At 41.2% G+C, this 144,179-nt stretch overlaps 1 protein-coding gene, 1 long non-coding RNA gene and 1 pseudogene across 4 annotated transcripts; all 3 read left to right on the top strand.

Annotated features, from left to right (window-relative positions):
• The first annotated feature begins 9,313 nt into the window (after positions 1–9,313).
• On the top strand, positions 9,314–14,431 carry ZNF281 (zinc finger protein 281). Of its 2 annotated transcripts, none has more exons than XM_004458087.5 (2): positions 9,314–9,468; positions 9,695–14,431. In XM_004458087.5, exon 2 carries the CDS (start codon positions 9,709–9,711, stop codon positions 12,382–12,384), a length of 2,676 nt encoding a protein of 891 aa, XP_004458144.2. In that variant the 5' UTR covers positions 9,314–9,468; positions 9,695–9,708; the 3' UTR covers positions 12,385–14,431. The 2 variants fall into 2 exon arrangements, with proteins under 2 accessions (XP_004458144.2, XP_004458143.2); XM_004458086.5 differs by having other exon boundaries at positions 9,356–9,468; positions 9,691–14,431.
• A 22,104-nt stretch (positions 14,432–36,535) lies between these two features.
• Positions 36,536–140,606, top strand: LOC111764048 (uncharacterized). 2 transcript variants are annotated; one of them, XR_009180189.2, is made up of 4 exons: positions 36,536–36,684; positions 135,638–135,717; positions 137,779–137,938; positions 140,227–140,606. It is a non-coding gene; the product is annotated as an uncharacterized lncRNA (long non-coding RNA). The 2 variants fall into 2 exon arrangements; XR_002796755.3 differs by lacking the exon at positions 36,536–36,684 and adding an exon at positions 66,254–66,595.
• Positions 48,724–50,908, top strand: LOC101440277 (small ribosomal subunit protein uS2 pseudogene; annotated as a pseudogene).
• Positions 140,607–144,179: the final 3,573 nt, after the last annotated feature.

Here is a 144,179-nt window from a genome sequence, read left to right as displayed (position 1 = left end):
CAGCATCCATATCCAATTGATTCTACCTTCCAAATATCAAGGCTGGTGCAAAACTAATTGTGGTTTTGCATTGTTGAAATTTGCCGTTTGATATTAGCATACATTCTTAAATAAATGTGGTTATGTTATACATCATTTTAATGTGCATTTCTTGCTTTATGTTTTTTTGCTAATGACTTATTTCTTGCATTATTTTATATTTATTTTAGACTACGGACCTGATGTTAGACAAAAAGCAAATTCAAAAGCTTTTCTTATTTGAGTTCAAAACGGGCTTGTAAAGCAGCGGAGACAGCTTGCAAAATCAACAATGTATTTGGCCCAGGAACTGCTGACGAATTTACAGTGCAGTGATGGTTCAAGAAGTTTCGCAAAGGAGATGAGAGCCTTGAAGATGAGGAGCATAGTGGCCGGCCATCAGAAGTTGACAACGACCAGTCGAGAGCAATCGTCGAAGCTGATCCTCTTACAAACTACATGAGAAGTTGCCAAAGAACTCAATAACAACCATTCTACAGATGTTCGGCATTTGAAGCAATTTGGAAGGTTGAAAAAGTTCGATAAGTGGGTGCCTCATGAGCTGACAGAAAATACAAAAAATTGTCATTGAAGTGTCTTCTCCTATTCTACACAACAGCAGTGACCCATTTCTTGATCAGATTGTGACGTGATGAAAAGTAGATTTTATACAACTGACAATGACCAGGTCAGTGGTTGGATGGAGAAGAAGCTCCAAAGCACTTCCCAAAGCCAAACTTGCACTAAAAAAAGGTCATGGTCACTGTTTGGTGGCCTGCTGCCAGTCTGATCCACTAGTTTTCTGAATCCTGGCAAAAGCATTACATCTGAGAAGTATACTCAGCAAATAGATGAGATCCACTGAAAACTGTAATACCTGTAGTCAGCACTGGTCAACAAAAAGGGCCCAGTTTTTCTCCACAAAAATGCCCGACTGCAGGTTGCATAATCAGCACTTCAAAAGTTGAACAAGGAAGCGGACTTGGCCCAACGGATAGGGTGTCTGCCTATCACATGGGAGGTCCAAGGTTCAAACCCCAGGCCTCCTTGACCTGTGTGGAGTTGGCCCAAGCACAGGACTGGTGCGCACAAGGAGTGCCATGCTACACAAGAGTGTCCCCCGCATAGGGGAGCCCCATGCACAAGGAGTGCACCCCGGAAGGAGAGCCGCCCAGCGGGAAAGAAATTGCAGCCTGCCCAGGAATGGTGCCGCACACACAGACAGCTGATGCAAGATGACGCAACAAAAAGAAACTCAGTTCCGGTGCCACTGATAAGGATAGAAGCGGCCACAGAACACACAGTGAATGGACACAGACAGCAGACAACTAGGGGGAAAGGGGAGAGAAATAAATTTTTAAAAAATAAATAAATCTTAAAAAAAAAAAAGACAAAAGTTGAACGAATTGAGCTATGAAGTTTTGCCTCATCCACCATTTTACATGACCTCTTGCCAACTGACTGCCACTTCTTCAAGCATCTTGATAACTTTTTGCAGGGAAAATGCTTCCACAACCAGCAGGAGGCAGAAAATGCCTTTCAAGAGTCGTCAAATCTTGAAGCACAGATTTTTATGCTACAGGAATAAACAGACTTGTTTCTCATTGGCAAAAATGTGTTGATTGTAGTGGTTCTTATTTTGATTACTAAATATGTTTTTGAGCCTAGTTATAATGACTTAAAATCCATAGTATGAAACCGCAATTTCTTTTGCACCAACCTAATATCTCTGAATTCTCACAATCATTTCCTCAGTTCTGGTTCTCTTGCCCTAATTATAGCTTCCTAATTGGTTGCCCTGCCTTTATTTGGGCCACTTCAATCCATCGCCCTCATTGCTACTTTAAAAAAAAAAAGTCTTATGACATCACTTTCCTTATTAAAACTCTTTAATGACCCCCTTTTCCTAGAAAATAGCCAAGCTCGTTGGCACAGCATACAGGGTCTTTCGTAGGGGAGCTGCCCTCCTCTCCAGTTTCATTGTCTCCCTCTCTCTCATTTGAACACCACTCATTCTCACAATTCTGGGCTCCTTGCAGATATCCTAGAAGCCTTGTGCTCCCACAATGCTGGGCTTTTTCAGATTATCTCCCTGAAATGACATCTCCCAGCTGTCTCCTTGAACACTCTTCCTATTCTTTAAGAATCAGATCCTGGGGAGTGGATGCAGCTTAGCGGTTGAGTGCCTGCTTCCTGTGTACAAAGTCCTGGGTTCAATCCACAGTCCCTCCTGAAAAAAAAAAAAAAGAATCAAATGCTTAGAAAAGTATCAAATCAAATGCTTAACACAAAAGAGGCAAGCCCTTTAAAGATTTTAGCTCTCCTTCTATAGCCTGCCCTCTCACCCAGGCAAAATCGATTTTTTGTTCTACTTCATTAACTACTGCATAAGGTTCTTTTAATTTACTAATCACAATGAATACATATTTATTTTTAAAATATAACTCTTCTGCTAGGCAAGATACAAAGCCTAACCCTCTTTATAGTCTTCACACAGAGCCCGATACAAGTACTCAATAAATGTAAATGAATAATGTAAAAATGATAATGAATTGCTCTTCTGTATTCTGTCTTTATCGAGAGTGGATAGAAAAAATGGACTTTTGAAGAACTTAAAAAAGTAGCTAACACTTGACTGTATTTCGTTATGTGCAAGGCACCATGCTCAGTGATACCTGCTTGATCTTAACAAAACTAAAATTATTACCATTTATAGAATGAGGAAAATGAGGCACAGAGCAGTTAAGAAAATTGCTCGAAGTCCTAAGGCGAGTGTGTGGTGGAGCTGGGAGTATAATCAAATCATCCATTTTAATCATTACACTCAATTGTCTCTTTGGATCCTCTTTGGTTTTCTGCAAAATTGCCATTTAAGATATTCTCTCTTATGACATTCAGTATTCCTCTTAGGAAATATTGTCAGGAAAAACTCCTCTCATGAAAAATTGATCTTATTATCGGACAGTGAGAACCATATAAACCTTCAGGTTCCGTTTTGTGGCCTTGGTAACCTGGAGCTAAACAAAATGCTCAGACACCAGGAAGAATTCATTCATCTCTTCTTCTGAGCTTCTGATTTCTTTCAGATTTTATTTCTAACCCCCTATCATATACATGTATTTTAAAATAAACTCATGTAAATTTTTGTGCAAATTTATTGTAGTTTTTATATTAAAATAATAGAAATTAAGAAAAAAATCCATAATCTTATCCCCTAATCAAATCAATATTTCATTAGTCTATTTAGATCCTTGTTGATGTGCAGATTGTCTTCTGGATTTATAGTAATATGATAGAATTTTATATTCCATCTTTTCCACAGATAATGTCATGCATATTTTTCCATTTGTTTCTGATTGTCCTGTTTCTGATTTCCTCCACTAACTCTCAGCCCTTCCCACTAGGAAACCCATGATAGTGGTTTGGTGTGTATCCTTCCAAAACTCTCTGTTTCATCTGCTGTATTTGGGGAGTGGAGAGGATTTGTTATTTATTCTACAAAAATGAGTCTATATAAGTCGTGTCTTTTCTTCTTGCTTTTCTCATTTAGCAATGCACAGAAATCCCTCCAGGCTAATAAACACAGCCCTAACTCATTCTTTTTGTTGCCTAATATCCTAAAGTATGGACATACCACAATTTGTTCAGCCATTCCTGTGCTGAAGGGCATTCAGGATTGAATTTTCCCCCAGTGCTTTGCCAGTATAGAATGCTGCAACCAGCAACCTTGAATATACATGTCCTTGTACATGATGCATTTGTTTCTACGGGACATAGTCCCCAAAATGGGAATTGTTTTTTGAAAGTAGGCTGGCGCATGATTTATAAACAAATAAAAAGCACATGGTGTAGTGCCACACATTTAGAGAAGTTCAGTAAATGATGATAACAATAAGGATGTTTGACTATGCTATTACCTAACAGACTTTTGATGGGAAAAGATGTTTCCCAGCAACTAGCAAGCATACATCATCGAATGAGAATTTGAAAGGGAAGTACAAAAGACAGAGCCTGGCACATAGCAGCTGAGAATCATCATTGCAAAGCATATTTCCTGTTGTACCTGCTTGGCCAACTTGCACTGGTAATGAAACAGGGTTCCTTGAAGCCCTATTACTAAATAGTCCCTGATTCCATGAGTTAATCAAACTGTTTTCAATAAACCTGAGCTTTGAAAGATCCCACCAGTTGCATCACCTTGAAGCTGGTGACTTAAGAGTTAGGAACATGTCTATTTAAGGCAGTGTGTGGGGGGAAAACTATTATATTAGGAGTCAGAACACTTAATCCTTGGCTCTGCCAAATTCTCAGCATTGTGCCACTTTGAGCAAACCTCAAAATCCCCATATATAAAATGAGGCCAACAATATTCATACTGCCCACTTTATAGTATTGTAGTGAAGAACAAATGGAATTATGTAATTGAAAGCACTTTGAGAGAGCTATACATATCTCTGCATTGTTTAACATTACTCTGATTCTTGAGCAGGCAATGCAATGTGTTCGGAGGCACCTTTCCTGTTCTTTGTATAACCAGGAAAGCATATAATACCACTTAAAAGAAGATTGATCTTGTAACAATCATGAAGCACACTATAAAAGCACAGAACAATCAATATAAAAATAAGACTAGATGTCAGCTATTGAAGCTATCTGCAGATATTATTCAAAGGGCTTCTGTAACAGTGAAAATATTTACAAAGCTACCTCACTTTTGAATGTTTCACAGATAAATGAGAATGAAATAGTCTGGTTCCCCCCCCCCCCCAAAGTTTCTATTTTTAACTCCTGTACAGTATCATATGTAATATCCTGGTGTACTTTTCCCCAGTCCTGGCTCCTGCCCATAAAGCACACACATGCTACAGGAATCCAGCTAAACTTTGGATGCTTCCTGCCCAATTACTGTTATTTTTACCAACTGAAACATTAAGAATTTGGTGCTGCTGGGGATAAATACTCTAATTACATTCTGGATGGATATATCTATGAATGGAATAGCACAAGCTGCCTATCAGACATGGATATTTCATTTCAGAAATAGGTGGCACACTTTCAGTATTCACTCTTTAGTAGGGCAGAATGTTGATAAAAGGGGTTCCAGAAATCTTAGTGCCAGTTGAAGATTGGCAGTTGGTTCCTTCCAGCTGTTCTTAAAGGTATTCTCTCTGCAGGAATTTAAAAGTGGCTCATAGTTAATGACTTAAGATTTTTCTGTTTAGTTGTTTCTGTTTTGCTTTTGCCCTTCAGAGAATAGAGGAAATGGGATGTTTACCCAGTAACGAAGGATCCCTAAAGTTCTGTAGAGTTATACCTAAGCTATCACAACTGTCAATAGCTGGTAAATTCAGTGGGGGGAAAAGTCATCTCTTGTGGGCACATCAAATAAAAATAATTATTTATTACTATTACAATTTTACTTTTCAACTGGTTGTGGTAGTAACAGACAACCTAAGAGAAAGAGAGCCAGACAGTGCTTGAAGTGATTTCAAGTTTCATACTTCTTCATAATCTTTAGAAGACATCCTATGGGGCTTTGCTTGCTTATGTTCTGAAGAGTGGATTAGTGAAGAAAAAGAGGAAAATGGGAAAAATCTTTGAGATTGATGTTACCTCATCTAAATTCTTTTTTTTTTTTTCTTTTCTTCTTCTCACTCTAAATCTGTTTTTTCCAAAGGGAGACATTAGTTATCTTACTTTAAGGATGAGGACATACTCAAGTTTTTCAATATATCAAGACATCAGGAAAAGTGAGACTTTTTTAAAAAAAAAACCTCTTTTTTAAAAACCAAACAACATACAAAATAGATAAATTATGGAGTAATTATACACTAGAGAAGGGCTCTTTTACTTTCAAAGCAAGTCACATAAATATCATGTAAACAGCAGGGTTTTCCTATCATATAGAAATCACTGCACATATTGTTCAATGTACAGGAAATCTTATGTATTCAGGAATTCATCTGTCTCATAAGAAAGTACTCCTATCTCATAAACAGAAATAAAATCTGAGTGACCTCTTAATTTTATGTCTCTATTGCACTAAAAGGAATAAAGAATTAGCCATTACTAGGGAAAGAAGGCCCATTAATTATCTTATAGTTTTACATAAATCAAAGGAAAAAATTTTCCTAGAGTTATCCAGAATAGAAACAAGTATCTTGGAAAATGACTACTACTAGAGCAGCTTGAATTATCTCTGAGCTACGTAGCTCTTGACGAAGGCAACTTGAGAGATGGAATGGAGTACTGGTATTGAGTTTAGGGACATCGTTGTACACGGGGTGAAAAAAGTTCTGACTTTACTTGAATTTGTAGAAGTTTTTTACTGTTCAAAGCCTTTAATTAATATTTCTATTCATACGAATACATACATGTATTGCAATAGTTCTAGTGTCTGAAATTATGTTAGCAGTAGTTTGAAAACTAATAAGATTAATTATGACAAAGGTATCATACTAAAGTGTTAATAATAGGGGAAAAGGGGTGTGGAATATGGGAATTCTTAGTACTATCTTCTCAATTTTTCTGTATATCTAAAATTGTCCTGAAAAATAAAGTCTTTTTAAATTTTAAAAATTTATTTAATTGTCTTTTTTTAAAGATACATAGATCACAAAAAATGCTACATTAAAAATTATAAGAGGTTAAAAATAAAGTCTTTTAAAATACCAAACTAACAAGAACAAAACTCTCCTCTCTTTTATATAATCCCCTTGCTCTAGGATTGTTTCCATTATTTATAAGATATAAGATAAAATAAATATTACAATATTCCTATAATATTTTCCTTTTGAACATATCATATTATTTGAACTATTTCCAGATTTAAGTCCAGACCCCCATGTAATATTTGGCATATTAGTACCCAAGAAGAATAGTAAAATATAGATTTTTATTTCTCTCAAGGTAAAAATATAAGGACAATTTCTTACTCTGTATTAACTCTAATAGATTTAAAGCATTTCAATTTTATTCCAAAATTGGATTATGATTAGACTTAAGAGTAAGGTTTAATTTATATTTTACAATTAATTACACATTTCTAAAGCTAAAGATGAATTAGTAGCAGATCTTTGGAACTTCAATTACATATAGGATACAATTTAAAAAGTGTGCAGCTTCATAACAGCTGGTAACATGAAATCTCATCCAACTTTAAGCATTAGTTTACCAACTATTAATTCTTAAGTTATTGTCCTAAATTTTATCCCTTTAGCTGATTTATATTTTCATATGTTTTTTTTTTTTCCTTCAGTTTTTACCCCAGTGAAGACTGTCACTCTAGTTTAAAGCAGTGCTTGGTATAAACTGATGCTTAGTGCTATTTCTACGATTACTTTAATGACATTTCTGATCTTAATATTTTCACAACCCAGCTATCTTACATAGGCTGCTATACTGATTTTTTAAATTAATAGTCTATGTACTCAGGATAGTATTTTTATTTTCAATTTCTAAAGAAGTCAATAGCACAACCACTGTAAGTGATGTGCTGGCATCTTATCACATAAATGCTCAAGGTACAGCTTCTAATGATGAAAAATAGAAAAATAAATTGACCTTGATGAAGTGTGTCTTCTTTTGTCTATTCCCAGGAAAGTTTATTTCAAGCATTTCTACTGCTGAAATGATTAGCGTTAACAGCTTTTTCCCTCCATTTTATTTTACAGGGTCTCTTCATCTTCCTGATATATGGGGTGTACAACACAGAGGTAAGTCTGCTTGGTGTTTCTCAAGGCTGACAGAGTGAATGAGAGAAATGACAGGTTTCTTATCTTGATAACTGAAGAACAAAGTTGGCTTTTCATATGAGTGTCCTACTGCCCTTCATGCTTGGACTAGCTTATATGCATCCCAGCTTCCCATTAAACACTGACACCCTGAATAAAGGGACAGCCTCATTTCTCATAGGTATTGACTAATATTTTACCACTGCCTTAAGTTCTAAAATGTTCAGTCTTTCTTTTAACACTTAACTATACTTGAAGGTATTAAAATTTCACATTCTAAGTGATAGCATGTTTAAATGCAGTTGCATGGAATGAGAAAACTACCAAATTTTCTTACTTCAAAATGTTCACTAAATATTGTCTTTTAAGTTTTTGAAGCAGGCTCAGAGAAGCATGTAAGTATTAATTAATACTCTTTAAGGTTCAATTGTGAAATTTCTCTTATTTAGCTAGAAATACTGTGAGAAAACTGATTTGTGATTTCATTAAGAAAATATACTATATAAACTATTCTCAGAGTTTTATTTCCTTTGTTTAAAAAAGTTTGTAATTTGTAAACACTCTTCATTAGAAGAGTGGCTGGTTTAGATTTTTGCATGCTTAATATAAAAGTGAGTGCCTTGTATATATTAGGCACTGAATAAATATTTGTTTGATTTTTGGTGATCTGACTTTGCTTTCCAGATTTTCCCTTAAGAGAAAGAATTCGTAATTTTCATGCATTTCTCAGTATTCTATTCTGGGGAATGTAACAGTAGACTCTAGCAAAGATCTTACAAAAGGCCTAGTGGTCACTTTTTCACAAATAATATAAGGGGTCGGGCAGCACTATAATGTGACAAACCGAATCCTTAGCACAGATTGAGAAGGTGTGTGGGCCTTTAAATAACATTTGATGACGATAAAGTATGTGGGCGTGTTTTACAGGTCTGGTGCACCTGGATTACACGCGGTTTCCTTTTCCAGTAGCCTTCAGGTAGGTTGGCAGTAGGACAATTTTTTTTTTTTTTGCAACGGTACTTCTATTGTGGTTTCAAAGTAGGTACCTTCTAAAGGATTTGTGCCCATTATTAAAGTTTCCAAAAGAGATACAGAGGCCGTCTGTTTTTAAAAATGTTGCGTTTTTGAAGCTTAATGCTTTTAGGTAAAGTTCAGAATCAAAAGTGCCTGAAATGGTCCTCTTCATGAGCTTGGATTTTGATTAACACCTGTATTGCAAACTGTAAAGTGCAGTAAGCTCCAGCATTCAGTACTCAGGCACTCCCCCCCACCCCCTCCCTTCTCCTCCAGCTTCTTTCTCTTAAGCTCCCACGCCATGCTGCAGAACCTTGCCCAGTAACTTCCCGCCCCTTGGGTTCCACCTCTTGAACGTCTTTCCCCCAGAAGCCCCCAACACTCCCACCCCTTTCACTGCAGCCCACCAACCACGCCTAGTTACCGCAGAACCCCGTATTTAGAGGGTCTCCAAGTCCCCGCCCCTACCTCTCTGGGCCTTCCCTCCGCCCAACCGCCCTAGTGATTGACAGGTCGGCCGGGCGGAAGCTGCGGCGCAGGCGCCGGAGCTCCGCAGAGCTCCCTTCTGGCCCGGTCGAGGAGTTCCCAGCAGACACCGCGCCGCGGCTGCGCAGTACAGGGGAGGCTTTTAATTCCATTGTGGAGAGGACGGCGTTATTTTTATTAACTGGAGGCGACGGCGGCTGTGGCGGCGGCGGGACCCGTAAGTGTTGTCGGTGGATTCTGGAGGGAGGGGGCGAGGCCTGGGGTAGAGTCTCAGAACCATGCGTGCCGGTGCCGGAGGCGGCTGGGCTGGGAATTAGCGCTGGGCGCGTTGCGGTCTGGGCGGCGGCGCGGCGGGGTCCTGAGCTCTGCGGTGGGCTCGGCCCGGGGCCCGGTTCCACCTCCTTTCCTCCCTCTTCCCTCTTGCTCCTCCTCTCCTCAGCCAGGCCTCCTCCGGGGTATGAAAATCGGCAGCGGGTACCTGAGTGGCGGCGGTGGTCCCGGCAGTAGCGGTGGTAGCGGCTCCGGCGGCGGTGGTAGTGGCGGCGGCGGCAGCAGCAGGAGGGCAGAGATGGAACCCACCTTTCCCCAGGGTATGGTTATGTTCAGCCACCGGCTTCCCCCGGTCACCAGCTTCACCCGGCCGGCGGGGTCAGCCGCCCCTCCCCCGCAGTGTGTGTTATCCTCCTCTACCTCCTCTGCCCCGGCGGCTGAGCCCCCCCCTCCGCCAGCCCCGGACATGACTTTCAAGAAGGAGCCGGCGGCGTCAGCCGCGGCCTTCCCCTCGCAGAGGACCTCCTGGGGATTCTTGCAGTCTTTGGTTAGCATCAAACAAGAGAAACCGGCAGATCCTGAGGAGCAGCAGTCTCACCACCACCATCACCACCACCACTATGGGGGGCTGTTCGCTGGGGCTGAAGAGAGATCTCCAGGCCTAGGAGGCGGGGAAGGGGGAAGCCACGGCGTCATCCAGGACCTCAGTATTCTCCACCAGCATGCCCAGCAGCAACCAGCGCAGCACCACCGCGAGGTATTACTGAGCAGCGGTAGCAGGACTGATGACCACCATGGCAATGAGGAGCCAAAGCCGGACATTAATGTCAAAAAGGCGAAGAGGCCAAAGCCAGAATCTCAGGGAATCAAAGCCAAGAGGAAGCCAAGTGCATCTTCCAAACCTTCTTTGGTTGGTGATGGAGAAGGTGCCATCCTCTCCCCAAGTCAGAAACCTCATATCTGTGATCACTGTAGTGCTGCTTTCAGAAGCTCCTATCATCTGCGGAGACATGTCCTCATTCATACAGGAGAAAGACCTTTCCAGTGCAGCCAGTGTAGCATGGGTTTCATTCAGAAATACCTGTTGCAGAGACATGAGAAAATTCATAGTAGAGAGAAGCCATTTGGATGTGATCAGTGCAGCATGAAGTTTATTCAGAAGTACCATATGGAGAGACACAAGAGGACACATAGTGGAGAAAAGCCATATAAATGTGACACTTGCCAACAGTATTTTTCAAGGACTGATAGATTGTTGAAGCACAGGCGCACGTGTGGTGAAGCCATAGCTAAAGCAGCTAGTGCAGAACCTGGGTCATCAAACCATAACAATATGGGTAATTTGGCTGTGTTGTCTCAGGGAAATACAAGTTCTTCAAGGAGAAAAACAAAGTCCAAAAGCATAGCTGTTGAAAATAAAGAACACAAGACTGGTAAAACAAATGAATCTCAAATTTCAAATAATATGACCATGCAGAGTTACTCAGTAGAAATGCCTACTGTGTCTTCCAGTGGAGGCATAATTGGCACTGGTATAGATGAATTACAGAAAAGGGTGCCAAAATTGATCTTTAAAAAAGGAAGCAGAAAGAGTACAGATAAAAACTACCTTAATTTTGTGTCACCATTACCAGACATAGTTGGACAGAAATCCTTGTCTGGAAAACCAAGTGGCTCACTTGGCATAGTATCAAATAATACCGTGGAGGCCATTAGTCTTCTCCACAGTACAAGTGGCAAACAAGGTCAAATAAGTAGTAATTATGATGATGCCATGCAGTTTTCAAAGAAAAGAAGATATTTACCAACTGCCAGCAGCAACAGTGCCTTTTCTATAAATGTAGGACACATGGTCTCCCAGCAGTCTGTTATTCAGTCTGCAGGTGTCAGTGTTTTGGATAATGAGGCGCCATTGTCACTTATTGACTCCTCAGCTCTAAATGCTGAAATTAAGTCTTGTCACGACAAGTCTGGAATTCCTGATGAGGTTTTACAAAGTATTTTGGATCAATACTCCAACAAATCAGAAAGCCAGAAGGAGGATCCTTTCAATATTACAGAACCACGAGTGGATTTACACACCTCAGGAGAACACACAGAATTGGTTCAAGAAGAAAATTTGAGCCCAGGCACCCAAACATCTTCAAATGATAAATCAAACATGTTGCAAGAATACTCCAAATACCTCCAACAGGCTTTTGAAAAATCCAATAATGCAGGTTTTACTCTTACGCCTGGTTTCCAATTTGTCAGTTTGTCTTCACCTCTCCATAACCACACTTTATTTCCAGAAAAACAGATATACACTACATCTCCTTTGGAGTGTGGTTTCGGCCAATCTGTTACCTCAGTGTTGCCATCTTCATTGCCAAAGCCTCATTTTGGGATGTTATTTGGATCTCAACCAGGTCTTTATTTATCTGCTTTGGATGCTACACATCAGCAGTTGACACCTTCCCAGGAGCTGGATGATCTGATAGATTCTCAGAAGAACTTAGAGACTTCATCAGCCTTTCAGTCCTCATCTCAGAAATTGACTAGCCAGAAGGAACAACAGAAAAACTTAGAGTCCTCAACAAGCTTTCAGATTCCATCTCAGGAGTTAGCTAGCCAGATAGATCCTCAGAAAGACATAGAGCCTAGAACAACGTACCAGATTGAGAACTTTGCACAAGCGTTTGGTTCTCAGTTTAAGTCGGGCAGCAGGGTGCCAATGACCTTTATTACTAACTCTAATGGAGAAGTGGACCATAGAGTAAGGACTTCAGTGTCAGATTTCTCAGGGTATACAAATATGATGTCTGATGTAAGTGAGCCATGTAGTACAAGAGTAAAGACACCCACCAGCCAGAGTTACAGGTAAGGTCTCAAAAGTGACCAGGCTGGGGGTCTTCTAATGTAATTTTGTTTTATTTTGAGAACACTGCCATTGGAATGTTTCTACACGATCCTATTAAGAATAATGTAATGCCCTTTCAATGCAACTTTTCATATTTAGTTTATTTTGTTAGCGTGATTTTAGCTCTGTTTGTATTATGATTTTTAATAAAAATCAATAGATTAAAAATAGTTTGACATTCAAAGTGACAATGTTTAGAAATCAAATTTACATGTATAGATTGTCAGGGAATAGCCCAAAAATTTTAAATGCAAAAAAAAAAAAAAAAAACTACAAAAAAAAAACAAAACAAAAAAACGAACAAAAAAAACTTTGTTGCTAGGATTAAGGTTATTCTAATTGCTTTACTCTCAGGAAAGTGTAATAACGCATGGGAATTCTGTACGTTATCACTGTAATGGAATATCCAATTTACAGAAAGTATGATACACATTTCATCATATAAGGGATCGAAAGCATTTCAAATTGCTCTATATGGGCTATATGATAGACATTTCATTTAAGTAAGGGAGTGAAAACATTTCATCTTGCTATCTCTGCCTGGGCTGATCCAAAATTCTGAGATGTTGGCTACCTTTATTTTGTTGCAGCTTTTAAAAGTACTCTAAACTTCCAATCCACATTCATTCCAGCCTGGTAGAACAAATATTCTTGGATCTTTGATCAAAGCCTGGAATGATAGCTTTAATATAAGAAGGAAAAAAGCAGTCTCCCCTTATCCCAGCTGTAACAAGGCTGTAATTCCATTCAGAGATTCTCCTGATACAGTGTTGATACCTAAGTGGTTGATTGGTTACAGTATTAGAACCCAAGTTGTAATTACATAATTCATTGAAATTTGGGATATGTGTTGTTATACATGGCCTAAAACATTGTTCTCTTGTCTATACTATTACTTATCACCCACGTAGTTTTTTTTTTTTTCCCTTAACCTATCCCCTCTCAGATTTCTGGGCCTTCTTTATTCCCTCTTTCCCCTATTTTAACCATTTAATTTACATTCCAATAGGTAATTCATTATGTTTTTTCTATGCCTCTTGGCATCCAAATCCTAAAAATAGGATAAAAATCCCCATTTTCTGTTTTTTAAAATAACATCTTATATACCTTTCCATGTATAATAAAACCTCACATATTCAGAGCTATAGATTTTAATAAGGTTGTAATTCCAACTGGTAACAGCTAATGTGACGGATAAGAGTGTCTACATTTACATCAGAATCTCTGAAATTGCAGCCTTTAATGTACACTTTTAAAAAGTACATTAGTCAGTATTGTACATGGGTCTTGTAAAGTCATCAGAACTTGCTATGAATGCTAATTGCCATTTGAAGCTACTGTTAGGCAGTGGCTCTGCTCTAAACCACTTTTTAGCAATTGTATTTTTTTCTGATTATATTTTTTAATGTACTTTGATGTTTATGCTGATGAGTTTTTTATGTACTTTTGGTGATATTTCAGTCTTATGTACTCTTCTGACGTCAGAAAAGTACCCCTGGTTGTTTGCAGTCTTATTGTGTAATCAGCCTACCACAGGCTTCCATGTATAATAAAGTAATTAATATTGTGCAAGTGTAAAACACTTCTGTTATGAAAGCAGTGTTTGGAAAATAAGAAATTATTAAAAATGGTTACAAAATGCTAGTTAATTTCCTTTCCCCACTTTATTCCCTTAAGTTGGCTTTACCAGTTTAAATGGTCATCTCTATATTGTCAGTGCAAGGTTCTTAGAAAATGTATTTAATCCTCTTAAATACACTCAGTACTAAAAAGTCTGTATTTCTTATTTCAGTATGTGCGGTAAGTTCTATTGAGTACAGAGTAAAAGCTGTAATTGAAGGAGGGAGAGGACCTTTACCACTGTATCTCAAGCTGTATGATTTTTCAACATTTTTTTTTTGTTTTATACAGGTTTTGAATTTCTTTTATTGTGTGTACTGAATACTGCATATGTATTATTCTGATTGTTTGCTCTAGTTTACTACCAATAAAAGTCCTGTTAATCACAAAAGGAGATATCACTTAATATCCAGCCACATTTTCCAGATCTTCCCTTTAACTACATTTCATAGAAATCTACATTAGTGGTATCAACCTGCTGTTTAGGGACTTGTATTATTATTGTGTTTTAAAAAATTAAGTATTTTGCCATATTTTATTTGATAATTGAATATTTTCTTTGTATTTGAGTTGCATGGAAGAATAGAAAATTAATATGTAAATTAAAACATGTTTTATTGAAATTGGGTTGGCCATCCTAAATAGTACTCCGGAGAAATTATGTATTTGAGGTTTTGTTTTAAATTAGCTGCCAGCATCTTTTGGTGCTAGGTAACCTCTTTTTTTGCCTCAAGAAGGTTATAATAAAATAACACAAAAATGGTCATGATCATTTTTAGTAGGAAAAAGTATTAAATCATAACGTTTAAAAAGTTGAGAGTATAGATAATAGAAGGAAAGCGAAGGCATTCAGAAAAGGTATTTGAAAAGACTAATATAATAACTTCCAAAGATGAAGGGGAAAAATTGTAGAGGAATTAAAGAGGTAGATTAGGTCTTTGAGGCTTTGTTGTTTTGGTTTGGTAGTATTTTAAGGAAGGGTGAGTGATTTATATTTAGCATAACCATGGATTTCTCTATAGAAATATCTGTACTTGTAGGCCCATTATGATTAGGAAAGGTAAATTTTATTTTCCTTTGCTAAGGTTATTCCCTAAATTTGTTCATTTTCTAGAACAATAGTGCTGAGCAGAATCTCAGTGAGCCTGCACTAAAGTCTGTTGATTTCTCTGGTACAGGTGACATTTCTCTGTTCTAAATTAGCCCTAACGGATTAATGGTGGCTTTGTTTTTTAACCCATCTACATTCTCTTCCTTTTTAGTTCTTCTGTGGAATGTCTGTATCTGGATATGTTCATTTTTAAATTAAGGTTTTTGCTTTTAAGATACTAGGGTATGAAGTAGGAGACTGCTTTGGATTTCTTTGCTGCTGTAAATTCAAGATAAGGACTACTGTAATTTAGAACTGCTGGCTAGGTATTTGTGAGGCAATTCAATAATGAAAACAGAAAAATGAGAAAAAAGATTTGTACTTCTATTCAAACCTTTTGTTTTTTATTGGAAGCCTATGATACAAATGTTTCAACCTCAAATTTAGTTTTTTGTATTACATAAGTAATAGAAGCAAACCTTTTTTTTTTTATTCATGGTATCTGGCATTTTTTAGTTATTTGTCATTAATATTTAAGCCTGAACAGGATGATACTTTGAGCAAGATGACTTCATGAGGACATATGTAATTCTTATTAAACTAATGAACCTTCCTCAAAAAACTAGGTTCTGAACCTCAAAGTTCTATTTTTAGTGTAAAACATTTGAAAACTTAGTTTTCTGAGGTTTATGGTCTTGATGTTTTCTATGCTATTCAGTGACAGGATTTAGATTTTAAAATGTGATGCAAGACTCGTTTGTTAGTGCTATGATATGAACCATTCTTGTTACATGAAAATATGTTAATAATGTTCCGTGAATATTTTTGTTATGGGATCCCTTCTGGTATTTGAGAATAGATTTCTGTAGTAGTTTACCAATCTGCTTGTACCTTCTATGAGATGATAAAGATTGCCTGATAGCTCAGGAAGCATCTAAAGTTTTATGTTAATTAGTTCCACTTGTTATTTTTTTTTATGTCCTTACTAATTTTTTATTTTAAGTGAACGTTATCATGAAGACAGAATCTTGGGCTTCTTTTGTCTTACTGATCAAAAAAGTCTAAAAGAAATCCTCTGTGAGACTAGTTTTTAAAGAGATTATTACCATACAGGGGACACACTTTAAAGTTTTTCTTTCTTTGTACTTGTTTGGCGTTAAAAAAAAATATTGACTATTTAGGTGTGAATAACTTAGGGAATTTCTATTTAAATTATGAACCTTTGGTTCACTTAAGGAAGGTGTTACTTAACATTTTTTGAGGGGGCAGGTATTCTTTTGGGCATTTAGTAATAGGTTGTGTACCCTCTCCCCTCCATTAGCAAAAATATATATGCACATGAAAATTTACCAGCCAATTTACATGCTCATAAGACCCTTCCCACTTCTGGAAAAAATTCCTATTGGTGAACCCAGGTTAAAAATCTAAGAAGTCAGTGCCTTAACTAAATAAAACATCAAATATTCAGGGTACTTTAAAATTTCTTTATCTGTAAGTTAATTAATTAATTAGCTTCTATGGAACACATTTAGGTTGCATAAAGCCATAGAATTCTATGATAATGGTGGCCAAACAATGAGTTGAATAGAATTTATAATTCTTTGCAGTTTCTCATCTGGTAATTAGTAAAGTACCATACAGATTCTAGACTTGACAATAGCTCAATTATTTTCCATCAACAAAGAAATGTGTTAACAGTGTACAGAACTATAACCAACTACTCTGACTCTTTAGATGCACAGAATTAACTTCCCACATAAGTATTGGTAAAATACCACCAACACATACCTTTTTACTGAGGAGGAATACTGGTGAGTTTTAATAACGTTAAGATTACTTCATACAGCCTAAGGGTGACTAGCTAGGTTGAAATTTACTGTACAAGATAATCCTTATAATGCATGTTACATGTTGGAATAGATACTTCTTAAGAAGTGTAGATAAATAGCTGGAGAAAAATTTAATGATTTGGACATTAATACTCCAAGGGGAGCATTTGTTCCCTGTTATTTTTAGGGAGTAGAAGAATAAGAGATATCTTGGAATTGGAGAAGAAAAGAAAATAGATTTTAAAGAAAAATAGGGAATATAAAATATATAAAATTTGCTCCACTATTCACAGGGATACTGGAGTATTTAACTAGATCTTTGGTTGAAAAACTACTTAACTTTGTCAATATTTCAGTTTATACTTCTGGTACTTTGGTATGAACCTTAGGACTATTGTGGATCAATAAATAACTTGAGAAACTGGTGAACTTCTATTTACATTCTCAATCTGTAAAATGATGGCTAGTCTTTTTATATATTAAATCTTTTCCTTAATAACTTATATAATCACAGAGCTTCCATTGGTTGATAAAAGTTTTTAAATAATTTTTCCTTACCAAAACATTTGCAGAAAAAATTACTGTAATACGTGATCAAATGACTGCATAGAATTTAGGAATTAAAATCTTTGAATCCACATTCCCACCCTCCAAAACATTTTTTACCAGTAGTTTATAGAGGCATACTGTATGATGACAAGGTAGTATAAAAACTTTAAAGCCCTTAATAATTATTTTTGAAGTATTTGCTTTGAAAAGTAGTGTTCAATTTTAACTTGTGGTCACCTCATTTGTTTATTCGGCTTTAGATAAGAATCTTGTTTTATAAGCAGTATCTTGGAAATTTTAAGTTATAATTTTGAATATTGGGATAAATATAATTCTTGAAGTCTGGAAATGATGTTTTCAGATTAAGTTTTTAAGAGTAGATTACAAAATTGACGAGATGAGCATAGCTACTTTATGTTTGATTGCGCATAAACTCGGCTCTTCCTACAAGGAAGCCAAGTGCAAATATTTAAAAGAGAGTTCCTTCTTTTGGGGGGATAATGAGAACTGTAAATGGGTATTATTGTGGGTCTTTGTGAATAGACAACCCTTGACCTTGATCATTTTAGTGGGTGGAACTGGAAAGCTTTTCTGAGGCTGTAGTTTCTTAGGCCCAAAGCAACAAGTGCTTAGTATAGATTGGAAAGCAGATTGAAACCTAGAGTTTTCATCTTGAAGGTGGATAAGGTAAAGGAATAAAAATTATTATGAAAATGTTTGCACCTAATAGACCCAGTATATAAATTTTACTCTGCCATAAGCACAGTGTTAAAAAAACTGACCAAGGTTCACAGCACTGCATAAATGCAGTAAAACATTTTTAAAGTTTATCTTGTGCTGCTTTCTACTTTTATTTGTTATAAGTCACCTTTCAAGAACATCTTAAAATTGTGTTAATATGTTAAGGTTTATGTTGTTTTTAAGGTAAAATTCCATGCAATTTTATTGCTTTGGATTTGGAGGACAGCAATGCAAAAGTTCCAAACCTTTGTTTAATTTTTTAATGAAGTCCACTAAGAGATACATATTTCTATACTTGGTCACCTTTGGAATAGTTAGCTGTTTATTTTTTTTTTTAATGTTTTTTTATTGTCTTTTTTTAAAGATACATAGAAAACACAAAAAGCTGTTTATGTTTTAGTGAGTGTTTATGTTGAAGGAAAAATTAGATTTACTAAGTACAGTAAACAGATTATTTAGGATTTGTTTGAAAAAATATTTAAAAATCAATGATTATTAAAACCCTGGTGACATATTTGTCTTTGAAAGAGAAGGAATGAGTATTGTGTAAGGACAGAATGAAAAGGGATCTAGGGAGGTTAATATTAACGGACATGTTTACCATTGTCATTTAGTTAAAAGACCTTAAAGATAGGGATTAGATACATTTGGAAGACTGGTAATGATAAGCTGATATGGGTGCCTATGAGTTACTTCTGATAAATCCGGAATATATAATGAAGGCAAAATTAAAATGTGGTTTGGGGAAATTTCTAGAACAGCCTGGTAGAATGAGTAGAAAATTAGAGTTTTTCAGTTTGTTCGACTTTTGTTTTATTAAACCTCTAAAATAAATTGATATATGAGTAGAGAGAAGGAATATTCATGAGTGATACAATGGCGGTGTTACTGATAATACTGGTATATGTGTCCTACAAAAAGGAGAAGAGTATTTCGAAGATAGAAGGAAAAAGAAGTATGTTGCTTCAAACCTTTATTACCCATAAATGAATGTACATTAGCTTATTAATAGTTTACTTCTAATAACATTTAAATTTCCATCTTTGAGATTTGAAATTTTGAATGACTCTAACTCAGTATTGGTGAATATCTTAATTTGAAAAAAACAGTGCTCACAACTAATTTGTAATAGAAGATAACATTTTCATTCTTTGATAAATATTAAGTAGTAAAGGAAGAATTATGGGAAACATTTTTATTTATTCATTTATATATGTAATTGAAATATTTCACAACCTATAGGTGAAATTTTATAGAATTGCATGTACAGTTATAATTTCAAGGGCTTCCCATGACTTTGTTTTGTTTTGTTTTGAGGTACCAGGGACTGAGGATTGGACCTGGGACCTCTTATATGGGAAGCTGGCACTCAACCTCTGAGCCACATTAACTTCTCTGAGTTGGTTTTTTCCCCTCCAATTGTTTTGCTCCTTGTTTGTGTTTGTTTTTTTCACAAGGCAGAGGGAACTGAACCTGCGACCTCCCAGGTGGGAGGTGGGCACTCAACTGCTTGAACCACATCCACTCCCTCCCATGACATTTAATGTTGGACATTATTTTTCTGGTTCCCAAACCAAAAATAAATAACATGCATTTTGTAATCAATTTTGTAATTTAATAAGAAATGATCACTCTGCATTGCATTCACCAACTATTCACTGAATAGTTCACTCCCATCTGGAACTAAAATACAAAACCATTTTGAACAGTTGGAAAAAACTATTTGTTAAAAAATGTTCAGTACTCTAATATCAGTTGGGATTTTGGCAGATGAATGTGAGAGCAGAAATTCAAAATATATGTAGAATTGCCTTTCCTGGAGAAGGATTGTAGCCCAATGGTTGAATGCCTCCTTCCCATGTACAAATTCCTGAGTTCAATCCCCAGACCGCCTGAAAAAAAAAAAAAGCCTTTGTAAGTCAATTAGTAGTTTTGTGTATAAGCTTATCTATAAATAGTTTTTATACTTCCCCCCAAGTACTTCTTTGTAATAAAATATTCAGAACACAATGTACTGGAGACTTACTTTATATCTAAAATTACAATTTCAGATGGAATACTAGCAAGAGCAGATGGTGGAGACATTGCTCAGCCTAAGATTAATGTGTTCAGAGCTTTAAAGATTGTGAAGAGAAAGGAAAGAAGTTAGCCTATCAATATGAAGGAAACCATTGCCAAAAGCTGACTTAACTTGAGTTTTGAAAAAGCTCATTTCTGATTAAACATGCCTAGAAAATTGGGCTTCACAAAACAGATATTTTTTTAATTCCTTGTTCACATAAGGTAAAGGTATATCTAGTTTCTCTCTGTTTCAAGAATAGCCACTTCAGACTTACAGGGCATGAAATGTGGAATATAAGTGAAAGCATTACTGTAGCACTGCTTTCAAATGTAGGACAACAGCAGTGCTAGGGTTTATAATAAAAGGTAAGTCAGGACTATTTTTAAAACAGTGAAACGTTTTCATTTGGTAAAATCAGTGTGTTTCTAGGAATGCATTTTAAGGAGAAAATTAAATACTTTAAAGACATTAAGAACTTGTGAACATATAAATGAATTATCCTTAAAAATCATCACTTTAGTGTATTTAGTTTAGATAGAATGGAACAAAATTCATAAACTTAATACTTTGGAAATGGAATGCCTTTAAATTTCTATTCTGTTTGTTCTATGAAACCATTAGATTAGCTGAAACCTATTAATAGCTGGAACTTGAAATCATTTTATTTTCCTATTATAAATACAGCGTCACTTGATTTTGAATTAAGAAATGGATGAAGAAATTGTTTTGATAAAAGTTTCACTTTATTGCCTTGGGTAATGAAAATGAGGATTTTGCTCTAGTAAGTAAACATAATTTATGAGGTAGAAATGAATAATGTTTAGTGCTGCTCTCGATTTTGGTCCCAATTACATTATTATCCAAATTGAAACTGGAGGGACAGCTGACTGGTCTTGAACTTGAAATATATTCCCTCCTCCATTTAACTACTTTTAATCTTACATAAGTTTTGACTGCTCAAAATTTGCCAACTACTAAAGTCAGAGGTATTGTGCATGTTGCATTATGTATTAAGTAATATTGAAGTACAGTTATGTAGGAAAGAAAACTTTATTGGAGTCATACACTTTGGTCAATATTTTTGTATTTATTATTTACATGGTAGAAACCAATTAAGTTAAATATGTTTTTAATATTAAACATTTCAGTATATTACTTCCCAAACAAAACTAGTGTGTATATAGATGATCACTGCTTTATGCAAAAGATCCGTGTAAATATAAATAATTACTTAAGGTAGGGATTCTCAGGCTCTTCATCCCGAATAAAGTATTTCCTAGCATCTTATCAGCCTTAGACCCTGAAAGGGAGGCAGTACAGAGATGTGGCATGTGCTTTTCATTAACAAGTAGCAAACAGTCATCTAATTAGTCCTCTGCTGCCCTGATTCGCATCTGAGCACATAGTTGTTTTAGAGCCTACCTAAAAGCATTCCCTAGTTGTCTAGGGTCTGGTGATGCACAATACGGCAGTAACATCAGCATTGCCAAGGATAATATTAGTCATGTGGAATCTGAGCCCCACTCTAGGCCTACTGAATCAGAATCTGCCCTTTAGCAAGGTCCTCCAGGTACATTACAGTTTGAGAAACAGTGTCCTAAAATCCTTTCACCTGTGTTCCAACCCTTTTTCCTTGACTGTCTTATCCATCTTATTCCCACAGGTCCTTAGTCAGCTTCCACAGATTTAATTTTATCAAATCTACCCATTGAGCCAATAATCTGTCAGCCCCCTGTGCCTGTCACTATTCTAGGTGATAAAGATGAAAAGGAAACAAAATTAAGTGATTTTAAATTCTAGTGGAGGAGCTAGGTGAACAAATAGGATATGGGGTTAAGGTTAGTACTAGGAAGAAAAATAAAGGGGCCAGAAAGTGGTAGAAGTAAGACGTGTGCTCTTTCAGATGAGAAAGTCCTAGAAGGGGTGACAGGAGTAACGATCCAAAGGAGGTAGGAAAGTGGATCTGGGGGAAGATATTTTAGGGGACCGGTAGCCATCAATAAGTATTAAAAACCCTGATGACAGTGGGAGGGGGAGGGAGTGGGTCATGTGGAAATCCCTTACATTTTTTATTTAACGTTTATATAACCTAAAGCTTTTTTAAAATTAAAAAAAAATATTTTTAAACATTGATGACAATTATTTTTGTGTATCATAGTTCACATGTCACTTTTGTGCTATAGGTGGGAGTGTTTTCGTACAACTGGTGAAGGAAGGAGGCTCAGTGAGGGAAGTGACCTCTAGCCCAAAGTTACACTACTGGTGGCATTGGTGAAACCCCCTTGGTCTCTGATTCCAAATCTTGTGGGTTTTTTTTTTTAAACTCTACTCTTCTGTGCCTTCTTGCTTCAGAAGTTTTGTAGCCTTAAGTAAAGACCCATGTAAAAGCTTTATTATCAGACCTCATTTAAAATCTTGACTCTGGCAATGAGTAGAAAAAGGAAAGTTACTTATCTTCCTGAACCTTGGTTTCCTAGGCTATGAAATGGTACTTAGAGTACCCACCTGTTGGGGCTCTGGCTTTTCTTTTTTTTTTAATAAATTTTTTTGGTAATTTTTAAAAAGGTACTTAGATTACTTAAATGTTAGATAGAATATATAGGAGATTCCCATATGCCCTACTCCCCATACCTCCCACATTTTCCCATTGGCAACGTCTTTCATTAGTCTGGTACATTCATTGCAATTGATAAGCACGTTTTGGACCATTGCCACTAAGCATGGATTATAGTTTACATTGTAGTTTACACTCTCTTCCATTCAACTCTGTAGGGTATGGCAGGATATATAATGGCCTGTTATCTGTCATCATAATGTCATTCAGGACAGTTCCCAAGTTCTAAAAATGCTCCCGTATTACACCTGTTTTGCCCTCTCCCTACCCCCAGAACCTCCAGTGGCTGCTGCTTCCACATCAGTGATCTTTCTTTCTTGCTAGAATCACAGTAAGTCTATAGTAGAATACTAGTAAGTCTACTTTAGTCCATATTTCATTCCCCAATCCTGAGGACTCTGATAACAATGCCCACTTTGCTTTAATTGAGGGGGGACTTCGTTCCCATATGGCCAATGGATGGGACTCTTGCAGTTGTAGACACTCAGTTCCTTGGTTGTCCATCATCTCCTTGTTAGTTGTCCTGGCTGTCCATGTGCCAGCTGGGCCCTGACTCTCAATGGAGTTGCAGCACCTACTCTCCAGTTCACTGGGGCTCTGGCTTTTGACTGTTCAGAGATGTTAACAATTAGTAGTCTGTCTGTAGTTAACCATTCCAGGACCCATCAAGCAATATTTGAGAAATGAATACAGGCCTTAAATGTGATTAAAGATGGGGCAATTTCCAGTGAGAAACTTTAATTAGAAAAACTCTAGGCCTACCTGATTCCAGAACGCTAGGCCTGTTGCCTGTTACTGTCTTATTTCTGATCATTGTTTTATCTGGCAACAAAATTCATTAATTGAAGGAATTTAATTGCCTCTGAAATCCTAAATAAAAATTCACTGATAGAACGTTAGAGACTCTTAAAATGTTGTGGCAGTGGTGGTTTTTACTTAAAGCTCTAATAAATCTGGTGTATCTGGGTAATTTCTGGCCAATTATGATGATAGATTTAGGATTATTGTGTGGTATTTTGTGTTTGAGATTGAGCCTTTAATGAAAACAAATTTTATTTGCAGTTAACTAAAACTATATTAATTTTGTTTATAGTTAACATTAAAAACAAATTAGTCAAGGTGCAGGCATCCTGTTATTTCAAGCTTCTCCCTTTTTTCCCAACTTCCTCCCTTAAATTTAAGTGTTATTTTGTATGCATTATCTGAGCAATACCTTCTTTTTTGTGGCATGGAACTGTGGCAGAATGAACTGAAGCAGTAGCAGCTACTGATAGAGGTAGGAGAGGGAAGGTATCCTGTTCTGTTGTTCAGAGAAATGGCTTTTATGTGACTTGAAACTCTAGTCCATTGATTGGAATGTCTGATTTTGGAGATGCATAAACTAAAAAGCTCCTTGATTGTTGTGCACCCAGTAATACTGTGATAGAATGTACTAGTTTATAAAATATATATCCTGGAGAATCTAGGGTTGCTTGTGAAAGTTCTTTTGGGGGTTGGGTATTGTCATTTGTTAAACATCTACTTCATGCCAAATCTTTTGCATACCTTGCCTCGTTTAATTTTCATAACAAGCCTTAGTTAGGAAACTTCCACCAAAGAAATATTGAAAATTATGGAGCTAGAATGCTGACACTTTCCACTGTATGCAGCCTGGTATCAAGTTTCAGCATAAAAGTGCAGGCCAGGGGTCAGAGGTTTGAGTTCAAATCCTAGCTCCAGAACTTTTGAGCTATGTGATTTTGAGGAAATTGCTAACCCTTTCCCGGTCACTTTTTCCATAAATGTAAAGTGGATATAAAAATTCTTGCCTGCTGGTTCTCAGGACTGCTGTGACTATAGAAGCACAGAACAGGAAAACATGCTGTAACTGGTAAAGCCCTATACCCCAAGGAATCCTAACCTAGTTGTGTTCCCTGAAAGAGGTTGATTGGTCAGACTGGGCTAACTGAATATGTAGGAGTGTGAAGAGTTTTTTTATTCATTCTTTTTATAGACTATTTTAATGTCCTATTCTGATGTGACTACCCAGTGAGAGTGTGTTGATAACTATTGAATGCAACTGTATTCGTAGTTCTCAATATGTATGGTTTATAGTGCTAATATTTGGAATTTGTGCACTGGGAAATTTTTTTAAAGAAAGGACATTTTATAGTATCAAAGTAATTTATTTTCTATCTCTATGATGTTCACATTATACGTTATAATACTACCACCTTCCTCATTTTGTTTCTCCCAAGCATAACAATTTATAGAAACACTTGGCTCTTCTTGTTTTCTTGTCATAATATTATTCTCGCTTAATAAATAGTAAGGCAATAATAAAAGGATATATAATATTCTAAGAAATAGAAATTTTATAATGATGTCTCGGTGCTTATGTACTATCCAGTTGGGTTTGTGTTATTTTCAGAATAAACTAGAGAAAAATAGAAAATAGAGTATGTTGAAGTGTAAACAACTCCAATGTCTTTATATTAACTGTATTTTTGGAATTATAGCCTATTGTGGAACCTCTTTTGAAGCAGCCTTAATATAGGACTTTCTTAGAGAACACTGAGAAATCAAAGAGAACTTGAAAATATTTTGAAATTTTCTTAAACAAATGTGCCACATAGTTTTCTCCTGTTTGTAAACATCAAGCATATAATATATAATTTAGGAGAATGGAGACATTTCTAAATGCAAACCAATATTTTATTACTGTTACTTCATTAAGCTGCAGCTCAGACTTCTTTGTTTTTAAAGATTTAACTTGATTAGTACTCTTGGTGATTTTAAAAAATAAAATATAGAGAGAAAAACCTGTACAAAATTCCTAATGTTGTGATTATATAATTATGCAACAGATTTACTTCATTGTTGAGATTTCACATTTTAACATGCCAATCACTAATCATTCTTTTTCAGTGGACTTAATGCCATAAACTTAAAAGGATGGGTTTCAATATTAGCTCTTTTAAGCAAAAATTTCCCAAAAGGAGATAAATAAATGAAGATGTATAATAGTCCATGTTTCAGATATTCTGCATGGCTAAATATCTGAATAACTTCAGCCAGATATATAGTAGATTCATACCATTGGTAACAAGGGAAACCAAAAGAGTTGATCAGGGGAGTCAGATGTGGCTTAAGCGATTGAACTCCCGCCTATCACATGAGAAGTCCTGGGATCAGTTCCCCATGCCTCCTGAAGAAGATGAGCAAGACAGTGAGCCAGCGCAACAGGCTGGCGCAGCTAGCTGATGCAACAAGATGACACAACAAGGATACACAAAGAGGAAACAGACACAGAGCAAGGAGTGGAGGTGGCTTAAGCGATTGAGCACCATTCTTCCATGTGGGAGGTCCCAGGTTCAGTTCCTGGTGCCTCCTAAAAAAAAAACAACAACCAGCACACAACAAATAGACACAACAAATGCAAACAATGAGAGAGTGGGGAGGAATAAATAAAATAAATCTTAAAAATTTTTTTTGAGAATTTGATCTTAAATCTAAGAAGATGGGCTTTTAGTGTTATTTATGATGATCTGTCTCCCCCCACCCCCACCCCAAACAAAAAGAAAATGTGAAATATCCCATGGGAATAGAATAAAATACAGAATTTTATCGATGGGATGTTTAGCCACTGAAAATCGTAAATGTGAAGCGTCTAGCAACATGGAAATATATAAAGCCAAAAGGACAAAACCCCAAATGGTATGTATACTATGAATGTAATTTAAAGTTATGTTCATGTATGGATAAGGACTGAAAGGAAATCAAGCAAATGAAGTGTTTGGTTTGGCACAGGGGCAGTTTTGTGAGTGATTTTCTTACCTGAATCATTTTCATTAATTTCCCTGAATATTTGTGACAAAACAAAGCAAAACTGAGTTAATACCTCCATACTATAGTTTTGGAATGATTATTGATAAGGGCAAAAGTGTTATCTACCATTGGACCCAGAGTAAAGAGAGGTGGTAAAAGCAAGTAAAGAGCTGAAAATAAAGTTTGAAATTTTATATTTTTTAAATTTTTAGGCCAGCTTTGAATTCCATGACAATACCATGAAATATCAATGTGTACCATGTCTGAGTATTTATCAGGGAGATTGATCTGGTACGTGTTCCTTTAAGTTGTTGAGGTCCCATATTCACTGAATTGTGTGGATAATTCCAACAGTCTTTCATCCCCAAGATTAAAGTAGACATATACAAAATTTTGATGCACCTAGCTGCTTATATTGTCAAGCTGTGAAATAGTTAAGGAATTGCAAAGTAAATTGCACTTTAGTTAAGTGAGAATTTAAATTAGCAGAAAGGTTAGGTCTAGAGTATTTCATCCTTACTGCTAATAAAAGGCCCTGTTCAATAAAATATTTTCCTGAGATTGCAGAGTATCTTAAAGGTCTAAGTTAAGGAAAAATGAAGAAATTAAAATGTCTTTGTCTCATTGAATTTCCACAAATTCACTGTTGAATTAGTGTCTTGAGTATTTTACTTAAACAATGATAATTAAGAAATATGACATGAAAAAATTTTTTTAAAGAAATACGACAGGAAATTAATATTGTCACTTGTTATTTTAAATGGACGTGTAGATGGTGGTGCATTTTTTAAAAAATATTACTTTTAGGAATGTAGTAGGCCTCTCTTTAAATCCGAGCGTGGTTTGAAGATTGAACTCTCAGTATCTTTCTTAGAATCTGCCCAGAATGGGAGGCCTTGGATCATTCATGCTTGGATAATATGTCAATTACTGAGAAAGCCTTTTACCATATCTTAATTAAAAACTGAATTTTACATTGCCATATAGCAGCCTAAGAAAAATTTTAACATATACTTTTGCTGTAGCTAGTGATAAACTATTTACATCATCCTTGGATATCTAGTATTCATTTACTCAGTCACTCATTGTTAGAATTTGAATATCTGCTAGGTACTAGGCCATGTGTCAGGTGCTAGACTACAGGGATCAACTAAACTAAGCCAAGGCTCTTTGCCCTCCTGCAAGTAGCATTCTAATGGGAGTAGCCAGACAGAAAAGAGCAAATATGCAAGATAACTGGATTGTGATAAGTGCTACAAAGGAAGGACACTGGATGGAGAGCTAGAGAAGAATGGAGAGTGGGGTGGGTGCACCCTAGATTGCTGCTTTAGGAAGAGTTAAGTTGGCATCTCCTTTCCTAATGCTCCTATTACATATAATTGGAAGGGTGACTCAGAGAGTAGAAGAGATTAAGGTGAAATTAGGGGGTTCTCAAAACCTATTAGCCAAGTTATTAACCAAGGAACATCTGAAACTCCAACATGATTGACTGCTCAAAGTTTTAGAATGGCCCTAACATGGTTCTGTTAATATCTTAGGCATGTTTTAAATGCAGGATCCATACCTAAATTTTAATACCTAATTTTTAAATGTAGTGTGTGGCAAACAATTTTTGGATAGAGACTTTTCTGACTTAACAATGCAACTATGCATGTCTCCAATTTCATACAAATTATTTTTTGATTTAGATGAGTTCTGTTCATTCATTCAACAGATATTAATTGAGAACCTACTAGGTCCTGGGATACCACAGTAGACAAACAGCAATCTCTAATCTCATGTAGCTGTCTCTAGGTATGCCGCTTGATTCCTTTTCTTTTTCTTTCCAACTTTTTACTACTATAGTGCTAAAACCAAACTTGGAAGCCAAGGTTCCAAAACTTGGAAGCTATTTTATGTTCTGCTGTTCTTAACACTTGAACATTATCATTGTCAGTGATTTTTATCCTTCGGGATGTGGGTAATTTAACTTTTATTAAGGTAATTTCAGCATGTTAGATATTCAACTCTTTTGACCATATTAGAGTGTTTTTTTCTTTGTTTAGAAGCATGTAACTACTTGTCCCTGACTGATTGTGCAGTCATAACATAGCTGAAGTGAAGATCCACCTTTAAACACTGTGAGATAAATCATTTCCACATTCTTGCTTAAGTGGCCATTTTAGTGTAGAGAAGCACATTTTCTGTTGAAAGGTAATGCAAGTGTTTCCTTGACCCAAGGTCTCAATGATTTTTGAGCATCACAGGTATGATGGTTTAGAAAGAGCAGGATATTTTTTTTTTTTAAATCCTGCAGAATTAAAAATTTTCCCTTTGAGGAATTCTTGACAAAAGCATTTATTTCAAACAGTATATTTCATATATATCAGTAGTAAAAATTAGGTCTATTTTCATTTCTTACTTACTGACAGACTGGAATTACTGTGTCAAAATTTACTAAGAATTAGCTAGTAATACTTCTCTAGACAGATTTCTAAATTCCTGTGAACATTTCCTGTTTTTTTTTTTGTTTTTTTTTTAATGTTCTTTATAATAAAAACTGTCTCCTTTCATGTGTAAACATTAATGACCAATATCTGTGTAAACAGAGCCTGGGTAGTCAAGGTTAAGGCTCATTTCCTGCACTATGTGTGGGGATTGTTAACTTTTGGGTAGCAGACCAGAAGCAAGAGGGGCTGTCCCACCTCTTCATTTTTTTGTTGAGAATTGTATGTCCAGGAGAGAGCTGCTCCCCAGGTGTGCTAGGTTTGGAAAATCAACTTTGAGAAACAAACATTAAAGGCTTTACTGCTGTGTACTTTTCCATCTTCGGGAAAATCCTGTCTAGAAAGGACTAAAGTGACTTCCAGAGCACTGGGATAGTTACAGGGGGTGGACCTAGAGGTTTGGAAAACCAGGTCCTCCCTGCAAGTAGGGGTTTGGGCTCCAGCTCCCCTCAGCTGGTTTCTTTAGGGAAGGACCTAGAACCAGGAATTTTCCAGAGCCATGGGCCAAAGTGGAACCATGTGATATTTGATCTGCTCTCTGTATCCTGGGCTCAGATCTGACCCTGACCTGGGTACAGGTGAATCTGGATTGGAAAAGTCAGAGGGGCTGAGGCAATAGGAATATGGATATGCTTTCAGGCCTTAAATTTTGGGAAGAAGTTCCCTGCCCCCAATTTTTAATGAGTAAATATTTTAAATGAGCTTCTGTTTTAAAAAATATATATGTATTGATTTATCTATATAAAAAGGTAGTATGAAGACATGTGTAACCTTTTCATCTTTTAAAAATTATTAACATACGTTCAGCACTACAAAAATTTAAGGAAAAGGGGGAAAAATCACATAATACTGCCATTCCATTTTTCCTACATGCACATACATTTAAATATGGTTGAAGTCATTATGCACATGCAATTTGTATCTTGCCTTTTTAAATTTTATTTAACATTGTCCTCAGCATTTTTCCATATTCTGGCAGTGTTCCTAATTCATTTTCAGTGGCTGTGTAATATTTCATTAGGAAAATGTACCACAATTAACATTTTTCCTATTATTGGGCACTTAGGTTGATTCAGATTTTGCAGTGAACATCTCTTTTCTTATGGGTCATTTCTTAAGATCAGTTTCCAGCAGTAAGATTAATGTGTCAAAGGGGATGGTCATTTTTATGACTCTTGATACACATTGTTAAATTGCTTTACCAAAGGCTTGAGCCTTGTTTTTTGCACAACTTTAAAGGTGAATCATCAGCCATAAGGCAATGCTTACATTTTTGGACAGTTAATTATTAGTCCCATATTAGGGAGAGAGAGAGCCTCTGTGCAGATATTTTTTTCTAATTGCTTTCATTATTTAGCACTGACTTGTTAAGAAAAATGGCCTGGCTGTGAGACATTCCAGACAACAGAGCCATCACTTTGGAAAGTTTGGACCAATCCCAATTTTGTAATCAGTTCCCAGAGTCGTTTATATTTCTTTTGGCAGAGATATTAGCCACTGTGGTCAAATTCAGCTGAATGGTTGAAGTCACAGGGTGAGCTGATCAAGTGCCTATTTTAGCATTAGGTTGGCAGGCTGTGGCCAGGTGTCTGGGTATTTTGAGAGAAGTAATTTTTAAAGGTAATTTGCAATTCATAACTGAATAGGGTCAGAAGAGTCCTGTGCAGCTCTCTTTTCCAAGTGACTGCAGGGTCGTCACTGCATAGCGGTGGAAAAGCACTGACTGCAGGGCTGCCTCCCATTGCCTGTGCTTTGCAGCCAATCACTTGACCTGGGTTGCCCCTCTGACAAGCAAAGGTGTTAGAAAGAGGAGTCCCAAAGTCCCTAAAATTTTCTAGGTTCTCTATACAGTGGATGACTCCAATTGTGTCTTCTCTTTTATAGCTGAAGATGTGATTTTCCTATTCACTGGTGCTTCTGTCAGGCCACAGTGGAAAACAACAGGATGTGAAACACAAACTGTTTATGGTTTGAAGTTCTCATTAGGGAGTGCATGTGGCTCAAGCAGTTGAGAACCTGCTTCCCACATGGAAGGTCCTGGGCTTGGTTCCTGGTGCCTCCTTAAAAACAAACAAAAAACAGACAACAAGCAAATAATGGAAAAACCAACTCAGGGGAGCCATTGTGGCTCAGTAGTTGGTTCCATCCCTGACCCCAGTAACTCAGGAAAAAAAAATTCTCACCAAAACATCTCATGATGTATATGATCAGAACTAATGATAAAAATTACTTTGACTACCTATGGTCTGAATTTACTTAGGCATCCCTGCTCTTCATTAATATGTTAAAAATAAAACAACCCCACCCCTCTTGTCCAGCAAGTTAAGAGGAAGTTGATCTAATCTGTGGAACTGGTCTTGAATTTACTGACCATTACTTTATTTGCTGACTGTAAAAATTCAAGCAAAAAAATAGCACTTTCAGCAGCAACATCTTCAAACATGAAGGCCAACAATATTTTATTTAACATAGCAATTGAGAAATCTAGTGGCAACTCAATAAGAAGGACCTAGGTCATTTAGAGGAGGAGTAAAGGATGAACTTGGCAGTAGTATTCATTTTCTGTTAACATTAAACAATTTTTAATTTAGTCTGTCTTAAAAGTGAGTTATTCTTAGTTTATATTTTTGCATACCTTTTATATAATTATAGTAATTATGTTTATATAATTTTCATGATATAATTGAGTTATTGTCACTGTCTCCTATGAGGGTAGAGAATGAGTGGAGAGAATTAATAACAAAGCTATGTGGTCACTTTAAGGCATCTCTTTGTAGTTGCACTTAAAGGGTTTCTATTGATTATGGGAATCCCATCAAGAGATACAAGGTGAAGGTCACTCTTAGCTGAGTTTGAACAGTTTATTTAACCTCTCTGTTTCCTTACTGGTCAAATAGGTTGTTCTGAAGGTTAGAGTTAATATGTTAAAGCATCCAGCTGTCCTTCTACAAGTGTGGATAATGTATTTAGAGAAGAACCCAATTCTCAACCTCTCCTCAGAGAATAAGCTACAGGAGAGCACTGGATCCCAGGCCTAAGGATTGAGACTGTTTTGTGAAAGTTGTCTTTAGCATCATAAAGTCATCCATATTCATTTGTCAAATTTGTCATTTAAAAAAAAAAAGAAGAATGCCTATTATGAAGCAAGCCTTGTTCAGGAGTTAGGGGTACTGCAGTGACCAGAACAGACACCCACCCACCCTGATCCTGCTGGGGAAGACACTGTAGGTAAACAAACATATAATAGATGAAGATAGACACTATAAAGAAAAAGTTGAATAAAGGGATAGAGAGTGATAGGGTGGGAGGGATACTGCTTTGGATAGGGTTCTGATCAGCTTTTCTAATCAGACAACACTGAAGAGAGTCCTGAAGGAAGTGAGGGAGCTCTGTGCTCATCATGTGAACAATGGGGGAAAGAATATCCCAGGCAAAGAGAACAGCGTGAGCAAAGGCCCTGAGAGAGCCCATGCTACCTGTGCTCCCCGAAGGAGGCCAGTGTCGTGGCTCGATGAAGTAAAGAGAAAGGCATAGGTGAGGTGAAAGAGTTGATGGGGATGGCCAAATCATGTACGGCTTGTAAATTAAGGACATTTTTTGGCTTTTATTTTGAGTAAGATGAGAAACCATAGAGATTTTTGAGCAGAGGAATGACATGATCTGACTTTAAAGGAGCTCTGTAAGGTAATGTAGAATCAGGCAAAAGGGGGACAGGATGGTTGGGGGTCATATAGGCTTTGCTTTCCAAGATAGTAGACACTAGTCACATGTGGATATTTACATTAAGTTCTATTGGAAAGTGATGGTAGGTCATATAGGCCTTTGTTTTTGTTTTTTTTTTAAATTTCACTTATAGTTTAAGGCCAGAGAGTTCAAGTAACTTACTCAAGTAATGAGTGATTTATCAAGTAGGCATCTGTTTTTGTTTTCTACCCCCCTGAGATGACTCCCTTGTTTGTTTGCTCAAGATTTTTGTTCATTGTTTTAGCTCATTGTCTGCTTGTTGTCTTTTCATTTCTTCTTTAGGAGGTACTGGAAACCAAACCCGGGACCTCCCATGTGGGAGGCAGGTGCCCAACTGCTTGAGCCACATCCACTCCCTGCTTGCTTTTTGTTTTTGCTCACTGTCTGCTCATTGTTTTTGCTCATGGTCTGCTTGTTGCTTTTGCTCATTGTCTGCTCGTTGTCTGCTCATTGTCTGTCTTCTTTTGGAGGCACCAGAAACCAAACCCAGGACCTCCCATGTGAGAGGCAAGTGCCCAACTACCTGAGCCACATCCACTCCTAGGCCTTTGGTTTTTGCTCTTGAGTTTTACTTTTGACCTTAGGTTTTACTCTAGATTTTGGTTTTTCACTCTTGCGTAAGTAGAAACCCATTGGAGGGTTCTGAACAGAGGGGAAACATGCTCTGAATTTTATTTTCTCATGATACTCTAGGGAAGTGGCTGTGGCTCAGGCGACAGGGTGCCTACCTACCACATGGGATGTTGTTGGTTTGGATCCTGGTTGCTTGTAAAGAAGACAGTGAGCTGGCACAATGAGCAGGCACGACAAGCTGACACAAGAGAAACAAGAAGAAAAAACATAATGAGAGACAAAACAAAGCAGGGATTAGAGGTTCCCAGTACCGCCTAAAGACAGCAAGCTGGCATGAAGAGCAGGCGCAGCAAGCTGACAGAACAAGATGATGCAACAAGAGACATGGGGAGGAAAAAATGAGAATGTAAAATAATGAGAGACACAACAAAGCAAGGAGCAGAGGTGGCTCAAGTGATTGGGCACCTCCCTCCCACATCAGAGGTCCCGGGTTCAGCTCTCAGTGCCTCCTAAAGAAACAAGGAAGACAACAGACACAGCAAGTGGAAAACAACAAGGGAGTAAGAAGAAATAAATAAAATCTTAAAAAATGTATGTTCTAGGGGAAGTGGATGTGGCTCAATTGTTTGATGCCGGCCTCCCACGTGGGACGTCCTGGGTTCTATTCCTGGTGCTTCCTGAAAAAACAAAAAAATCCACAAACAACAGGCAAAACAAACAAAAAAAACTAACTCAGGGAAGTGGATGTGGCACAGTGGTTTGGCTGAGCACTGGCTTCTCACACCGAGGTCCTGGGTTCAATCCCTGGCCCCACTACTTCAAAAAAAAAAAAAGGAAAAAAGAAAAGATACTCTGGGGGAACTGATGTAGCTCGGTAGTTGAATGCCTGCTTCCTTTGTATGAGACCCTGAGTTCAATCCACTGGACCTCCTAAAAAAAAAAGATACTCTGGCTGCTGTGTTGAGAATAAGGGGGAAATGGTAAAACCTGGGAGACCATTAAGAGAGATGATTGTGTCTTGGGTAGCAGTTGCCGTGAGAATGGTTGGATTTGGATATATAGTAAGATGTGTATTTCCAGTAGAAATTTGGGGTATATTTTGAAGATAGACCTAATTGGATTTTCTAGAAGACTTGAATGTTGAATGTGAGAAAAAAGGGATCGAAGTGTTGTGGGTGATGATGAGGAAGAGAATGCAAAGCATGGGTGAAAGGGTTGACCTTGTAGGGGAAGAGGCCCTCTCATCTTGATCCAGGAGAGAGAGTGGAGTTAGGTGAGGCTCTGGGTTGAAAAACAAGTTCTAGGAAGCCCTCGTGTGAGAAGCAGAAGATGAAGTTATCTGTTGAGGGTGAAGGGAGAAAGAGGTGTGTTGGAAGTTAAGGCTGGGTTCATCTAGGGCTGAAGGTTTCTCAGGAGGGTTTGTAGAAAATACAGAGGGGAAGGGAATTTAAGGGGCTGGCAAGAAAGTTATTAAAATAACAGACCACAGAATCTAAGTGGAATAAGGAGGAAGAAAGCAGAAGGCTGATGAATTGGGAAAATAGACTGGATGCTCCAATATTTTCTTTTTTTTTCAAGTTTTATTTACTGCCCCCCCCCATTGTGTGTTCTCTGTGTCTGCTTGTATTGTCCAGCGGCACTGGGAAACTGCATCTCTTTTCTGTTGCGTCATCTTGCTGCATCTGCTCTCTGTGTGTACGGCATGACTCCTGGGCGGGCTGCGCTCTCTTTGCATGGTGCAGCTCTCCTTGTGGGGTGTACTCCTTGCGCGTGGTGCACCCCTACGTGGGGGCGCCCCTGCGTGGAATGGCACTCCTTGCCTGTGGCAGCACTGCACGTGGGCCAGCTTACCACACAGGGTCAGGAGGCCCTGAGGATCCAACACTGGACTCTCCATATAGTAAGTGGACGCTCTATCAATTGAGCCATGTGCATTTCCCCCAATTTTTCTAAGAACAGTTGGAGTGGTTGATCATGCAAGTTGGAAGGAGAGCTGCTTATCAAAGAGTTGGGTGCTTGAATGAGTAGTTTTACAGGATAACAAGGTCAGTCCTTTGAAATATATACAAATTATCTTCATTATAGCCAGACTTGCCAAGTCTCAGGATTCCATATAACAGTCTCACTTTGGGTGCCATCTAAGCCAGTTTGGTAACCAAAAGCCCAGCACAGCACTGTTAGCCTAGAGACATAGAGACAGGCTCCTGGCCTGTCACAAACCAGCTATGTAACTATGGACCTCAAGTGAGTAAACTCTGTGGTCCCTTCCATCTCTAATCTGTGACTCTCTTTATAACATTCTCTTCCCAAACACTGACTTTCAACATAAAACCTGGGGATTTACCTATTAAAATTTGCAAATAAATTGCAAATATTTATCTGCTAATGTCTCTAGGAATAATAAGCCCTTAGAAACCTGGCCTCTGGGTCACATTATAATCTTGACCACAAGTGATCTGAGTGAGGGCGACAGGAATTATACACCAGCAGCATGTGGGGCTGGGCGTACTTCAGCCCCTGAAATGGCTGGCCCTTTCTCTGCCTTCTCCAATTCTCTCCAGCTAAAAAGCACTTTTTTCCTCCTAATTTTGTGTTTATAGGCGAGCTTCTTTAACAGAAATGATAGAGGCTGTTATTCTCTGAATCAAATATGATAGTGTATGTAAAAGTATTTTGTGACCTGTAAATTTCTATGAACATTTGAACATTTTGGTGATACCTGCTCGGAAGAGATTCCAGGAGGCCGAACTCCCCTCCCCACCTCTGTCCCTCTCCCCTCTCTAGGAAGGAGGTTTAAGAACAATCCAAGGTAAATTTTTAACTAGAAAGTCTAACTTGAGCTTTATAGACTTGACTGAAGAAGTACATAAGTGGTAGTTTTTAACTAAAATAACTGCATTGCTTGCAAAAAGTTTTCTCTTTCGAGTTTTGTAGAGTCATTGGAATGATCTAACTGCTTTACCTGCTATTTGAAGTGGTTGAGCCTCTTGTGGGTCAGAAAACAAAAGACCGGTGTTGAAATGCAAATAGATAGCTCTGGGTTCCAGTCTCTGGCTGTAAAATAAGCCAAAGCTGACGGCAATGCTCAACTGAGGAAGGCTCTAGAAAAATCTCACAGGACGTTTTTTTGTGTGGATTGGAGTCCCAAGGTAGGCAAGAAAAACAAAACAAAATAAAAACAAAGGATTTCATACTTGGAATGTGCTCAGTACCAGTTGAATAGCTAATTGTTTCTTGTTTTCATCCCCTCCCCCTCTTTTTTTCTGCCTGAACAGATAATCCTTACAAAACATCTATTCATTCTACAAGTGAAAATTTCAGGAATACTCGATACTGACCTTGGCAAGAGTAATGGACAGAGATTGAGTGATAGATTTGTATGTGTTGTGGCTGATGTGTGTTTTGGTTCTTTGTATGACAGTTTAAGAATATTTTAGCCATAGAAAGGGAAGATTTATGTCATTTTAATTAATGAATGCAATGATGGCTTAAATTTGTAGATGAATTTAAAAGATACATCTACATTGTTTTCTTTGAGCACAAACTGACTTTGTTAGAATCTGCTGATAATTAATGGTGGCTTTCTTTTATATTTTTCCATGTGATCACTTTAATTGATATGCAAATAAATCTTTTTAAAGGGAAATAAAATAAGGAGGCAATAAGGCCTAGCCAAAAGGACACCATGTAAGAATCTTAATTGTTAAATTTGGGCTCTTACTTGGTTTGTTATGACCTGACTTTGTGATGGGTAAATTATTCAGCTCATCTTTTTTTAATTTATTAAATAAAAATGAGAAATATGTGAGGGTGAAAAAAAATGTGTAAAAGCATCCCGAAATCCCATGAGAAAAACACCATCAGAAACCACAGTGGGACTGGTTTTTGTAACTGAAATTATCTCATCTTGTCGATAAAGCTAAATTTTAGATATATCAGTTTATTTTTTTGAAGATGTCATTTAATTTCAGGTGCTTACAAGCTCTTCAATTTGTTAATGGAAAGAAACACCATTCATACCAGATGGCTACACAGCAACTTTATTCTGGTCAAATAATCTCTTAAATCTTTCTATATACAGTCCCTAACTGTTGGCTTTATAAGGTCAGCACCAGCAGACCCAGGCCTGTGGCTGTTAAGGAGCTCAGCGTGGCCAAGATAGTAGTGCTAACGCAAACTTACAAGCCAGCAAATAGTTTAAACAGTACCACAAAACAGCAAAGCGTTTGAACAGTACCTTTCCATTTGAATTTAACCCAGCTTGGAGAAAGAACTTTAAAAAATCACCAGTAATGTTACAGTAATTATGGCGATCAGCGGAACTCAACTCTGCCTTTAAAAAGCCGAAGTTAGAGACTGGAGTTCCTTAAATTCAGATATTCTTAAACTCTTAAAGATTACAACTTGCAGACCAACATTATTTCTGACTGTTAACTACTTTTGAAAGAGAAAACTTTGGAAACTGACATTCCAGTCCCAGAAGCCTCAGAGAAGCAGTTGTGAGGGAATAAATTCAGCTGGGGTTGGCAAGAGCCTCACAGTTTTAGGAACTTGGAATGCCAGGCTCCAGAGTTCTCAGTTCCAATATTGACTCTGCCTGTGAGTCACCCTGAGCAGTCACCCAGTCCCTTATGTTAACTTCTCTAGAGAAGAGCTAAGACTATCGACTTTTCAGGAGTTGCAAAACACATTTATAAAAGGATAGAAAGGCACTATGAAAACATGCAAATACCATTATCATGAAATATTAGAGGGGGTGCATTTTAACAACAATAAACTGCATTCTTTTGAAAATGAGAAGTTGACGATCTTTATGTAAGAATAGGGAGTTTCAAAATAGAGAAATTGAAATTTTTATCTGATCAGTGTGAATTTGGACCATTGTTGGCTCTATCTATCCTTTGTGGCTTAGTGAAAGGAAATTCTTAACAAGTTGCTTTAGGAGAGTGGTTAATGGAATATTGGAAATCTGACCCCTAGGTTTTCCAGAAATACAAATGTGTATTAAAATTTAGTAACCCTACTTTCAAGGAGAAAGACTAACATCTGTTGAGCATAGGGCACTGTGCTTGAGTTTTTATATATGTTGTAAAGAAATCAAAAAATGAAGTGAATTCTCAAACACTTAAAGAAGTGTTTTGCTGTTGGTGGTGTTGTTGTTTTAAGGGAAATCGACTATGGTACCTGTGATAGTCCTTACTTTCCCAGGGGCAGCTTTTCAGCCCTGGCTCTGTCTCCAGAGTTTCCAAAGTGAATTCTGACTTCCTGCTGGACATCACTTGAATATCCCATTAATACAGCCAACCTTTCTAAAATGGAACTCATTGTTTTCTAGTACTGTTAATGGAATGGCCAGCCTTCTATCATTTAAAAAAAAGATGATTTTTTTAAATCTTCATCCTGCCTGGCTCCTTTGCACCTTCTACAAATCCTGCTGGTTAGTTTTAACATCTGTGTGTAGCAACTCTTCTCTGATTCCCTCTGTTCCCTCCCTTGTTTCTGATCTTTAAAGTCTTGACTTAAAACTTTAGCTATGGTCTCCTAACAGGTCCTCTTTGTTTAACCATGTCACCATTTTCTTAAGTTAAAAAAAATTCAAAATCTTTTATTTTAAGAACTTTAAGAACAATTAGAATGAAGTTAGCCCTGTACTATAGTCCCATCAGCCAAAATGAACAACTGTTAACATTTTTGTCATGACTATTTTCATTTTTTTAAAAGGAAATAAAACATTGAAGATAAAGTCAAGTGCCCTTTGGACACTAACTCTAGTCCCATTCTTCCATCCTCACCTTTCAGATTCCAGTTCAGTTCAATGTGTCTTTTTAAAATATTTAATATATACGCTTATGGCCCCATAAAAAGTAAAGTGTTGTTTTATGGGTTTAAATACACCTAATGGTTCCATACTATACCTCTTTTTCCTATGACTTACTTTTTTTTTAAAAAAAGATGTATTTATTTATTTATTTCCCCCCACCCAGTTGTCTGCTCTCTGTCTATTCGCTGTGTGTTCTTCTGTGACCACTTCCATCCTTATAAGGCAGCACCAGGAATCTGTGTTTCTTTTTGTTGCGTCATCTTGTTGTGTCAGCTCTCCCTGTGTGTGGTGCCATTCTTGGGCAGGCTGCACCTTCTTTCGCACTGGGCGGCTCTCCTTACAGGGTGTACTCTTTGCACGTGGGGCTCCCCTACGCGGGGGACACCCCTGCGTGGCAGGGCATTCCTTGCGCGCATCAGCACTGCACGTGGGCCAGCTCCACATGGGTCAAGGAGGCCCGGGGTTTGAACCGGGGACCTCCCATGTGATAGATGGACGCCCTAACCACCGGGCCAAGTCTTTCGACTTGCTTATTTTAATTGAAGATTGCTTCTGAGATCTATCCATGTTTTTACGTGTGTGTATGTGTAAAATTTCCAGCTGATTCTTTTTCATTGCTGGCTAGCATGCCGTGGTATGAATAATGCTATATTTTATTGATTAGCCCATTAGTGAACACTTAGATTGTTAAACGTTTTCTACTGTATAAACAATGTTTATATTATTTTCATGTTCATTGGATATATGCAGTAATTTCTTAGGCTACATACCTAAATGCTGATTTGCCACAGTTTGAATATACACAATTTCCCTCTCAAGAGATACAAATTGATTTTCAACTTTTTGGAAAACTGTTTCCCCAAATTCTCTCAAACACTTGTCAGACTTTTTAAAGTTAAGAGTAGAAACTGGTTTTCTTTTGAGTTTTCTATCTTTATTTCAATGCATCCCATTCCCAGCTGCCAGGTTAGCCTTCCCTAAGGAACAGCACTAAGTGGCACTCTCCTGGTCAAATGCTGTGCTATCTACTAAATCCAGACTGCTTTAAGGGCCTCTGCAAGCAGCATTTCTAGCTTCATCTCTCTCCACACCCAGCTGGACGGGAACGAGCTAGTCACCATTTTCTCAAACTCAGCTTTTACTTTTCTGCCTCTGCAACTTGATCATGTTCATCTGCATTCCTTTATTGATTCAATAAATATTTATTGAGCTCTTTACTTCCTGCCAGGTGGTGGGAAACATAAGGTCAAACGGGAAAGATAGTATCTAGGTACTCATGAAGCTTACAATTTTTAGCAGTGGGTGGGAATAGGCAGAAAATAGATCAGTAAAAACATAAATGCACAAGATAATTTTCCATAGTTTTAAGCACCAAAAAGACAGTAAAATAGAATAACAATATGGATCTGTGTGAGGGGAGGTGCATGTCCAGCCGGGAGCCAGGGAGTGGGTGGGCGGGGCCTGGCAAGCAGGAGCCTTAGGGAGGCAAGTGCCCCTAAAGGCTTTGCAGAGCAGGTTCTGTGACTCCTGAGACCAGCAGAGTGAAGTGCATTCTCAGACCACAAGTGTTCTTGACCCTGAAGAAGTGCGGATGCCTCCACGCAGGGAACATAGCAGCCCTCGTGGCCTCGGGGTGGGCTGCCACCCTTCCACTGCCACCACAGGAAACTGTAGTTTGCTGTCTGAAACCCTGATCCAATGATCCCGCCAACTGAGAGCCATCCTTTTGTGCCTTTCTTACGGTACTTCACATTACCCTTGCAGACTTTGGGGTTAATTTGCTTTCATTTTTTGCTGTTTTGTTTCTGTCCCCCCCCCCCCAAGGGACAATACTGTAAGGAAAGGATGAAGGAGAAAAAGGAACAAGGCCTAAGAAGCCTGCCCTTTGTAACTGAGTCACTTTGCAGTAAACTGTGTTTCAATGAAATAAACGTTCCTTTAGTTTACCTGAGCTAATTTTCATAGTAGGAAATACAGTAAATTTAATTGCCCTTATAAATTGGTAATACTGGCCAATCGATTGGCATTTTTAAACTGATTTTTTTTATGCTATCCATGTTTTTTTCTGAGAATGACAATTAGTTTGTAGGCTGTTTTCTAAAGTATCCTGTTTTGATGCTGTGTCTGCTCTGAGCGCTAGCTTTTTATGAGTGATGGTGTGTTATCTGTGGTGGGGACCGTTTTCCATCATCAACCATCTACTGAAGATAAATACTGTACTAGCAACTGTGCCACGTATGTCAAGCAGCTTACATCCCTTTATAGTAAGAATATTCTGGGGAGTGGATGTAGCTCAGTGGTTGAGTCCCTGCTTCCCTTGTAGGAGGTCCTGGGTTCAATCCCTGGTTCTACCTAAAAAAAACATATATATTCCTTGAGCTGTGTCAGATTCATCTTACAGATAAAAGAATTTGAGGCTCTTGGAGGTCATAACTTGACCCAGAGTTAAAGATGTTAGTGAATAGTAAAGCCTGTATTTAAATCTGGCACAGATGGCCAATTCTCTATTAAACTGCCATGCTTTAAATAATAATATTGCAAACACTTACCAAGCACTTATTTCCAGATACAGCCTCTGTGCTCTTAACCTTCATGATGTACTGTTGGATGGCGCTTCCTTCTTTAACTCACTTTCTCACAGCACTTATCACGGACCCTGAGAGGTGGTTAGCTGGGGGGGTTTGGAGGAGCCAGGGACCCTGGAGCTAGACTGCCTGGGTCAAGGTCTTTACTCTCCCAACTTACTAGCTGCGATATTTCATATCTTTGTGGTTGTTTCCTTACTCTCAAGATGGGGAAAAAATAGCACCTACCTCTTTGGGCTGTGGTGAGTGTTAAATGATACAATATGCATAAAGGACTTAGACCCTTTGTTTAGTAAGCCCTGCTTTAATGCTTCTTTTAATCCTAGGTCTCAGCTCTAATGTCACCTTCTCAGGGAGGCCTTATCGGGCATGGGTTTTCAATGTCCCGGCACCCTGCTTACTTCCCTGTAAGTGCTCTCCCCACTCTCCAAGAATAGGGTTCAGGGACTGGCTTTTCTCCCCCAGGACCATGAGAGCCCTCTGTGGGTTGGTCTGCTGTTCAAGTCTCAGCATCCAGGGCAGTGCCTGGCAGATCGTTGGCCCTCAGCACATATTTGTTGAATGGCTCTGTTACTGACATCCCTGAACTAGAGCTCTGACTTTAAACAAAATAATTGCTAGTTGGATTTCCCCGTCAACATGCCCTACCAGTTAGTGTTCCCTAAGACTCCTTTTCCAAGGCTTCAGATATGATTTGAATGACTCATGACTTTGTACCTGTAGCTCTGACTCCTCTTTCAACTATATTTTCAACTAAGTATTAATAAAACAAACTCTTGTAGGCATCCCAAGCTCAACATGCTCAAAACCAAACTCATGGCTTTTACTTCTAGGCAAGGTATCCCTTTTTCTGTATCCCTAGCCAGGTCGATAACATGTCCCTTTACCCACCCAGAGAGACACGTTGCAGACAGCCTTTACTGTTCCCTTGTATAACCTCAGCCCACCGCTAGCCACCCACCAGTGTTATCCTCCTCCTCCTCCTCACCACTGATTGATGGAGGACCATGTGCAGGTCTTGTGCCAAAAGCATGATCTTATTTCATCTGCACAATAACCCAGGGGAGAGGTTTCCTCCTTATAAAATGAGGAAGCTGAAGTCTGAAAGAAGTTAAAGACTTGCTTAAGGGCCAGCTAGAGTCTGGAGCCAGCATTCAACCCACCAACTCTAAAGCCCGCTCGTGAGCCTATGCAGTTTCTCATCGAGACCCCTCTTCTGGCAGAATCACTGCTATAGTTTGGGTAGGACCTGGTCTATGTTGTTCCAACAGCCTACCACCTGATTTTTTCAGTCCAGGTCCCTGCCAGCCCCTTCTACTCCAGGGCAAGCATTCTCTTGCTTAAATGCAAATCTAATCCTATGACTGCTGCAAAAAACCACGGTTGGTTCCCTGTAGCCTAGTTTAAAGTCTAAACTCCTTACAAAGCATAAAATCCCCTTGGGCACCCCTAATCCCAGCTGCACCGCCTCAGGATCCTCTGCCAGACATACTAGGTTTCGCACATTTTGTCCCGGGCCTACAACCCTCTTCTCTTTGCTTAGTGAAATGTTTCTCATCCTTCAACCTTCAGCTCCTAAGCCACATCCTCTGTGAAGGCTTTCAAAGAGGGCCCCAGGCTGCCCCTCCCACCTGAATACCTCGGAGCACGCCACGCCCATCATTTGGCTAAATATATTTCTGAATCAAAAGTGTAGAGGTGACAGTTCAGACAGCTAAGAGTGTGCTCCTGTAGACAAAGAGACCGATCACTGAACAAAGTCCAGGAAACAGACTTTAGTCCTCTAGGTCCCTTCACTCTTTGAGGGAACTGGGAGAGGACCCTCCCAGGTAGAGAGCAGTTGGTACGCTGTGTATCTGCCCAGGCTTCCGATGCCCAGCGGGACGATGCTCAACTCATGTTGCTGAATGCATGAAAATTATTGCAGCCGGACAACCTTGATGACTTGAACAGAGCCAAATCTCATGGGTAAATTCCTCCAAATGGTTCTTTAACCAACCAACCAACAAAAATTAGCTATTTGTGATGGACCAAGTGTGATTATTAGATCTTGGTTGAAATCTTGGCTTTACATTCTGGAACAATTTACTTCTCCAGCGCTTCACTTACTCATCTGTAAAATGGGATAATAGGAGCTACTAGCAGGGGTTGCTGTGAAGATTACACGAGTGGAATGAAGGAAATTAGTAAACCCTGGCCTTGTTTCAGACACAAAGCTCATTACTATAACAGGAATTAGGTGGCAAGGTTATGTTCTAAGTAACTTTTTAAAGTTAAGATTGAGAAGTTTAAAAGTTAATATGATTAAGAATATATTACTAAAAAAAAGAATATATTACTAGTTTTTGACAGTTTGAATTTATGAAAATGCCTCCTAAATTTTAAAGTACTTTTTGAATTTTTACCTATACAATTTGCAACTGAGCAAAGGGAGGAGTGATTCACCATGTGTTTGGCTGCACCTTTGTGTTTTATCAGTTCTGTCTGATCCCAAATCTAGCTGTGCATGGAAATTCCTTGGAGATTCCTAGGCTCTGCCCCATACCTATCTACCACTTCAGAGTCTGGGAGTAGGAAAGGGAACTGAAACCTACATTTATAAAAACCCTCCCTTGTCATTCTGATACTCAGCCAGGTCTGGGAACTAGTAGTATATCAGAAAATCACAGCACTCAAAATTCTAAATTTCCCAGCTTTAATTTGAAAAGTTTTTAGGATTTTTTTTCCTTCTCCTTTTGTCAGCATTAATAGCTTTCAAAATACCTGTTTCACCTTCACTGTGGTCTATTTATCCAGCCTGGAAAAAACTGGCTCCACTTAAACAATGGGAGAAAAAAGGTGCAAACTTCACCAGTTTCACCTTTTTAGCATCAGTTAGGTATTTCCCCCACATCCTACTGGGGCCATACAAATGCTAATGTAGATAAGTACAACAATCTTGGTAGCCCTCAGATAGAATTGTTTCTATGACTATCTTGTTTCTATATTTTTCCTTCTTTGAGTTAGAGAGACCTGTTTAAATTCTTTGACCTTCCAAACATTAATTTCAAATCCTAAAAAAGAATCATATCTCAGTATCTTCTCAGCAGCATTTGCAAGGGAGAAGGAACACTTTGGCCCTCTAAATCCAAGGGCTGCAATTTGAATGTGCTGAGTCACTTGGTCTTTGCAAGGTCAAATATTTTACACCTAGAAAAAGAACTGTAGAAAATCAAACTGATCAGCTAGCTAACATGTTATTTGAATACAAATAAGAAGACTGGGAAGGAGACGATACAAAGATCCATGTAATTTACACACTTTTAAACTTAATTTTTGAAATTTCTAATGGCCTGATAAATCCTCTTTTTGATGGACAACTTTGTCGATGAAATTCTATTTCTAGAAAATGAAAATGAATATAAACGGTAAAGCAGTTTCCTTGCAAGGTTTAGAAAAAAGGAGATTAGTCTGCCATTTTTCTGAAGTTTTGCATAATTAAGGTTCCTAGGTTAGTTTTTAAAAAAGAATAACATGCAAAAATACAGTAATGAGCCAGATATTGGGAGTTGATGTCTAAGTTTAGTTCAGTCTTTCATGAAGTCTATTTTCCTATTTTGATTATGGAGTTTGAATAGTGAGGAGGTGTTACTAGTACAACTGCATTAATTGAGGAAGTGGCAGGGAAGCTGGACTCCTTAGAACTTTTGCTGGGAATGTGGATTATAGATAAACATCGAAATAACTGGTATTTAGAACTGCTATTTTATAACATAAAAACGGCCTCCTCTAAAGGAAGTCTATGGGACTAAGAAGAATGCAAACACTCCCCCAAACAAGGAAGTCAGAAAATTCACGAGTATTAATGAGCTCCCTAAGGTCATTTCACAGGGTGGAAATTTGCTCTAGAACCAATCAACACGACCTTCCTCCAGCGTGTTTTGGGTCGTGAACGAGGAGCAGCTCGATCCCGTGGTGGGAGGAGCCCTGGGTCACGGAGTCGCGGGCCCGGCGCCGGCGAAAGCGCCACAGCGAGCGCCGCCACGCCGAGGGCGCAGCGCGGCCCGCGGCCCGCGTGCTTTGCACTCTCATTCCAGCCTTCCAGTCACCCATTACGGAGGAACTCTTATTTTCTAGGTTTTAAATTTCAGTATGCTCAGCGAAATGATTTCTCCACAGCACTAGGAGAAGGTGGCCGAGCCGGCGTTGGAACCCAGGTAGAATGACTCTACAACCCTTGGGTTTTAACCGCTGTGGAGACTGCCTCGCAGCTCATAAAAGTGACTGTTGGGCGGCCAGTAAGGCTAAACACGAGAGAACGCCCTCAGTGGCTGGAGTGTCTGCTTTCTTCCAGGGAGCAGTTGAGAGGGGATGGGGTGGGGTGGGAGGAAGGCAGGGAAGAAAGGGCAGAAAGTCTGCAAATACCCCAGGGCCCCACTGGGATGCAGAAAAAGATTCCAGCTTGAAAACTCTTTTGCTCTTAGCATTTCTGTAGTTAATACTTACAGATGATAATGTGAAATGTAATAAAAATTGGGTTCTTTTTTTTTTTTTTCTAGTTTAGATTGATGGACATAATACAGTGACTTGGAAATTAAAAGAACAGGGCGCTGATGTAGATCAAGTGGTTGAGTGCCTGCTTCCCATGTATGAGGTCCCAGGTTCAATCCTGGTACCTCCTAAAAACAACAAGAACAAAAATAACCCGAAGCTAGTAACTCCCTGTCATCATTCTATGCCCTGACTAGAGCTGGAATTGGACCCATTGCCTATGTCTGGCAGGACAAAGAAATGAGGCAGCAGAATGGCCTGGAAAAAGGGCACAGCATAGAGATCAGAATGACCTGGTTTTATGACTCAGTAGTTTATGCATCTTGTGACCTAAGATAATTGATTTGATTCCTATGAAATTGGGAAGGCTCCTTTTCTTCACAGTTTACCTAGCACAGGGCCAGAGGAGACACTCAGCAAAGTGAATCCTTTATTCTCCTTTCCTCAATCCAGGTATAACTAGTTTTGAGTCTGGGCATCCTGGGAGGCAGTGGAGAGGAGTAGGGGTGCTCTGGAATCAGGCAGCTGGGTCTGAGTAAGGTGAGAAGATGAGATTTAAGCAAAGATTCTGAATATACTTCAAATGAGAACCAATAGGATTTATCACTGGGTTGGATGGAATGTGAGAGGAAAAAGGAAGTCACTCCAGGGCTTTTAGCATAGAGTTGCCAGCACCTGGGATGGGAGAGGATATGCAGATGAAAAAGGTTTGGAAGAAGGCCGGAGAATCCAGATTTGGCCATGTGGGGTTTGAGATGTCCATGGGAGATCCAAGTGTAGAGAGTGAGATGTGCGCTAGTGACACACTTTTGGAATCATCAGCATACAGGTGTCATCTGAAGCCTTGAGATTTGAAGAGATATGCATTAGGGTTCTCCAAGGAAACAATTCAACAAGATCCCAAGGGAGCAAGAGTTGGTAAAGAAAAGACAGGGTCCAAGGACTGTGTTTTGGGACACTCCAACATCGAGAACTGTGGAAGAGGAGGAATCAACAGAGGACTTGAGATGGGGCAACCAGTGGGGCTGTTTTGAAGTTGTCATTCACTAGATGAATGTTTAGGGAAAGAATTCTGGGTCAGGGAAACAAAGTGCAAAGATCCAGAGGTGTGAAACAGCCTGATAGGGGAGTGATGGAGGGTATAATAAGTGGTACAGCATGGCCGGGGCGGGGGTGAAGGACAAGTAGAGGAGAATACGGGAAATGAGACTAGAAAATGGGCTTTCCTATCTTATAATGGACTTGGATACTTAACTGAGAATGTGGTGAGTTTTTTCATGAGGATGATAATGGCTAAGATTTATTGAGGTTTTACTGTAATTTGCCCCATGTCAGGTGCTGTACTAAATGCATCGCATACAGTTTCTCATTTAACCTTCACACCTATCCTTTAAGGCAGATGGTATTATCCCCATGAAGACACTGGAGCACAGAGAGGTTAAAGATTTCACTCCAGGTTGCATGTGAGTAACTGCTTTTGACCCAGGCAGTCTCATTTCAGAGACACCCTTTTAACCACTAACCTGCCCTGTCTCCTGCATGTCTGGCACGCCTTAACTGGGTATCGGAGGGCCTCTGAGCCTGAGTGCAGTTGTCCATTCTCTGGAGAGGATCTGGCTTTACCCTTTTTTCCCAGAGGAGGTACCTTATAAGATTCGGGGTGCCTGTGAAGGATTTCAAGTAGGGCAGTGGCTTGATGGGATTGGCTTTTGTAGGATGTGGGTCTGGCAGCAGTGGTGAATGGATGAAAGTGCCTGGGAATATGGAGGGGGGTGATGCATTTGGGGGAGATTCATTGAATATGGGACCTATTGAGGGGCTTGAGAACTGACCAGGCAATGTACTGCTGGCCACAGGTTCTGGAACTCAGAATGAGCAAAAGCTGAGCTGGAGTTGTGTAGTGGAGAGGCAGTTGAAGTCAATTAAATTAGTGATAGGCAATTAAATTAGTGATTTTGGGTGAGGGAAGTAATGCTCATATCTTCATCATCTGTATTACACCCTTTTCTGAAATGGACAACCCTGAGAACAAGTTCATTTCCTACTTCACAGGAAAAAAACACACCTCTTGCCCTTCCACCGTCTTACTAGAGTGTGTTTATGGGAGAGTGAAAAACCTTCTGGGGTCCAAGCAAAGGGACAATTTAAAATACTGATGCAGGTATGAGAACATGAATGACTGGTAACTGGGTAACACTTCGTTTTATAAGTCAGGTAGTTCAGTTGTTTGCTTTCAACGTATTTGAGGGAAGACCTATCATGACTTGGCTTCCTAGCTGCTAAAACAAATACCATACAAGGGGTTGCCTCAACAATAGGAACTTATTAACTCATGGTTTCTGGGCTAGAAGGCTTGCTTCTTCCTGAGGTTGGTATCTTCTGGCTGGTCAGCAGTCTGGACTTCTGCGGCTTTTCTGTCACGTGGCAAGGCACATGGTGGCAACTTCCTGTTCAATTATTTTCCAGCTTTTGGCTGCTACCATAGATTGCTCCCTGTGGCCTTCTTTATAAGACCTCCAGTAACAGGATTAAGATGGACCCGGATTCAGCTGGCCACACTTCAACTAAAAATAACATCTTCAAAAAGTCCCATTTAGGGAAGCAGATATGGCTTAAGTGATAAGGCCTCCGCCTACCATATAGGAGGACCCAGGTTTGATCTCTGGGACCTCCTGGTAAAAAAGAAGAGAGAATTCCTGCGTGGCAAGCCAGTGCCCGCGTGGTGAATCGAGTGCCTGCACGAGTGCCCACGTGGTGAGCCAGTGCCCACACAAGTGAGTCGCACAGCAAGATGATGATGGAACAAAAGAGAGACAAGGGGAGAGTCAAAGTGAAGCACAGCAGAGACCAGGAACTGAGGTGGCACAGTTGACAGGGAAACTCTCTTCACATCAGAGGTCCTCAGGATTGAATAATCCCTCTGAATCCTGGAGGAGAAAGATGAGAGGACAAAAAAAAAAAAAGAGAGAGAAATAGATACAGAAGATCACACAGTGAATGGACACAGATAGCAAAAAACAGCAGGGTGGGGGAGGGAAAAAATAAAAAATAAAATAATGTCCCATTTACAATGGGGTCACACCCACAGGAATGGATTAAGAATATGTTTCTCCTTTCTGCACTACCCACAGAGGGTCCATATGGCATTGTCTTGGGTTCCCGTCGTAACTTAAAGGGAATCTTAAACAATGTCTGGAGCCCTTGAGGTCTTACAGATGAAGGGGGAGGGTGTTCTCAAATTCCTTGCAGCAGGAACCCACTTAGGTGGCACCAACCTTGACTTCCACATGGAACAGCGCATCTACAAAAGAAAAGTGATGGCATCTACATCATAAACCTGAAGAGGACCTGGGAGAAGCTTCTGCTGGCGGCTTGTGCCATTGTTGCCATTGAAAACCCTGCTGATGTCAGTGTCATATCCTCCAGAAATACTGGCCAGTGGGCTGTGCTGAAGTTCACTGCCGTCACTGGAGCTATCCCGATCGCCAGGTGCTTTACTCCAGGAACCTTCACCAAGCAGATCCAGGCAGCCTTCCAGGAGCGACGTCTCCTGGTGGTGACCAATCCCAGGGCCGACCACCAGCCTCTCACAGAGGCATTCTATGTCACCCTGCCCACCATTGCCCTGGGTAACACAGACTCTCCTCTGCGCTACGTGCACATGGCCACCCTGTGCAACAAAGGAGCTCCCTCGGTAGGTCTGATGTGGTGGATGCTGGCCCGGGAAGTCCTGTGCATGCATGGCACCATCTCCCGTCAGCACCTGTGGGAGGTCATGTCTGACCTCTCCAACAGGGATCGTGAAGAGATTGGAAAGGAAGAGCAGGCCGCTGCTGAGAAGGCGGTGACCAAGGAGGAGCCTCAGGGTGACTCAGGGTGAATGGACCGCCCCTGCTTCTGAATTTCCTGCTGCTCAGCCTGAGGTCACAGGCTGGTGGGAAGGCGTGCAGGTGCCCTCCGTGCCTGCTCAGCAGTTCCCCACTGAAGACGGGAGCGCTCAGCCTGCCCCTGAAGCCTGGTCTGCAGCTCCCGCTGCTCAGGCCACCGAGGGGGTGGGAACCACTGAGTGGTCCTGAGCTGTTCTGCCACAGGCTCCCACAGGAAGTGGAAACGAGGGTGCCGGAAAATAAACATCGATTTCTATAATTAAAAAAAAAAAACCAATAATGTTTTTGTCCGTGGTACAAAATTCAGTCGAGTACAGTACAAAGTGATTTTTGGACTGTGGCTTGGAAGGATTTCAAAGATTGAAGTGGCAGTGCTGAAACTAGAATACTCTTATTCCTTCACTTGTTCTCTGAGATTGCATTTGTAAAAAGAAAAGTAGTGATGCAATTACACCAAACAGTCCACAGACCCATGAACTAAAAATTGAGAAAGAAGGCCCGGTTCATTTCATTAAGGAATATATTTCCAGTAAAATTTTACTTTTTATGTTCAATATCAAAGTTTATATTTATGATGCTTTGATTGGTTGATTGATTGATTGTGTACTACTTATAATTGGAATTCACTGGTACTTTATTTTTTTTACAAATTTTTTTATTTTACATTTTAATCTTTACATGTTTTTATGAAATATGTGAATGGGTTATCAATAAAAGATTTTGAAGCAAAAAAGTTAAATTTGGTTAAAAATCTGGGAGGGGGGGGCGAACCAAATACTTGTACCTTAATGTTCATAGCAGCATAAATCATAATAGCCAAAAAGTAGCGACAACCCAAATGCCCATCAGCTGATGAATGGATGAACAAAATGTGGTATGTCCAGACAATGGAATTTATTCAGCAATAAAAATGAACGAAATACTGATACTTGCTACAACGTGGACAAGCCTTAGAAACATAGTAAGTGAAAGAAGCCAGTCACAAAAGACCACTTATTGTACAATTCCATTTATATGAAATATTCAGAATAGGCAAATCCATAGAGACAGAAAATAGACTAGTGGTTGCCAGAGGCTGTGGCAGAGGAGAGGGATGAGTGAGGCGTGACTGCTAAAGGGTGTGGGATTTCTCTCTGGGTTGAAAGTTATCTAAAATTGGTTATGCTGATGGTTGCACAACTCTGCAGATACACTAAAAACTATTGTACACTTCAAGTGGATGAAATATATGGTATGTGAATTATGTCTGAATAAAGCTGTTTAAAAAACCTGTGGGGTAGTGGAATGGAAATAGGAGTCAATGCAGAAAAAAGAATGTTGGAAAATTTCTGACTACTGAAGAAGAGTGTGATGTGTACAAAACGCTCCAAACTAGATTCTTTGCAACCATGCAAATTTGGGATTAAAAAATTTGGATGTTTCAAAATTTCTTAGGGGTACATACTTTTTATTTCGGGGGATTTGTGAGCAAAAACACCCAAATCCCAGTGGATTAGATCTCCTAAAGAGAGTGGCTAGATTTTGTGAGACAAGAGGACCTCAGAAGGAAAATTAGGAACACTAGCATTTAAGGAAAATGCAGAAAAACTATGAGGTAGGAGGAGAACCAGGGAAGGACTGTTTCCAGGAGTGTCAACATCACCTGGGATCAGGCAAGCATCCTTCAGCTCAGATCTGCAATTTTGAGGTTTTTCACTTTGGCACCATTCATTTTAATCAATTATTTGCATTGCACTGTAGAGACTGATGGCTGGAAACAGTTCAGAGAACTTAGAGGAAAGAATCAGAAGGGAGGAAGTGAAGACATTGACTGCGGACCAGGCTTAAGAACAAACAGAGATAATGAGGGTAATTTGGTAACGTTTGGGAGAGGTGGTATAAAGGTAGTTGTTACTACTCTAAAGATATTATCGATTCGAACATATTTGTGAACCAAAGGTAAAAAGCTGGTGAGTGAGGGATTGAAGATGGAGTAGAGAAGCTCATTTCTGCAATGTGCAAAAAATACTGCAAATCATCTGGTCTCAGTTGTGGCCAAGGGGAAGCCAGAGAGATGCTTTCTTGTTTACTTCACAGTTGTGGCCCTTCTCTTCCATCCAGCTAGGAATTTAACTCCAGTTCTGTAGAGATTTAACAAATCATCATCCAGGAATTGAGCCACTGTCTTCAGACACTCATAGTTTCCAAAACGGCATGTTTCTACATAGCTCATTTTTAATATTGCAGATGTTTGATGCTACAACAGGATGGGGGTGTGGGTGGACCAGCACGCTTGCTCAATATTCGTTTGAATTTGACTGATTTAGGTAAGAGCATCTCCTCAATTTCTTCAGTTGATGTAAAATAGAGATTTTAAGATAATTTTTTTTTTTTTACACTCACCTTTGTTGGAATTGTGCTGGAAGAAACAATTTCCCTTCAAATGCTAAAGAAAATGGGTCTGAGTGTGGAGGCTGAGGAAATGCCTTATTCAGTGACTGCCTGCAGAATGGAGGCTGGCTGGGCTTGCATACACCTCTGTGCCAGGAGCACGTGGCAGAAGACAAAAGAGGGTCAGGAGACAATTCAGTGAACAGGAATTTTCCCCCCTTGGTGCTTTGCTGCTGCTCCAGTTTACTTGAACCTATTTCATTATTTTACACTCTTATGAAATGTTCTCAACAATAGCTGCAACAACAAAAAGAGAAGAAAGGAAGTATTTGGTAATATCCAGAGAGGGTCGTGGTTGGGACTGAGTCTTACGTTATTCACTGCTGCAAATGGAAGAAAAAGACTGAGCAAAGGGAATTTCTTAAATTCCTCATGTGTCTAGAGTTTCATGATCCATTTGAAGGTCACATTGTCTGGTGAAGGTAAAAAATAGTGTTAGATGATGTCTGAGGAAGGAAATTGATGTCCTTCTCTGAATCCCCGAAACTTTGTATACTCTCTTTGCATGGTTTTATTTTTTATTCTCTTGGTTTTGTTATCTTTTTTTTTTTGAAAAATTTTTTATTATTAATTTTTTAAAGATAAATAGATCACGCAAAATGTTATCCATGGTTTTCTCTTATAAGGAGTCCAAGAAATGAGGTGGTTCCAGGTAGATGTGTTTGAAGTTACTTGGCAGGCAGTGAATGATTTTCCAATATATACTTTGGTGTAACCATACCAGTACTGACAGCAAAAAATTATTAGCAGGAAAAATGATTTATCTTAGTTTTAATATTTATAGTTAATATTACTATTATTATTAATGTTTTGTAGCTGGATATTTTTTTTTTTTAAAGATTTATTTATTTATTTAATTTCCCCCCCTCCCCTGGGGGCCTGTTCTTGGTGTCTATTTGCTGCGTCTTGTTTCTTTGTCCGCTTCTGTTGTCGTCAGCGGCACGGGAAGTGTGGGCGGCGCCATTCCTGGGCAGGCTGCTCTTTCTTTTCACGCTGGGCAGCTGTCCTTACGGGGCGCACTCCTTGCGTGTGGGGCTCTCACGCGGGGGACACCCTTGCGTGGCAGGGCACTCCTTGCGCGCATCAGCGCTGCACATGGCCAGCTCCACACGGGTCAAGGAGGCCCGGGGTTTGAACCACGGACCTCCCATGTGGTAGACGGACGCCCTAACCACTGGGCCAAAGTCCGTTTCCCTGTAGCTGGATATTAAGTTCTACTCTGCGTGCTAAGGGCATTGAAAACACATAGATAAAAAAGAAACAATCCCTCTAAATTTTGGTCATTACCCAGAGGTTCATGGGTCTTGGGTGGAATTCAGGGGCTCTGTGAACTTGGGAAAAGATGACCTCTTAATTTTCACTGACCTGTATTACCAGTAGAAATCAAACGTATTTACCTATCATATCACAGCTGTTGTAGCTCTCTGGGAATATTGTTTAAATATATCACTACTTTTGAAATAACGGTAGTTATTTGATCTTCCACTAGATGTTATTTAATGCATCAGTAAAAAGGCACATATATTATTGCATCAAATATATGTTTAAATAGCTTGATAACTGTCTTTCATAATTAGTCTGACTATATTTTACTTTGTGCATTAAAATGCCTTATTCTGAGAAGGGTGAACTCATCTGCCAAAGGAGTCTGAGGCACAAAAAAGGTTGAGAACCCCTTGTGGGAGAAACTAGAAAGGTAAACAGGTAAAATCCGCACAAAGTAGTGAATGGTTGCTAGAAATATGTTCAGGAGCTGTGGGAGCACCTGGAGGGATTTGATCTCAGGTTCAGGAACAGCTTCTGGAGGAGATTTGAAGCTACATCTGGAATTAAGAGGAAGAGAAAGAAGCAAGAAGTCATTTTCAAGAAGAGAGCAACTCCTGGGACATGAAAGCACCAACCCTCCATGGAATCGAGGGGGAGCCGAGGCTCCGTGCTTGCTTTGTGCTAAATCCCGGGGTTCAGGAATGAATCAGATGTGGCCTAGCGGTTGATACCTTTGAGAACAGTATTTTTGGGGGTGGGGTGGAAAGGGGTATCATTTGAAAAAGGAAATTCAGTGATAGAGTAGAATTCTCAAAAAAAGTTTTATTGGGACATAGATGTGGCTCAAGCGATTGGGCTCCCATCTACCATATAGGAGGTCCAGGGTTCGGTTCCCGGCCCGAGCAGAGAGCTGGTCACGTGGAGCACTGGTCTGTGCAGGAGTGCTGGCCCATGTGGAGAGCTGGCCTGTACAGAGTCCTGGCCCAGTAAGATGATGCAACAAAAAGAGACACAGGAGAGACGATAAGAGACGCAGCAGGCCAGGGAGCTGAGGTGGCACAAGAGATTAAGTGTCTCTCTCCCACTCTGGAAGGTCCCAGGATCGGCTCCTGGTGCTGCCTAAAGAGAAGACAAGCAGACACAGAAGAACACATAGCGAATTGACAAAGCAGATAGCAAGAGCAACAACAACCGGGGCGGGGGGGGGGGGCGGATGGGGGGAAGATATAAATAAATCTTAAAAAAAAAAGGCTTTTTCATGGTGTAATTGACATAAGTTTGATGTATGTATATGCTGTGAAAACATCATGGTCAAATTAATGAACATACCTATCAACCCCCGCCATCCCAGTTTAGAGCTCCTCCTGCCTTTATCCCCCAAAACTACTAATCTGCTTTTTGTCCTACAGATTAGTTTGCATTTACTAGAATTTTGTATAAATTGAATCATAAACCATGGAATCTTTTTGGTTTGGCTTTCTTTCATTCAGCATAATTACCTAGAGATTCATTCATATTATTGTGTGTCAATAGTTCATTCCTTTTTATTGCTTAGTATTTACATCAAATTGTATACTTTTAAAAGAAAAAGTAAGCCCTTGTTTCCCATAATACAAAATTCAAAAGGGAGTAAGAATTTTAATGCTTATCAAATGGGAATATGGGTTACGAATTGTCGAGAAATGCTCCAGAGTGTGGTCAGAGCACATTCCAGCCCAAGATTTTCTTACTGTTGATGCTAAATCTGAACACATTTGGAAATATTTTAGATCTGAGAGAAATCGGTTTCTCTGGACATCAAAACAACCACTCCCGCCACAGGCTCTCTGATGAAAAGATTTGTAAAGACTCTTTAATGAAGTGTTCAGAAGCATTTTGTGTGTCATCTGTTTGCCTTAAAACCTTCTCACTTGGTAGATAAGGAGCAAGAATTATTTTCCCTGTTGCATAAATGAGAAATGAGGTACAACGAGTTGAGGGAATTATTACCCAAGATGGCAATGAGTCAGGGGCAGAATGAGTACTGCAAAATGACCTCGCCTCATTCCTAATCCTAGCCTTGCCAGTAAATTTGTGTTTTTAAAAGAATTTAGGGTAATTTCACTTTCACTTTTCTTCTTGTTTGGGCTGTGATGGAATTTTTAAGTTGGAGGAATTAAAGGTTTTCTTTTCTTTCTTTCCTTTTTTAAACAGTGCTTACCCTCTTTTGGGGCATGGAAGGTTTGAGAATCTGGTGAAAGTTATGGATCCTCCCCCAGTAAAATGCACATATGCACACATACACACACACACACACAATTTTGCCATTATTTCAGGTTGTTTAGAGACCTCCCCTCCTCTCCAAGTTTGACAATCGGATTGACCCCAGGATGAGACAAACAAAAGTAGTAACACCTTGAAGGAAGCATAAAGATGTTGTCACTGACTAGAAAGAGATTAGAGATAACACTGGAATGGTCAGAGGGTCCTGCAGGATGTTGGGATGGGGTCGTGTTTTGACAGGTTCTCCTACTGAGTTAGGGGTGGGCCATCTGTCTCTGGAAGGCAGTATTCCAGGTAAGGGGAAAGTTTAGGAGAGGCAGGGGGCGTGGGAAGTAGGAAAACTCAAGGCATTTTGAGAAGCCCAGTTTGGCTGGAGGGTAGATTATATGAGGAGGAATCTTAAACAATCATGGGGTAAGTGACTGTGGCTCAAGCAATTGACTCCCCTTTACCATACGGGGGACCCAGGTTCAATCCTTGGGACCGCCTGGTAAAAAAAAAAAATCATGGAAACGTTTGGTAGGGGAGTCCTATTGTGAAAGATATGGAAAGCAAGGTGAATAGTATTTTTTCCCTCAGTAAACCATTCTATAATTCTTTTATTTTTGGGGGAGGGGGGCATGTTTCGTGGTGTGTATAAGGATGTATTATTCACACGTATAGGAAGTTCCATAAAATAGAAAATGTCAAATAATATTATCTCTCTTAATATTTAATTAATTTTGTTCTAGTTTGTGAATACTCTTTTCCATTCCTCCCCAACCCCAACCCATCATCTTAGTGATAAAATAAGTAATATGAATTTACCACATTGTATACAACTCTTCTCTCTTTATATTCTTTATGTTTGAGTCTCAATGATCACTTTATAAAAATATATTTCTTAATTTTTAATTTATTATTTCCTTAGCATATTTATATAGAAGAAAGCACTTTCTGAAGAGTTGTCTGCCTCCTCTCTTATTTTCTTCTGTTTCTTTTTCTTTTCTTTTTTTTTCAGTATCCTTTGTCTGCTACTTACTTGTTTCTTAAATCCTAGGGCTCCTGAGAACCCCAGCCCTTTGGGGCCCCATCTCACTCTGAATAAATTCTCTTCCTGATTGATCTCATTCCTAATAAGCCAGTAGGTATTGAATTCCTATTGTGTGCCAAACCCTATGTTTGACATTTTCAGATATAATTCTTACCACAACCCTATCATACAATTATTAATACCCTCATTTTAGAAATGTAGAAACTCGGAGAGGGAAGTTACTTTCCCAAGGCTTTTGGGGACTGTCTCTCAGTTTATCATCCCAACTCTGTGTCTTCGCCTTCCATCTTTAAGCAGCAAATTCCATTACCCAGTGTACATTTCCTTTTGAGGTTTCCATGGAATCCCAAATCATTATGTTCAAAACTCAACTAGCAACGAACCTCCAAGCCTGCTCCTCTGTTACATTAGTAATTCCATGAATCACCCTCCACAGTCATCTTTTCTTTTACTTCCCCCTAACTTCCTCAACCCTGGCTTTATGCTTGATGGACACTTTTCTGGGTTGAATCATGTCCCCCACAAAGACATGTTCAAGTCCCAGCCCCTAGTCCAGTATGAACTCATTCGTTAATAGGATCTTCAAAGATGTTATTAGTTAGGATTAGGCCAAACTGCATCAGAGAGGGCCTTACTCCAATATGACTAGGGTCCTTTTAGGTAGAGGAGATATGGACACTATTGGTAGGAGATGGCTGGGGACAGACGTGGTCATGTGATAGAAGCAGAGATTGAGTTGTCGATCAGAGACATCACGGATCCTGCTGACCCGTGGAGTTTGGACTTCTAGGCTCTAAAATTGAGATAATAAATTCCTGTTGTTGAAGCCTACCAGTCTGTAGTATTGGTTATAGCAGCCCTGGCAAACCGAGGCAGAGATGTTGGTCCTTTTAACCTCCAGCCAAATAGAGAAATCATTCTATTTCAATACCTCTCTTGCCTGTTTTATTTAGTGCAAATTCAACTTACACTTTGGTCTCCTTGCCTCCTAATCATTCTCATTGCTGGCAATTTGAGCAAAGTGAACTTTCTAATATTTATCTTATCCTGTCTTTATCTTTAAAAATTTCAGTGGCCTCTTACCTTCAAAATAAAATTCAGGTTTCTTAGCATAGTCTATCAATGCATTACAATTTCCATCACCCTCCCCTTTCTACCTTCTCCTTCGCTCATGCCTGCATCTTTCTCATTTGCTGGCTCCATGGTCTAATAACATAGGACTGCTTGAGGTTAGAATGGATCCCTGCTCAGTCTCTCTGGGTATCCTTTGCCTGGCCTCCTTTCTTTTTCCCTTACCCTGGCTGCTTCCGTCACCCCACTTCTCTTGGTTAACTTCACACATCCTTCAGGATCTGGCTAAGGTGTCAGGACCAGAATGTGCTTCCTCCCTTCTCTTTCCCTACCCGCAATCACCAGCATGCCTGTCTCCATCAAAATTATCCGATTTTATTTTAATTGTCTGACTGCTTTTGTTTTTCCATTCCCTGAATAAGAATTGTTGGGGCAGAGCTGAGTTACTTAGTCACCATATTCTTATAGACCAAGGACGCACTGGCCACAAAATAGATACTCAGTGGATGTTTGCTGAACAGGTAAATTGCCGTATTTCTCCCAGACTTTAGTACCCCTAGTAGAATTTCAATAGCTGTCTTGTCTGCCATGCAGGGCAAATAAAGTTGAGGTTTTTGTGGGTTTGACTTTATAAGGGTGTGATGCTTAAATACATCAATCTGAGTTAGTTTCAATGTAGTGTTTCGAATTATTTTATTTTAATGGATAAAAGCTCTTATCCATTAGCTTTTACAAGTAGCCATACAATCTTCCCTCCCCTCCCAAATTTAGTGACTTAAAACAACCATACATTTAGCTTATGAGTCTTTGGTCAGGTGATTTTGGTCTGGGCAGCTCAGCTGATCTCTTCTGGACTTTACTACTGTCTGGAACTGGGGGGTAGGTTAGGTGGTGGCTGGATGGTCCAGACTGGCCTCGCTTACCTGCCGGGCAGTTGACCTGAAGGTCTCGGTGCTCCTCCACGCCTATCATCCTCCTGCAGGCTAGCTCAGGCTCATTCATCCTCCTGCAGGCTAGCTCAGGCTCATTCACGTGGTGGCCTTAGGGTTCCAAATTCATCAAGAGGATAAGCAGCTCACCTAGCCAATTCAGATTCAAGGGGTAGGGAACTGCTTCTACCTTTTGATTAGAAAAACTACAGCATCACATTGCAATGATGTGGATGTTGGGAGGAGAATTTGCGAACTCACTTGGTCATTGAATGCACAAATTCCACAGTATCTGATAGATATTTGGCACTCAACAAAAATCTGAATTTTTGGATGAAAAAAATTATTGGACACAATTCCAAGATCTTAACATCAATACCTCAAATGTGCTGGTGGAAAATGGGAGTTACTGAAGAATATTGAATTCTTTGTAGGATAGAATTAATTAAAGACAGTGGCTGAATGTCTGATATTATTGGAGTAGTGCCTGGTATGAATTGAAAAGCAACAGAGAGGTGTGGTTTACATTTTAAAAATAGCCCGTGCATGAAGCCACTCAATGTCTTTATGCTTCATTGTCATTTCCAAGCAGAATATCTGCTTACTAGAATTATTTCATATATCTAAAGTTGTTTATTTTAATTGGTTGGGCTATAATTTAAGCTGCCTAATGTGATTATTTTTACAGAGAAGGAAGCTGGATTTGGATCTCAAAACAGTGGCAGAAAAAATTTTGAATGGAATTTATCTTTTTTTTAAAAAAAAGATTATTTATTTCTCCCCCTTCCACACACACACTTCCCCCAGTTCCGCCACCCCCCGCTTCCTCCCCGGTTGTTTGTTCTCTGTGTCCATTCGCTGTGTGTTCTTCTGTGTCCGCTTGTATTCTCATCAAGCGGTGCTGGGTATTTGTGTCTCTTTTTGTTGCATCATCTTGCTGCATCAGCTCTCTGTTTGTGTGGCACTACTCGTGGACGGGTTGCAGTTTTGCACAGGGCAACTCTCCTTGTATGGGGGCCACTCCTTGCATGGGGGGATCCCTTACGTAGGCCAGCACTCCTTGTGTGCAGCAGCACTGCATGTGGGCCAGCTCACCACACGAGCCAGGAGGCCCTGGGTTATTGAACCCTTGGGTCTCCTATATGGTAGGTGGATGCTCTATCTGTTTAGCCACATCCACTTCCTGGAATTTATCATTTTTTCATGCATGCATTTATCTCACGAACACCAAAGAAGTGGCTATGCAATGGAGCTTAGGTTCTTAACATTGGTTCTTTATTAGGCATAAACATAGCAAGCAACTCTGGAACTTTTATCAAGGACATCTGCCCCTGGAGATTCTTATTCACTAGGTCTGGGGTGGGGCGTAAGCACTTGTATTTTGAAAATAAACAAATGATTCTGAGAAGTGCCCCTACTTGAGAGCCATTGCTGTATAAAAATTTAGTATACAGTTTGGGTACTTGTTTTAGTTTTCTAGGCTGTTCAATCAAATACCATGCAATGATTTGGCATAAACAATAGGAATTTATTTACTTATGGTTTTGATGCTAAGAGAAAGTCAAGGGGATGCTTTCTTCCTGAAGACTGTGGTGTTCTGGGGCTGGCTTGTCCTTAGCTTGTCACATGGCAGGGCACGGGATGGCATCTCCTGGTCTCTTCCTTTATCTGGTTTGTTGATGTTCAGCTTCTGGCTGCTCCCTCTGTGGCTTTCTATCTGTCTGAACTCCATTTTGCATGTAAAGGACTCCAGTAATAGGACTAAGACCCATACTGATTGAGGTAGGCCACACCCTAACTGCAGTAGCCTCATCAAAAGGTACTACTTAGGGAAGTGGATGTGGCTCAAGCAATAGGTCTCTCGTCTACCACATAGGAGGCCCAGGGTTCGATACCCAGGGCCTCCTGGTGAAGGCAAGCTGGCCCATGTGGCGAGCTGGCCCAGGGCTGGTCCGCGCAGGAGTGCTGCCCCATGCAGGAGTGCTGGCCCATGCAGAGAGCTGGCTCAGCAAGATGATGCAACAGAAGAAGACACGGGGGGAGACAATGGGAAATGCAGTAGACCAGGGAGCTGAAGTGGCACAAGAGCATGATCACCTCTCTCCCACTCCGGAAAGTCCCAGGATTGGTTCCTGGAGCTGCCTAATGAGAATACAAGCAGACACAGAAGTACACACAGCAAATGGACACAGTACCATAATGGGTTTTGTTTGGGGGAGAAGAGTTGCTGCATCTTTTACTTAGAATAGGCTAAGATCATCGTTGAGTCTATTTCAATATTACAAGGGTTATGTGTACTCTAGAGAATGTATGACGTATGGAAGAACAAAAAGAAAAGTAATGATTACCAATAACTCTCCCACCTAGAAATGACTACTGCTAACATGTTCGTGCAGATCCTTTTATTCCTTTCTCTAAAACATACCACACATCCTCACAATTTTCCATTTAATTTAAATGGCTTTTTTCACTTAATACATCCTGACCATATTTTCATGTTATTGGCTGCTCTTCTGTGGCATTTCAAGTGTCCCTCCATTTCCACTCACCTCACTTCTCCCTGCTCTCTGCCCAGGACCTGTGTGGACCACATCAAAGAATCCTCTGGCTTCGGGTTGGGTTTGGCCTGTGCAGCCTCAGCAGATGGAGGGAGGGCAGAGTGATATCAAAGTGTTTATCTCCTCAGCTCCCTCCCTGTGGTGTCAACTCGGCCTGGCTGCTCCTCTCAAGGCACCCTCCCTCCCTTTCTCTCCACATGCCTCTCACCAGTCCCTAGAGGCTATGCTCTTCCTTGGGGTTTCCTGACCCTGGCTAGCTTTATAAATAAATAGTCCCTGCGGTGGAGTGAAGAGTGTACCCCAGTTGGGACCTGCTCCTGGTCTTGGTCTGCATCCTGGTGGGTGTGGACCCGCGGTAAATAAGACCTCTTCAGGATGTTACATCAGTTAAGGTGTGGCCCAACTAAATCAGGTTGGGTTTTCATCTGGATTTCTGGAGTCCTTTATGGGAAGAGTAAAAGTCAGATGGGGAGAGGACTGGGAGAGCCTGCCGTGTGCCTTACCATGAGACAGAACAGCCAAGGAGCAAGAATTGTTGGCAGCCCACCCCAGAATGCCACAGTCTTCTGGAAGGAAACATCAACTTGCTGACACCTTGATGTTGGACTTCTAGCCTCAAAACTGAGCCAGTAAATTCCCATTGTATAAGAAAACCACTGAATGGTATTTGTTAGCAGGTGGGAGCCCAGAGCAGCCTCTTTACTAAATCTTCCTTGAATTACCCAGATTTGAGTATGCCAGCTGTCTATTTCTCTGCTGGGACTCTGACTGATAAACTTCAAGTTGATGAAATACCCAATTCCTTAGAAATTACCATAGTATTTCACACTCAGCATTGCTGGTAGAGTAGATAAAACACACACACACACACATACTCTTTGAATAATGGTACCATTTTCATCTTCAATTATTTTCTGGAAAAAGCTCTTCTGCCCCTGTTAATATCACTTTTGGTTTCTCTCAGACCACTCTAAACTTCATGTCTTATACTGTTTGCTAAATATATATATTAGACGTCCTTAACTGACTAAAATTTTCTGTTTTCTTCCACTACCCACCCACAAAAAAAAAAAAATCACCATCTTGATCATTAGTAACAAGAGCATTAATTTGTAAAAAATCCAGCCCATGTTCATATGATTTTTTTCCTCCCTAAGGACTTTAGGTAATATATGTCCTAAGATATTTGTATATTTCACATGATTGTTTGGTAGCTAAATGCTATTAGATACTGTGTTCTTTGAATGCCTGTGGAAAGCTGGCCTTACCTGATTATTCAATATCGATATAACCATGGAGCCACAGTTCTGATTATTAATGCTGAGTGGGGTTCCAATTTTTAAAATTTAAGTTAGAAATTCTATATATAGATGCTACTGCTGAATTGCTTCCCAGACATATCACCTCTTTGCTTTTGCTAAATGCAAGACAAATGTAGACAACTGTGAAATAAGAATATTATTAACGCTGAAATCTACGAGATTTTTAAAAAAATTATAAATTCAAATGAAAACCTTGTCACAAAGTCATTTTCAAGGATATGGCTAGAACTTAGGTATGACAGTCTTAAAAATTGGCTGCCCTATTTTGCATGTGAGGTTGGATCTGTAGCATTAAAGCTCTCCCAGCAGGCTTCCATGCTTGATTTGTAAAGTACGTGCTACCAGGGCTTCAGATTCATTGAAATAATAATTCACACGCAGATGGTGCCATCTGGGGAGGCAGTGCACACAATAAGTTGGGTATTTCCTGGTCAAGGACTACAAGCCGAAATAAAGGGGCAACTAGGGTCATTTGAGAGAAAACTGAATGGATTTAAGATATCTGTGAAACATGTACTGTGTGCCAGGCACTGTGGGTTGGTGCTTCCCACATGGTTTTTATATTATGCGGACAACCATCCTGATAATTATTCTCAGTTTCTGTCTGTGAAACCGAGACCTCAAGAAGTTAAACATGGGGAAGCAGACACGGCTCAACTGACAGAGTGTCTGTCTACCATATGGAGGGTCCAGGGTTCGATCCCCAGGGCCTCCTGACCAGTATGGTGAGCTGGCCCACGTGCAGTGCTGCCGCGCTCAAGGAGGGCCGTGCCACACAGGGGCGCCCCCACATAGGGGTGCCCACTTGCAAGGAGTGAACCCTGTAAGAAGAGCCACCCCACATGAAAAAAAAAAAAGCGCAGCCCACCCAGGAGTGGTGCCGCACACACCGAGAGCTGATGCGGCAAGATGATGCAACAAAAAAAAGACACAGTTTCCCAGTACCACTGGATAATGCAAGCAGATGCAGAAGAACACACAGCGAATGGACACAGAGAGCAGACAATGGGGGAGAAGGGGAGAGAAACAAATAAAATAAAAACCTTTAAAAAAAAAAAAGTTAAACATGGGGAAGCGGATGTGGCTCAAGCAGTTGAGCATCCGCCTACCACACGGGAGGTCCCAGGTTTGGTTCTTGGTGCCTCCTAAAGAAGACAAGCAACACAGTGAGCTGACTCGACAAGATGATACAGTAGGGTGACGCAACCGAGAGACACAGAGAGAGACACTGCGGGAAAACACCGTGAGAGCCATAACAAACAGGGAGGCTCAGGAGATGGGGCCCCTCCCTCCCATATAGGAGGCCCCGGGTTTAGTTCCTGGTGCCTCCTAAAAAGAAGACAAGCAGAAAGCGAGTGCAAAACAACTGGGGGTGGGGGAAATAAATAAATAAAAATAAATCTTAAAAAAATCAAGAAGTTAAACATGGGTCAGGATTTCGCCCTGAGAGCCCTGCCTCTTATCTGGGTGGTCCCTTTTGCATCAGGCTGCCACTCCTCAGAGCACAGGACTTGGAAACAGAAACCCTGGGTTTGCAGCCTGACGTCTTCAGTTGTGAGAGTTCAGACTTGTCACTTAAATGCCTCAAATATCACTTTTCCCATGTCTAAATGGAGAGGATCCCCTATGGGGTATCCAGCAGTAAAATGTGATCACATATGTGAAAGCACAGAGCCCTGTGAAATGGCCTCTTCTGGTCTTCTGTTTCACTGTACCAAATTCTGTTTCACTGCACCAAATTAATGAATTGACTTGGGAAAGGTTACACAATTCAGACAGGGGTTGCACCCAGACGCTGGGCTTTCTCTGCTGTCCCACTAGCCCATCCCCTGGCATCTTCCAAAGTGGAGCCTGGCTTCCTCCCACCCCAGGTGTCCATCTTGCCTAAGAAATGCCAGGCTTCCTGCAAGCAGGACTAGTGAGCAGCTTGTAGCTGCCTCTATACCGGGTTAGTGTCCTCTATCCCAAGAGCCCAATATGAAATCATCTTTGTTCTTTTTGATCTGGTTCTACTGTTTTGAACATGTGCATCTTAAAGGCCGGGACCTTGCCTGGTTTTGTTTCCTGCTGTAACCTTAGCAGCACTTAGCACAGTCCCTGGCATACAGTAGATATTCAATAAATACCTTGCTGTCTCCTTGTTTCTTCATCTACTTGTCTCTTTTGATTACCTAAAGTAGGGGCTGGCAAATTACAGCCCAAGAGCCAAATTAGTATTGAACCATCCAGGCAGGCTTTCATGCATGGGTTCCTGTTCCTTGGATTTGTTGCAGCAGAGAGAAGTCGGGTGATCACAGTCCTGAAGTCCAGGATGCAAGAAAACTCTGAGAAGGAAGATTTATTTTGACTGGCTGGGCCTGGCAGACTTCTGTCCAAAAAAGCTGAGCCTGGAAGAGGATTTTTGGGTCCTTTTTATACAGAGAATGTAGGAGTGGGGAGTCAAACAGTGCTTTTATGCAAAAAGGACTTTCTTTGTTAGTGTCTTAGAGTTTTAAGTGTTTGTCTGAGTACCAGATAAGTTTTGAATTAACATATCCCCACATTCCAGGTAAGTCTGAATTAACATACCCCCCACATTCCATCTGGATGTAAGTTCAAATACACATTCAGCCTGTATCCTCCCTGTAGAGCCTATATCACTTAATTGGCTTTCCGGGAACTAGGCATACTTGGATATAGAATAAGATAAGTTTGAATTCATGCACAGGCCATATTGGATTGTTATTTTCTAATCCTGTTCAGCTTGGGACTCACCTGTTACCATGGAGGATCAGGAAATGCTCTGAGCTCTGCGTTTGTACCTCGGACTTCTCTACCTCGTATTTGTAAATACTTCTAAAACATGTACAGATGCCCTTCCTCTTCCAGTGTGGTTTCCATTTCCTCCGGCCCTGTCCCAGTTGTTAAAACTACGTTAGCTGAGGGGAGGGGAGTGTCTGAGGAATGTAATCATTGTTTATCAAGTGCCAAGCGCAAACGTTCTAAGTGCTTTGTCTGCATTGTTGTTTGTAATCTTTTCTTTATAAAAAGTACTTTTATTGCCCTATTTTACGGATAAAAAAACAAAACCAAAAACCAAATGTGATGCTCAGAGAGGTGATGCAATTTGTGCCAGCTAACACAGGCTGGAAAGCAGTGGAGCCTGGCATTTAAGCCCAGTCGGTCTGACGCCGGAGCTCACGCTCGCCGGCATAGTGCATGACAGACGATGGCTTGAAAAGGCGGGCCCCTTCCTTTCTTTGCAATGGCATTTTTGTTAACACCCTTGAGGACATACCAAAGAGGAGACTGGTCGTTATTATCAGACCATCTGCTCTGCCTGACGGACTGAACCTTTATACCAAAGGGACTTCAGAGTTCTGAAAGGTAAGGAGCTGGGTGAGGGGTGAAAAGACTGACCAATGTGCTTTCTGCTGGTGTAGGGGTGTCATGACTTTGCACAGTTAGAATGATCTCAACAGCTCAGGATGTTTCTTAATTCAGACAATTGTTGTCCGGAGTACCAGGGACCATAAATGTAGCTGTACCGACCAGACCAGCCCAGGGGGTCTGTGGAATGTTAATCATGTTCCTAGAAAAAGGGAGTGGTAAGTGTGGGGAATGTTGAGTTAAACAAAGTTAAGCCGGATGGCGATTGCGGGACTTCGGTGACCCTCCAAAGGGGGATCCTGCACATAGCAATGACCAGACTCGGGCCCCTTGCCAAGGACTGTCTCAGGGGACAGTGGTCAGGGAGCTCAGCTTGGGCAGTGCTGCCCTAAGCCTTGCCTCTACCCTGTTCATTTTAGCTTAAAAAGTCCCACTTTGGTGATTTCAGAAAAGTCTGTGTCTTCTGTCAACTCACAGCTATTTCTAGGCTAGGAAGGGAAAGGAAAACATTATGTTTCCAGAGACACTGGAAAAACTTTGTTAGGAAAAGATGTGGAAATGATTAATATAAAATTAGATTGGAGTTTTTTGAGAGGCTTTCAGTTATTCTACAGTGATACCTCAGTAAAAAAAAGTAAATTATGATTCTATAAACCTTTTTCAAGTGTTAATGTTTTATATATTTTAGCTATTATATATTGCTGAAAGCATTAGGTAAGATCTTGGACTAGAAAGCATGCTTTTTACCAATGATATCTGCAATACACATTTATGTCTTAGATGTGGGAACTGTAGCCCTTGGGCTCTGGCAAAGCAAACAGGAGAATGTGTGGAATTTACTTGTAGTTTTCAGGAAATAAGATGTCATTGTTAGGATAGTTTCCTCTCATAAAAAAATTCTCTAATTTGGTTTTAAAATAGCAATGTTAGGTGTTATTTTTACTCAGAAATCTATACGAAATCCAAAATCGTATGTTTTTTCTCTCATTGGGTGAAGGAATTTTCCATATATTCCACAGACGAGAAATGTTTATCCCCCTGGGAGTGCATGAAGTAATGAGTATGTATTTACCTGCGTGCACATGTGAAGGTGACTTGACACTGACTGCAGGGTAATTGTTGAATTTAGGGTAACTGTTGAGTTTGGGGACTGGGTGTGTGTATATGAAACCTTCCTTTCTCACTCAGCCATTCCCACAACTCCCAGTTGGCCACCCCAGTAGGCTTCAGGCTACATAATCTGTGGCTGAAAATTCAAATGGTTTTTCCTGAAACTTCTTTGGCTTGCCCTTCATGACAAATATGCACTTAAAAAACAGTGCTAAACCCATTCTGGCTAGATCCAGAAATGTCTTTTATTTTTATAAGTATGGAAGCAGTTTGTCCTTGGTTCCTTTCCATAAGTGGTCAGGAAAATACTTTGTGAAGGACTTCTCAGTGTGATTAAAGAAATTAAATATTGAAGATTTAAAACGTAATCAGAGAGTTAGTTTGAAAAAAAAAGAGAGAAGGAAAGAAGGAAGGAAGGGAGGAAGGAAAGTAAGAAGGGAAGGAGGAAGGAAAGGAGGGAGGGAAAGCAGGAGGGGGGAGGAAGGGAAGAAGGAAAGGAAGGAGGGAGGGAGGAGCCTGCTCAGGAGGAAGTGCTTTTGCCTGTGGGAGGGGAGAAAAGCTGGCTGCTTTAGAAAGTTCAAATCAAAAAGACCAAAGGGGAGAGGATGCAGCTCAAGTGGTTGATCACCTGCTTCCCATGTGAGGTCCCCAGTTCCATCTCTAGCACCTCCTAAAAATTAAACAAACAAACAAAAAAACCAAGCACCTGCTTCTGTGTATGAGGTCCTGGGTTCAAGCCCCACTACTTCCTTCCTAAAAAAAAAAAAAAAAAAAAAAAAAGACTGATGCTCCATGTGAGCTGCTGACCCGAAACCATGTCCTTAGGCTCAAACCCGGACCTCTTACAGACCACTGACATTCTCTTGACTTGTTATTGCCTTTCAACAAATAAAAATTGAGCACAAATTATATTCCAATATCAATTGAGTATGTGTTAAAGGATGGTCACATTTCTAGACTAAATGTCAAAAGTCTAATTGGCTTCCTGAAGGTCAAAATTCATTCAGAATGTTTTGCTAAATGAACAAAGCAAACACTGGCCACTATCGTATTAATTTACTTTCTGCCACAGTTGGCTTTTTCCTAAAACATTCAGCCTTTTACACAATTCAGTGTCTTGTAAGATGATAGTTACAGATAGTTATACCATCACTGTCCACTCTCGTTTTGTCCCCTTTCTGGGTCAAATGGAAGCTCTTTAATTTCTTTTGTGACTTGGGTAAATGTAGAGTAATCCAAGGGTTAGCTACTCATCCTTTTTAAAGTTTACATTTGCTCATATATTATGGTTCCCATGGCAGGGTAAGAAAGAAATAATTACAGATAATGCTGATAATTTCCCAACATCAAATAGGTCAGTGGCCATCCTTGTCGCATCTAACAGTGAACAACATGAAGAAGGGACTGTTCACCTGCCACCTTCAGACACAGTGAGCTCCTTGAGGGGTTGCCCAACGCATTCTTGTACATGCAGCGCTCTGTCCCTCAACTCCTCCTTGGTGGCCCAGTCTCTCCGGTGCTCCCTGGGTTTTGTGAACTAGTTCAGTAACTTTTCACCGTGAGAGGTCTGCTCTCATATGGGGCTAAGATCCAAAATATTTAACAATCACTGTGGCGCAGGCACCGGATCAGTCTGCCTAGCGGTCATGGGCTACTGTGCAATGCACTGGGGTCTGGAAGCCGCCTTCTCAGGAGCATGGGAAAGTCTCAGGGTCCTGGCAGTGGGACCAGAGGAGAGTGGCCCTGGGAAAGAATGTTAGGGTAGTGATTATTGACAAACTGATATAGAAGTGCTTGACTATTTTAACAAACAGTATGGCTGTGCTATACTAGAAGAACTCTCTATTGCTAGAAACTGTGATGATTTTCCCTGTGATGGTTAATGTCATGTGTCAGCTTGGCTAGGTTATAGTGTCCAGTTGTTTGGTCAAGCAAGTCCTGACCTGATTGTTACTGTGAGGGTATTTCCTGGAAGGATTTAACTCAGTCAGTTGATTGCATCTATGGCTGATTACATCTACAGAGGAGACTGCTTTGGCAATGGGAGAAGTCTCCTTAAGCAGTCAGTTGGAAGCCTTAAAGGGAGCACTGAGTATTTCAGCATCAGAAAGAGAGAAAAAAGGAAGAATTTCTATCTCTACTTCTCTGGCCAGCTTCCCCTAGGGATTTCATCATCATTTTCATTGATGATTACAATTTGCAGCTTCCCCTAAGAAATTCATTACCTTTATTGAGTTTTCCAACTTACAGCCTGCCCTACAGAGTTTGGACCTGACAATCCCCATGGTTGCATGAACCAATTCCTAAAATACATGTCTCTATCTATCTATCTATCTATCTATCTATCTATCTATCTATCTGTCTGTCTGTCTATCTATCTATCTATCTATCTATCTAATCTCTTATATATCATCTATCTTTCTATCTGTCTGTCCATCCTTTTGGTTCTGTTTCTCTAGAGTACCTTGACTAATACATTCTCCCTTCCCCACTAGTCTTCACTACCATCCTCCCCGAAAATCTTCAGGATCAAGATAATACTTTCTTACCCTTCCGTCTTTCCAGAGGAAGGAGTTACCATTTTTCCTTGTAGGAAAAGCATTATCTTGCCGGAAGAGACAAACCATTCTACTAGTCCAGGAAGGTCACTATCTATGACTCTAGTGATTCCTTGTACTTTGAGAAATTTCCCAGCTCTGACCATTTTACGTGGTATTGCCATGGTCTTTTTTCCTTTAAATCCCCAGTTGCACTGTCATTGTCCTGTTTAATAATCATCAATGTTTTTCAATATCTATAAATCCCCTCCCCCCACATCCCAACAAAAGAAATATACACATGAAACTGTAACATGGCACCCTTGATCTTTCTGGCTTCTTTTCCAATTATAACTTCCTTTTATACCCTTGTCCCCATACATGAGGTCATGTGCTTCTCCTAAGTACTCTGTCACCATCCCTATCTCGCGATGCCCTCCATGTGATCACAGTTAAAATCTTGTCATACTTGACATATTACTTCTCAGTGGTACTTTCCTACACAGGAGGCAGGTGACCTAAGCTGAGTAGCCAGCCTTTACCCAGGGTTTCCGTGTGTACCAAGAGAGAGACCCTGGGACCGCCTGCTTCAAGGCTGTGTGAGCCTGGGACTGCCGTGCCCATTCTATCTATGACGTGGGAAAAATCTGCCTGAGAACAAGTTCAGCAGAGGACCAGAGCCAAGAGATCAAGAGGTTGTGGTGGTGTGTCCTGGGATCCACCCAGGGATCTGCACTTCGGACTTCTTTGCTGCTGCGGACAATAAAAATGCTTTTTTGCTTAAATTTCTTTGAGCTGGATTCCTGTCACTTGTGACAACAAGGCAGTTTATCTTCCAAGGCCCAAGTCATTCGCCATTTCCTTCATGCTTTTCTCTCAGCTCAAGTAACCTTGTGCCTCCTTTCCCCACTGGCTCTTCACTGGTACTGTTTGATTCTACCTTGGGGGTGCCATTTGTATACATTTTATCCCTCATATAGAAAAGAAAGATCTACAGGAGGACAGATTCCTGGAGGGTCGAAACCAGATCACAAGTCTTTGGGACATGTGTTGGTTGGGTTGTCTGTTTTTTGAAACTTCAATTATGATTTTTAAACAATGAAAAGTTCTCCAAAGCTCAAAAAACCCCAAAAAACCAAGATTGCAAGAGCTTAATTAGGGAGAATAGACAGTGAGGCACTTGGTATAGTTGCTTTTTTGTGAGATAAAACAGGAAAAGCAAGGAAAGGCTGATTTGGATAGGGGTAAGGTACCAGCCTCAAGAAGAAAAAAATTCAGCCTGGGGTAGATATGAGCATTCTTGTTTATAAACAAAAGGAGCCTGGGGGAGATGGAGAAGAAAGGTACCAAGGAAGGAGGGTTCATTGTGGAAATGCAGTTCTAGGATCAGGAGGAAGGCTGGGATGAGTGTATAGAGACGTTTTAGCTAGAGGAAAAAGAATGGTATTTATTCTGAGACATGAGTGGGAGAAAACAATGTATTATGATGTGGTGACATTTTAACATGGAGAGGAGTTGAAGGAACACGCGCTTTATGATTTTAGTCTTGGTAAAGCAGAAAATCATCAGTTTACTGGGCGTATGGTTGAAGTATTTTAATTTCAGGTTGTTTTCCTTAAAACTACCTTGAGAACTAAATATCCACGTCTTTAGTTTTCCTCTAGGAGGCTGTCACCTCTCACCAACTTCCTAAGGGGTCTCCTTGTCCATTCTCTACCCAGAGTCCAGATTTTGAATATGTAAATCTTATCTTGTCATCTCCTTTCTTGAAACCCTACAAAACTCCAGAAATTCTAGAATGGTATTTCATTTCCTTGGTTCAGCACATTAGGCTCTAAATTCTGTCAAAGCCCAGCATTGACCTGTCTGGACCTACTTGGACCACCTCACCTCTATCCCTACCTCATATTTTATACCCCCTCAGTACTGAAGTTATTGGTATTTTTTACTATAGCCTTTCATCCCTCTAAGTCTTTCTATATATTGTTCCAGTTCAATTAGTAACAATCACTGAGCACATTAAGGGGTGCCTCATGCTGCAGTAAGTGCTGCAATCACTTTACCCTTCCGGTGCATGCCACAAAATCATAACAAATTCTTCCCCTCAACTCCAATTCAAGCTCCTCTTTCTGGGAAGGTTTTCTGTCTTCCTTTCTCCAAATAGGACTAAAGAGCATTGACTATACAATAGGATTATATCAGATGCAAATGTAACTTAATTTATTTATGCAAATTCAATTCTGCCCTAAATATGAACTAGTAGTCTCATTTGGTGGTCAGCCCCCAAATCCTATTGTGCATACTCTTTATTCTATATTGCATGCTGCTGTATACATACATACTACTGTATAGTATTATTTGTGGAAACCTTTGTATGTTGCAGACAATTCAATGGGTTTTCATGGGAGTAATTTTGAGTATACTTCAGTTTCACCTTCCCACTGACTTTAACATAATTGAGTTAAGAAAAAAAAGAAAATTGCATAAATTATGGTTGAAAATCTCTTAAGAAAGCTTTGAACCTAACAGTCAAGTCCCGGAATGCTAACTTTTGCTCCAGTGTTGGAGCAGATAGTGGCTTTTCAGTCGAGTGTGAGACTAAGCTTGTTTCTGGGGGTCAGCAGAGTCTTGAGACACTAGACTCTTGCTGGTGCTCACAGTTCCAGAAGCAATTAGGAAATGAGATGCCTCGGGAAGGTTCAGGTTCACCTTCACTACAGCGCAGGTCCTCATTTTGTGGAATGGCTTGGGCTATTCATATTATTTCATTTCTCTTCTTATAAAAATTACCTACTGAGTACATTTGAATTTATTTAAGTCAAATGCTGATAGGATGTGACCCAACACTCTTGCTGATATGAAAGAACTCTAGGCTGGGGCTGTATTTGGAGGAATAATGAGTGTGTGGGGAGTAGTTAAAGTGAAGAGTCTAGATGTCTTCACCAAGGGAAGTTTGGGTCTCGAAGGCTTACACTGACCACTGAAGTTTATGGGGCAGGAAAAGGGGAAGTCCAAAAAGGAATCTAAAAGGTATGAGCTGGCGATGTGACCTGGAGGCCAGAAAAAGACTTTCAAGGAAGAGAGTGGTGAAAAATGTCTGAATACTACAGAAAGAGGCATTCTCTTATCTAAATGAAGTCCAATAAGGATTGCAGGTCTCCTTTGAATTGAACGTTTCTCCAAATTGGTGTTTGTTAGTGCACAGTCTAGAGCCCCAGTGGGGGTAAAGATCAGATTGCAGCAGAGAGAGTCCAGAATGGGAGATTCACTTTTTCAATAACATTGGCTGCAAGGAATTGGGAGGAGAGTGTGGAGGTTTACTGGAGAGAGAGGCGAAGGCGAAGAGACTACTTCTAAATTGAACAGAATGGCTTGGGTGGGAGTGGGAGTAGTTCAGTGGTTGAGTGTGCACTTTGCGTGTACGAGGTCCCGGGTGTGGAAAAAGGAGAGCCAGTTAATTAGAAGAGGTTTGTGGGGAAGAAGACTTGGCCCAATGAATAGGGCATCCGTCTACCACATGGGAGGTCCACGGTTCAAACCCCGGGCCTCCTTGACCTGTGTGGAGCTGGCCCCTGTGCAGCGCTGATGTGCGCAAGGAGTGCTGTGCCACGCAGGGGTGCCCCCCGCGTAGGGGAGCCCCACGTGCAAGGAGTGCGCCCTGTAAGGAGAGCCGCCCAGCGTGAAAGAAAGTTCCGCCTGCCCAGGAATGGCGCCGCACACACAGAGAACTGACACAGCAAGATGATGCAACAAAAAGAGACACAGATTCCAGTGCTGCCAACAACAACAGAAGCGGACAAAGAAGAACATGCAGCAAATAGACACAGAGAACAGACAACTGGGGTGAGGGTGGGGAAAAGGAGAGAAATAAATCTTTAAAAAAAAAAGAAGAGGTTTACATTTGCACTAAAGGTGAGTGTCAGGGGACGATTAATGGAACAAGGTCCCTCAGGACCTAGGAGGGCCTAGAGAGATCCAAAGGCTAGGTCCACTCTTTCTCCTTGGACAGGAGGAGGAGACAGAAGAGAAAAAGCAAGCTTTGCAAGTCAGGAATGCATCTTTGAGTCTTCGCCCCTATTCACACTGTGCCTGGCACCCAGCAGGGCCGTTTGAGGGAAAGGTGATGGTGATGCAGGTAGCTCAGTCCTGTAGGTGGGGGATTGAGAGTTGCATGGGTGGGTCCTTGCTTGTGGTTCTCTTTTAAAGAGATGGAGGAAGCAAGGACATCTGTTTAATATGTGGGAAGAGGAGGTAGGGATTTGGGGAGGAAGCTGCAGGCTGAGAGGACCAATTGAGGGAGATGGAGAGGAAGAGGGAGAAGCACACTGCAGAGAAGGACCACTGAGGTTGGTGAACATGAAGCTAGAGGTGAAAGCCAGGAGATTGGATGGTTTTCTCTAGCAGTGAGCAGCTGCCCATGAGGAGGAACCCAGAAGGTGGGCTGAACAGCATAAGTAACCCAGGTGGCAAGAGGGTGGGGGCTCCTCTCAGTTTTCTCACGTTGACTTTCCATTTCTCCCCAAAGGCTCATTGTCTTCCCAGACTCTGTGGTAAGGGGAGTCCTGAACTCCCCCAGGGAATTAGCAGCAGCTTTGGTGTGGTGAGTGACCCTGTCCTGATCCTGGCCTGTCCTCCAAACAAGCTTTGGTGGAGCTTCTGGGTTTCCTAGTCTCACCCCACTGTGCCCAGCCTTTGTTCTGGGAGCCCTGAGCTCCCTACAGGCACTCAGATGGGCTATTGCTTTGATCTTGTTCCTGTTCCTCTTGAAGAGCCTCAGTTCTTCTGAGATCTGGGGCCCTGTTTTTATGTAAATGTATGTTGGTAACATTTATTCCATCTTCTATTTCTTTTCCCCTTTTAGATGATAAAAATAATACCTGCTCATTGTAGAAAACTGAAGAAGACATTAAAAAAAAGTCACCTATAACCCTACCTACCAGTAATAATCACTATTAACATAGAGTGTATTTTTGTATAAAATGGGATAATACTCTTTCTGTAACTTTGTCTTTAACATTTAATTGTGGACATTTTTACACGTCATTACCTGTTGAAAGCTTGTGAAATGGCTGCCTAGTTTTCCATCTTCTGGATATATAGCAATTTCATTTATCATCTTCTCTTTCCTGCTTTACTCTAGTGTGTCTTCTCCCTTGGATCAGCACCTTCCCCTGACATGTAATCTAGGCTCTGGGATGCTCCACACTTGGGCTTCCCCGATGACTGGATTTCTGTGGATTGGTAGGAACTAGATTTGATTGGAAACCTAACTTCCCCCTTACTTCTCCCTTCTTACAGTTAGGTATACACGAGCTTTCATGGTGGAACCATTCTGTTGCTGGGACATGGTCTCTTTCCTCTGTTTATTCTCAATTTGTCTTACTTGCTCCCACATGTTCTGCTGGCTGTGACTGGCAGTCAATGCCCTGTGACGTGCTGGGCCAGAACCTCTGGGTACACAGGGAAATGCGAAAGCTTCAACTTGAAGCACAACTTACTGCATCTGATTCTATCTTTTTAAAAATGTATTTTTGTCCTGATTATAAAGAGAAATAATTGCTCATTATGAAATCATCGGAAAATAGAGAAAAGTATAAGGAAGAAAATAAGAAATCAGCAACTCTTCTACTTGGAGATACCTGGAGGGGAGGGAGGGTTGTACGGTTACTGGCAAAAGCTAACGGATAAGACGGGTAATAGTTTTTACAATTCAAAACCCTACATTAAAACTAATTCAGGGAAGTGGATGCTGCTCAAGTGGTTGAGATCCTGTTTACCATATAGGAGGTCCCGGGTTGATTCCTGGGACCTCCTGGTGAAGGTGAGCTAACCCATGCGGAGAGCTGGCATGCGCCAGAAGCTGACGCAACAAGATGATGATACAAAAAGAGACACAGAGGAAAGACAATGAGAGACCCAACAAACAAGGGAGCTGAGGTGGCTCAAGTGATTGGGTGCCTCTCTCCCATGTCGGAAGGTCCTGGGATAGGTTCCCGGTACCTCCTAAAGAGAAGATGAGAAGAGAAGACAAGCAGACACAGAAGAATGTGCAGCAAATGGACACAGAGAGCAGACAGTGAGCACAAGTGACCAGAGGGTGGGGAATGAATCAAATAAACCTTAAAAAAAAAACCTAATTCATATTCATGTACTTATGCATCACACCCTTATAAAGCCAAACACTGTTACAATTTTGGTATAGTTCCTTCCTGTTTATATATATACATATAAGTTTAGAAACACTTGTACACACAGAAACTGGCATAACCAGGAGAGGGCTATATCTACAGTTTTGTTCCTGCTTTTCTCATTTTCATCTTCACATCCTTCTTGAGAAGTTACCTTTGGAATTATATATGCCATAATTAATATCCATGTAATATCTAAGATTGCCAGAGAAGAAGGAGGGCTCTACATTTCAAAGGTATCCTACATTAATAGGCTTTTGTCTGCTCCTAAGTATTTTTATGATTGTATTTGATTGGGGACGATGAGGGAATAAAGCCAAAAATTTGAGTAAAGAAAAGAATGGAAATAAATGTTTGGTCCCCTAGGCCTCCTGAAAAAACAAGCAAACGAAGAAAAAAAGACCTAACTCAGGGGAACTGGTGTGGCTCAGTGGTTGAGTACTGGCTTCCAACATATGAGGTTCTGGGTCCAATCCCCTGCCCCTGGTACCTAAAAAAAAAAAGTGTTATTCGTACTGAATTAGTTTGTGGGTATATACTCAAGGATACTATTGAAATATCTCAGTAATTTTTTTTAACAAAGTAAGTATTTAAAATGAAATTGGTGATCTATCATAATATTGACATCCATATATAGGGTGTATTTATAATTATTTATGGAAGTTAAGTTGTGCTTTGTTTCCTTTTATCATGAAATTGGTCACCAAAGAAATGTAAATATATATTTTTAAAGATTTATTTATTCATTTATTTCTCTCCCCTTCCCCCCACCCAGGTAGTCTGTTCTCTGTGTCCATTTGCTGCATCTTGTCCGCTTCTGTTGTTGTCAGTGGCATGGGAATCTGCGTCTCTTTTTGTTGCGTCATCTTGTTGTGTCAGCTCTCTGTGTGTGTGGCACCATTCCTGGGCAGGCTGCACTTTCTTTCGCGCTGGGTGGCTCTTCTGGCGGGGCCCACTCCTTGCGCATGGGGCTCCCCTACGCGGGGGACACCCCTGCGTGGCAGGGCACTCCTTGCGCACATCAGCACTGCGCATGGGCCAGCTCCACACGGGTCAAGGAGGCCTGGGGTTTGAACCACGGACCTCCCATGTGGTAGACGGACGCCCTAACCACTGGGCCAAGTCTGCCGCCAAGAAATGTAAATTAAAACTACAATATGATGCCACTACACACAGAATGGTTAAAAATAAAAAACTGACAGTACCAAGAGTGGGTAAGCATGTGGAGGAACTGGAATGCTTACACATTATTTGTGGGAGTTCAAATTGGAACAACTACTTTGGAAAACTCTGTGGTAGTATTTATTTCAAATATATATATATATCTATACCCATACCCAATGGCCTGGTAATTCTACTTTGAAATATACACTCCACAAAAAACAAACCAAAAGATAGATACAAGAATGCTTACATAGTAGCATTATTCATAATAACCCCAAATTGGAAAGGACCTGGATGTCCATTAGTAGCGGGATGGATAAATAAATCTGGTACATTAATACAATGGAGAGCTATACAGTAATGAAAATAAACTATTGCCACATACAAAAACATGGATAGGTCTTACAACGTAATGCTGAGCAAAAGGAGCCAGACCCCAAATAGTTCATGCTGTGTTTTCTAATTATACACAAAGCTCAGAAACAAGACAAATGGTAGGGGAAAAAACTGGGAGGAAATATGAGGGAGGCTGGTAGATTCTTGGCAGTGTTCTAGGCCTTAATCTGGATGGTAGGTAGTGAACACTTCCACTTAAAAAAAATTATACTCACTTGAAAAACTAACCAAATATATTTATGATTTGTGATTTTTCTATATGTAAAAATTGAAAATATTATTGCTTAAAATATTGTGATTTACTCAAGTGCAAACATATACTCTAATATAAACTATTTTTAACATTATAACCATTGTTTTTTTAAAATTTTAATTATTTATTTATTTCTCTCCCCGCCCCCCCCAGTTGTCCATTCACTGTGTGTTCTTCTGTGACCGCTTCGATGCTTATCAGCGGCACCAGGAATCTGTGTTTCTTTTTGTTGCGTCATCTTGTTGTGTCAGCTCTCTGTGTGTGCAGCGCCACTCCTGGGCAGGCTGCACTTTCTTTCGTGCTGGGCGGCTCTCCTTACAGAGTGCACGCCTTGTGCGTGGGGCTCCCCTATGCGGGGGACACCCCTGCGTGGCAGGGCACCCCTTGTGCGCATCAGCACCGCGCATGGGCCATCTGCACACGGGTCAAGCAGGCCCAGGGTTTGAACTGTGGACCTCCCATATGGTAGGCAGATGCTCTATCCATTGGGCCAAGTCCGCTTCCCTAACCATTGTTATTTAAATAGTTTTATTCTTTTCCATTTCCTTTGGATTAAATTCATGTTACTGGACCATACATTTTTTTTTTTAAGATTTATTTTTATTTCTTTCTCTCCCCTTCCCCCTGGCCCCCCATTGTCTGCTCTCTGTGTCCATTTGCTGTGTGTTCTTCTGTGTCTGCTTGCATTCTTGTCGTGGCACTGGGAATCCATGTTTCTTTTTGTTACGTCATCTTGCCATGTCAGCTCTCCATGTGTGTGATGCCACTCATGGGCAGGCTGTGCTTTTTTCACGTGGGGCAGCTCTCTTTGTGGGGTGCAGTCTTTGTGCATGGGGCTCCCCTATATAGGGGACACCCCTGCATGGCACGGCAAGGCACTTCTTGCATGCATCAGCATTGCTGCACATAGGCCGGCTCACCACACAGGTCAGGAGGTCCTGGGTTTGAACCCTGGACCTCCTGTATGATAGGCAGACTCTTTAACTGTTGAGCCACATCCGCTTCCCTGGACCATAAAATATTGATGGCAGTCAGTTTGAAAATAAATTATTAGGGAATCACTATAATTTCGCTGGTATGAATGGTTTAAAATTAAAGATTATTTTTAAAAACATGTCTTCTTGGAGGTAAAATAGGGTGATTAAATAGATGATTTTATTACTTAATAGTCTGCAGTACAAATAATTTGTTATTTATACTCTATTGAGGGGAGCAGATGTAGCTCAGTGGTTGAGTGCCTGCTTCTTATGGGCTCAATCCCCAGTACCTCCTTAAAAAAAATAGTGTGTGTGTGTGTATATATATATACACACATTATATATATGTGTGTGTGTGTGTATATATATATACATTATATATATATATGTGTGTGTATATATATATATATATAATGTATATATATATAATACATTCTATTGAGGGAAACAATGGAATGGAAATACTAAATATTTAATTATTATTGGTAACCGTGGTGGACATTGTGGTTTTTGCCATCCAGCACCTATGCTCTATTTCTATACAATGGTACCTTGTTTTTGCATTTGTGGGTGCATCAGTTATCTATTGTGTAGTAATATCACCACAAACTTAGTGGCTTAAAACAACATATGTTATCTCTTAGCTTGTAAAGATCAAGAGTCCAGCTGCAGCTTAATTAGGTCCCCTGAAAGCCTGAAAAGGTTAATCAGGGCTGTGTTTCCATCTGAGGCTTGACTGGGGAAGGTCTGCTTCCAAACTAACATGGTTGTTGCAGAATTCAGTCCCTTGCAGGAATACACATACACATACACACACACACGTATATATATCTCACCCTGACTAGACTTGATACCTCCAGGGTTGGCATCTTGTCTTTACTTTTTTCCATTCTCAGGTGGAGATCAATAGGGCACATAGAGTAGACATGCTTCATATTGAATGTAAAAAAAGCTGAGTGTCAAAAATGAGTGGGTAAGAACATAATGTGGCTAGCTTTGATATTGAGGATTATATCATAATTTAAAGAAAAAGTAGATTCTACCTCTCTGCAACTGTCAAACTAAATGGGCAGATTTTCACCACATTGGGAGCATACATTTTCATATTTGGGACAGTTTGACTTAAAGCATTGGTCTTGAGTGAGGTAACTAGGCATTCTGGTTTGCCCAGCACTGTTCCAGTTTCTGTCTCTTGTCCCACAATAGTTGGTACTAGTGTCCCCTCTCACTTTCTCCAGTGTTTGGCTTGGACAGTACCTTATATGGTTACCCTAGCTTTAAAGCTTCTTTCATTTTTACTTGGAAAACCTTAGGGCAGGCTATTGTCAAGAGATAGGTTTCATCCTCTGAAACTGAGGCTCGGAGAGAGAACCCCTATGACTGTTGAGTGGGACCAATATACCATGTGAATTTACTAAGACACTATGAACAGAAGCTGGGATGCTTACTGAATATGTGCCCCAAATCCATAACTAAAGGATTACAGGTACTGACTTGCCACTGAGCTGCTTCTAACATGGGCAGCCCTAGGTTGTGCTCCAGAGGTATTCTACTTAATTAATTCAGGATTCTCCTAGTTTTTAAGGTACTGATGCTACTGAGGAGCTCTAGCTTGCCAGGTAATAAGAAATATAAGTGAGAAAGAGATCAGAGGAATTAGAATGTGAAGTCCTTTTGGTAGAGAAGAGTGAAAGTGCCAAGTGGTATGTGTGGAAAGCAAGTGTTATGCACAAAGGCCCTGGGCGTGGGGTCATGACTGAGGTACGAAGATTAGTTTTATCTTCTTCCATTTTCTTTGGTTTAAATTCATGTTACTGGACCATAAAAATTGATTGCAGTCAGTTTTAAAAACAATTATTAGGTGACCACTATAGACTCTGCTCTGTTCTTCCTTCCTCTTCTGTAGAATGTGGACTAATAAGTACATTCAAAGGCAGGAAAAGAAGTGGAGGCTTGTGGTGGGACTGGGGACATGGGAGAAGAGAGAGGTGGTATAGTTCAGTGTCTTTAGGAGCATGAGCTCTTGAGACAGACTACCTGGATTTGAATCTTACCTCGATAGCTGTATGTGCTTGGACAAGTTGCCGTGCCTCGGTTTCATCATTCATAAAGTAGTAGCATGCTAAATTGTGAGGATTAAATGAAATAGTGAATGTGATATGATTAGGACACTTTCCTGGACACAGCAAGCTTTCAGTCAAGATTGGCTTCCATTAATAACATTTGTAGAGCACCTATTATTTATTATGGGCTTTGACATAGTACCTCATTTCCTGCAATGGACTAGATAGTTCCCTCATTTTACAATCGAGGAAACTCAAGCTCAGGAATTATATAATTTGCCTTGTTGGCTAGTGAGAGGTTTAGTAGGATTTGTGCTCATATCAGCCTGACTGAATTCAGTGCTTTCCCCACGGCACCCGGACACCTAGTCTGTACCTTCACTATATCCCCAGAGCCTAGAACATTTCCTGGCACACAGATGCCCAGTAAATACATGTTGGTCGACTGCATGAATGCCCTACATCCCCTCACCCTGACTGTTCCTTTATTCTCTTGTCGAGCATTTGTTCATTGGGCTCAATTATACTGCACTCATCTCATTAGTATGCAGCTTCTTGTCTTTAAGTCTTTGTTTTGTGTTGCCAATCCCCTGGCCAGAGGGGAATTTTCAGAAGCAAAGATTGCCTTGTATTCTTTATTGCAGGAAACTAAGCCCCAGCATGTCAGTGCCCAAATGGTGCTTTCTGACAAGATCATTTAGAATGTACAAAGATGGAGTGTCCATGTTCTTTTTCTTTTAAAGGCTTAGATAGCCAATGCATACTTGGCTGGCTGATCCTTCTTAAGGAGGATCGAATGTGCAAAATTCCACACTGGCAGCTTGCCCAAAAATGATCATCTGGCATGCTTAAACGACTGTTGCTTGCTTTTTTTGTTGGAGACTGTGTGGCTCAGAGGAAAGAGCACCATTCCTGGGCAGGCCGAACTTTCTTTCGTGCTGGGCAGCTCTCCTTACGGGGCGCACTCCTTGCGCGTGGGGCTCCCCTACGTGGGGGACACCCCTGCGTGGCATGGCATTTCTTGTGAGCATCAGCACTGTGCATGGGCCAACTCCACACGGGTCAAGGAGACCCTGGGTTTGAACCGCGGGCCTCCCATGTGGTAGACGGACACCCTAACCACTGGGCCAAGTCCGCTTCCCTTCAGTTGACTCTTGAAGGAATATCTGCTACTGCACAGTTGCCATGTCTCCAAGGCAGCATAGCTAATGTAGGAGCAGGCTAAGAGCTTTGATTCCTAGGGGCTCTGCTCTTCCTGCCACAGCCAGAGGTCTGGTTTCTCCTTCAGCCTGGCTTCTGGGGTGCCTCTGGTGGTAGGACCTCAGGCCCGTAGAGTTTTGCCTGTGGAAAACAAGGTGTTCCTGGGACCCTTGCATTTGTATGAGGAGTAATAATTATAATAAAATAAACTAGTAAGTTCACTTATAAGCATGGATAAATACACAGGATTGCAGTGGGTTCAAAAGTGATAAGATGTGATCTCTGACCTTTTGGGTTTAATGTTCCTTAGGGATTGCTCCAGGATTCCTCAGTTTGGCCTTCCCAAGTTACACTTATTCTTCTAAAGATATAATTTTAAATTATTGAGGAATAATGCATATTTACTCTTATTTATGCTTTTTAAAAAAAAACTGGGGGTCATTCTGTTAGAAAGAAAGCTGAACCTGTAATAAAACAAAAGCTCACTAGATTGTGGAGGAGAAAATAATTTTATTAACAATCTTGTAAGAACGGGTGCACAACCAGGATAAAATGGCCAGCACACCAAACAGCAAGAAATACTGACATTTATACCCTAAACCTAACATGCAGGTCCCTTCCCTGTTCCCCATTGATTGGGTACTTCAGGGGTTACAGCCTATCTGAATCATCTAACTAAGTTTCCAGGTTCCTGCTCTCAGTTGCTGCTCCCAATTTCCCTACACTCTGGCGGGCTGGGTAGTTCAGAGATGCCTTCATTCCTGGTGCACTTTTCAAATTTGGTGCTGTTTTCACTATTGGCCCCACCCCCACTTCACACCATTGACCCCCTTGCTTTGGCCCTACCCCCCAGCACTCATCATTGGCCCTCCCTTGTTTCAGTGTCACTTTTCAAATTCTTGGTGTGCCAAAGCCGCTAGAACCCCTACCCTACCTAATTGAACAGCAGAGCTGGCTCCAGCTGCCCCTTTGTAAAAATTAAACTTAACGTTTCCCCACAATTCCAAGTCCCTATGTTTAGTGATCATCTCGACAGTTCAGTTCCTTTTGTAAAATTCCACGGCCATCAATCATGCTAGTGGTTGAGAGGTCCCAGCCTCAGCTGAGTTTCCTTCTGCCTGCCCCATGTTTGTCACCAACTCTTTCTGTTGAACTCAGTGTTTTGAAATGTGTTTGCCCATATGTACCTCTAATATTAATATGGCCTGTGCATGAATTCAAACTTATCTAATTCTATATCCAAGTTTACCTAGTTTCCAGAAAGCCAGTTAAGTGATATAGGCTTTATAGGCTTTGAATATTCAGGAAGGATGTAGACTGAATGTGTATTTGAACTTATATCCAGATGTAATGTGGGTGATATGTGAATCCAAACTTACCTGTTATGTGGATGATATGTCAATCCAAACCTACTGGTATCCAAACCCCTAAAACTCTAAGAAATTAGCAAAGAAAGTCCTTTTTGCATAAAAGCACCACTTGACCCCCCGTTCCTATGCCCTCTGTATAAAAAGGACTTAGAAATCCTATTCAGGGCTCAGTCTTTGGACAGAACTCTGTCAGCCCAGCTGGCTGTTAATAAACCTTCCTTCTCAGAAGAGTCTGGTGTCCTGGCCCTCAATACCTCTATCACCTGACTTCTCTCTGCTACAACATCTCTGGGGGCTCGTCTGGGATCACTGTAAAGGCCAGAAATGGCAACAGTTGGTTGCCTCTCTTGGACACCTCCAAGAAGGCCGGGAGGCCCCGGTAAACCCCAGCCCAGGGTGCCCCTGGATCACAGAAAGAGGTTGTGGACTCTGCTAGAACCCTTCCAGAAGAAACCGGAGTTCCTGGAGGGTTTGAAGGAGACCCTGAGAATGAAGCACGGGAGCTCCGCATGCCAGATGGATAAGACTCCCAGGGGCATAGTACAGGAAAAACCTAATTCTGAAAAGTTAGAAGGGGAGCCTGATTAGCTCCCAAGAAGACCCTAGTACTCCTGAGGAGAAGGGAGGAAGCCATCTTCTCTAGGTCCGAGAAAGGAAAGGAAAACGGGTGGTTGTGTGCATGTGACTGTGGTGACTGACTGAGATGCAGAGACATACTTCTGTGGGGCAAAAGCAGAGTCCTGATCTGCGGTTTCATGGTGACCTCATCTGGTCAAGGACAGTGAAGGCACCCTCCAGGGCCCTTCATCTGAGTCGGGGGTTTATACTGACCTGCTAAGGCTAAGAGGCACTGTAAGTTCCTGTGAGGGACATGGCCAAGATGGACAAAGCGAAAGGCTGAGTGAATGTTGCACAACACCAACACAGTGTGGAAACATGGGGAATGCACAAAGTAGGACCTTGCTAGGTAGTATGCTGAAAAACTTTCCCCAGGCATTCCATGGAGATGTATACAGCATAAAATTTCAGCCAGGGAAGCTTAGAATGTTTTGTGAATTAGAATGGCTGACTTTCGGTGTGGGCTGGCCCTAGGAGGGCTCCTTTAACCCCCAGATCATCCGTAAAGTCCATGATGTGGTAACCAGAAAACCAGGGCACCCTGACCAGTTCCCATGCACAGAAGTCTTTCAGGACACTGAGTTAAAGTCCACCCTGGTTAAGGAAATATATGACTGGAGAAGCCAGGATTTGCCTGATACGAAAGCCCTGGGGTGCTGTCCAGGGAACCAGGCCAAACAAGAGCCTTCCAAAGAGTCCAGAGAAAGTGAACTTGAAATCTGGTTCTGACCCACCCATTCTAGAAGGGCCAGATGAAAATGACCTCCCTCCACCTTACGTGGTTGCTCCTACTACACCAGTGCCGAGGAATGGGGACGAGCTGCCTTCCCCAAGCAGTGCAGCCTCTTCACCCCCACAACCTCTGTCTTCATCAGTCTGAGCCCCCAGCAGCGTAGTGCCATACTCCCAGGCACAAGTCCTGATCATCAGTCAGGAAGGAGCCCCTGAAAGATGGCAACTCAGACCATAGGGCACCCTAGGGACAGATAGAGCAGGGAGAAGGGTTGCCCTATAGCTACCTCTTCGTGAAACTCAAGCTTCAATTTATTATGATGTCAATGGCCAGCTCCAAGGAGGAAATTGAACGTTCATGTACCAACCCTTCACTACCACCACCATCTTTCACTGAAAAGTCACACCTCAGCAAACTCGGAGAAGCCTCAGGCCATGACGGACCTCTTCCAGTCCATCATACAAAGCCACAAACTCACCTGGGCCAACTATAAACAGTTTCTCATGACCTTACTCAAGTTTGAGGAGAGAAAATGAGTCAGACAAGGGGCTCTACTGTGGCTCAAAGAGCACCCACCTGAGGGAGGGCTGGACAGTAACCAGTATGCCCACACACAGTTCCCAGATAACGCCCCTCAATGGGACCCCAATGACATGACCAGCCTCAACCAACTAGAAACTTTCCATAGGGCCTTAGCCAAAGAGTTCAGAACTGGGAGCCAGAAGGCAGTAAACATGGTGAAGACCACCCAAGTCCTACAGACTCTCGATGAAAGTCCTGCTCAATTCTATGGGTGACTCTGTGAAGCATTTCGTGTACACACGGACTTTAACTCAGACTCTCCCCAAAGCCAAACAATGGTTAATGCAGCATTTGTTGCTCAATCACAGGCTGACATCTGAAGAAAGTTACAGAAGTTAGACAGGTTCGCTGGTATGAACATTTCCCAACTCATGGAGGTAACCACCAAGGTTTACGTCATCCACAATGTAGAAACTGGGAGAGAGGAAAACCTGAAAATGAAAAAGAAAGCAGACCTTCTTGTAGCAGCAATAGTCAAAAGAAGCAACCCCCTATCAAGGAAAGTAAACTGGGATGCCTCTGCCCCAAGGAGGGAGGGACCACCCTAGGGTGAAATCCTAGTATATGTGCATACTGCAAGGAGGAAGCTAACTCTCTCATTTAGCTCCGACAACAGACCTGCCTTTGTTTCCGAAATCACTCTAAGGATTGCCAAAGCACTGTGCATCCGATGGAAACTGCACACCACTTAACCATCCTCAAAGCTCAGGGAAAGTAGAGAGAATGAACTGTACAATAAAGACTTACACTGCCAAGAAACTGGGCTAACATGGGTGCAAGTACTCCTGAGTGCCCTCCTCCAAGTTCAAGCCGGCCCAAGCCAAACGCTAAGCCTAACCCCTTATGAAATCCTCTTTGGGAAGCCCCTGCCCCTTAATCCGAAATATAGAACGGGACCTTAGAGAAAGAGGAAATTTATCAATAGTTCAGCAAATGATCAGCTTAGGGAAAACCCTACAAAACCTGCATCACTGGGTCCAAGAAAGGGCCCCCATTAGCTTAATCAGCTCCATACACCTGTATCAACCAGGAGATGCAGTCTGGGTGGAAGACTGGAAATCAGCTCCACTAACCCCTCGATGGTGAGGACCCTATCTTGTCATTTTATCCACCCCCACTGCAGTTAAAGTAGCTGAAATCACCCCATGGATATACATAGCTGGGTCAAAGGAGCTGCTCCAGAGTCCTGGACCTGTATTCCAGACACCCACAAATCAACCAAACTCATCTTGTGAAAAAAAACGAGCCCTGCTCCAGTCATGCCCCAGAAGCTGACTGGTCCATGCACAGCTGAAGAGTAGGAGTCCGGTTTAATCCCAGTGACAATGTCCCTTCGGTTATTTTCCCTACTCCTAGCCCTGACCATCCCTTCGTCCCAGGTTGGCACCACAGAGTGTGAGCCATGTATCCAAGAAGTGCGAATGGGAGCCCATGTGAATACTACATTAATATATCATAGCCATTACATCTGCAAGGGCCATATAACCACCTGCCTGTTTCAGGGAATCTCCTATAGTATCTGTAACATATCTGACCAAATAGATTGCTTTGACCCCAAGCCCCCAACAGTCTCCCATCAATGGGAAATAAGAGTGTCTAATCAAGATGGGGAGCTTCTTAGCTCTACCCCAGTCACTAGCGGGAACCCACGAGTATCCCTCATATTTGATGCATGTCAGGTCATAGACTCTGGGATACCATGGGACACCGACTGTAAAGGGCTCAGCTGGGAGCAGGAATATACTTATAACAATAAGTATTTGTGCACTCCAGAAATGCAAAGTGTAGCCCAAGATTGGGGGGGGGGGGCTCCTGGTGCAAATACCTAGGTGCATACTACTGCCCCTACTGGTCCTGTGTCACCTGGGCCACCAATACAACTGGAGAAGCAGCCGTCCTCACCAAAGGAATGGCTCCAACTAACTGTCCACATAGTCAGTGTAACCCCTAAAACCTCACCATCCTAAACCCTGAATCCTGGCAGCCCCAGGGAGTCCAAATGGGCCTCTGCATTGATTGTGAAGTAATAGACCCAGGAGTCTCTATTTGGGTCGGGTGTCAGGAACACACACTCACAAGTAAAGCCCACTCTGTTCCACTCCTGTGAAGAAATGGAAAGACCCTTTTCCATTCTGCAAGTGGCAAAAAACCTTCTTTATAAACCTAGCTGAGGTAGTAGGGGCAGACTTAAATGTCTCCTCATGCTTTGTATACAGAGGTACTAATATGGGAGACCAATGACCCTGGGAAACTAAAGAATACAATTACAGCCAACCATATATAATGAAACTGGGCTCCCGGCCGTTCCCTGAGATGGTATGTGGCCCCTGCAAACTTCTGTCATAGGAAAATATTGCGCTTCAAAGGTGTGCCTAAACTTCTCTATATCTGTTGGAAACCTAATGAAGGGGGGGAAGATTTCAAAATCACACCACCCATACAACAGAACTTTGGGAAATACGGAATGAATCTAACCTCATTCTCGTAAATTGTACTTTCCCCAAATTAATTACAGTGTGGAACTCTACTGCAAAGGGCCCCTTTACTGCCCCAAATGGTCTGTACCAGATTTGTGGGAAAGTTGCATTCTGAGAACTTCCCCAAAATTGGTGTGGTACTTGGATGCTCAGTACAATAAAACCCTCCTTCTTCCTCATTCCTTTAGGAGAACGGAAAGAGCTGAGCCAACCCCTATATCAAAACATAAGAGAAAAAAATGGCTGTCATTACCTGGGCAGATAATGAATGGCCCCCTGAGCGTATAGTCCAGTACTATGCGCCAGCAACTTTGGCAGAGGATGGCATGTGGGGATATCGAACTCCTATCTATATACTAAACCTCAGTCATCTGATTACAAGCTGTGGTGGAAATAATAACTAATGAAACTGCCCATGCTCTAACCTTACTAGCCCAACAGCAAACCAAATTCAGAAATGCTATCTATCAAAACCATCTCATCCTAAGGACCACGGTTCAAACTCCGGGCCTCCTTGACCAGTGTGGAGCTGGCCCACATGCAGTGCTGATGCGTGCAAGGAGTGCCCTGCCACGCAGGGGTGTCCCCCGCGTAGGGTAGCCCCACGTGCAAGGAGTGTACCCCGTAAGGAGAGCCGCCCAGCGTGAAAGAAGGTGCAGCCTGCCCAGGAATAGTGCCGCACACACAGAGAAATGACACAACAAGATGACGCAACAAAAAGAAACACAGATTCCCGTGCCGCTGACATCAACAGAGGCGGACAAAGAAGACGCAGCAAATAGACACAGAGAACAGACAACCGGGGTGGGGGTGAGGGGAGAGAAATAAATAAATAAATAAATCTTAAAAAAATAAATAAACATTAGAGGAAGAGGTGTGCGTTAAAAAAAAAAAACCCATCTCACCCTAGACTATCTCCTGGCAGCTGAAGGGGGTGTTTGCAGAAAATTCAGTCTCTCTAATTGCCGCCTTGAACTGGACAGCACCAGAAAGGTTATCGATGAAATTAAAATGGTAAAAATTGCTCATGTTCCAGTGCAGACCTGGAATGGTTGGAATTTAAGCAATCCCTTTGGAAATTGGCAGTCAATAGCAGAAAATTTCAAGCTTCTAGTGAGAATAATTGCCTTCCTTATAGGAGGATTCACCATACTCCCTTGCCTCTTCCCCTTCCTTGTAAGCATGTTATGTACCCTAATAAATAGTATAGTAAAAACACAAATAGCTGCCCATCTCATCGCTCTATATACATACCAGTCAGTCCAGAGAAACTCTGACTATAGTGATGCCAAAGCTTAACAACCGTAAGCAGGCATCAAAGGGGGAGATAATATGGCCTGTGCATGAATTCAAACTTATCTAATTCTATATCCAAGTTTGCCTACTTTCCAGAAAGCCAATTAAGTGATATAGGCTCTACAGGCTTTGAATATTCAGGGAGAATGCAGACTGAATGTGTATTCGAACTTACATCCAGACGGAATGTGGGTGATACGTTAATCCAAACCTAACTCATATCCAAACAAACCCTAAAACTCTAAGAAATTAAGAAAGAAAGTCCTTTTTGCCTACAAGTGCTGCTTGACCCCCTGTCCTACATCCTTTGTATAAAAGGGGCCTAGAAATCCTATTCAGGGTTCAGTCTTTGGACAGAAGTCCACTGGGCCTGGCTGGCTGTTAATAAATCTTCCTTCTCCGAAGAGTCTTGTGTCCTGGCCCTCAATTCCCTGATCACCTGACTTCTCTCTGCTACAACAAATACTACATTTTGTTACATACTTTTAAAAAAATTCTCATCAGGGGGATATTTGGCTCCTCTCTCCCTGGTCCTCTGCCCCCAGCCCAGAGGACATTGGGCAATGACTGGAGACATTTTTGGTTGCCACAGCCAGGGGAGGGGTGCTGTCACCTAATGTTTCAAGGCCAGGGATGCTGCTAAACATCCTACAATGTACAGGACAGTCTCTACAATGAAGAATTGTCCAGCCCCAAATGACAACAGTGCTGAGGCTCAAAAACGGTTTACGGGAACGGATGTGGCTCAAGCAGTTGAACGCCTGCCTCCCACATGGGAAGTCCCAGGTTCAGTTCCTGCTGCCTCCTGAAAAAACAGAAACAAACAATATGCCAAACAAATGGAAAACCAACTTGGGAGCTAGCTCAATGGTTGAGCATCAACTTCCCACATATGAAGTTCCAGGTACAATCCCTACCCCTGGTACCTCAAAAACAAAAACAGAGACAAAAATGAAAAACTTGATTTGAATGTATCCAAAGGACCAAGGTTATCATGCTGATTTCATGTTCACCATCATCCTTTAAGAATGCTCTCTAGTGTCCCTTTTTCTCCTTAAAATTGTATTTCTATTTCCTGTTCCCCCATACAAGTTTATCCTGATGAAATGTATCTTTATGCTTGATAGCCTTATTAATGACTATATAATATACTTCTCTGCTACAAAAATATGTATATAAATGGGAACTTTTTTTTCAAATGCCCTATGACATTTTCTTCTGGATCGAGGCAGTGTTTGTATGACCTTGATCCAAACATCATACATACATGACAACATTGGATAGAAGAATTTTAAACACAGAAGCCTTTTGGTTGGAATGCATCTCCTAACTGGATGAATTGGGGAGGAAACTTCAGGGACCTGGTAAGTAGTCTTTGGTACTGTGGAGGTTTTTTCACAGTGCCTGGGGGAGGGGTGTGCTTTTTGAAGTAAGGTTGGAGAACTGCAGGTGTGAAAGGAGGATAGAAGAATGAGAATTGCTGTGGTATTTTCTCAGGGAGATCAATTTTAGGAAAGAAAACATATGGCCATTGAGGGCTTGGAAATGGATTTCCTTAAAGCTATCCATGCCCACGTACCCTCTGGAAAGTCTTCAACCCACAGAAGAATATTCGTGTCTCAGCTTGATTTAATTCATTTTGGGTCTCTGAGTAACTCAGCAAGTCTTTCCTTTTAATGACTCGGACTGTTTTCGCACATAGCTAATGCATGTTAAAGTAAGCTGATCCAGTGCATATTAGAAATACTTTATAAGTCCAGCAGGTAGAATTTCTTCTAGGAGGCTGTGTATTCCTATTCTTTGGGTGTCCAGCTGGGTGTCCTCGGACAAATCACCCAGGGCTCTGGTTCACAGCTTTCTCACCCTTGGGTTGTGGTATTTAAATAAGGTCATGAAGGCAAAGCCCTCAACACAGTGCCTGACATATACTAAGCACTCAATAAATATTAGCTATTGTTTATTTCTAGCTAGTGTAGCTTTTGCCTCCAGGAATGAGCACTAGAAAGTCAATGGAATAATCTTTTCAGTCTTATGCCTTAGATCTGGCACTTTTGTGCCCATGTTACCACCTTGACATCTTTGGTAATCCTGTTACCCACGTGTCCCTGAACCCTGGAACTGGGGATACCAGCAGCATGCTCTCATTTTCTGGAAACTCTCTAAGAACACCTTCACTTACAGACGATGTCTATAAAGACCTGACTCCAAAGTAACAATACCAAAGCACCTCAATCCTTGTATTGACAACTGTTCTATTGGGTTACATAGGTTTAATCCCAGAGGAGTTGTCTCTTGACATTAAACTGTCCAAGCAGTATTTATATGTGCGGCTGCCCTGCAAGATCACTTAACCCTGCACAGCCGTTTAAAAGTAGTTAATGACAGAACCGGCATGACTTGCCCCTTATGAATGATCACGCAAGTTCGACCTGTGCTGTCATGGTTTATGGAGGAAGGCAGTTTGTCCGGAGCCCACTTCAACCACAGCAGGTAATTTGAAATGAAATGAGACAGTTTCTACAAGCAGATTGATTTGGGAATCTTGCCTGTTCTTCCCTTTGACCCTTGACAAGTTGACACTACAAAGATTGTGACTTTAAAAAATGATTGGGTGCAAATACATTTAGGGAGATGATTTACTGTGTGCTGAAGCAAGGACAGTGCGTTTAGAGTGATGCTGTGAGGGAAAGTAATTGTAAACTTTAACAACTCATGTTTTATGTTTCTGTATCTTATTAATTATCCTACCAGGTGAATCTGCTGATAACCCTCGATCAAGTAGTTTATATTCCTGGTAAGAGACCAGGGATCCAATTTCCTGGTAAGAGACTAGGGTCCCAATTTCAAGACTTAAGGGATAGAGTATTTATGATAAACTTATTAAAAGTTACAGATTCACTTTGCTATTTTGATTAAAAACCACAGCTGGTATATGAGAATAATAAGATGAGCTCCATGTTTTCTTTTTCTTTCTTTTTTCTGGTAAATATAGTTAAGCATAAACAGGAGGAAACACTGTAATTAAAAAAACGATAGGTTTGATTTGTGATAATCAAAGAGTTACCAGGGTTACTGGAAAAGAAAATCGAATCTGCCTTAGCAAATATTTTTTTCCTATCCTTTGTAATCACATTTAGATTTTCACACCAAATATTATGTATTGTAAACAAATATTTTCTATATTATTTTGACTCCATGATTCTGATGCAGTTTTTTTCTTAGATGTGAAGTTTCACTGTGACTAGATATTATCATAAATGCAGTTTAAAGATCATCTGTTTCTAAAACAATAAAAAAGGAAGACTGGAAGGTTATTTTTTTTAAAGTTATCTCAGTTCATAATTACATAATATTTATGACTGAGTTATTTTAAACAAACGTTGTTAATTTATTAATGTTTGAATTTGAGTCAAACTGTTGGTGCTCCTTACTGTTGCTAAAGAAAATAGCTACAATGTAAGGTCTGTAAAACTAGGGTTGTTCTTTGAAGCTTTTGTGTTTCTCTCTTTCCTAACCACTTAGTTTGAAATATAATTTTGAAGATGCTAGTAAAAATATAACAAACTCCCTATTGGTATCCTTTTAAATTATTTACTACCCGTTTGAGCCATATCTTCATTGAACTATGTTAAAGTATTTTGCTGAAATGTTTCTTTATGTTGTCCATTGGGTTTAATAGACATGCCATTTAATAAGCTCTCTACCTGTAAGGATAGACTATTTGACCTCTGTGACCTGCCACTGGTAGACATAGTATAAGATTGCTTTGTGAAATAAAGCTGTCGGTAACATCAACAAAATAAAAAATGATCGTATTGCAATACTCTCTGCTGAGTACTATGACAGCACTGAAATATGGAATAAAATTGAAAGTAGATTAGTTTTGGGTCTTAAGTCATGTTTTGACAAGATATAAGAGAGTAGAACATATCTTTGAACTTTTAGTTTTAAAGTTTTTTAATGAAAATATTTATCATTTTGTAAGCTTCCTTCTTTCTTTATCACATCTAGGCTGTATAACCTTAAAACAATCTGTTCTCTTATTGTAAGGGATATAAATACTGTTCTTTCTTTATATTAAATATCATAAAGGAGACATGCACAGTAGGAAATAGCCTGACACTTGTAAGTTAAGGAGTGTCATGCTAATAAAAAGGTTATTGAAGAGGTTGGAAAATCAGTCATTAATAAGCTACATATTTTTAGGGTATGTAAATACTGTAGACAAGCTGGCTGCTTATTTTTTATTCACCTTTTGGAATGGTTTGAATCTGAAGAGGAAGAATAAATATGTCAGGGAGGAGAAAGCTTTGCTTTCAAAAGGAACTTGAAAATTGACATGACATGCAGATTGTGAAATTATTTCTTTCACCTATATGGTTATATATTAATCAGATGAAATTGTGCAGAGTGAGTGGCATTGATGGCCTGCAGAGAAAGCAAACTGAGTACAGTAACCCTCTCTTTTAGGAATTTGCAAACATCTTGTGTCGCCAAATGGAAGATTGTGGAGCTCTTAAAAATGCTATATCTGTTTCTCCTTCATCCCATGTGCAGACAGATTGCAAAAAGGGAAGTTAAATAGCTCTCTGCCTTCATCTCAGAATGAACTTTACTTTTTTCAAATTCTTTCCCTTTAAAAGACAGGATGCAAATTTTCTACATGGGTCAAGGGGCTGCCCTTGCCTTCACAGGGGTGTGCAGTGGCCCCCACACACTCAGGGCAAGGCTCACGAACAGAGTCTTCTAACTAGAACTTCTTTTAAAACAAGTCCAAACTGACTTTTCCCTTTTTTCTAGTAAATGGGAATTACATGGTAGCATAGGGCTAAAACCATGGCCATTCCTGTAGGGACTTTGTTTTTAGTTATAAGAAGGGTAATCCTGCTGTACTAATACCAAATTTCCACAGTCAGAGATTTTGAAAACTAAAGATTATATTGGCTAAAGGTTCTGAAATAAGTTTTCACAGGATTTCAAGTCATCTCTTTGAGAAGTTTTAAAGTTGTAGCAAAGGAGCAAAATTTTTAATGGTAGATGAATTGAAAATACAGCTATGTTTCTTAGTCTTTGAGGTATATGCCAAAAGTGTTTATGGAGGTAGAGTACTAGCACCCCTGAATTGGTTCCATTACATGGTTTTAACCTTGACTTTGCTAAATAATATCTTTAAACAAGACGGTGAATTAATGTGGTCATCAGTTTGGAGTCATTTTTCATCGTTGGTGTAGGCTTGAATCCTGAGTATAGAATCTTATTAAAAAACGATATCGTTATCAAGGAGCAAGATCAAATTTACATATGTATTTTACTCATGGATTTCCTGTCAAATGCCAAGATGACAGATGAAGCAATGGCCCTGAACTTCATGGAGGGGTCAGAGACTCGGCTTGTGCTCTGGAGGGCAGAGGGTAGCCACACTCTTGGGAAAGAGTGCCCTTGGCCGCTTGGGGTAAGAACAGGGCGAGGAAGGAGGTGGCTGGGCAAATGAAAAACAGAAGAGAAAATTAGAGGTGAGGTGAATTTTAGGATTCTAGAAGATGAGAGAGAAGCATCAATAGAAAATTAATAATAATTTAACAAATGATAAGGAAGGAATTTGAAAGTCAGTCTCCTATGAAGAGCTACCTATTGAAGTAGATGAGTGGATAGAGTTTTCACATTCTGTATTATGAGAATGCATGCACTTGGATGTCAGACGGCCTGGGGTTCAAGTGTCAGTTCTGCCACTTAATAAATGTGGTACCTTTAGCAAAAGATGTGAACCTTCTTAGTGTCAGGTTTTTAATCTGCAAAATGGAAATAAGATCTAGATGGCTGTGCTTGCATGTGAATTACATGACACAACCTACTCAAAAGTGCCTGGAATGGTGGCTGACTCATTGCAAAGGAGCAGTAAATAGCAGTGGCCTTCTCTTCCCTCTTCTCATTTCTGAAACAAGGATGCCAACCTCTTCTATTCAGATTCCATGACCTGATGAGGTCCATCCATTCTTATGAAAGGAAGTGTTTTGGGAAAAGTATTTTCACCTTCAGCAAACCAAAATTTCTAATTCCAATATCAGTTACTCCAGTTATTTGGTTTAAGAAATGCAAAGTAGGACCTTACCATGCATGAATTTTAGACATGAGCTGTATTGTGGTTTTGTAATTAAGCCAGAATTAACTTTGTTTTAAAAATCATGGGTACCTTAGCTATGACATCAATTAATTTTCTTGCAATAGAATGTGGGAGAGAAGGTGAAATAACTTTCTGACTTGGGCTCTTTTATTTATTTTGGTCATTCTTGAAAAATACAATTTGGTAGAAAAAGAGTTTTCTGAAACAGTGAGTTACGATAAGACCCTTGCTCGTAAACTGAACCTATGGAAGGGCTCCTTGCATTGACCTACTCCCCTTAGACATAAAATATGGTTTGTGTTTGTGTGTATAAATAAGTTTCCAGGGGGAAAACTGATATCAGGAAAAATATCATTTTAAACTGTGCTTAAATGGAATGGAATACAACCATAAGTGAGGTTCCTTGTTCCAAAAGGTTTTAGGAAACCACATGAAACTTTTCTTTGAAAACAGAGAAATGAAATCATGCTCATTGCTAGCTTTACAATAATTTACTTCAGATTTTTGCAGAATGTGAATGGGTGAATGTAATTCTAAGAATAAGTGAGCTGGATTGTACAGGGAAATGTGTTGCATCTTTGCATCTATTGAATTGTCTCCTCTATGAAGTCAGCTTCATCACAATTGCTGAACACAGCACATTGTCTACAAGCAATTTGCTGAAAATAAATTTGTCAAAATTAACTTCCCAAATACAGCAAACTTCCACATTCACCAAAAATACATTTAATTTTTGTAAATCACAAATGAATTTTTAGGCAATTCATATTTGTGTTGAATTGTTTTTAAAACAATTAATGATAGTTGGAAATTTTAGTTGAGTAGTTTGAATTTTCTTAAATGGTACCATTAAAATGATTGTTATTCAATGACTAAAAAAAAAAAAAAAAGACCCTTGCTCTCAAGGAATTTATAATGTAGTGAAGAAGAAAAATACATGCCTACAAAAAGCTCAACTAAATCTGGTGGTGAAGGAGAGGAAAGAGGATGTTGTTATGAGGATTTTGCAAAACATTGAAGTGAGTTTGGAAATGGACCAGATTTGAAACATAGGATGGAAGTGAGTATTCTTGGGCAGAAATGGTGACCATGAGAGCTAGGAAGGGTATTCCAATTATAGTGGGGAGCAGCTATCCTGAGAGGAACCCTCCGGGGCAAGAATGCCTGTGCATCTCGCCTCCAGTAGATGGCTTTGGTGACCGTGTGGACTCAGGTTAATCTCAGAGATAGCCCATGGGAAGTTTGTCTTGGTGGGACTTAATTTGAGGTGTCATATTTGAGGTATCATATGTGAATTATTAACCACATCACAATCTATTAAGTACTGAAACAGCAATAAGTTCGAAAGCTCTGGTAAGGAAAGGCAAATGATTCCAATGGAAATAAAAGTAGGAATACTTTTTTAACATGATGAGCAGCGACATACGTTGCATATTATTATGTAATACGTCCTAATATATTCAGTATGCCACAAAATACAGACAAAGAACCTGAGAGTTCATATCAGTGATTATGGAGACCTTTCAAGAATCTTATCACTGTTAAAGTCCAAGGATAATGATAATGACGATGATGATGATCTTATATGTGCTCACTGTGTGCCAGCCACTGTTCAATGTGACTGCCTATCTTTTGTCTATCTATATATCATCATCATCTATCTACATACCCATATAAATTGGTATTATTACCCCTCTTTTATAGATAAGAAACTGAGGAGTAGAAAAGTTACACAACCTGCTTGTGGTCACACAGTATGTGGCAGAACTCCAATTGAAGACCAGAAAGTCTGGTTTAAGAGTTCATGATTTTTTTTTTAAGAAGATGCCAGGGATTGAACCCAGGACCTCGTATATGGGAAGCATATGCTCAGCCACTGAGCTACATCTGCTCCCCAATGAGAGTTGTTTTTTTCATTTGTTCATTTGTTTGTTTTTAGGAGGTACTGGGGGTTGAAATCAGGACCTTGTACATGGGAAGCAGGCTCTCAACCACTTGAGCCATATCTGCTCCCCTATGATTCTTATAAAACATGGCATGAAGTAATGTTTTGTGATTCACTCATTTTTTTCATTTATCCAACTAATTAACCTACAAATTATCCTACTAATTATCTACAAACTTATGTGATGTCTGCTAAATGCCAGCTACTATGCAAGACATTGGAGCTAGAGTTGGGACCAAAAGCAGACAATTCTTTCTTGAAGTTTATAGATAAATGGAGAGACAGATATTAATCAAATAGTCACATAAGTGGTCATAAAATTGCATTTTGAAGAGGAGGTACAAGGCGATAAGAGAGCTCACAGTAGGTGAATATGTCCTAGTAAGGGGAAATTACCTTGAGAAAATGTAGCTTGAGCTGGGATCTAAAAGATGAGTTAACCAGGCAAAGAGGAACTGAACAATATGTGCATCAAAGTCCCTGTGCTGGGAGAGTTAAAACAGAAGAATTCGGAGGTCAATGTGATGAGCTAAGAAGGGACTAGAGCTAGATGAGTCCAAGTTATGCAGGAAGACCTTGTGGACTGTGGAAAGGAGTTTGTAGTTTATCTCAAGATCAGTGGAAGCCAATCAAGTGTTTTCAGTGGGGGGAGTGGGGCATGATTTGAGTTTCACATTATTCTTCTTGCTGCAACATGGAAAATGGATTTGAGATGGACCTGAGGTAGATGTGGGGTGATGGGGTATGGGACCATTACCAGGGCTCAGGTGAGATATGAGGTAACTCAAACCATAGTGTGACAATGGACGTGGAGATAAGTGAACAGATTCAGGAGACACTTAAGCGGTAAAGTCAACAAAGATGGGGTAGATAGTGGCAGACCAGGGGAGATCCCTGGGTTGGGTTTGTGGAGCTTGTTGATGGAGGTGCCATCCCCTGTGATGGGGACAGGGTGAGGACCATGGGAAGGAGACCATGATGGTTTTGCTCTGGAAAAGTTGAGTTTGTAGTCATTTTTAATGATGAAAAGAAGAAAGCCATAAGTGTCTTTGGGTAAAATTTTTTAAGAACTGAAAAGAAATGAGAAGAGTGAGAACTGATGCCATGTTCAAATCCGCTGTTCTCTTATAAATGTGATCACCTTATTCCCTTCTATAATACCTCTTTGTTTATGAAAAAAATGCATTTAAAAATCATCTTTTGAAACAAAATCTGTTATTATAGAAAGGACTACTTTACTATAATTGCTTCCAAAATACCTACTTGCAGACAAACTTGTATAAGGCATGGTTAATTCTTTGTATAATTAGTGTATAAACTGTAGAGTTTCTGTTAATAGAAATGTAAACTCAAGCATCACACATATATTATCAATAAAATGCATTTATAATTACATACTGTAGATTACAGTACAAGTTACATTTTATTACATTAATAAAATGTAAAAACTCCTGAAGCAACCAAGAACTGGGTAGTAGCAGCACTATTAGGGCTCACTGCTTCACCAATTATGAGTCTATCAAATTGCTGTTAACTGGCAGAAACACAGTGCACTGGGGAAGATGTTCCCCCCCATAAAATAATGATGATTTATTTTTCAAGATAAAAGACTGCATGTTGATGGAATAACATGCTATATGACAATTAAGAGAATAACACAGAAAAGTAAAAAATCAAACTCAGTGAGTACAGAAAAGCAAAATGGGTAAGCTTCTCTTTCCTCTAGGCAGAGTAAGTGACCAGGCTCTGCCACTGTATATGTGAAAAATAGCTTATTCCCTAAGCACACAGCGTACAGATAAAAGGGGGATTCATAAAGAGAGTGCTATTTCCATGAAGGGCAAGTGGATCGTGTATTTGATGTGTTACTGGGGTAACACCGTGGTCACACTGACTGGCAAAAAGGACCAGTGTGGTGGACTGCCTGTACCAATCGATCCCTCTTTCGGTGCCTGCCAGTCCCTCTGTTAGGGCGGAAGACCCCCTGGATTCGTTTGAGTAGTTTCTCAGATGCTCCAAGGACTTTGCCATTCGTTCTTCCCTAGGTAAGATGGGAAGAATGACTTCATTTGGGGGAGGCCTCCAGGCTTGGACACAACTGTGATGAAACAACCTAGAGACAGCCAACTGCCCCAAGCAGCCAGAGCTGCTAAACTGTTCATAGGAACACAGAAGACATTCCCATAAGCTAAACAAAGAAACCAGCCCCGTGCACCAGACCACAGCACCTGGTCCAAAAGTGAACTGTGGGAGGTTTTAAGATATGAACAAGGGAAGTGTCAAAAGCATAGTGTTTCTGCTGGAAATACCACCCAGAATTCCCAGAGAGACATTTCCATTGATTAAATTAACTTTGAAATTAAATCCAAGCATTGTGTTTCTACAGGGAATATTTAGATTTTTCTTTTTTTGGTTTCAATACACTAACAATTTCAAACTAAAAATCCTTTGAAGCCAAAATTATTCTTCTGAACAAATTTGCATTCTAATTATCCTCTCAAAATGCCCACTTTCCTCCATTTTCCGGAGAATTTCTGTAATAGTACAAAAACATGAAGCCCCTCTCCCAAATTCATGGTCTGGAAAGGGGGTACTGTGTGGCAAGGCCTCACGTTGTCCAAATCTTTTGTGCGACAAATTTTTGTATTTCTTTTTCTAGGGAAAGGGCCCGCAGTTTTCCTAATATTCTCCGAAGAGTGTGTGAGCCCGCCTTCCGGTGCTTACGAAGCCCTGGCTGTTAACATAAATACTGCAGCATGCGACAGCGGAGCTCTTTCCTCTCCGGGGATGTATTGCCTTTTAAAGCCAAGAGGTGGCAGCACACACATCAGCCTGTAGCAGCCCCATTTTCCTGACCGCAGGGGACATTTAAGGATAAATGTTAATGATGTGGGATTCCATCAGTAACCTTGCTTTGGCTTCGACTGATTGTGGTTGTAGAGTCCTATCAAACTGCCCTAAAATACTTGTGGATGAGTACAGCAAGATTGAATGAGCCATCCTGGACTTCATGATCACAAAAATTGAAAGACAACTTTCGAAACGCTTTTGTTAGGGAGCTGAGCACTGTGCGTAGAAAAGCACAAAATCTGATTACTGGTTGAATCAAAGGTACTCACTCATTCACATACTGTAAAATTGAATGTAATTTCCTGAATATAATTTTAGCACTCTATTTTGTAAAATAGTATCAGTTTTTATATAGTGTAGCAACTGCCTTAAGAAATTACTTATTTTGAACAGGAAAATACTTTATTTGGTTCTTGGAACCAACAGTCGAAAGATCCCTTTCGGTTCTTTCACTCCTTGGGGGATTGAAAATAACATGAAAAGGGGAAGTCATTTTACACATGTAGATTCTGAGGATTTTAATTTTGACAATTCAAGTGTCACTTTCATTTTCTGTGAAATATGAGAAGCATGGATGTATGCTACAAATTCTTAGCCAGATGCAAACTGGATAATTTTTTCCTACTTTAAACATATTCAGTTAGTTCAAATATAGTTCTTCTAAGTAGCAGATTCTGGGCTTCAATATGGCTGATTACAATGAAATTTCACAAGATGGACTCATTTGTTTAACAGAATATTTTATGTGATACTAGTTTCTTAGTAATGGAATTAAGCCTGTGTTTAAATCTTAAAACACGTCAAGCAATACACCTTAAAAAAATAATCATTTGGTGGGCTTAAGTGAAATACATTTGCTATCATTTCGATTCCTTTTGCAGGTTTCCATAAAATTCGTAATTTTAGGTAACAATGCAAATGTGCATACATTCACAGTTTCAGATTATTCTGTGTGGGAGAAGATGATAGAAAGGACCTGGTGGAGTTTGACAAATATCAACAGGAGCAATGCAAATTTTGTGGGTGGAATAGAATTTGAAACTATTTGCCAGCCTGTTTTGGTTCATTTTTCACAGTCCAATTGAAACGGTGAAGCTCCCTTGAAATGGAAAATAATCTCCTGGGGTAAAACAGGAACAGAGTGTTCCTGTTATGAATCCTGCTTTTCTTGGATAATATGTAATTTTAGAGGAAGCATCAGTTGATTAATTAATCACTTTAGTATTTATGGAGTACCTACTTTTTTGGCCAATCCCCTGTTAAGTGTTGTGGGAAATGTGAGACAAATTTAATGCATAATCTCTTAGTTGAATCCATGTTACCTCCTGTGCTTTATTTTGTTGGGTCCGGGGAAGAAAGTGCACTTTAAGGAGCATGGGTGGCCAGGGGTGTTGTGCCGGTGAGGGCAACTAAGTGTTTCAATGGAAATACTTCTGCCTCACTTTCTGAGGAATCTCTCTGAGAAGGAGGAAATGCAACTCCTTTCATTTGTTCCTCCCCACTTCCTGTGAGCCCTGGTGCTTGACACACCTGGAGCTCCTTTTATAAAATGTTTTCATTGAATAAAAACTTGTCCAGATGGGCCACAGTTTGAACAGCCCCTAGGCTGCTAGTTTGACTATCTGTTCTCAAGGATGATGTTTGTGTACTTTTCCCGCTCCGTTAGCTCCACCACGAAGGGAAGAATGTATACAGATGGCTTGTCAATCATGCTGTTCTTCTGACAGCACAAAGCCTTTTGGGGGTGAGTGGCTATCTTTGGGGCACACGCCAGGGCTCAAGCAGTAGAAGAGATTTGGACTGGGTGGCCCTTTCTCCTGAGCACTGAATTCACTTCCAAGAATACTATAGCCGTCTAAATCTAGGGGATTATTTTTAAATACTCCAGGTTTGGAAGTGGTGAGGCTGATAGACATGCTAACTCAACAAATATAGAATGTACCAGACTTTGGGTTATAGTTCCCATGGGGGACAAAGAGATGTTCTTGGAACATTCTTAGTCAGTTTACTTTCATAATTCCAGGGTTCTGACATATTGTCCACTGATCTAGTTACTTAAAGCAGCTTTTTTTTTTTTTTTTTTTTTTTTTTAACACAGTGGATATATGGAATTCACAAACAACAATTAGGGCCACCTTCCTCTTTAATTCTTTTTATTTTTTTAAAGATTTATTTTATATCCGTCCCGCACCTCCTCTCCCCATTGTTTGGAGTCTCTGTTAGTCTTCTTTTCGGGAGGCAGTGGAACCAAACTTCTTATGCTGCATCTTGACTTACCACAGTTTATATGACCTAAAAATTTTCCATATGATATGTAATTTAAATCAGTGATTTACAAAACGTAATCCTATAAAGACAAGTTCCATGGCATATTAATAAGCTTTCTTTGGAAAAGGGCTTCATATGGAAATGAATTTGGGAACCGCTTGTGGTAAGCCAGGTTCAGCCATTTGCTTAACCACAGGCCTTAATGTGATTTGTATACCTAGGTCAGGGAGAAGGGGCAGGGTTTCCCAAAAGTATTTGCCAACTTCATTTTAAAGGAAGACCTTGCAGTATTGGTGTTCAAAGAATCACACATGGGGAAGTGCTTGTTTATATTTTGACTCATGATGGAAAAGGTGTATGATTTTGAAAAACCTTTTTTAATTATACATTTTATCTTTTGCTCACCAAACAGCCAAATGCAGGTCTAAGGTGGTGAATGAACACTTCTCAAGAAAATGCACGTAGGATGACAAATTGGTGAAAAAATATAAAGAAGCATCTAAAACAATATATATTCTCAGGCACAATTTAAAATAAGGATCTGATTGAGTTTCATGTTCTGAAAACATTTTCACTTCTGAAATAGGCATGGTACAGCTGGGGCCTTTTATGTATAGTTTAACAATGGAAACCATAACAACAAGTTTATCCTCTTGAATGAACAAATTAGGTCATCCTCAAGCAGTTTTATTTAATGGGAACCCCTTTGAGATCTTTACTGAAAAATGGCTCTTCTCCCCTTAGAATATTGAAAAGAACCTATCTCTCCATTTCACACAAGAATGGAAGGGTGCATTGAAAATTGGGAACATGCTAATTCCCCATTAGGGTGGCTTGCCTCGTCCCAACCCAGTTGTCAGCAAGAAGCCGCGTGGCTGTGGGGAGCAGGGCCGGGTCTCCAACCTCTCCATTCTGTGGCCTGTGCTAGGGCCGATTTAGCAGAGAGCAACTTCTCACTTGCTCCCTGCTCTGTGATTCTAGCGGGCTAAGTCCGGGAGACTCCAGTGGGTCTCTGATTTGAGGCTGATTAACAGGCTTATTTAGTAAGATCATTGATTAAAACAAAACAAAACATTACGTGCTTCCAAAATGTGAAAATTCTTTGTAATGAGGCTAATACACAAAACGCAACTGAGGTTCTAATTTTTACTCCCCTGCGGCGGCGGAGCGTTGGGTCTTAAAATCTGCCTGGTGTGGGAGACTCTAATCTGGTGATGGGAACGACCTTGGAGAGATGCCTCAGACTCCTTTCTCAGCAAGACTAGATCTGAAACAGGGAGGGAAGGATTTACTGTGGGTGGGTTTCAAGAGCACCGGAGGAGAGAAGTGCGGACTTGAACTTCCTTTGGAGAGAGCGTAAGCTTTCGAACCGGTCCCATGATCAGAACAGTAATTATTTGAATGTGTAAATAAAAGTCCCACTAAAAATGGCAATGCCGACCGGACTAAATACCTGATGGATTTTTACAGCACGACTGTGTCAGATGAGCATATATGCTTATTTTTGCTTTTCCGCTTGCAAGAGCTCGCCCCCCAGGGGGAGCTAGCCTGCTCCGCGGGCTGCGCGCGGCGGGGCGCGGCGGGGACGCCGCCGCCGGGAGCGCGCGGGGCTGCGCGGGCAGCGGAACGGCGCGGCGGTGGGGTTTCATCTAATATTAATTGCTTCAGCCTCTGGTGGTTTAAGCAGTTTTATTGGCAGGAAGATGCAGGCGGTAGCGCATTATGGGCTGAGGTTTCGGATCGCGCTCACTGGGGAAACAATGGGCTGGATTTTGAGAAAACAAACCCAAGATGTTAATTAGCTGCTGAAACATTCGGGGCACTTTGCAAATATTAACATAGCCTAGTTGTAAACTCCCCAGGGCGGGGTCTTCGTTATTTGTTTGCTACGCTTTTTTATTTATAATGCATTATGGTGCCATTTTAAGTATTGAATAATTCCTCTAGAAAGTGTTGGGGGAAAAGGAGGATCAATAGAGAAAAAGGAAATTCTCGCCACCCCCCCCCCATCTCACTGTAGTCTTTTACAGACATACATACATCTCAAATATATTTTAAAGAGGAAGAAGGGTGATCCACTATAAAGTGGTCACAAAAACGACACTGGCGTAAGAGAGGGAAAGGCTTACCTCGAATAAAAGGCGTCCTTTACTGAGTGCTTCCTGTGTGTCTGGCCCTGTGCATTATTTTCTTTAAATTAATTTAGTCCCCTCCTTCTCTTGGAGAGGTAGGTGGTGTTATCCCCATGTTAGGTAAAGAAATGATTTCACAGCCGGCTGGCTGCAGCAGAGCGGTTTTCCTACCTTGCATCTCCGTGATTTGGGGCGCAGGCTCTCACCCAGACAACTGCCTCGGGCGGAGCCTGCGGCCATCAGGGCACCAAGCTGCCAGCTGAAGTGCAGATGCAGCCGCCACAGCCTGAGTTCGGAACCAGCCTCCTTCACTTGAACTGTGCGACGGGCCAAGTTATTTAACGCGCCAACTTATTTAACTCAGTGTCAGTTTAGACTTAGCTCTTGGGTTTGCTATGAAATGAGGGATATAGGCAACTCGCCCAGAGCCAGGCAAAAGTGAGGGCTCGGTTAGTCTTAGATATAACTCATAGGTGGCAGCATTACCTCTTAATTTCTGAGGAGCTGGCGATCTGTACCCCACAACCTAAGAATATGTTATAAAGCAAGTACAGTAAAGAGGCAGTTGAATATAGTTGAGTTTGGACCAGGGAAAGGTATGACTGGGGTTCAAATTCTAACTCTGCCCTGCTGCTTGTGTGACTGTGGGCACGTTTATTAACTGGTCCTTAACTCAGTTTCTTCATATGCAAAATAGAGACTAGTGCTTAGCCTCTTCTCATTCTCCTAGAGGTGAAGCACTTTACATGGGCGTTGCACCTAGATATTGCACAATAATTATGTTGTTTCCCCCACAGTTGTTAAAATGGAGTATTTTCTCTTCTGTATTGAAATGAGAATGGTTGGATTTCTGTCTTACTATTCTGCTGTTCACTTCTTGATTTATTTCCCATAGTATTTTGCATCTGCCCAGGCATTGACACTCTTTCAGCCTAATGGGTTACAGGCATTGTCCTGTAATGTCCTTCCATTACTTGCATTCACTCATCATTCTACTTTAATATGGGTGCTGTGTCTGAGTGTTGAGAGAGAGAGAAAGAGAGACTGTGTGCTGTGGGTGGGGAGGGATTGACCTAATAAGTCAGCAAGTATCTTCAAGGAGCTTAAACGGCCAAAGAAAGAAAGACAAGCAAATAAATCTTTTCATATTTCCAAGGTAGGATCTGAGCGCCTAAGCTTTGGATTGATAGAATTCCTGAAAGTTGGATTGGAAAGAGGCTTTTCAGAGAAGGGAACAACAGCATGAGCCAAACCATGGAGGCAGGACAGTGAGAGGAGCGTTTCTTCCCTTTGCAGAATGGCTAGAAGCATAAGGGATAGGGTTAAGTAAGGATAAGTGAAGGCCGAGGGGGACTGGTGGGCAGGAGGCCACGGAGAAGTTGAGGTTTACCAGGGTCGAAGGGTGACAAGAAATTTTATTAGAGTTTTTGGCAAAGCAGGAAAAGTAAGGAAACTTACGGCTCTGGAGGGGGTGGTGGTGAAGCTCCCACTGACCCGGAGAGGCACAGTGGGCTGGGGGACCGGGTGACTTTCTAGCTGGGCTGCCGTGTGGGAGGGGCAGGGGACCGAGGGATGGAGACCGAGAGACAGTGAATGAGACTTGCATTCTCTCTGCCTTTGGGCTTCCCCTGTCCGGGAAACTATTTTCTCATAGAAGCCATATGAGAAAATGTGCCCGGGTTCTAAAGTGCCCTCATAAAGCCTATTTAATCACAGTGTTTCACATCATATTATAGTACATAAAGCCTATTAATCCACAGTGCATCATAGCATACCATAGTTCAATTGGTATGAAATACCAAGACCAGGCCTTAGAATGCGATTTCTCTGGGAAAATTCATTGCAAATTCTAAATAATCTGCTAGGAACACGTGGTCAGCTGAGGCCACTCTGATATGAAACGGTTACACCGTGTGCTCAGGGAATGTTTACCTGGAGAATACCTGTTTCTGTTACAAATAACTAGATATGACTTAAACGGCAAATAAGAAAAACAGTTTCGTTGTTCTGGTTTATATTTTATGGTTTAGCTTTTAAAAGATGCATTAAATATGGGTCCTCTATTACATTTGCAGATAATACATTTTTATCCTATGATTAAGGAGAAAGTACAATTAATTGCCAGCATTTGTTGTAAATAGTTCCTGATGATCAGTTTCCTAAACCGGTTCTGGACTTGTTTTCCTGTTCTGTGATTTTAGAAACTTTATGGTTAAAATGATTTGAAGGTTCCGTCTTGGGCACTTGTCCGGATAAAAACTACCTAGAGCTCCATCATGGTATATTTAAAAGTTAATCCTCTTATCAGATATGGCATTTTATTTCTTGCATTATTGTCACCTTTTTCTTCATCATCATCAGCAGGAACAGCACAACTATCACTTTTTAAAAGCATACTGTGTGCCCGGCACCATGCGGATGCTTTAAGCTTTACTTCTGTACGATTATTTTTATTTTACACATGAAAAAGCTGAGATTCAATAGTTAAGAAATAGGTAAGAAAGTTTCTCAAAATTAGTGTTAGTAAGTATATAAATCTATATAGTATCTGTTTTTCTATCCTTCCTTTTAAAAATAATTTATTTCATTTTTTGAATAAGTGATCAGTTTATGATTTCAAAATCAGAAATTTTAAAAGTTAATTAGAAAAAAATTTTTGATTTAATTAAACATATATATATATATTTTTAAAGATTTATTTTTATTTATTTAATTCCCCTCCCCTCCCCTGGTTGTCTGTTTTCTGTGTCTTTTTGCTGCGTCTTGTTTCTTTGTCCGCTTCTGTTGTCGACAGCGGCACAGGAAGTGTGGGCGGCACCATTCCTCGGCAGGCTGCTCCCTCCTTTGCACAGGGCGGCTCTCCTTATGGGTGCACTCCTTGCGCGTGGGGCTCCCCTACGCGGGGGACACCCCTGTATGGCACGGCACTCCTTGCGCGCATCAGCACTGCGCATGGGCCAGCTTCACACGGGTCAAGGAGGGCCGGGGCTTGAACCGCGGACCTCCCATGTGGTAGACGGACGCCCTAACCACTGGGCCAAAGTCCGTTTCCCTAAACATATTTTTAAAAGTAAAAAAATTCTCTTTCCTTCCTTCGCAGCTATTCATCTAGTTCTCAAACACATATTGGGACCATTGTTATAATTTTCAAATTTCTTTATATATATTTAAATAAATATGAATATAGCTTTTTATTTTCTATCCTTGACAAAAAAGGTAGCATACCTCAAATACCATTCAATACTATGCTTTATTTTTTTCACTTGTCATTTTAATTTTTAAAAATTAGTTAATTATTAGAGCAAGTTTATAGAAAACCATGCAGAAGGTACAGAGTTCCCATATACCACCCTTGCACACATACTGTTTCCCTTTTATCAACATTTTGCATTAGTGTGGTACATTTGTTCAACTGATGAGCAATATTATCATAATCATATTATTAATTATAATCCATAGTTTATATCAGGGTTCATTCTTTGTGTTATACAGTTCTATGGTTTAAAGTTAAAAAAATTTTTTTAAAAATTTTATTTATGTATATCATTCATACATGAACATACATAACCAATAAATGTATAGTAAACTTTGTGAATTTATAAAACAAACATGCATATCATCATACAAGGCTCCCATACTTCTCCCCACCACCAATACCTTGCATTGTTGTGAAACTTTTGTTACCAGCTGTGGAAGAGCATTGTCAAAGTATTACTACTAACTATAGCCCACGTCTTACATTTGGCATATTTCCCCCCAGCCCACCCAATTATTATTATTATTATTTTAAAGATTTATATATCTCTCTCTTCTCCCTCCCCTCCCCCCCCCCCCCGGGTTGTCTGTTCTCTGTGTCTATTTGCTGCGTCTTCTTTGTCCGCTTCTGTTGTTGCGAGCAGCACGGGAATCTGTGTTTCTTTTTGTTGTGTCATCTTGTGTGTCAGCTCTCCGTGTGTGTGCGGCACCATTCCTGGGCAGGCTGCACTTTCTTTCGCGCTGGGCGGCTCTCCTTACGGGGCACACTCCTTGCGCGTGGGGCTCCCCTATGCGGGGACACCCCCGCGTGGCACGGTACTCCTTGCGCGCATCAGCACTGCTCATGGGCCAGCTGCACACGGGTCAAGGAGGCCCGGGGTTTGAACCGTGGACCTCCCATGTGGTAGACGGACGCCCTAACCACTGGGCCAAGTCCGCCGCCCCACCCAATTATTAATACCCTATACTAGTATTATATATTTGTTATCATTCAGGAGAAAATGTTCTCATATTTGTCCTGTTAACCACAGTGCATCTTCCACCACAGGATTCGCTGTGTTATACAGTCCCATGCCTTGTACAATCCTTTCAAAGTGTATTCTCTGTGGCTCTTATGTTTATCACAGAGTTGTGCTGTTATTGGCTCAATTTTAGAATGTTTTTATTACTCCAAAAGGAAAAATCCCATGTACAGAATAAAATTTCATATTTTAATTACTTCCAAGTGTAAAATTCAGTGGTGGTAACTGCATTTTCAATGTTGTACTCCATTCCCACCTTTCATTACCAAAACTTTTCAATCACCCCAAACAGAAATCTTTGCCCATTAATCATTGACCCCCTATTTCCTTGAGGTACTTTCCAAAACAGCGTGTAGAGATGGAGGTAGAATTTAATCCAGGTAGTCTGCCTTCAGAGTCTGCATTTTTAGTTACTCCATTCTTCTGATGTGCACATAGTTATTAGGAACATCTTACTTTCTTAGTAGAGGTCTTAGACTTGAGCTTCAAAATGTGTAAAAATCTCTGTGAAGTTCTGCCTGCACATATATTTGTGGTCTAAGTTGTAAATGATGTAGAACAGTACTGAAAATCACTTGGTATACCAGATATATTAAAGAAGTGAATGTGACTCAAGTGATTGAGTGCCCGCCTACCACATAGGAAGGCCCAGGTTCAGTGCCTGGTGCCTGCTAAAGAAGATGAGCAGTACAGCGAGCTGATGTGATGGGCTAGTGTGGCAAATTCACACAACAAGAGACACAAGGAAAACACAATGAGAGACACAAATAAGCAGGGAGCAGAGGTGGCTCAGGTGATTAGGTGCCTCCCTCCAACATCGGAGGTCCTGGGTTCGGTTCCTGGTGCCTCCTGAAAAGACCAGCGACACAACAAGCAGATACAGCAAATGCAAACAACAAGGGGGTGGGGAGAAATAAATAAATGAAAAAAAAAAAAAGAATGCCAGATTCCAACTGTGTATTATACAGATAGTATATATTGCTTCTCGGCATTTTAGCTAAGATCAAGTGTAGTAAACAGACAGTATAGTCTCTCCAATGCTATACCTAGAATTTATTTTCTATATAGGAAAGAAAATAAGATGTTTATATATTTAGTGGTTATCTTTTGTTTTTCCTGTTCAGCATTTTTTGGATGCTTCATTTGCTAGCTGTACCCCACATTTTCTTTGGGAACCACTCTTAGCTCCTGTAAGTCAGGTAAATCTGATTCTAGCCCGCCAAACCCCACCCCCTCCAAATCAGCATGGAGCATGTGATTTAGGCCTAAGTCAATCAGGACATTACTTTCCCACAACCATACTTTGAGAACCACTGACTTAGAACACCTATTAATATTTTGCAGCAAAATTAGTTTCTGCCAAATACTGTTTGTAAGAATGGCATTAGACATTGTCCAAGATTATTTTTTTGTCAGGCAACAAATATTATGGCGCCCTCTCCATATACCAGGTACTGTGCTAGACAATGGAGAATCAGTTCTTACTAAAATGAATCTCTATTGACATTAACCCCTTTTGTTTCAGCTTGTCAAAGGGCTGCTGCTGCAAAGTACCAGAGATGGGCTGGTTTTTATAAAGGGGATTTATTTGGGGTAAAAGCTTACAGTCCCAAGGCTGTGAAAATTCCAAACGAGGCACCATCAGAGATGCTTTCTCACCAAGACAGCTGCCCTGTGTTGAAGCAAGATGGCCACCGGTCTCTGCTGAGGTGTGAGCTCAGCTGAGGGCAACCAGGCATAGTGCTTGTCTAGTTCTGGGCCTTCTACATCAGTCTTGGCTGTTCAGCTTTCTTCCGAAGTTCAGCTGTGAGCTCTCAGGTGTACAGCAGGCTCATCTCCTCTTGAGCTGCTCCATGGGCCCAGCTTCTTGGGGCTTTGTGCTTAAAGGATCCTGTAGTCCTCTCTTGCATGCAGGATCAAACAGGCGCTTCCTTTTCCTGTGTCCTTCTCTGTGTATCTGTTTACATAAGACCCAGCAACAGGGAGGAGACTCAATGTGAGTCATACCTCACTGATGGAGTCAAATAAAAAGCCACCCTAAAGAAATCTTAGCAAGTAATCTAATCAAAGGGCTCTACACTGAATTTAAGGAAATCAAATGGGATCATACGCACAGGAATAGACTAGTTTACAAACACAGTCATTCTTTTCTTGGGATTCATAAAATAGTCTCAAACTGCCATACCTTTCAAATTGGGAAGACACATAAGTATGCTCATAATTAAGTAAACAATTCCAGATGTGCAAAGTGCTGTGAAGGTGACATATAGAGTGCTAAGGGAGGGTGTAGTCAGAGGGCACACCTGTTCTTAGGGGAGAGGGATCAAGGAGGCCTCTTAGAAGATGACAGAGAGGTTAAGCAGGAGCGAGCCAAGTGAAGAGGAGGACAAGGACGTAGAGTTCGAGCAGGCTGAAAGCAAGGTGTTTGAAGAACTGAGAGGGATCAGATATGGTTAGAGGGAGAATTGACTGAGAAGTTGATGAGAGATGAGTTTGGGGAGAAATAAAATTCAGATCATTTGGGGCTTCTGGATCAGCTCCAGGAGTTAGATCTTTATGCTGAGAGCGTTAGGGAGTCATTGAAGACTTTGAAGCTGAGAATGACCAGATACATATGGTATAATGAGATTTGTGTTGTGAAAATTGTCACTCTGGCAACATAGTGAAGTGTAGATTGGAGGGGTCAAGGGTGAATAAAGGAGACCAGTTATATGGTGACTGCTGAGCTATAGGTGAGATATGAAGGAGACCTGGACTAAGGTGGTAACACTGGGGTTGGAAGGGAATAGATAGAGGATCTCCTATATTACAGTGGTACTAAAATGAGCCTGTGTTTTCATATTTTCATATTTCTGAAATTAGGATCAGTCTAAGATTTGATGATACTTTTTTCCCTTAGAGCTACATAAGGCAATGGTGCACTTAATTATCAATGGCCTCTTGGGTTAGATAAATCCGGTGTTGGGAGCGAAAAGTTATAGGACTTGTGGTGTCATGGAACTCAAGGGACTGGGGGCTTCAATAGCCAGATGAATGGTGGGGCTCCAGGTTCCAGCAGAGAAAAGGTTTTATGGGAACAAAGTTATCCCTCAGATTTTTTTTTTTTCCAAATGTGGCAAAATCCAAATGAGGAAAGTCATTAGTTAATATGAATCAGGAATTGAATTGTCAATTTTAAAGATTGTGAAGTAGGATATTTAAGTTTTAATTGTTGATATGAAACTTGTTTTAGGTATAGAGGGACCATTTCCCAACTTAGTTTCCCAGCCTGCCCAGCTCTCCTCTTTGAGGCAGTATGTTTACATTCCCTGCCATGTAGCATCCTTTCTAGCAGTTTTGTCACCCTGCCTCTTGAGGACACCAATGACCTGACTTTGTGCATGGATGATCATGTGACAATACCAAATATCTATCATGTTGTTGTCTTTATGGCCCAGATGCTTTGGAATGCCCTATCTTCCACCGCCTCTTGGCAAAGCCACCAAATTAAAGATGGTTTATAAGGGAAAAAGAATCATCGTAGGTAACTATTGGGAAGATTTATTTCTCTTCCAGTTTATCAGGTTGGAAGATATTGTCAGCTCAAGAATAACAGATGTATGAGGGTACTAGTTGTTAGTAACCTGATTAGTGAGTTTAGAAATTCCAGAGGTACTAGTCTTGGACTTGCCTATAGCAAAATTTAAAGCATAGCCATTTAATATATTCTCTTATCCATCTTGCAGCTAAATCCGACAATGTTGTAGATGCCTTACACTGTATTTGTAACCATACGATTTTTTTAGGAGGCACTGGAGATTGAACCCAGGACCTCATACCTGGGAAGCAGGCGTGCAACCACTGAGCAATACCCACTCCCCTTTTTTGGAGGTACACGGGAATTGAACCAGGGACCTCCAAATAATTTGAATGTTTTGAGGATGATTATATTTATTTACTTAAAATTTTAAAAATTTCTTTATTATTTTTAAAATTATTTATTTTATTTATTTATTTCCCCCTACCCCTTTGTTGTTTGCACTTGTTGTATCTATTTATCTTCCTTGTTTCATTAGGAGGCACCAGGAACCAAATCTGGGATCTCTGATATGGGAGGGAGGCACCTAATTGCTTGAGCCACCTCCGATCCCTGCTTTGCTTTGGTTTTCTTCTTAAAAGTGTCTCTTGTTGGATCATCTTGTTGCATCAGCTTGCCATTCCTGCCCATCATGCCAGCTCGCTATCTTCTTTAGGAGGCACCGGGAACCAAACCAGGGACCTAGCAGGAGCCCATTCATCTGAGCCATATCCACTTCTCTTTATTTATTTTTTTAATGCATGCAACATTTAAAACAATTTCTAAGTGTTTTTTTCCTTTGCTATGGAGTTGGTCTTACAACAGAGCTGGGGTAATTGATAATTACTATGGGCATCGATGAATGTACAGTCATATGATCTGTGACTTCTATTTGAGGGAGACCATTGTAGGATTCCTTGACACTGTCACTTCGTTTTGGGAATTGGAACTTTGGAATTGTTGCTGCATGTTACCTGGTCTTGTCCTGATCAGGAGGTGAAGCAATCCATGGAATAGATTGAGTAAAGAGAGGTAAACTTGGAGGAAATGATCCGGCTGAATGAATAGGGTTCATTTGTCTCAGCTGCAAATATAGCAAGTGGTGCCTGACAACTAACCCAGAAGATCTACAGTTGAAGCTCTCTGGCCACTAGAGTAGAGAAACCAGAAATATTAAAACATAAAACAATATGGATCCCTGGTAGTGGTAAAAGCATGTGTTATTTCCTCCTTCTGATATGGCTCTTTTGCCTCAGCTAGCAATAATAACCTAGCACACCCTGTCTTTGTTTATTACACACAACAGTATGTGTTATCAAGGGAAATGACCAAGATTAATTTATTTAGAATGCAAGGAGTCATTTTATTAGTCAGATAATAATGTTTATCTCATGCAACCAAATGAAGGCTGGTCAGTTCCTAAATGCACTGGAGAGGATTACAGCACCGCATTGCGTGTCATTCCTTTGATCTATAGCTTTAAAATAGATTATTATTGCACTAGCAATTTTCATATGCCGTGATAGGTAGAATACTTAGAGAACAAGCCCTGCTGTGATTTCTGACCTGGCACCTGCTTTTAGCCTCTAGGAAAAGATTGAGAGCTGTTGGCCTTTAGTGTATTAGCAAGCTTTCTAATTGTACACATTAATAGTAATAAACATCCTACATTTAAATTGACTGAATGTATTTTTAATGTAGGCACTTGAATACTGGCTCTTTGTCTTGGCTGTTTCTCCAGAATACTTACCTCATTGTTGGTGATTCATATTTATTATTAACTAACAAAAATTAAAAGCATTTTACAATAATGATGATGTTATTTTTTAATGAATATATAAAGGTGTGGATGTTTTCGTTATGCAAAAATTATGACTTGGTATACTGGTAGAAAAAAAATTAGTTCCCAGGATAAATGAAGCAAGGCTGCCAGATGATCTATTCTATTTCTCTTGAAGCTTTCTTTGCACTTATCATCAAAATATTCCTCCATTTAACACTGGTCCAGACTCTGGTTCCATCAATCAAGAAAAAGGTGTGGAACACTTTCAGTGAACAAATAAAGCCTTTGCCAGTGCAGAGAGGCATGCATTCAAATCTTCATGCAAGTGAAAAGGGGCAAGCAGGGCCTCTGCTAGCAAATACGGTGCCTTCAAGTGACCCTCGCCATTGCATTTAGTCCTTCGGGGCCAGGCTTGGTGAACAGGGTAAACCTTTGCGTTAATTAGGAAAATGAGCCCATTTTTTGGGGCTGCCCCAACTCAGGTCAGGTCACCCAGCTGGCTGCACAGAGTCTCATGTTGAGGAACTACTAATATTTCACAGTCATGTCTTGTTGTCACCTTGAGAACTGGGCAGGGACTGCCGAAGGACTAGTGTGTAAGTCTATCAGTTTTCCTGGTAAACACACACGTGATGAGGAACATACTAAGGCTGGGTCAGTATAGTTGAACAAATGTGGGTGCAAATGCCTGGAACAATTAACAGGCCTTTTCTAAGCAATTAAGTGGTGATCCAGAATTAAGATCTCTAAATGTCTGCTCAATTCTTGAAATCACATTATTGACATTATTGGTATGCAAAGTTGTTTTAAAGCAAATGTTTAGCTAGCATTAGCTTATGTATGCACCTTGTTGACAAAATTAAATCCAGATTTCTTAACCTGCTAGTCAAGCCTATTTTACTTTGGTCTAAGTTTACCATCCTAGCCTTTTCCCTAGCTACTCCTTCATGGGGTGCACGCTGCACTCTCACCCAAAGTGCACAACTGAGGTTCTCTAAACCCTATTCCAAGTGTACTCCTTCCATCCCCACGTTTTTAAAATCCCTTCCATCCCAAGTGGTTCACTTTGAGTATTACTTCCTTTACAAAGCTTCCAAAGCCTTCAGCCCACTATGATTTCTCTCTTCTCAATCCAATTTTGTTTACTTATGGTATGCATAATATGCTGTTTTATGTTATAGCTACGTATCTTATTTCTTTTTTGTGTGTGCTCATTGAGGACAGTGACTATTACTTACTCATCTTGCATGTTGTACAGTGCCAAGTTCTTTAATTAGGAGAGGTGAACAATGTACACTGTTTGAATGAATGAATGATTGGATTTATTTACTTAGTTGCTGAACTTGAAACATATCTAGGCTCCATCTCCTTTGCCCCTTTCCTCCCTGTGGAGCTAAATGATTATGCTCTGGCCAACGGGATGTAAGCAGAAACCTTTTAAAAAAGACACTCTGCTCCCCCTTTTCTTTGTCCTTTCCTCCATCCTGTTCCTTGGAATGTCCTGCAGTTCTAGCTGTCATCCTGGAGCAGGAGGGTGCAGGACAGGCATGCAGAATGGGGAATTTAAAGACGACTGGGTCCTGAGCACTTTAGAGTGGAGCTGTCTCACTGCACTTGGACTGCCCACCCCTAAGCTTTTACATAAAAGAGAATTTAACTTTTCTTATAGAACCCACTATTACTTTGTGCCTCTGTTATTCACAGCCAAACCAAAACCTAATTCAAACATTATTGCTGTTCACTTATTTGCCTTTTACACTCTCTAGACTCTGAGCTCCTTGAGGGGAGGTGCTGTGTCTTACCTATTTTTAAATTCCCAACACCTGACTGATTATAGTAGAGTTCTCCATATATGATTATTAAAATACTCTGCAAAAAGGAGAGCGACTTATTACTTGCAGAGGCAGCAACCTTCCTTTGGGGATGTTCGGGAAAGTTAGGGTGTTTAGTCAGCTCTTCCTTTAGCAGGGATCCCAGAAGAGAGTCCCAGCTGACGAACATGTAACAAGAACAAGAGCAAGAAATAAACCTCTGTTGCTATTAGCCACTGACATTTTGGGGGTTGTTCGTTACTGCAGCATAACATAATGAACCCTGGCTTATATGGTGGACTTCATATTTGAGAAAATACATGCAGTCTAAGAGATGAAAAGGGCTCACTGCCTGGAGGTGCCTAGTGGCCTGGACCTTTTGGGAGAGGGAAGGGCTGGGAAAGCACTGTCCACAGGGCCCTGACACAGCAGGTTCTATAATGTCAGGATCCATTCCAAACGCCCCTGCCTTTTCAATGACTTTAAAATTGGAAGTATTTAAGAACACTTTAGGCTTGTCTCCTGAAGGCTGTGGCCTCCATTTATTAGATATGAAAGAGCCAAGAGGGGAGCCAAGGGGAACTGGGCACCCACGGGCCAGTCACTGCTGAGAGCTTTTGACATCCCACTGCCGTTCACAGCTCCTGGGCTCTGAATGAAACGTAGGTCATCAGTGTGAAACATCTGCTTAATCCACGTGCTACCTCGATCTCTTTATCTTAGTAAAGAGGGAAACAATTTACAGCTGGGCTCTACAAATAAATAGTTTTTGATTAGGTCCTCATTTTGCACTCTACAAACCTGATGCATTTTATCGGTTACTTCTCGTAACAGTTCAGTAATACCCTTTTGTCGTAAAAGTTCTGATTATAAAAGAAAATCTGAAACTATTAATAATTCCCTGGATCCTGGACAGTGAGATTCAAGCCAGAAGCTATAGGAACAGGTTTTTGTTTTTTTTTTTAAAAAAGATTTATTTATTTATTTAATTCCCCCTCCTTCCCCTGGTTGTCTGTTCTCCGTGTCTATTTGCTGCGTCTTGTTTCTTTGTCCGCTTCTGTTGTCGTCAGCGGCACGGGAAGTGTGTGCGGCGCCATTCCTGGGCAGGCTGCATTTTTCTTTCGTGCTGGGCGGCTCTCCTTACGGGTGCACTCCTTGCGCGTGGGGCTCCCCTACGCGGGGGACACCCCTGCGTGGGGCGGCACTCCTTGCGCACATCAGCACTGCGCATGGGCCAGCTCCACACGGGTCAAGGAGGCCCGGGGTTTGAACCGCGGACCTCCCATGTGGTAGACGGACGCCCTAACCACTGGGCCAAGTCCGTTTCCCAGGAACAGGTTAAAACCAAGAATAGAATAGATTTTTAGGAAATCAAGAATAGATTTTTAGGAAAGCGGATGTGGCTCAACTGATAGAGTGTCTGCCTACCATATAGGAAGTCCAGTGTTCAAACCCCAGGCCTCCTGACCTGTGTGGTGATCTGGCCCATGCTCAGTGCTGCTGTGTGCAAGGAGTGCCATGCCAGGCAGGAGCCCACATGCAAGGAGTGTGCCCTGCAAGGAGAGCTGCCCTGCTCAAAAGAAAAAGTGCAGCCTGCGCAGGAGTGGTGTCACATACACAGTAGAGCTGACACAGCAAGATGATGCAACAAAAAGAGACATAGATTCCTGGCCCCACTGACAAGAATGCAAGCAGACACAGAAGAACACACAGCAAATCGACACAAGAGAGCAGGGAATGGGGGGGGGGGGGGGGGGTAGGGAACAAGGGGACAGAAATAAATAAAATAAATCTTTAGAAAAAAAGAGAATAGATTTTTAAAGTGTCTTTTTTTTTTTTTTGCATTTCTTCCCACATTATTTCAATGCTAGGTGCACATTGTAGAAAACTTGAAAAAGGAGCACGAAGGTGTATTTTATTAAAAATAGTTTTTCCCCAAGAATTATACATGTCAGATATTTTTATGTTTGTCTTTTACAAAATCTTTTTGTCAGATTTTTAAAATGATAAATGCTCATAGAAGAAATATGTTAAGTACATGAAAATATAAAGAAGAAAATAAAAACCACCCATAATGCCTCTACCCTGAACTAATCATTTTCAGTTTTTTTCAAATGTTGAAACATTTTGAGATATATGTATGAATAGTCAGTAAAATTCTGTAAGGCGATTGTTGACTGGCTCCTGCTCTGAGAGCAAGGTAAACTAGAAGTTAAGAGCCGGACTCTGATGATTTCCTTTGGAGATATTCCCAGGACAGGAGTGTTGCTTTTTATTTGTCCTGCATCGCTTCCTTTTTTATGCTGTTCTTCGACACCCATGATTCTCCTGTAGTGTAGGCTGGTGCTCCAGCCGTCACCACCCAGGCTTGCTCCCCGGCGTGACCCAGTTCCCTTCGCCGAAAGTCATCAGATTTGGGCAAACAGAGTCTTTTGGATGGGATTGATATGGGGGTGGAAGAGTTCTGCTCTTCTCCCTGTGGTAAAGTCTGGGAGGATAGTATCGCCCAGGATGGCTGGAGCTCCCTCTCTGCCGTGTGGGGACAGCCTGCCCAGGGAGGAAGCCCAGCAGAGGCCCGCAGAACTGTGCAGTGGGGAGGGACAAGCTGCCTCAACGCCACCATGTGCATCTCTGGTCAAACTGGGCCTGTAACGTGAGCCAATAAATTCTCCTTTGCGCGGCAGCTAGTGGGAGATGAGCTTTATCACTTGTAGTGGAAAGAGTTCTGACTGATTTAGATTCCCAGAACTGAGCAGATCATCGAGTCAAAGGGCCTGGGCATTTCAAAGCTCTTGACACCCCAAGTTACCAGATTGTGTAAAGAGACTACACCAAGTTACTCTTAAAGGAATGTGTGAGTCTCTGTTTTATCAGACCCACATCAGCTTTGAACTTCATCATTAAAATTTTTTTCTTAGCTCATTTTATTGACTAAAAATGGAATCTTCCATTTTGTATGTCTTTGGTTACTAATGAGGTTAGATCTTTTCTTTTTTCTGTGTGTTATGGAACTATAGTTTGTCCCATGTGAATTTTCTGTTTTCTTGACCTGTTTTCCTATTGATGGCTTAGTTCTCTTTCCTTTTAATCAATTTCAAAAATCCCTCTCTGAGACACTTGAAAAATGTGTGGCAAATATTTTTCCCTCTTTTTTTTACATCCAGAAGTTTAAAAACTTTTATTGTGATCAATTAATTTCCTTTGTGATTTTTAAGGTTTAGAAAGGTTTAGAAAGGATTCTCCACCTGAGATGAGATAAATGTTTACATTTATTTTCTTCTAATATTTTTTATTTGTTTTAAATTTTGTTTTTGCGTTTCAATGTATTTATTTATGTATGCAGTGTGAGGTGGGCGTATATATAGATTCCTAGCTGGCACAGAGTAGGTGCTTACTATTTACTGGAAAAGCGTGAATTAATTACTGCAACATTAGATAAGGCAGCAGTTTTCAATGAGGGCATTTTGGAAATTTATGGTGGCATTTTTTTGGTTTGTCAGAGTGATAAGGGAGCTATTGGCATTTAGTGGGCAAGAAACAAGGAAATGAGACATCTTGCCCTTTGTTGAACAGATTTGTGCAATGAAGAATTGTCCAGCATTTGAATGTCTCACTGGATTAAACCCCTTATAAAAATAAACCAGTAGTACTTCAGAGCAAAACAGTACTAAAAAGTTTTGTGAGAAGTTACAAGAATAGCTGATAATACAGGACAACTTTACTATGGAGAGAGAAGCTTAAATGAAAGAAAGGCTCTTCCTCAATATTCTTGAGTAGAATACATTGTGCATCCTGCCTGTTCAGTGTGGTCTACCATCTCCAACTGCATCTTTAGTTGAAAAGAGTTTCTGTATTACAAAGAAACCAACTGTAAACCTGTAACAGAGATTTGAGCTTCTTTTAAACCAGGGGTTCTTAACCGTTTTTGTTCCTTGGGCCCCTTTGCCAGTCAGTAAAAACTATGGATGCCTTACTAAGTCCACACTATACTGTGTATTATTTAATGAATATGTCATACCCGCACCAGCACGTCCCCACAAAAATGTTTTTTTTTTTAATTTCTTTTTTTTTTTTTTTAAAGATTTATTTATTTATTTAATTCCCCCCCCTCCCCTGGTTGTCTGTTCTTGGTGTCTATTTGCTGCGTCTTGTTTCTTTGTCCGCTTCTGTTGTCGTCAGCGGTACGGGAAGTGTGGGCGGCGCCATTCCTGGGCAGGCTGCTCTTTCTTTTCACGCTGGGCAGCTCTCCTCATGGGCGCACTCCTTGCGCGTGGGGCTCCCCCACGCGGGGGACACCCTTGCGTGGCACGGCACTCCTTGCGTGCATCAGCACTGCGCATGGGCCAGCTCCACACGGGTCAAGGAGGCCCGGGGTTTGAACCGCGGACCTCCCATATGGTAGACGGACGCCCTAACCACTGGGCCAAAGTCCGTTTCCCCTTAAATTTCAATTCAAGTTCATGGACCTTTGTTTAGAAGCCCTGCTTTAAACTTTCTTAAAACCAAATTATGAAATTATTGAAGATCTATTAATTTCATTAAAAACTTGTTTTAAAAAATAATTTCTTTTTATTACTGTGTGATATATTAAATTTTTTTGGTTGCTGAATGATAAGAACTTTATATTGTGAAAATTTTATAATGAAATTACTGACTAACATGGCGGTTGCTTTCCTTTATTCAGTCTGTCCCTAATATTATTCTTGGAAGTCTCTATACCACCTTTGTCTAGCCATTCGTATTAATTTTTCCCCCTCCATTCCATTTTCTATTCCCCCAAGGACTTTTCAGTTCTATTCACTGAATGCAGGCTTTTGACGTGTGGTGAGACTTCACGAGAGGGGACATGTTTTCTATGATACTTTGCTACTACCTTGCTCTGTGTCATAACATAGATAATGATTTGGATGCTACACCTGTAAACTAGGCCCTTTTCATTTGTGAGAATATCCTTCTCGTTATGGATTGAATTGTGTCCCCAAAAAGACATGTTCAAGTCCTAATGCCCACTCCTGTGAATGAGAACTTATTTGTAAATAGGAGATTTGAAGATGGTGTTGGTTACAATGAGGCCAAATTGGATTAGAGTGGGCCCCTAAATCCAGTATACCTGGTGCCCTTATGAGGCACGGGAACTCTCCCCTGGAAGAGGAGGCACGGTGCTGCTCTGCCTGGACTTGGGACTTCTAGCCTCAGGACCCAGAGATCATAAATTTCTCTTGTTGATGCTAACCTTTGATACTTTGTTTCAGCAGCCCTGGTAAACTAAGGCAATTACTAACTCTTCTTTCTAGACAACATATAACTTTTTTTTTTCTCTGTCTGGTTGGGTCATCATCTTGGTCCTGGGGATCGAACCTGGGTCCTCCATATGGTAAACGAGAGTGCAATTGCTTAAGCCATAGCCGCTTCCCTCTATAATTTTTTTTTGGCATGCTTTCCTCCTTTAAACAAGGTCATTTCTCTTAGCATACACAAATAAGGTCACACACTAGATTTTTTTTTCTCTCTCCCCTTCTCTCCCCCCCTCCCCCCAGTTGTCTGCTCTCTGTGTCCATTCGCTGTGTGTTCTTCTGTGACCTCTTCTATCCTTAGCAGCAGCACCGGGAATCTGTGTTTCTCTGCTGTTTCTTTATCTTGTGCTTCTTATACGGACTGGCTTTTGGTAATCCGCTCTTCATTATTAAATTCCTCATTTTAAATTGGGGCAATCATCTGACTTCTTTTTTTTTTTTTTTTTTTAAGATTTATTTATTTATTTAATTCCCCCTCCTCCCCCGGTTGTCTGTTTTTCTGTGTCTTTTTGCTGCGTCTTGTTTCTTTGTCCGCTTCTGTTGTCGTCAGCGGCACGGGAAGTGTGGGCGGCGCCATTCCTGGGCAGGCTGCTCTTTCTTTTCACGCTGGGCGGCTTTCCTCACGGGCGCACTCCTTGCGCGTGGGGCTCCCCCACGCGGGGGACACCCTTGCGTGGCACGGCACTCCTTGCGCGCATCAGCGCTGCACATGGCCAGCTCCACACGGGTCAAGGAGGCCCGGGGCTTGAACCGCGGACCTCCCATATGGTAGACGGACGCCCTAACCACTGGGCCAAAGTCCGTTTCCCCATCTGACTTCTTAGTTATGTCTTCTAATGTAGTTGCTCAAGTATTTAGATGTCTAAATATGTGTTATTTTATTTATTTTAAAATTTTTATGGTATAATTAGAACATTATAGTATATTTTTTAAAAATTGTATGTATGGTAGGTTATTTTATCCATGAGTTGCATTTCAGGATGGCATGGGGCATTAAAAATATTCTTTTATAAAGAGGCACTTAGGTTTGATACAGTTGAGAATCACTTGAAAAAGTGAATAGATATATTTTGACAGGTGCAAAATCCTGTCCATGGTTTAAAAAGAAGGGAAATAATAGCCACCACTTCTGTGGTGCTGACTATGTGCCTGGTAATGTTCTGAGCATTTTACACTCATTAACTCATTTCATCTCTAACAACAACCCTATGAAGGTAGTACTATTAGCATCCACACTGTATAGATAAGAAAACTGAAGCTCAGAGAAGTTAAGTAACTTGCCCAAGATTACCGCTGCTAAGTGACAAGAGATAAGATTTATCGAGAGATTATTATGTGCTGATTATTTTTAAGAACTTTTGCATGATTTAACCTATTTAATCTTCACAATTCCTATGAAGTAGGTGCTGTTATTATCGTCATTATGTAAATAAACAAACCGAGGCACAGTGTGATCAAGCAACTTGTCCAAAGTCACGTAGTTGGGCTGATTCTAGGTTCAAATCCAGGCTTTCAGCCCCAGAGTCTGCTCTCATTTGTCACACTCTTCTGCCTCTAGTTAAGACCATCTCCTCTGAATAGCTTTTGCTATCAAAGTACACTAAACCCTGCCAGAAAAATCTCTGGATATTCAGAAACATACAAAAGATATCCGGAGAGATGTCTTTTGGAGATATCTGATGTCATAAGATATCTTCAATTTTTTTCTCAATTTTGCTGCCCCTGAGCCATTGCTGGAATTGCTAGAGTTCTGGGGCACTTTTGATAGTCTAGTAGTTGTGGCTGCAGCCTGAAAGATCCTGCTGTAGTCTATGAAAGTTTACAGCAAGAGGCGGAGAGAGACAGCTGGCAAGCTGGTGGTAGGACACAGGTTCCACCAGAAGCTGGAGGTCTGGGGACCGAGAACAGTGGTCCTGGCCGCCCTTCCTCATCTAGGACAGGCGGCTGCATGCAGGTGGCTGGAGCAACATGAGAGACTCTGGTAATTAAGGAGGACGGCCAAGTTGCCATGCATCGCAAGCTCTTCCTGCCCTCGTCATCAACAGGACCCAAGCAATCCCTGACTCTCCCGGAGGCCCATGATGTTGGCCTGCTCTTAGAGATGTGTCCCTGTCACTGCAAAGCATAAGGAGACTGAAATTTTTGCCTCTCATTTTGAACATGGCAAACTTCTTCCTCCCACATTTTCCTTCTGCTCCATCTTTTTTTTTTTTTTTAATGGTAACTGTGCTTTTATTTATTTTTATTTATTTATTTATTTATTTAAAAAGACACTTAGATTACATAAATGTTACATAAAAAATGTAGGGGATTCCCATATGCGCTACTCCCTCCCCCTCCCATGCTTTCCCATATTAACAGCATCCTTCATTAGTGTGGTACATTTGTTACAATTGATGAACACATATTGGAGCATTGCCACTAAGTGTGGATTATAGTTTACATTATCGTTTACACATTCTCCCGCACAATTTTGTAAGTTATGACAAGATACACAATGGCCTGTATCTGTCATTACAGCATCTTTCAGGATAATTCCAATGTCCCCAAAATACCCCCATATCATACCTATTTTTCCCTGTCTCTCCCCTCAGAACCTCCGGTGGCCATTGCTTCCACATCCATGATAAAAGTTCTTCCGTTGCTAGAATCACAAGAAGTCTGTAGTAGAATAACTTAAGTCTACTCTAGTCCATCATCAACTCCCCAGTCCTGAGGATCAGGGATGGTGGTGCCCACTCTGCCTCTAAATAAGAGGGGTGCTCCATCTTTAAAATCACCCAGGGAGGTGGTTCTTTGCTTCTCACTCTGTGCATTTGTGCACTGATGAGCTCCAGGCTCAGCTGAGCACTTGGTACTTCTTGGCATTTCCCCCACAATTACGGATTGGCTCCCCCTTTTACCACCACTGTTCTATGCTTTTACTTCTTTTCTCAAGCCCACCGCTCTTTACAGATGACCTTACGTCAACCTGGGCCAAGAGAGTAAAAGAACATCAGGAACAAAGTTCTACAAGTTCCTGCCCTTCCACTCCCAAATATATCTGTTTCCATCCATTCATATTTCTTTGTTTTCTTCCTCCTATTGCTGAGAAAGCAGTAGCCCTGGTCCCTCTGAGACAGATTACTCCTCTTCTGCCTTATGTGAGTCAGCTTTTGCTGCAGTAACAAACAACTGAACACCTTATTGCTTACAATTACAAACCTGCATTTCTCTTTCAAGGTTCTGGGCTTGGCTGGGCTTGGCTAGGCTTGGCTCCAGACTGCAGGTCTGGTTCTGGTCTGCACCACAGCTCTCCTTTGGGGTCCCTGGCTGACGAGGCAATGGCTAGCTGGGCCTGTGGTTCTCATGACACGGGGCGGAAGTGTGAAAGGGGAAGCGGGAACATGGCAAGCCTCTTAAGGCCTCTCCGTGGGGCTGGCGCATTGTCACTTTTTCTTGCCTTTCACCGGTCAAAGCAAATCGTGGCCCAAATTCAATGGAGTTTTGGTGATAACATGGCTTACCACATGCCTCTAAAATTGTGACCCAGCAGCAGTTATTCTCATCCATTCCTCCTCTGCTTGCCTCCCTTTTTATCTCCCTTGGCTCTCCCTCCCTACAAACAAATCTTCCTTTTCCTCAAGGAAAAAAATCCCTTTTCCTTGATTCTGAATTTCCCTCCAGCTATTCTTCACCTCTTTTCCTTTGTCTCTTTACAAGAGTATTTTTTGCCACCTCATCATCTGCTATTTTTTTAGCCCATTTCAATCCTCTGTCCCTAGTGCCCTTCCCTGACCCACTGCCGTCTCCATACACAGAGCTGTATGGAAATCGATATCCTTTTCCATATTTCTAACTCCAATGGCCTCTTCTTTTTCCATTTTCTTTATTGCTGCATTTTATGTGGTTCATTCTCCTTTTTGGGATTTTCTCCTTTTGGACTCCATGGAATTACTTTCTCCTGGTTCTCCTCTTTCCTGATAGCTCCTTCTCTCTTTTCTTCGCAGATCCTTCAACCCTTCATTCACTCATTTGGGCAATAATGATACTGGACCTTGCCCTTGCTGCACAGAGAGATGATGGGCAATACCCTTGCCCTCACAGGTGACAGGATTACGGGGAATTTACAGAATTGCAACACAGCATAATTTAGGGTGCTAGCGGAAAATAACTCAGACTGGAAGTTAGCAAAATATTTCTAGAAAGAGATGGCATCTGAGTTTGAGGGATCCAGACTCGAAGAGGAATGGTATTCCAGGAAGAGCAGATAGCACATGCAACGGCACAGAGGGCTGAGAGAGCACGGCATATTCTGGGAACTGCTCTCCCTTAGATAGGTTTTCCAGGTTCCATCTCCATCTCTCATTCTGCACACCCTTTCATCCTTGGCCGTCCCAGCCCAGCATGCTCTCCTGAATGGGATTTCTGACTGCCCACTGGCTCTCTAGCTGCATGGCCAGTTGAACTTCAAACTCAATTCTAAGTATATTTTCTTTTTCTTTTTTTTTTTAAAGATTACATTAAAAAAATATGAGGTCCCATTTAACCCCACCGCCCCCACCCCCCACTCCCCCACAGCAACACTCTCTCCCATCATCATGACACATCCATTGCACCTGGTAAGTTCATCTCTGAGCATCACTGTACTCCATAGTCAATGGTCCACATCATAGCCCACACTCTCCCACGTTCCATTCAGTGGGCCCTGGGGGGATCTACAATGTCCCGCAATTGTCCGTGAAGCACCACCCAGGACAACTCCACGTCCCGAAAACGCCTCCACATCTCATCTCTTCCTCCCTTTCCCCAAACCCAGCAGCCACCATGGCTACCCTTCCCACACCCATGCCACATTTTCTCTGTGGACATTGGATTGGTTGTGTCCATTGCTCTAACTACATTTTCTAAGCTTCAGTTTTTCTCTTCCTTACTTTCTCTTTTTTATTTTTTACAATTTATTTATTTATTTTTTAAAATTTCTCTCCCCTTCCCCCCCCAGGTGTCTGTTCTCTGTGTCCATTTGCTGTGTGTTCTTCTGTGTCCGCTTATATTCTTGTCAGCAGCACCAGGAATCTGTGTCTCTTTTCATTGCGTCATCTTGCTGCATCAGCTTTCCATGTGAGTACAGCGCCACTCCTGGGCAGGCTGCACTTTTTTCGTGCTGGGCGGCTCTCCTTACAGGGCGCACTCCTTGTGCGTGGGCCTCCCCTACGCGGGGGACACCCCTGCGTGGCACAGCACTTCTTGCGTGCATCAGCACTGTGCATGGGCGAGCTCATTACATGGGTCAGGAGGCTCTGGGTTTGAACCCTGGACCTCCCATGTGGTAGGCAGACGCTCTGTCTGTTGAGCCAAATCCGCTTCTCTTGCTTACCTTCTGACTTCATCATCCCCTCCACTGTCCTAGGTAGAAACTGCAGAGTCATCATGGCTACTTCCTTCCTCCCCACCTGCCATCATTCGCTGCCATCACATTTAATGCATAGCTCATCCCGCTAGTTCTACTTCCAAACCCTCTCTCAAATCTTTCCCCTTCTCTCAGGGTCTCACTGAGACTAGTCATTGGTCTCCAGTTTGGTTTCGCTCATTCTTCTAAGTTATTTTCTGTCTTTCTCTAGCACAGAGCAGTTTAGAAACTTGTGACTGCTCTTAAAGGAAGAAGATCCCACTTCCTCTCCCAGGCCTCCATCCCCTCCGTGCCTGGCCCACTCTCCAGGCTCTCTTGCCCCCTTCTCAGGCTCCAGCCCAGCCCCTTCCCTCCTTTTCCCTCCTCCACCACCCCCTAGTGGCCTTCTTAAAGGCCAGGCAAGTTCATGCTGTGAGGGCCGTTTACAAAGCCATCGTCTCTATGCATCCTCTCCCCTCACCCCTTTTTTGTGGGAAAGTTAGAGGAAGAGCTGGACATGGTGCATGAGGGGAAACCCAGGATTTTTGCATTAAAAAAAAAACTGGACTCAATTTCCTGCTCTACTTAGCTGTATGACTTGGAGTAAGCTAATTAACCTCTCTGACTCTCATTTTCCTCATTGATAGCCCCTGCCTCATGAGATTATTGTGGAGATTAAAATAATACACATAGAGCTGTTAGAACAGCCCTAGGTACCTAGTAAGCTCACAATACATGTAGGTTATTGGGATGTCTTCTAGTGTCCACTCATCCTTCAAGGCTCAGATCAAATGCCATCTTTTCTGTGAGGTCTTCCTCAACTCCACAGGCAGCTAACTCCTGCTTACCATGATTTTGGGTACCTGTGTCACTTGGGTGACACTAATATGGCCTGTGCATGAATTCAAACTTATTCTATATCCTAGTATGCCTAGTTCCTGGAAAGCCAATTAAGTGATATAGGCTCTGTAGGAAGGATGCAGACTGAATATGTATTTGAACTTACATCCAGATGGAATGTGGGGGTATGTTAACTCAAGCTTACCTGGAATGTGGGGGATATGTTAATTCAAAACCTATCTGGCACTCAGACAAACACTTAAAACTCTAAGAGAATAACAAAGAAAGTCCTTTCTGCATAAAAGCACTGTTTGACTCCCTACTCTTATATCTTATGTATAAAAGGGACCCAAAAATCCTATTCTGGGCTTGTCTTTTTGGACAGGAGTCCGCTGGGCCTGGCCAGTCAAAATAAATCTCCCTTCTCAGAGTTTTCTCTCATCCTGCCCTTCAATATTGCGATCTCCTGACTTCTCTCTGCCACAACAACATCACAGCCATCCGAGGTGCTGGGTGTCAGTTCAGTTTAAAAATTCTAAGTGACATTATAACCTCTGTTTTCACTCTGCATCCTGGGGCAGAAAATTACGTAAATAATCAACAGTCTTTGATTTATCATCCTATAATATAATCATTTCATGTTCTCCCTTTGGCTTTATCTGACGCCTTGAATACATTCCTAGTAATTGCTGCTGACTGACTGCATTGCTGGCAGTCTCAATCTCGGGTTCTTAACAACGGGTCAATGAGCTTGGATTTAAATTTAAAAAACAAAACAAAACACTATTTTTGTGGGGATGGGTTGGGGGTGTGATATATTTATCAAATAATACACAGTATAGTGTGGACTTAGTAAGGGGTCTGTGGCTTTCACCTGACTGGCAAAGGGGTCCATGGAACAAAAATGGTTAAGAACTCCTGGTCAAAGTCCTTCCACACAACTGACCACACATGTTACCAGTCCAGTCCCATGTATTTGGGAAGAGAAAACTCAGTGCCAGACAAGAAACCTGTGATAGTCCCATGACTGTTCAGAAATCTGTTCATGTTCTGGAACATTCAGGTTACACTCTTTCCATGTGCATTTAATGATTCAACCTTATTTCACACAACTCTCTACGGCCAGTTAGACCTGCTGCTTTCCTGCCCTAGGAGAACTCTGAATTCAACCCCAGTCATGTTTTCCCTGTTACCACTAGCATCTTCACATAAAAGCTCTACAAATTAGCCAGAATTTTAGATTTTCTTGGAACATTGATTTAAAACCATTCACCTTTGTTGAGAAGAATATCCATTTCCAGTGTCCTTGATGAAACTGTAGATTGAATAAGTTGCGATGCTTAAGGTGCCTTTCCTCCCTCAACTTTCCTACCCCCTGCATCAGTTTATGAGAGTGTCTCCAAAAAAGTGAGAAGTTACTCTGACTCCTTGAAGCTGACTAACAAGGCATAATGGGAGGAGCCAAGGGTCTGGAGTCACAAAACATCTGGTTTTGTGATCTCTCTCTCTTTCCTCTATTTTGTTTAATTTTTTTAGGAGACACTGGGGAATAAACCCAGGGCCTCGTATATGGGAAGCAGTCTCTCAATCACTGAATCATTGAGCTACATCCACTCCCCAATGAGAGTTGTTTTATGTTTTTTTGTTTGTTTTGTTTTGTTTTGTTTTTAGGAGGTACCAGGGATTGAACTTGGGACCTCATATGTGGGAAGCAGGAACTCAACCACTGCACGATAACTGCTCCATGTGATGGAACTTTTCTTGCCCTCTGTCCTCATCTGGTCAGTGGGTAAAACGTGATCTCCTTGATTTGTGTAGAGAAACAAATATGATTTTTGTACAGCCCCTGGCACATAGGTTCTCAACAAATGTGTGCATTCCCTGCCCCACCCTTTTTCTCCATGCCCAGGTTGGTCATAGCAACTGTCCAAAATCAAATTTGTTGAGAGTTTGAAAAAGCTGGAATCATTTATTTTCTATTTGGTGCTTTCTTTTTAAGTGCATTAACCTTCCAATAGTATTTTTAAAGTAACTTGAATGTTGTGCTACTACTATTTAAAATTGACTAAAGAGGGAAAAGTGAAGTGAAACAGGGTACACTATGGAGTATAATGAAGCTGTTAGAACCAATAGATTGGGTCTGCAATTAATAAATTGATAGATCTTAAAAACATAGTGAAAAAAGTAAGAAATAGGATGTGGTCTAATATAATACCATTTACATAAGTAAAAAATACATACATAACCCCTGGGAATCTATCCTGTAGAAATAAAAGCATCAGTGTGTATGGGTTCATGTACACTGATTTTATTGCAGCTTTGTGGGTAGTGATAAAACACTGAGCCAACCTTGGATTTTATCCTGTGGGCAACTGGGAATCCTTAGACAGTTTCTAAACGTAGAGCTAAAATATGGTAAAAATTCACCATTTCTTAACTAACATTTTCCTAGGATGTTGCCAAATTTGTATTGGTAACACATACATTTTACTTTTATTTAATATGTTTCATTTACAATAAAAATTATCACATATAAAATCTAAAAAATAATACCCAACAACAACACTGAGCACAATCTTAATGTCCATCAGTAGGGGAATGGGTGAATACATTGTTGAATGTCCATACCATGAAATATTATGTAAACGATAAAAAGAATGAGCTAAATCTGGATCTACTAATCTGGAAGGATGACCATGATGAGCAAACTGCAGAGAACTGTATTATGAATCCAGTTTTATAAAACTCAATCACACATCCATCAACCATGTGGGATCTAAGCCACCTCTCAATTTAGAGGTGGAGTGGACATCAACATCCCAGGTCCACAGGATGGAGGAATAAAATATGGATTAGAGTGGACTTACTGGTATTCCACTATAGAACTATTGTGACTCTAGCAATTGAAGAAAAAGTATTATTGATGTGGAGACAGTGTCCACGCTAGTTACTGAGGGCAGGGAGAGGGAAGAAGTGATGTGAATGTGATGGGGGGGGGCGCACATTTTTGAGACTTGGAGTTGTCCTAAATGATGCTGCAGGAACAGATGCTGAACATTATATATCCTGCCATAACCCACTGAATGTCCTGGGGGAGAGTGTAAACTATAATGTAAACTATAATCCATGTGGTGCAGCAGTGCTCCAAAACATATTCACCAAATACAATGAATTTGCCACAGTGATGAAAGAGGTTGTTGATGTGGGAGGAGTGGGTTTGGGTGGGGTGTGGGGTATAAGGGAAACTCTTATATTTTTTAATGTAGTATTTTTTTGTGATCTTCTATCTTTTAAAAAGAAGCAATTAAATTTAATGAAAGCCTCAATCACAAAGAAAAAAAATGTTTAGGTGGATCTACCAGTTAAGTGAATTGAACAATCCTGGAGAAATGTGGGGAAATGTAGACCCTGCCCATGCTGTTAGCAGTGGCCACCTGCTGGGGGTGCAGGGAGATGAGAAGAAAAGATAATTTGTTCTATTTTGCTAAAGCTGCTCAAAAGCAGATACCATAAAATGGTATCTTTTCACAGTGGGAATTTATTAGCTTACAATCAAGGCATCATCAGGTGATACTTTTATCCTGAAGAACGCTGCTGGTAATCCTGTACTCCTCTGTCACATGGCAAGGCACATGGTGACATCTCCAGCCTTTTCATTCTCTTCCATGTTTCACTGCTTTCAGCTTCTTGCTTCTGTGCTTTTTTTCTCTCCTTGTCTGAATTTCATTCTCTTATAAAGGACTTCAGTAAGAGGATTAAGACCCACCCTGAATGAAGTAGGTCATATCTTAAGTTAAGATCCTACTTTCAATGGGTCTATACCCAACAGGAATCCTACTTTCAATGGGTCTATACCCAACAGGAATAGACTAATTTTTTTAAAAAATTTTATTTTTTAAAAAAGATATTTAGATTATGTAAATGTTACATAAAAAATATAGGGGATTCCCATATGCCCTGCTCCCCACACTGCCCACACTTGATGCCATTAACAACATCCTTCATTAGTGTGGTACATTCATTGCAATTGATGGACATATTTTGGAGCATGACCACTAAGCATAGAATATAGTTTACATTGTAGTTTACACTCTCTCCCAACAATTCTGTAGGTTATGGCAAGAAATATAATGTCCTGTATCTGTTACTGCAATGTCATTCAGGACAATTCCCAAGTCCTGAAAATGCCACCATATTATACCTGTTTTCTTTCTCCCTGACCTCAGAACCTCCAGTGGCCACTGCTTTCATATCAATGATATCAGTTCTTCCATTGCTAGAATCTCAATAAGTCTATAGCAGAGTACCAGTAAGTCCACTCTAGTCTATAGTTCATACCCTAATCCTGAGGATTCTGGGATGGTGATGCTCACTTTACCTCTGAGAGAGGGCTTCAGTCCCATATGGCTGATGGATGGTACTCACTTCCGGTTGTAGGATCTCTCAGTTCTTTGATGTATTAGTCAGCCACAGGGGTGCTGATGCAAAATACCAGAAACTGGATGGTTTTTATAAAGGGTATTTATTTGGGGTAGAAGCTTACAGTTACCAGGCCATAAAGCATAAGTTACTTCCCTCACCAAAGTGTTTTGCCACGTGTTGGAGCAAGATAGCTTCTGACATCTGCCAGGGTTCAGGCTTCCTGGGTTCCTCTCTTTTCAGGGCTTGTATCTCTTTCCTCACAACCAAGCTCCTCTGTGTGGTTACTTCCCAGGGCTCCAGCTCAAGACTCCAGCATCAAAACTCCATCAAAACTCCAACTCTGTCCTTTGCCATGTCTTTTATCTGTGAGCCCCCACCAAGGGTTGGGACTCAACACCCTACTGATGTGGCCCAATCAAAGTCTTAATCATAATTTAACCATGCCCAGGTACAGACCAGTTTACAAACATAATCCAATATCTATTTTTGGAATTCATGAAATGTATCAAACTGCTACACTTGGTATGGTGGTTGTCCATCCTCCTTGTTAGTTGTCCTGGGTGAGTCCAATGAACTGGAGAGTAGGTGTTGCAACTCCATTGAGGCTTAGGACCCAGCTGGCACATGGACAGTCCAAAAATTCAAGTCTCTTGGAATACACGTACCAACTCCAGCACTGACCATAGGTTCAAATGGAAGGGACCGAAGAGCCATGTGTAGGGAAACCTCAACTGAGTCCAATTTTGTCACACTGGGAGCACAAACTCCAAAGTAGGGCCTACTAGCAAGGCACCAAACTCATGAGCCATCTGCCCTGACCATAGTGCCTGGGTGTCTCTAGAGCTCTCAGGAGCCCCATTATTTAGGGTCATGTCTAATTTGGCAGTCAATGAGATCCTGCTGAGATATGTATAAACATAACCTCTGTAATGATCTCCTGACTCACTTTGAAGACTCTTAGCCATATAAGCTCATTTGTCTTTACTTTTTCCCCCTTTTGGTCAAGGTGTTTTTCCAGTTGCATTGCTGGTTGGTACTTGGTAGTAATCTCAGTGCCAGGGAGGATCATCCCTGGGAGTCATGCCCCATGGTGGGGGGAAGTTATTGCATTTATATGCTGAGTTCAGTTTAGAGAGGCCATGTTTGAGCAACAAGGAGGCTTTTAGGAGGTAATGCTTAGGCATCCTATAATACTATGCTAAGTTTCAATTTCAAGAGCAAAGATTCATAAGCACAGTCATCAATATCAAGGGTCCATCAATGGACCATCCTCCTTTGTTAGCCATTACTTCTGTACTTGGGGGATTCTTGCTGTTTCATCAGAGAATGTGGCAGAGCTCCCCAGGATGTGAATTCAATGTTCTTTTGGTTATTGTGTGAATCTTCATCCACTGTGACAATTCTCCATGAACATTTGAACACGTTTATATGCCTTATATGTATGTCCACATGAACCTCTTCCCATGTGTCCCCCTTTACTGACACCCCACACAATTGATGCTCCCCTGCCACAGTTGTAACCCTTCTGTGACCCAAAACTTCTTCAAAAATGAAGACAAAAAAATAGCCACATACAATTAATAAGAAAATGAAATAATAATGATAATTTTAAAAATAGGAGGGAAACCGACTTTGGCCCAGTGGTTAGGGCGTCGGTCTACCACATGGGAGGTCCGCGGTTCAGGCCCCGGGCCTCCTTGACCCGTGTGGAGCTGGCCCATGCGCAGTGCTGATGCGCGCAAGGAGTGCCGTGCCACGCAGGGGTGTCCCCCGCGTGGGGGGGCCACACGCGCAAGGAGTGCACCCATAGGGAGAGCCGCCCAGCGCGAAGGAGGGAGCAGCCTGCCGAGGAATGGCGCCGCCCACACTTCCCGTGCCGCTGACGACAACAGAAGCGGACAAAGAAACAAGACGCAGCAAAAAAAAAAAAAAAAAAAAAAAGACACAGAAAACAGACAACCGAGGGAGGGGAGGGGAATTAAATAAATAAAAATAAATCTTAAAAAAAAAAAATTTTAAAAATAGGAAATAAAATCCAAAAAAATAAAAAATAAAATTTGGGATAATAGAAAGGAACAGATTAATTTTAAGAACATACATTTCTGGGGTATATAACAGCTTCAAACTATCACAGCTATCAAAGACTAGAAAATAATCTCATGGCAGAAACATTAGATAAAAGTGAGAACACAGATAATCTCCTTCTGCTATTTCTTAAAATGTGCAAACAATGAAAATGTAAAAGGCCAAGGACTAGATTGTAGCATGAAACAAAGAAATTCTGAGTAAGAGGTTTATGAGCAAAAAGAAAAATACATGACCACAAAACAATGATATTCAAACAAACAAAACATACTTTAAACACTTTAGAAGAACTGTCCATGGGTGAGAAGAGATGAGGATAGGAGAGTGGAGGGGGATAAAAAAGGGAATTAAAAAAATTTGAGAGAGTCAGGCATGCACCAGTGCTAATAATGATTCATAAATTGAGGATTATGATGAACTCAACATTCTGCACCTAAGGCTAAAGAGTCCACTGAGAACTTTCCCCTAGAGTAGTGTCTTGTTTTGTCAAGGCTGCTGTAGCCAAGTACCACACACTAGTTGGCTTAAACAACAGAAATTTATTGTCTCACAGTACTGGAAGCCAGAGGTCAGAATCAAGGTTTCGATATGGCCAGGGGTCCTCTGAAGTCTGTAGGGTTCTGACAGTGGCTTTCCTGAAACCCATGGCGTTCCCTGGCCTGTCCTACTGCTCAATCTCTGCCTCCTCCACATGGCTGGCTCTTTATCTGTGTCCAAATTTCTTCTCCAGTCATATTAGATTAGGGCCCATGCTAATCCAGTTTGGCCTCACCTTAACTAAAAACATCTTCTAATAAACCTATTTACAAATAAATTCACGCTCACAGGACAGGAGGCTTAGGACTTGAACAGGTCTTTTTGGCAGGCCAATCCATAACGAGTAGCTTATGAATATGAAAAGAGCAATGATGATGGAACGTAACATGCCCTATTTCTAAAGATAATTTTTTCCATAGAGCATAACTCAAGACTACGGTAAGCCAAACCCTCAGAGATATAGTCATGGAAATTTAGGAAGAAGCTGTGTGAGAACCATTATTATCCTAGGTGCTGGAATTCCCACACCTGTGCTCCAGGGGCTCAGTCTGGTGTTACCTGTAAGGACCCGTGGGAAAGGGAACATTTAGTCCATCTGTGCATTAGGAGATCACTCTGGGGAGAATATTGGCTTTTAATTATTTCTCTTGAACAGTGGCTTTGAACTTTTGGAATTAAATTTAATTAATGATCTTCAAGAATGCCAAGTAATTTTTAATGGCATTGAGAAAAAGGTTTTTTTCTGAGATTAATCTAACTTTTTTCTTTTTCCCCTTATTTTCCCAGGCTTGCATCTTTTTACGGGCTGACTGCACTTATCTTTTGAGCTTTGAACCCTGCCCCAGTGGATAAGTAATTTCATTTAGGTAAACAGTCTCCAGAAATAGATTCAAACCATGAGCAAACAGCGTGTTTGTGATAATGGGTCCCGCTCTGCCGTTCCGTGTCTGGGGCTAACAGAGTCCTATCTGCTGATGCTAGTTGTTCACTTCCCCGCTTTGTCAGCTGTCCCTCAGATGTGTTGCGTTTTTCTTAGGGTCCAGCCAGGTCCTGTAAATAACTGGCTCTTGTCAGAAATGATGTGGGGACCAGGAGGAGTCTGGCACGACTGCAGAGTGGTTGTCCTGACGTGGGGTCTCACTGTCCAGAGTGAACCCTCCTCTTGCTAAGCCCTTCGTACTCCTGAAAGGCCACCTTAACGCATGGCTTTCCCCCTGCTGGAACACAGCCTATATGATGGCACTCGTTATAGTTAATGAGCTGTTAGCATTTCCATTAAGGGATTTTTAAAAAGAGTTTATAACCTGATAATAACAATAATTTGCTTTAGGCTGCAACTCCAGTAACAGGCGAATACCCTGGCGATTGCCCTTGCCTTATCCACGTGGCCTGGGGGTGGGGTGGAGTGGGGAAGGAATTGGTTCTACCCTGTGTTTATAGCATACAAAAAGGAAAGTGTTTAAAAACTAAGTCTTTTCCTTTTCTTTTACAACCACTATGGGGCAATATCTTTAATTTGGTATCAAAATATTGCCAGAGAGGAGGCAAGGTCACTGAGAACCCCAAATGTGGCCAGGGTGGTGGCAGTGGTGAGAGCTTTGGGAGTGCGGTGCAATTGGTGTTTCTGAGAAGCCAGAATGGCACTGATCTCAGCTCCCCTGCACTGTACCCTGGCTAACAGGGGCGCAGAGACAACCCCAGAGCTTCTATTTATTTTATTCATTTCTCTCCCCTTCCTCCTTCCCCGCCCCCCAGCCCATTGTCTGCTGTCTGTGTCCATTCGTTGTGTGTTCCTTTCTGGCGGCACTGGGAAACTGCATCTCTTTTTGTTGCGTCAACTCTCCGAGTGTGTGCAGCACCACTCCTGGGTGGGCTGCACTTTTTTCACACAGGGTGGCTCTCTTTGCAGGGCACATTCCTTATGCGTGCGGCACCCCTTCATGGGGGACACCCCTGTGTGGCATAGACTCCTTGCGCGGGGCAGTACTGCACGTGGGCCAGCTCACCACACAGGTCAGGAGGCCCTGGGGTTTGAACTCTGGACCCTCCACGTGGTAGACAGATGCTCTATCAGTTGAGCCATGTCCACTTCCCACCCCAGAGCTTCTTAACTGCAGAACTCCCTGAGGCCCTGGTGGTAGGTAGTCCCCGCAGACAGTCTCCAGGAGGATCCATGAAGGATTTGAGTTCGTCCCAATACCCAAAGGCTCTCAGAAAGGGCTGCTGACACCCTACAGGCCACAGGCTACGTTCTGTTTGTCTTCCTGGCCTGAGGAGCTGGGCCTGAGACTGCTCTCAGCATGGGCCAGGCTTCCCACTGGAAACCAGGGGAGGCTTTTGCTTTGTGAATATGACACGTCCCTAAGTGAACTGGAAGAAACGGCTTAGGAAGGCAGCCAGGAAGGCGAGGCAATCCACTGGATAAGAGGGTGTCAGGACAAATGAAGTGAGAGGGGTGTTCTGTGGACTTCTACTCCCGAGTTCTATGGGAGGCGAGCCCACCGAGTCCCACACTCCCAGAACACTAAGGGCATCAGGGCGCTGCCCGGGGGAGGAGGGCCCGAGCAGGGAGGAGGGGGTTTTCACAGTCTGGGGAATGCAGACATAAGTCGGCTGGTGTGTGGACTTCAGTGACTGTGTGCAAACACACAGATGAGGTCAGAACCTGGCAGCCCCACAGAGCCTGCTGGAATCCAAAAGAACCTGGAGTGCCTGGACAACCCAAATCCCCAGCACAGGTTTTGGAAGGAGGAGTAGGTTGCCCTTTCAACTCTTTCTTTTTGCCTTTTTTTTTTTTAAGGTACTGGGGGCCAGGGATTGAACCCTAGACCTCGTATGTGGGAAGCTGGTACAACTACTGAGCCACCTCAGCTTCCCTGAGTTTGTTTGTTTGCTTGTTTGCTTGTTGTTTGTGTTTTTGTTTTTAGGAGACATCAGAATCCGAACCCCGGACTTCCCATGTGGGAAGCCAGTGCTCAATCACTTGAGCCACTTCTGCACCCGCTTCATGACTTTCTGAGCTGGTTCTGGCCCTGCAAAGACTGGCTCCCAGACCTGGTGAAGTGAGCTTACAAGGACTTGAAAGAGGTACTTAGCAGAAGAGTCTCCAACCTAATTAGATACTTTAAATTTTAAAATTGAGTGTTGAACTGTTTAGGATGGAAGAGGTTTTCAAATGCGGAACAAACAACAAATGGAAAAGATATGCGTTCATTTGTTCAGGAGGAATGGCTGCTGTAGGGGCTATTGTAGAGAAAATACTTACATTCTCAGATATCTACAGATTAATTACACTATCAGATAGATTCCACCTCTCAGTTTTCAAATAATACATGTTCACCATAGAAATTTCAGGAAAATATAGGTAAAGATAAGAAGGAAACAAAAAGAGCTTGCTATACCCCCTCCCCACCCCACTCCCCTTTGACTCTAATGACTGTAAATCGCTTGCTATATATTTTTTTCATATTAAATGTTTTTTTTAGATTTATTTTTTATTTATTTCTCTCCCCTTCCCCCTCCCCACCCCCTGCTGTCTGCTCTCTGTGTCCATTTTCTGTGTCCACTTGTATTCTTGTCAGCGGCACTGGGAACCTGTGTCTCTTTTTATTGCATCATTTTGCTGCGTCAGCTGTCTGTGTGTGCAGCGCCACTCCTGGGCAGGCTGCACTTTTTTTGCATGGGGCTGCTCTCCTTATCGGGCACACTCCTTGGGTGTGGGGCTCCCCTATGCGGGGGACACCCCTGCGTGGCAGGGCACTCCTTGCACACATCAGCACTGCACATGGGCCAGCTCCACATGGGTCAGGAGGCCCTGGGTTTGAACCCTGGACCTCCCATGTGGTAGGCAGACGCTCTATCCATTGAGCCAAATCCATTTCCTTTAAGTATGTTTTAAAATGGCATTTTCATGTAATTTTTTGTTGTAGAGATTTTAGAAATAAGAAAGTCACAAAGAAGAAAATTACACTTATAATGCCACTACCCATGTTAACATAATTTTAAACTTTTTATTATTGTAAAGTTTTAAAAATTACTTTTTATTGTTGAAAACTTCAAACACATACAACATTTTGATGTGCTTCATTTCTTTCTTGCTTCTGTGTCAGCATGTACATGTAGGTATATATATATATTTTTATTTTATTTTATTTTTTTATTTTTTATTTATTTCTCTCCCCTAACCCCCTCCTGCCCCAGTTGTGTGTTCTCTGTGTCTATTTGTGTTCTTCTTTGTCCGCTTCTGTTGTTGTCAGTGGCATGGGAATCTGTGTTTCTTTTTGTTGCATAATCTTGCTGTCAGCTCTCCGTGTGTGCGGTGCCATTCCTGGGCAGGCTGCACTGTCTTTTGCACTGGGTGGCTCTCCTTACGGGACGCACTCCTTGCGCGTGGGGCTCCCCTACATGGGAACACCCCTGCATGGCACAGTACTCCTTGCATGCATCAGCACTGCGCATGGGCCAGCTCCACACAGGTCAGGGAGGCCTGGGGTTTGAACTGCGGACCTCCCATGTGGTAGACGGATGCCCTATCCACTGGGCCAAGTTTGCTTCCATATAGGTATATATATAAACCTATGTATCCACAGATATACATACACATATACATATATACCAACACATAAGTAAAAGTAGGATAATATTACATATTAAACAGTTTTGTATGCTGCTTTTGCTGTTTCATATAACATTGTGATACATTCTTCTCTTTAAATATTCTTTGAAGCATTTGAAGAGGGGAGGCAAAACAGTTTCTTAGGTTACCCTATTACCCTAGACTTGGTGGAAGAAGATGCAAAATGGAACTCAGCAGTGGATTTTAATAGCAAGGGGTGGTTATTATATCTCTAGAACGTAGTCACTTAATCCATTTTGCTGAGTGAATGAACGATTTGTTCAAAAGAAGCTAACCTATTACAAGAGGTGAGGAAGCAACACTGTATATAAAGACTTATAATGATAAATCTTATACGTTATAGAACTTGACTTTTAGGCCAAGGGCTGTATGATTTTCAGCCTCGGAAGGGGGACAGAAGAAAACTCTTCCAATTCTTATTTGGAAGGTAGGTTTCTGGTGGTCCCGTACCCTCTATATCCCACCTGCAGACCCTTCCTTGAGGTCTGTTACTTGTGGTTATCTGTCCAAAAGGTTACATTAGCCTATTGCAGGAGCAATTCATTCTGGCTGGAGAGAAAATGGCCATGTCAGGAAGGTAATGCTTAATTATTTTTGGAAGAGTTTTCTGGATGGAGGAATACCAAATGCTGGCATAAGGAAAATTTCCTTTGGGGGAATGAGGCCCAACAATTGTGTAGATGGATTGAGTGTAATTGTTATTCTGTTCACTCATTTTTTCATCAAACATGTATTGTAGGGTGGCACCGTGTGGGAGCGCGGCAACAGCAAGGGTCGGCTCGTCTCCAGGCGCCGGTGTGAGTCGGACCCGGGTGGCGGGAACGGGCGTTAAGGCCCTCCGCTTGGGGTTCGGGTGTACTGCCCGCCCCTCTGCCCAGCTGCACCCGCTTCCCCCTCGGTGGCCTAACCCCGCCTCTCCCCTGAGGGCCACCGCCGCACCATGACAGCCCCGCCTCGCTGCTGCCGAGAACCCTGGCTACCCCATCTTCTGCCTGCAACCAGTGATGCACCCCTGCACGAACCTATCAGCCGTCTGCCGCCCCCCGGCCACACCCCCTGCCCCTCCCCCGTCTTCGCCCTATATTAACTGCTGTACTTCCTGAATAAATCAGACTTGCGCACAGATCCTGGTCTCCTCGGTAGTCTTCTTCCTACCGCGCGTCCTCCGCACCTTGCCGGCCCCGGAGCGCCTTCTCGGAAGGCCCCTCCTTGCGTTGTAGCCCTCCGCCCGAGCCCACACCGCCCCTGCAGCGGCCCTCCGGGCGAGCCCACACTGTGACAATGTATTGAGCACTTACTGTGTGCCAGGGCCAAGAGATATAAGGCAGACAAGACACATTTCTTCCTCTAGGAGTTCACAGTAAATTATATGTGATTGAAGTGAAAACAATAATTGCAAAACACTGAAAAGTGCCATAGACGAAATGTGTAAACAGGCATTGGGGCAAAAAGGAGAGATTAACTCTGCCTGGGTCAGAGGGGAAGTGATGCTTGAGCTGCCTGGGGGGTGGTGGGTGGAGGAAATGTATTGCAGTAGTCGCTGGGGAAGACACAAGCAAAAGCCTAGAGCTTGGCTGGGGCTGGAGATCATGAATCAGTCTGAGGTCAATCTGTACTCCATAACCCGATTAAATGTATATCCAGGAAACCATGGCAGAAATGGGAGCATCCTCCTAGATTCTTGCCCCTCACGTCCCCACACATACAATCAGGTATAATCGTGTTGCTCCACCTCCTACAGACCTTGAAGGCATCCCATCCATTCACTTCACCTCCACTGCCTCTGCTCTCATCCGGGTCTTCACACCCTTGTGCCTGGGACACTCCAGGAGCCTCTAAATCGGTCTTCTTACCTCCTGCTGCTCATTCCTTTCATTAGGTATCTATTGTTGAGTAACAGATTACCCCAAAATTTAGCAGCGGAAAACAACACAGACATGTACTATCTCACTTAGTTTCTGAAGACCAGGAATCTGGAAACAGCCTAGCTGGGTGGAGGATTTAGCTGAGGGGCTTCGGCTCAGGGTCCCTTATGAGAGTGCAGTTAAGCAGGTGGCTGGGGCTGCAGGCATCTGACCTCTTGACTGGTCCTCAGAGATCCATTTCCAAGCTCACTCAGATGGCACACAGCAAGAAGCTGCAGTTCCTCACCACAGGGACATTTCCACAGGGCTGGACATGACGTGGCAGCTGACTTTCCCTGGAAGGCACAATCAGAGAGAGAGAGAGAGAGATTAAGAGAGAGGGCTAGGGTTGTGAGATGGAAGCTACCTTATCTTTTATAAGCTAATCTCAGAAAAGACCTACCATTAAGTCTATGGGTCACACAGAACAATCCTGGTTCCATGAGGACTATACTGGGTGTACATCCTAGCAGGAAAGGCTCATTTGGGACCTTGAAGGTCCTTTCAATGCATCTTTTCTGTTACTTGCCTTTGCCTTCAGGATTAAGTCCTGAACTCCTTATCACAGCACCTCAGTTTCTTCATGCCTGACCCCTGAGGAATCTGCACCTTCTCATTTATTCATGTCACCATCAACACATATTCATTGAACACTGACTATGTTATAGACACAGGAAGCAAAATAGACAAAATTTTTGTCCTTGTGGGTTTAACAATCTAGTGAGGGGATGCAGAAAACAAAATAAGTCAATAAATGACATATTTATATAAAACCATATGATATAATAGATATGAACTTTCTTGGCCAAAAGAAGGTGGTAACTGCTGTGGTCAAAAATTTATCAAGTTAAGAAGGATCAGGGGTTCTTGGGTGGGGGGCTGGTTTGCAAGTTTTAAAAGGTGGTCAGTCTCCTGTAAACCTATCTTCCAGAAGCTAGCTCTCTGAGAATGCTCAATGTTCTTAATCCATATCAATGAGGTCATGTAATATTTGTCCTTCAGTGTCTGACTTGCTTCATTCCACATAAAGTCTTCAAGATTCATCCATGTTATCCCATGTCTTAATACTGCATTCCTTCTTACAGCTGAATAATATTCCGTTGTATTTATATACCACAATTTGTTTATCCATTCATCTGTTGATGGACATTTGGGTTGTTTCCAACTTTTGGCAGTAGTGAATAATGCCACTATGAACATTGTTGTGCATATATCTGTTTCTGTCCCTGCTTTCAATTCTTCTGGGTATATATCCAGCAATGGAATTGCATCTCAAGGAACAGAGAGAATCCACAACTGCAAGCAAGAAAGTCCCATCTGTCTACTCTGTGGGATCTAAGCCCCCTCTCAATTAGAGTGGACTGGGCATTACCATCACAGAATCCTCAGGATTGGGGAATAGTTAATGGACTAGAGTAGACTTAAAATTGTTCTATGTAGACTTGTGATCCTAGCAATGAAAGAACTTTTATCATGGATGTGGAGGCAGTGGCCACTGGAGGTTCTGAGGGGAAGAAGAGGGAAAAATAGGTTTAATTTGGGGGACATTTTTGGGACTTGGGAATTATCCTGAATGTCGTTGCAATGACAGATACAGACGATTGTATATTTTCTAATAACTTGCAAAAATGTGCAGGAGAGAGTATAAACTATAATGTAGACTATAATCATCACTTACAGTCCAAGATGCTCCAGGATGTGGTCATCAATTGTGGCAAATTTACCACACTAATAAAAGATGTTGCTGCTGTGGGAAAATGTGGGAGAGCTAGGGAGTGGGGTATATGGGAATCCCCTATATTTTTTTGTGTGACAGTTATGTAATCTAAGTCTCTTAAAAAAAATTTTTTTTTTAAATGATGGTGGTCAGGGTATTTCTCTGAGGGAGACATGTAATAAGAACTTGAAGTGGTGAGTGAGTGAGCCGTGTGGAGATCTGGGAGAAGAGCCTAACAGGGGGAGGAAAGTGCCTGTGCAAAGGCCCTGAGGTGGGAGCGAGGCCAGGATGTTCAAAGACCGACAAGGAGGCCTTTTGCCTGGAGTAGAGCCAGTGAGGGGCAGAGCTGTGGAGAGGGGAGTATCAGACCCGGGGACCTTCTAGGCCGTGTCAGAACACTGAGTGAAGTGCGGCGCCACGGCGCGTTTTGCGCAGAGGAGTCACATGATCTGACTGAACACCTGGGAAGGCTCACTCTGGGGGTGTTTTAAAGCTGTGTGTGAGGAAGCAGAGGGGGAGGCACGGTGACCCGGGAGGGGCTTACTGCAAGAATCCAGGTGTTGGTTGGGATCAGACTGTTGAAGGGGGAGGTGTGAGGCGTGAAGGGGCGTGAAGGGGCGGCGGCGCTGGAATGGGAACTCTCACAGCCTGCGTCTTCTCTAAGTTGTGGCGAGGGTCGCTGGCGTAGCCTAGCAGGCGTGTGGCGAACGGCACAACCCTGAGAAGGAAATCGGTTTTGATATGGACGATTGAGTAATAAAGGATCTCACAAGGCCTCAGGACTAATCTACTTGTTAGTTGTGCAGGCCCCAGCGCATTACTAGGGAATGTGTCAGGAATAGGAGAGCTAGAACCTCTGAAGCTGAGAGGCCCCCCTTTTGAGAAGTGTTGGTTATTCCAGGCACTTAAACTGCCCAGTTTTTGCCCTCTCTTGCCCCCTCGAAGCGAGAGGGGAATGTGAGCATCGTCACCTGTGTTTGCAGTTGTGGTGCAGCGGTGTTGGCATCTGAAGGGGGAGGCCGAGTGTGCTGATCAAGACTCTTTGGCTTTGTAATTAAACTCCCTTTTTAT

This window comes from Dasypus novemcinctus, chromosome 13, assembly GCF_030445035.2.
Source record: "Dasypus novemcinctus isolate mDasNov1 chromosome 13, mDasNov1.1.hap2, whole genome shotgun sequence".
NCBI lineage: Eukaryota > Metazoa > Chordata > Mammalia > Cingulata > Dasypodidae > Dasypus > Dasypus novemcinctus.
This window is presented reverse-complemented; position numbering and strand designations above follow the sequence as displayed.

Bases quoted from the DNA above. Each gene is read 5' to 3' on its own strand.
- ZNF281 (XM_004458087.5), top strand. From the start codon at position 9,709: ATGAAAATCGGCAGCGGGTACCTGAGTGGCGGCGGTGGTCCCGGCAGT.